We start from the raw sequence: 115,813 nt of genomic DNA on the forward strand, positions 1-115,813 counted from the left end.
CTGTGGGGAACTACATTTAATTGAGGAAACCTTGAATGCCAACATGTACTGTGACCTACTGGAGCAGAGTAGGGCCGTGCAGACACCACTAAAGGAGCAGCTGCTCAAAGTAAAACAAGGGCACAGGTAGCCTGATTCTAGGGCAAAATATTAGCAAGAATCTCTCCCAGCTTTTACAGTTCAATGTACTATAATGTATTGCGAAATAGTAAATATTGAGATATATAATTGGATCAAATCTAAGGAAAACTATAATATAGAATGCAACACCATGTATATACACTACCTGTCAAATGTTTTAGATACACTTTCTCACTTAATGGCTCTTTTCATTTTCATAACTATTTACACTGTAGATTTTCACCAAAGGCGACAAAACTGAATGAACACACATGGAATCATGTAGTAAAAAAAGTGTGAAATAACTCTAAACATGTTTATATTTTAGATTCTTCAAAATATCCACCCTTTGCTTTGATTACTCTCCATACTCTCTTATTATTCTCTCCATGAGCTTCATGAAGTGGTCACCTGAAATGGTTTTCCAAAGAGTCTTGAAAGAACTTCCCAGAGGTTCATTGAGAGACAGCCAGAGGTTGATATTTCAGTCATTACAGCAAAGGGCAGCTACTTTAAGGAATCTAAAAAATAAAACATGCCTGGCAGCGAGTTCATAACTTAACAACAATAGCTTCTCCTCACTTGTCTCCTCCCGCTCAGACAGCCAGAGCCCTCGCCTTTCTGCCACTGTGTGTGTGTTGTGTTTAAGCCCCTCTTAGCTCAGAGTGCTCTTCCGTCGGTGATGAGGCAGAAACGATACAAAGTTATCGTCTTGTCTGATAAGTTTGTTTATCTTATAATTCCACTCACTTACCGGTTTATTGACCAACAACCTGGAATCTGGACGAAAGCGACATATTCTGGGCTCTGCTTATCTAACTCACTGCGCAAGGGGCAGTTATTGCTCGTGTCACAACGGCTAAAGGTGAAAGGTAATTGGGTGACTGGGGGGCGTGGTCATGTAATCTCTCTTACAATATAACATTAAATGGCATTATTAGAACATGTTTTCATTAGGTGTCAGAGAAGGGTTTTTCAATGTATGAATGAATGAATGACTGAATGAATGAATAAATAAATATTTTGACCAAAAGGGCACTTTTGGGCCAGGAGCAAAAGTAGCAAGTGCTCCAGCCTCCTTCGCATGAACCTGGAGCAGAGCATAAATCCCCTCCCTTTGGTAACTGGGCCGCAAAGCAGTATTCCAACATGACAAAACATACATCCAAGATGACCACTGTCTTGCTAAAGAAACTGAGGGTAAAGGGGTTGGACTGGTGAAGCATGTCTCCAGGCCTAAGCCCTATTGAGCATCTGTGGGGCATCCTCCAACGGAAGGTAGAGGAGCACATGGTCTCTAATATCCACCAGCTCTGTGACGTCATCATGGAGAAAAGGAAGAGGATTCCAGTGGCAACCTGTGAAGCTCTAGTGAAGTTCATGCCCAAGAGAGTTAAGGGAGTGCTGGCCACACAAAACATTGACACTTTGAGCAAAATTTGAATTTTTCACTTAGGGGTGTACTCACTTTTGTTGCCAGCGGTTTATACATTAATGGCTGTGTTGAGTTATTTTGGGAAACAGCAAATTTCCAGTTATATACAGTACCTTGCGAAAGTATTCGGCCCCGTTGAACTTTTCAACCTCTTGCCACATTTCAGGCTTCAAACATAAAGATATAAAATTCAAATTTTTGTGAACAATCAACAACAAGTGGGACACAATTGTGAAGTGGAATGAAATTTATTGGATGTGTCAAACTTTTTTACCAAATAAAAAACTGAAAAGTGGGGCGTGCAATATTATTCGGCCCCCTTCCATTAATACTCTGTAGCGCTGCCCTTTGCTGCAATTACAGCTGCAAGTCGCTTGGGGTATGTCTCTATCAGTTTTGCACATCAAGAGACTGAAATTCTTGCCCATTCTTCCTTGCAAAACCGCTCGAGCTCAGTGAGGTTGGATGGAGAGCGTTCATGAACAGCAGTCTTCAGCTCTTTCCACAGATTCTCCATTGGATTCAGGTCTGGACTTTGACTTGGCCATTCCAACACCTGGATACGTTTATTTGTGAACCATTCCATTGTAGATTTGGCTTTATGTTTTGGATCATTGTCTTGTTGGAAGATAAATCTCCGTCCCAGTCTCAGGTCTCTTGCAGACTCCAACAGGTTGTCTTCCAGAATGGTCCTGTATTTGGCCCCATCCATCTTCCCATCAATTTTGACCATCTTCCCTGTCCCTGCTGACGAAAAGCAGGCCCAAACCATGATGCTGCCACCACCATGTTTGACAGTGGGGATGGTGTGTTCAGGGTGATGAGCTGTGTTGCTTTTACGCCAAACATATCATTTTGTATTGTGGCCAAACAGTTCGATTTTGGTTTCATCTGACCAGAGCACCTTCTTCCACATGTTTGGTGTGTCTCCCAGGTGGCTTGTGGCAAACTTTAAACAAGACTTTTTATGGATATCTTTGAGAAATGGCTTTCTTCTTGCCACTCTTCCATAAAGGCCAGATTTGTGCAGTGTACGACTGATTGTTGTCCTATGGACAGACTCTCCCACCTCAGCTGTAGATCTCTGCATTTCATCCAGAGTGATGATGGGCCTCTTGGCTGCATCTCTGATCAGTCTTCTCCTTGTTCGAGATGAAAGTTTAGAGGGACGGCCGGGTCTTGGTAGATTTGCAGTGGTCTGATACTCCTTCCATTTCAATATGATTGCTTGCACAGTGCTCCATGGGATGTTTAAAGCTTGGGAAGTCTTTTTGTATCCAAATCCAGCTTTAAACTTCTCCACAACAGTATCTCGGACCTGCCTGGTGTGTTCCTTGGTCTTCATGATGCTCTCTGCGCTTTGAACAGAACCCTGAGAATATCACAGAGCAGGTGCATTTATACGGAGACTTGATTACACACAAGTGGATTCTATTTATCATCATCAGTCATTTGGGACAACATTGGATCATTCAGAGATCCTCACTGAACTTCTGGAGTGAGATTGTTGCACTGAAAGTAAAGAGGCCGAATAATATTGCACGCCCCACTTTTCAGTTTTTTATTTGTTAAAAAAGTTTGACACATCCAATAAATTTAATTCCCCTTCACGATTGTGTCCCACTTGTTGTTGATTGTTCACAAAAAATTTGAATTTTATATCTTTATGTTTAAAGTCTGAACTGTGGCAAAAGGTCGAAAAGTTCAAGGGGGCTGAATACTTTCGCAAGGCACTGTAAGCACTACACTGACTGCTTTACATTATCAAAGTGTCATATCTTCAATGTAGTTCTATAAAAAAATAAAATATTTACAAAAATGTTTACAAAAGATGTGCTATTTTTTGTGAGATACTGTTTTAGGAACTTAACAAACCTATATATAGTTTACTTAAGAGTAGGAAGAAGACGTGTTGAAAGAAAGCCTTTAGATGCCCTGTTTGCACAAACCATGTAGGGGACACAACAAACATGTTAACGACGGTGCTCTGATTAGGTTTAAACCAAAACAGAACTTTTTACCCTACATGCAAAATAGCATGTGGTGGAAAACAGGATGGTGACAGCATACTGCTGTGGGCGTCTTTTTTTTTCAGCAGGGAAGCTGGTCAGAGTTGACTGGAAGATGGATGGAGCTTAATACAGGGTAATTCTGGAAGAAAAGCTGTTAGATGCTGCAAAAGACCCCAGAGCAGGCAGAGCTTGAGAGGTTCAAAGCATGTCCATGAGTCAGAGTGGCCCAGTCAAAGTCCAGACTATAATCCAACCCAAGATGCTTTCTATCCAATCTGACTGAGACTGAGCTATGTTTTAAAGACTAAAAGGCAAAGATATGCAGAGTTTAGAACTATCCAAAAGACTTGTAGCTGTAATAAAGGAGCAAGGTGTTTCTAAAAAGAAGCTGACTCAGGCAGCTTTATACTAAAGTATCCTACAATTTTTGATTTTTATTTGTAAGACTTTGGAAAACTGCATCGCTTTTTCCTTTTACTTCACAATTATGCACTAGTTTCTGTTGGTCTATTACAAATCCCAACAAAATAACTGAAGCCTACTGATGTAATGTACCAAAATGTGAAAAAGTTCAAGAAATATGAATACTTTTGCAAAAGCGGTTTATTTAGAGAAGAGATATAAAGACATAGAGTTGAATCTTAAATGAAACAATCAGTTGAAAGCAACAGCTCATCTTGCAGGTCACTCTCTCCACTTGTCTGTTGAGTAGTGTTTCTCCCTCTGTTCCATCTTGAGGTCTTGATCACTGTTCTTTCCCTTCTCCATTTGCATTCCCCACAGTTTTGTCATGCTGCCAAGGAAACGAATAAGAGCGCTTCCTTTCAGCCACCACACTTTTCCTTTGTCTCATTCTGCCTCTGAGGGCTCATACTTGGGGGGTGATTCGCACCATCATCTAAGTGCTCCTCTCTTTGAGCGATCACAGGTCAGTCGAGGAGCAAAGACTGTAGAGCTCTGACTCAAAATTTAACAAGCACGTGTCCAACTGCTGTTCATGCCATCAGAAAGGATGTCGTAAAATACTTCCTTCTGCCTTTCAGGAAAGTGTTTCCCTGCTTTGGAAAATGGCCTTGCTGTGTCAACAGCCCAATCCTGCCAGTGCTTCCCTGAATCTCAATTTTTCTTCTGAGCTAATTTGTGGGTCTGTATGTTGCAGTTATACGTCAGAGCTTATTTGTACCAATAATTGAAAGAAGCTGAAGCTGAAGCATTGGCTTTAATTAATTTCTATGTATTGTTTTCTTTTTTTCCAAGATGACATGCAGTGAACCATGGCAGCGGGGAAATATTTTAATCAAACGAGTAAATGGAATAACTCTATCAGTCAATTTGGTCTCGTCTGTATTTTTACATGGGTGATTAAGCATGTTAGCAATTGTTGAACCGGCTGGGTGGATTAGCTGGATTAGATGTCTGTGTGTTGTTTTATGTGTATTTGTGCCAACCAATGATGATTTGGCAGGCTAAATGTCAATCAGTGGTATAAACATATGGCCACATGTGGAGAGGCTCTGAGCACCGAGACAGAAGCTCAGTGATGAAAGTGTTGCCCTGCTCACAGAGACACTCATGCCCGCACATTTGCAGGTTCAGCTAGCAACAGCAGCCGATGGAGCTGATGCGAGCAGCTGTGACGACCAGAGGCCGGGGCCTTATCTGCCGTTAAGGTGATGGAACGGTGACAAACTGTTGTCTGTTGAGTTTTTCTCCCTCTGTTCCATCAGATCATACCATCATGTTAACATTCACCAGAATTTCGCGATACATGAAAAGGGAACATAAACACCTGCTTGGAGATATTAGCAGAGTAAGAGATCAGAGGTGCTACAAATCTACAATATACAGTTCCAAAATATGTATCCACACCTTTTCACATTTTGCCACATTACAACTCCAAACTTGTATTTTCAATGTATTTTCATGGGATTTCATGTAATATATGAACAAGATTACTATTCCAAACAGCCATTCTTTCCTTTGCTTCAACAATATAAGTGTTTGGAGCCACAGAACTTTCTTGAATCTTGAAAAACAGATATGTTTTATGGATGAATAATGTACAAGATTTTTTGTGATATTTAAAGATTAATGGTTAATTGCATATATTGTTTTTTATTTTAGATCAAATAAAAAATATTTTTGTAGGACAAAGCCAGTGGGGTCCTTCTTATATTTATGATGTTTAAGAAAAATAAATGGCCCACTGAAAAGAAACATAGAAAGACTGAAAAAGCACTAAAACACTTTGTACTATTGTATATTATTTTCTGCAGCTATTGCACCAATTAATACAGAAGAACTTCTGTGTTTTCTACATAGTTTGTTGAAAACTGAAAATGAAATGTTTTATGGGTCATCATCATTTCTACCGTTTATTCCATAGTGGGTCACAGGGAAGCTGGTGCCTATCTCCAGCAGTCTATGGACGAGAGGCAGGTACACCCTGGACAGGTTGCCAGTCCATCACAGGGCAACACACAAACAACCATGCACACACTCATTCATACACCTAAGGGCAATTTAGAGTGACCAATTAACCTGACAGGCATGTCTTTGGACTGTGGGAGGAAGCCGGAGTACCCGGTGAGAACCCACGCATGCACAGGGAGAACATGCAAACTCCATGCAAAAAGACCCCAGCCAGGAATCGAACCCAGGACCTTCTTGCTGCAAGGCAACAGTACTACCAACTGCACCACAGTGAAGCCTGTTTTATGTGTGTTTTTTTTTTTTTTGCCTCTCCTCTATATTGGCCAGTTTTATAATAGTTGTCCTTTCAACAGGTACTCCTATCCAAGCTGTGGATCTCTGCAGCTCCTCCACACTTACTGTGGATGCTTCTGTGAATATTGCCGTCCAACCTTTTAGCTTAGGTGGACAGCTATGTCCTGGTAGTTTTGACTGATTTAAACACGTGGATATTATTTACTAATCAGGTAACATCTGAAAGGCAATTGGTTACACTGGATTTTTTTTTAAAGGGTATCAACGTAAAAGGAGAGCTAAAAGCCACACTTTTCATATTTTTAAGTAGAAAACAATTTGTGTAATTTATTTTCCACTTCATGATTATGCACCGCTTTGTGTTCATTTATCGCAGCTTAATATTGCTTTTAGAGATTCAGTGGAGGGTTTTCATGTCGTGCATCTTCTCTGACATGGAGTCAACACAGACAAACAAATGACCACCATCATGCAGAAACCGCAGGGAAGTGAGTTTATGTCAGTGGCCCTTTTTCAACTCATCATGCTCTCTCTCTGCTGTGTCTTTCTTTCCGACAAATATGACAGATGCATATCAAGATATACAGTCTGTTCATGGGAGATAAGGACCAGTTAGGTGCTGGGGTTGCAACATCCCACCGAGCCAATGAGTGAGCACAACGTCTTTTTCATACCGATCCTCTACAGATAGGCCTGCAGTCTATGAGCGAGCACTTGCGTGTGCGATGGCCCTGATAATTTCTGTCTCCACTGGGGTTTGCACACATGTCTGATCCTGAAACTTGCCTCAAGTTACAAAGAAGTTAAAGTCATGCAACTTCGATGAGACATTTGAAGAACGGATTGCGTATCTGGATAGTATTAAGTTTTTTTGAAGAGTCACACAGACCACAGTGGCATTGATACTTTTTTTAGGCTTGATATCTGCCTTAATTAACCATAAAAAAATACAGCCATACCTGCCTAATCTGATTTAACATATTTGCAGTGTTTGAATAGAACATATTACCTCCAGCCATGGTGCATATTTTGTTGTACTGAATGGTGATGTTTTTCACGTATTATTTCCCTCAAATATAGCTTAGACACGTATCTGGATGTGTTTCTTCATGTCTGTCTATGTTTACTTGCAAGTAAGCAAAACACAAGACATAACAAAATGTCCCACTGATGGCTAACACAACACAAAACTGATCTAGGAATGCCGTCATTGTATGTGGTGTTTCTGCATGAGCGGGTGCAGGCCTGGCCGACTGGCTTCTGCGAAGTTTTCTTTTGTTCGTAGTGTTGTGGTTTGCAGTTTACTCATGGCTATACATCCACATGAAGAAAACCTCATGACTAAATACGCAGATGATACTGGGACATTTTAAACCAACAACCTGGTTCTAAATGTGGACAAAATAAATTAGATGATCAACAACATGAGCTCACAACCCTCGGCATCAGCAACCAGATCAGCACCAGATCTCAGTGTGGTACTTCATCTGCAATATGGCAGACAAGAGGACCCTGCAGAGGATAGTGAGGGGAGTTGAGAAGGATGGTAGAGTGTATTCAGAGCCCTGGAGGAACAGGATTCTGAATATTATCAGAGATTTCTCACACCCTCTTTATTACCTTACTGAGCACCTGCAATTTTTATACACTCAGTTGCTTTATTGGGTATGTCTTGCTAGTAACAATTAGATTGCATTTTCCTTCAAAACTGTCATAATTCTTATTCTTGTTTCCAAAAACAGTTTTTTAGTCTGTATTAACACGATATCATCACACCATTGCTTACATCCACGATGTAAATATACTGTTCTCCCAAATCCCCAAGGTAATCTGTTGGATTAAGACCTTGTTACCCCTTGTTACCAGCAATATACAAAGAGTACAGTGTATTGCACACACATAATCAGACCATACCACCTGGCACCAACAACCATGCCACATTCAAATTCACTTCAATCTCATTTTATTCCCATTCTGATACTCAGTTTGAACTTCAAGAAGTCAACTTCACCACGTTGAGATGCATAAATAAATCAAGTTGATGCAATGTGATTGGCTGAAGTGAACTGAGGCACCTAATAAAATGGCCGGTGGGTGTATTGTTGCATTTAGAAACTTCATCTGTTTTGTTTTTTTATCTGTTTGTGGTTTCTATTGTCACACTAATCTGTAAATCTCAGAGAAACAGTTTATTATTTTGCTATATGCTGTTTCATATACATAGAAATGACAAGAAATTGATTTGACTTCATAGCAAAAATAAGGAACTTGCAGTAGAATCAGAAATACCTAAGGACAAAGAAAAATCAACCTTGCTTAATTTCTAACTTGATCCATGAGAACCAAGAAAATAAAGCAAATGAATTCAGGGCAGCTTTGACACTTAATCCACTTCTCAAGCAGCCATGGTTTGTCTACAATAGCGTGCAGAACAGCTTGGGAGTCTGAGCAGAGAACATCAGGTCTCTGTGGGCTCCTACAGTCCTCTGTTGCTGTCCTATTCTCTGTCTGGCCATCCCCCTTTTTGGGAGTGTCCAGAGGATCTATCCAGGAGTAGGCACCTGGGTCTTATCCTCTCACACCTGGCAAAGGTCCAGAATACCCTTGACTCACCCCACTCATGCATGTCTCCTGTTACGTTCCGGTGAAAGCGAGGGGAGCAGGCCAGAAGCTGGGAATGCTGGGCGACATTATATGGGCGGCAAAGAGGTTGCCAGATCCAGACGCCCACTCCCCAGAGCCTTCCCAGGCATTGGTACTGTATGCACCCACCCCCCACCTCAGTTTGTCATTGGGAGCCTTAAACATGAATGGGCCCATTTGTCCTCAGACAGCAGTGGAGAATTTGTCTGCCGGAGCAGGTGAGCAGGAGGTGCAGAGCTGGGCATGAATGAGAGCTGAACACTACCTGTCCCCAGGTGGACATGCTGAATGCTCCCGTCCCTGGTGAGAGAAGAGTGGCCTGGTTTTCAGGGTGAATGTATGGGGAGGGGGGGGGGGGGGGGTTGGTCATGCCCACGCCCTCTTCCTAACAGCTGCTTCTTAGCTGAATACACACTTTAATCTATTAGTAAATAATTTGTTTGAAATAACCCAAAGAGGTTAATTGCAACAGCGCCTTGCAAAAAAATCTAATTATTTGAACCTTTCCACATGTTGACATTTTACGACAACAAACCTCAATGTATTTTATTGGAAATTATCTAATAGACTAACACAACGAAGCACATAATTAGGAAACAGAAGGAAAACCATGCATCTTCTTTAAAATTATTGACAAATATAAATCTGAAGAGTGTGCTGTCCATTTGTAATTAGCACCCCTGAGTCAATACTTTTATTGCAGTTGTACCTATAAGTCTTCTAAGGTATGGTGCTACCAGCTTTCCACATCTAGACACCAAATTTATTGCCCATCCTTCTTTGCAAAGAAGCTCAGACTAAGTCAGATTGGATGAGGAGCACATGTGAACATTAGAATTCTAACCGTAGATTCTTAATTAGATTTAAGTCCAAACTTTGACTCAGTCTTTCTATCTCATAAATGTTCTTTGATCCAAACAATTCTTTTGTAGCTTTATGGCTATGGCTGGCTTTATGTTTAATATATTGCCCTGGTGGAATTTAGCTCCACTCATCTTCATGTTAGCCCTGTTGCTGCTGAAGAAACACATCCCACAACATGATGTTGCCACCATCAAGTTTCAGCATTGGTGTTCAGTCGAATGTGCCATGTTAGCTTTCGCCCAGACAGTGTATTACATGCAGGTCATAAAGTTCAGTGGTTTCATCTGACTAGATGATCTTCTTCCACATGTTTGCTATGTCTTCCATGACTTGTTACAAACTTTAAACTGGACTTCTTCTGGCTTTCTTTCAACTAAGTTATCATTTTTTCACTCTGATATTTTGCAACAATAGGTCTGGTTTAGTTATGAATAGCTATTAATACTGCCAAAGAGAAATTTTAACAAAGGTAGTAATTTTCATCAAAATCAACAAATCGGTGCACCACCTAAGTATTAGGAATTAATAGCCAAACAGGTCTCAGTCTCTGTTAACTATTGTTTAATGAATACCTGCCTGGTGAGGTATTATACAGGTCCGTCTCAAAATATTAGCATATTGTGATAAAGTTCATTATTTTCCATAATGTAATGATGAAAATTTAACATTCATATATTTTAGATTCATTGCACACTAACTGAAATATTTCAGGTCTTTTATTGTCTTAATACGGATAATTTTGGCATACAGCTCATGAAAACCCAAAATTCCTATCTCACAAAATTAGCATATTTCATCCGACCAATAAAAGAAAAGTGTTTTTAATACAAAAAACGTCAACCTTCAAATAATCATGTACAGTTATGCACTCAATACTTGGTCGGGAATCCTTTGGCAGAAATGACTGCTTCAATGCGGCGTGGCATGGAGGCAATCAGCCTGTGGCACTGCTGAGGTCTTATGGAGGCCCAGGATGATTCGATAGCGGCCTTTAGCTCATCCAGAGTGTTGGGTCTTGAGTCTCTCAACGTTCTCTTCACAATATCCCACAGATTCTCTATGGGGTTCAGGTCAGGAGAGTTGGCAGGCCAATTGAGCACAGTGATACCATGGTCAGCAAACCAATTACCAGTGGTTTTGGCACTGTGAGCAGGTGCCAGATCATGCTGAAAAATGAAATCTTCATCTCCATAAAGCTTTTCAGCAGATGGAAGCATGAGGTGCTCCAAAATCTCCTGATAGCTAGCTGCATTGACCCTGCCCTTGATAAAACAAAGTGGACCAACACCAGCAGCTGACACGGCACCCCGGACCATCACTGACTGTGGGTACTTTACACTGAACTTCTGGCATTTTGGCATTTCCTTCTCCCCAGTCTTCCTCCAGACTCTGGCACCTTGATTTCCGAATGACATGCAGAATTTGCTTTCATCCGAAAAAAGTACTTTGGACCACTGAGCAACAGTCCAGTGCTGCTTCTCTGTAGCCCAGGACTGGGGAATGTGGCACCTGTAGCCCATTTCCTGCACACGCCTGTGCACGGTGGCTCTGGATGTTTCTACTCCAGACTCAGTCCACTGCTTCCGCAGGTCCCCCAAGGTCTGGAATCGGCCCTTCTCCACAATCTTCCTCAGGGTCCGGTCACCTCTTCTCGTTGTGCAGCGTTTTCTGCCACACTTTTTCCTTCCCACAGACTTCCCACTGAGGTGCCTTGATACAGCACTCTGGGAACAGCTTATTCGTTCAGAAATTTCTTTCTGTGTCTTACCCTCTTGCTTGAGGGTGTCAATAGTGGCCTTCTGGACAGCAGTCAGGTCGGCAGTCTTACCCATGATTGGGGTTTTGAGTGATGAACCAGGCTGGGAGTTTTAAAGGCCTCAGGAATCTTTTGCAGGTGTTTAGAGTTAACTCGTTGATTCAGATGATTAGGTTCATAGCTCGTTTAGAGACCCTTTTAATGATATGCTAATTTTGTGAGATAGGGATTTTGGGTTTTCATGAGCTGTATGCCAAAATCATCCATATTAAGACAATAAAAGATCTAAAATATTTCAGTTAGTATGCGATGAATCTAAAATATATGAATGTTAAATTTTCATCATTACATTATGGAAAATAATGAACTTTATCACAATATGCTAATATTTTGAGAAGGACCTGTATATGAAAGAGTGAATTCGTGCACTGCCGTTTTCAAGCATCAAAGCAAATAGGGGCTGCAACATATTTAACATGCCCTTTAAGTCCCACATGTACTTTTAAGTGCCACTAATCAGCGCTCTGAAGCTATGTTGTAAACACAGCAGAACTTAAGATAGCTTTAGCATTAGCAGAGTTGCAGCATTAGCTTTAGCAGGGCTTTAGCGTTAGCAACCTGGAGAAAAGAGACACGATTTAGCACGTTTATAAGGACTATGCTGACATATTTTTAGGAGGGTTAGTGTGAGGAGAGGAAGGGAAAACTCGGAACGGAACAAGCTCATGTTACCGGACTATCAATATTCAAACCATTTGATGAGATAAAGATGGAATCATTGATGAACTCAGCTTCAAAGTGTTCTAGACTTGTTTCAGCCCGACACAGTTTAACTATCAAAACAAAGCAAAACACAACAAAACGTGCAATATTTAAATAGTTTTATCCTAAACTAGTTTTGTCAGCCCAGAAACAATCTGTTACTAAAAACAGTTTTTATGAAGAGGAGAGAATGTTTGGACGTGGCAGCCACGTCTACCCACTGGGGCGAGCATCTGCTCGGACTGGCGCACAGCTGCAGTTTCAAATCTCATCATCTTCAGGGCAGTGGAGGGAAAACCGCTTTAGAATTTCCGAATTTTTTTTTTCTGCAGAAGCTCAGATAACCAGTTTAGGGCAGCTAAACTTATTTTCAGCCAAGGCACATTTAACGGACACAAACACAGCAGACTGTACTTTAAATTGTATCCAAGGTTTCTTCGAAGATGCAGTCTTTACTCAGTCAAGACATTTACGCACGTGTCCTCTCCACTACAGCCTGTGGAGAACTGCAGGCAAAGACAAAGAAATGCTGATGCACTCAGAGTTTTGTAGCACTATGAAGTCACAGGGATTCCGCCTGTGACTCCTCCTTCCTGGGAGCTGTCATTAAAATAGGTTAATATTGTGCATTCTGGGATCCAGAGTTTCTACCAGTTTCCTTTTTTCTGTTCCCTCCCATGGCTAGGCCCAACACCGAAATACAGGCAGAAGTTTGCTTGCAAGATCAAATTGATTTGAAAAAGATCTTAGTTTTATTGATATACTTTGAAACAAAATTAACCTTGTTATATAGAAGGACTTACTTAGGAAAATTAGTACTGCATTTTCTTAGATTTAAATTGTTTAAAAGAACTTTCTCCAATACTACAACACATTTGCATTTGCACTGAAGTTGTGACTCTTGCATATTTTTCAACCCTACACCTAGGCCTTTTTTTGTTCACATTTAATCAGCAATGTTCTGTTAGCTTAAATCTATCTTAAAATTTTATAAATTAAAAAGAATGTTCATGTCAATGAAAGCAAAGTCTAATAATTCAGTAAATATATCTCAAAAGTTATAGAATGTAATATTAAAGAAAAAACACTGTATGTTTTTTTTTTGTTTGTTTGTTTGTTTTTTAAAGGCTATGTGAACAGAAACCTGAGGTTGCCTCCAAATGGTTGGCCTGTGTGGGCACACTTTTGACCAATAGTGAGAGGGCAGATTTGTGGAGTGTGTCACTAATGATTGTCCTCTCAACATATCTAATATAATTTTTACGTAAATGTCAGGATAAATGGGGCTGGATGCATGTTTATGTCATTAGTGTAAACTGTGTTTTGTTTCCTTTTAATGGATGTGAATACCTTTGCATTGTAATGTAACTCTGGACTGTGGTCGGATTGGTGTTCTTCTCATCGCCTTGGTCATGTAGATTCAGAGGTAGCTAATGACTTATGTATTCACTGGCTTTTAACTAGATCAGGGCTGTATGATTGTTTTATGTTTTTGTGTATGCTGTTTTATCATTACCTTAAAGACCTTCTGTTTAATCTTTTCTCTCTTTACATTTATATTAAAAAAAAAAATCTATTGTGAGGCACCTTGTGGTTCTTGATCTGTGAAGGGTGCTATTTAAATAGGGTTTACTGACTCAAGTTTACTTACTACAATTTTGTATTTCCTTTATAAAGAAAACAGAATCTTTACCAAAACAGCAGTTTTACAAACATTACAATAGAGCGAATGAATACCAAGTCACAGAGGCAGATAATCACAGGGGAGTACAACATTAATAACCACAAAAACCCTGTGAGTTCATGCACAACTAATAAGCTTCTTTCAGTGTTGCAGTGCTTTAGTGAGAATTTGTTTTGGAGACCACAAACCCCAGCAAGAAAATCTTGCTCTTAATGTTTCCATTTTCCCTTTTTTACTTTTCTAGTTCAATGGTGGAACACTGTTGTACAAATATACAGCAGAAACACAGAATATTTTTATCAACAAAGACAAATCCTAAATTTATTTTCTCAGCCCAGACACAACCTCTTACTGCGAACTGTTCTGATGAACAGGAGAGCAAGTTAAGTTCAACAGGTCTGATAGACAGAGATGTGGCAGCCTCTTTCGGTCTAGCCAGTGGGGTGAGTGTCTGCTCGGACTGGCACACGTGCCAGATGTGCCGAGCTGCGTTGTCAAATGCCATCTTCTTTCTGCAGTAGCTCAGACAATCCAATTCAGATAGCTAGTCTTATTTTCAGCAATTGAATAATTAATGAACACGAAAACAGCAGACTGTACTTTACATTGGATCTAAGGTTTCTTCAAAGAATTACTTCTATACTTAATCAAGACGTTCAAGTATATGTCCTCTCCAATGTAGCCTGTAGAGAACTGCAGGCAAAGACAACGAAATGCTGCTGCGCTCAAGGTTTTGTAGCCCTATGAAGTCACAGGGATTCTGTCTGTGACTTCCTTCCTGGGAGCTGTCATGAAAATCGGTTAATATTGTACATTCTGGGATCCAGAGTTTCCACCAGTTTCCTTTGTTCTGTTCCTTCCCATGGCTAGACCCAACACCAACATGCACACAAAAGTTAAGATGAAGGATCAAATTTATTTAAAAAAGATCTTAGTTTTATTGATATAGTTTGAAATCATATTAACGTTATATAGAAGGCCTTACTTAGTAAACTTAGTACTATAATTATGAGGGGTTTTTTATTCTTAAATTTTGCTTGCTTAAAATAACCTCCTCCAATACAACAACACATTTACATTGTTCAAATTCAATCAGCACTGTTCTGTTAGTTTAAATCTATATTAAAAGATAAATTAAGAAAGTGGCCATGTCAATGAAAGCAAAGTCTAATAATTCAGTAAATATATCCCAAAATTTATAGAACACACACTGTTTGTTTGTTTGTTTGTTTGTTTGTTTGTTTGTTTGTTTGTTTGTTTGTTTGTTTGTTTGTTTGTTTGTTTGTTTGTTTGTTTGTTTGTTTGTTTGTTTGTTTGTTTGTTTGTTTTAAGAAAGGCAATGTGAACTGAAACCTAAAGTTGCCTCCCAATTGTTGGCCTGTGTGGGCCTTGCCTTTGGCCTATAGTTTAAAGGGCAGAGTTGTGGGATGTACCACTAATAATTGTCCCAACAACAAATTCTCCCACCTGACCTGTGGATCTCTACAGCTCCTCCAGAGTTACCATGAGCCCATTTGGCTCCTTCTCTGATTAATGCTCTTCTTGAAAAGGTTATCAGTTCACACAGAGGGTCATGTCTTTCTAGGATTTGCAGTTCTGGCCATACTCCTTCCATTTTCAGATGGTAGAGCTAACAGTTCTCAATGAGACGTTCAAAGACTAGGATATTTTGAAAAACTCAAATCAAAATTCTGTTATCAAAAAAGTATGTTTATGAATGTCCTTTACATTCTCTTTATCGTGTAGATTTAGAAGCAGCTGATGACTCATTTAATCAGACTAGCTTTAAACAGATTAAGGCTGTGTGATAAATTTTTGTATTGCTGTTTTACAGGGGGGGTCCAACATTATTAACCAAAGAAACCCTGTGTTCATGCACAACTCATAAGCTTCTTTCAGTGTTGCGGTGCTTTACTAAGAATTCGTTTGAAAACCACAAACCCTAGCCAACAGTTCTAGCTCTGAATGTTTCCATTTTCTCATTTTCACTTTTTAGTTCCATGATAACACACTGATGTGCAGATTTGCAGCAGAAACACAGAATATTATTCACAAGAAGGACAAAGTCTGTTGAATTAATGGCAGTTTGTGTTGCAATGTAGAAGGAGGAATTGCATAGTCTGTGAAGAAGAACGTTTATTACCCAAATGCATTGATGAATTCTAAATATTAGCATAATCAATGGTGATCTTATTTTAGGGAAAGTGTGCTCTTACTTTGCACAGGAAGGGCCGCTCTGTGATGACAGAATTACACTTAAACACTGTGCCCTCTCCAATCAATCTCCTTTTACTGTCCCTGTCAAACCTTTATGGTTTTAATTGGTCTTAATAGCACCACATAAATACTTCCTGTTTGAATCTCTCGCTTCTTGTTTTTCTTCCCTTTTTTTTATGTTTTTTAGAGGTCATGTCTTCATTCAACCTTGATATGCAGCTGTGTAGGCAGCTCATGATCTTTCAGCACCGATTCTGAGGTGGAAAAAATTCCGAAAGGTGTAAAGGCCAACAGTGATAGAATTTTTTATATGAACTTTCATCATATGGCCAGACGTTTATCAACGAGATTTGGCTTTTTTTTTGGGTGGGTCAGAATGCGGTTGCTTCCTCTCGACAAGAGACCTATAATCGCTGATCATCTGCTCTCAGCTCTGAAATACTCTGACTAACAGCTTTTCCTGTAAGGGCTCTGCATCATTGCTCTACGAGATGCAGTTGATTAACCTTAGAAGTGAGTTATTCAAGCATCAAATTTTGGTGTGTCTGCTGAGGTTTCCATTAATAGCTTGGACCAGGTGTTTTACTGAATTCACACTCCATTTTCCTGTAAAGTTCTGACACAGGGTATTTCTATGAATTTCTCTTCATCCAGCAAAAGAGGAAGTTCATGCTAGCTTCTCTTGATGCCAGAAACGCAACAAATTGATGACCCTTACAATTGAAACTTTTCACAATGTGCTTTATCGTGGCATTGCTAAAGTTGTACTTTAGGTCACAGGGTTAAGGAAGTAAACCTCTTAATGTAGGACCTCTAATGGCACGGATACGTTCCCCTATCATTGTTTTATCTAAATTCTGTTCTGTCCTGTAGCTTTAATATCCTTCTTTGGGTCTGAGGAAGGAGGGATGCTTTAATAGCAAGGCCCTGGCAAAGGTCAACCCCCACCACCTCCACCCACCCCCCAGCCCCCTTTTGCAGCACACACTCTATAAGACCTGCATTTGAACTGTGCTGCACTTCCTTTCATCTTCTACGTCTCCTTCTCCCTAATTCAACTTTGCAAAGGGATGTTCGGAATACCTTTTGATTCCTCTAATTCAATTTGATGGAAAAACAAATACTCCAGGGGAGAGGGAGACGAGGAAAGAGTGGGTGTAGCAGGGGGATGGATGGATGACAAGGAGGATGAGGAGATCGGACACTCATACAGAGCTGTGAGAGGGAGCGGGCGGTGGCTGTGGTTAGAGAATTTGTTGAGTATAAACAGAAAAGGGCGGAGGGGAGAACAAGAAGGAGGTAGGGAGTGGGAGATGAGCTAAAACATCCAGTTCTAGGTTGAGGTCGTAAAACCTCCCGGTGCTCTGATCTAGGTGGCCACCATGTTCACCCCACTGACGCATCAGAGATCTCTCCTCTTCATCTCTTCTCAGGAATGCCACTTTGATAGTCAAGATAAGTAACTTCCTACTTTATGTTTTTCTGTGTCACATAATTCAGGAAGAAAGTCAAGAGGGGACGCCTCCTCTCTCAGAGCAGCCATTGGTTCAGAGAGGCCGGCTGAGTTAAAAGCATACAAAGTCCTCACTTTACCAAAATAAAGAGCCCAGAAATCTGAAAGGGTAGAAAATGAACAAACATCATTCAGTATTCAAAATATAAAACTCATTCCAAATGTGAATTTTAATTCCTTATCCTTAGGTCTACTGGTGTTTTAACACTTTTTATGCCCAGAGTTATCTATAATATAGTACCTTGAGTGTTTTTCACACTCTTTCAAGTTTTTCACATTTTGCTACATTACGGCCTCAAACTTCAGTGTGTGTTACTGAGAATTTTTGTGATAGACCAACACAAAGTGGTGAAAAATTAAGTAGAAGCAAAAAAAAACATGGTTTTTAGAAACATTATCTAACTGTATTCACCCACTTTGACTCTGATACTGATAAATAAAATCCAGTGCAGCTGGTTGCTGTCAGACGTCACTTTAGAAGAAGGTAAAATAATATATAATTTTTTTTTCCATTTTTATGGAGCACTGTTCAATCAATTATCTGAAAATGGAAATTGTGAAGGAGCTTCTTTAAAAGCTGCAGAAATCCACAGCTCAGGTGGGAGAATCGTGCACTTGCACCAGACTGTTGTTGAAGAGTGAGACAAAGAAAGCAATTGTCGAAATAAAGTTTTAAAAGGTCCCATTTGCAGTTTGCGATATAGGGGAGAAAGCACACGTGGAAGAAGGTTGATCTGGTCACAAGAGACCAAGATTGCAATGTTTTTTAGCTGCATGCAAACACTGCGTGATGGATTACCCAACCACTACAGATTACCCTGATTAGACCATCCCTATGATGAAAATCTATGGCAACATCATGCAGTGAAGATGCTTCTCTTCAGCAGCAACAGGTAAAATGCTTAGAGTTGATGGGCAACAACCCCAAACATAGTCAGAGCTACAATGTGTTTATATCAAAGCACAGCCATGTGTTAAAATAGCCCAGTCAAAGTCCATGCCAAAATTCATTTGGGAGTCTGTGGCAAGACTTTAAAATTGATGTTCACAGATTTTCTCCATCCAGTTTTGGCTGAGTTTGAGCTTTTTGGCAAACAAGAATGGACAAACATGTCAGTCGAGATGTGCAAACTGGTAGAGAAAACTCCAAAGCACTTGCAGCTGTAATTGCAGTGGAAGGGGGCTCTACAAAGTACAGGTCCTTCTCAAAATATTAACATATTGTGATAAAGTTCATTATTTTCCATAATGTCATGATGAAAATTTAACATTCATATATTTTAGATTCATTGCACACTAACTGAAATATTTCAGGTCTTTTATTGTCTTAATACGGATGATTTTGGCATACAGCTCATGAAAACCCAAAATTCCTATCTCACAAAATTAGCATATTTCATCCGACCAATAAAATAAAAGTGTTTTTAATACAAAAAACGTCAGCCTTCAAATAATCATGTACAGTTATGCACTCAATACCTGGTCAGGAATCCTTTTTCAGAAATGACTGCTTCAATGCGGCGTGGCATGGAGGCAATCAGCCTGTGGCACTGCTGAGGTCTTATGGAGGCCCAGGATGCTTCGATAGCGGCCTTTAGCTCATCCAGAGTGTTGGGTCTTGAGTCTCTCAACGTTCTCTTCACAATATCCCACAGATTCTCTATGGGGTTCAGGTCAGGAGAGTTGGCAGGCCAATTGAGCACAGTGATACCATGGTCAGTAAACCATTTACCAGTGGTTTTGGCACTGTGAGCAGGTGCCAGGTTGTGCTGAAAAATGAAATCTTCATCTCCATAAAGCTTTTCAGCAGATGGAAGCATGAAGTGCTCCAAAATCTCCTGATAGCTAGCTGCATTGACCCTGCCCTTGATAAAACACAGTGGACCCACACCAGCAGCTGACACGGCACCCCAGACCATCACTGACTGTGGGTACTTGACACTGGACTTCTGGCATTTTGGCATTTCCTTCTCCCCAGTCTTCCTCCAGACTCTGGCACCTTGATTTCCGAATGACATGCAGAATTTGCTTTCATCTGAAAAAAGTACTTTGGACCACTGAGCAACAGTCCAGTGCTGCTTCTCTGTAGCCCAGGTCAGGCGCTTCTGCCGCTGTTTCTGGTTCAAAAGTGGCTTGACCTGGAGAATGCGGCACCTGTAGCCCATTTCCTGCACACGCCTGTGCACGGTGGCTCTGGATGTTTCTACTCCAGACTCAGTCCACTGCTTCCGCCGGTCCCCCAAGGTCTGGAATCGGCCCTTCTCCACAATCTTCCTCAGGGTCCGGTCACCTCTTCTCGTTGTGCAGCGTTTTCTGCCACACTTTTTCCTTCCCACAGACTTCCCACTGATGTGCCTTGATACAGCACTCTGGGAACAGCCTATTTGTTCAGAAATTTCTTTCTGTGTCTTACCCTCTTGCTTGAGGGTGTCAATAGTGGCCTTCTGGACAGCAGTCAGGTCGGCAGTCTTACCCATGATTGGGGTTTTGAGTGATGAACCAGGCTGGGAGTTTTAAAGGCCTCAGGAATCTTTTGCAGGTGTTTAGAGTTAACTCGTTGATTCAGATGATTAGGTTCATAGCTCATTTAGAGACCCTTTTAATGATATGCTAATTTTGTGAGATAGGAATTTTGGATTTTCATGAGCTGTATGCCAAAATCATCCGTATTAAGACAATAAAAGACTTGAAATAATTCAGTTAGTGTGCAATGAATCTAAAATATATGAATGTTAAATTTACATCATGACATTATGGAAAATAATGAACTTTATCACAATATGCTAATATTTTGAGAAGGACCTGTATTGACTTTGGGGCTGAATACAAGTGCACTCCACACTTTTCAAATGTGTAATGTTTCCCTTCCACTTAACAATAATGTGCTACTGTGTGTTAGTCGAACACATAAAACTGTATTAAAATATTTTGAGGTTTGTGGTTAGAACATGGCAAATGTAGAAAAAGTTTAAAGGGTATGAATAATATGACAAGCCACTGTAGCAACCTTGTTTGTCACATGACTGATCACATTTACGATAATCAGTTTCTACTTTCCAGGGTTTCTGGAAGTTTCAATAAGTTACATTTGAGTGTGTAAGACCTTTTTAAATAAGTTTTCTTTAAACCCAAGACCTACATGAATTAGAAAAAATAACAGCCTAATAAATTAATGAATTTTCTTTACTTACTTGATCATTTAACCAACCTAAATATAACTGTCAGCTTAAACTGATGTTTTTCTAGTATATGATTCGAGTGCTTACTTTAACACCTTCTTACAGTATGTGGGTAGTAGCTGTTGGTTTCAGCCAACTATTAAAATCTGTCTTGTTTTCAAGACATACTTTCTAAATAATCTGGATGGATATGGTCTTTGATGCTTCAGTTATTCTGAATTCTTTAGGGCAAGCATGAGACCTCTGGTCCTGAAGAAATAAGTCCCAAAGGAAAGAATATTCCAAGTAGCCATAAAAACACTGTGAATTAGATGGAAAAACTATTTAAAATGCCTTTTTTTATGTGACAACACCAATAAAATGAATACAGAAAAACCTGTTGTTTTGAGCCGGTTTCAGGAGCAGAAACAGGCTTAAGAAGCCAGGAATGAGTGACTGAACAAATTCAAGAGGGAATGAAATATAATTAAGGGCCTGCAGTGCCTTGCAAAAGTATTTCAACCCCTAAACGTTTCTCTCTTTTGAACCACAAGTACATGTTGTAATGGAGCTGTATGTGGTAGACTAGCACATATTTATGTCTGTACTTTAAGGCCTTCTAATGCATAAATACGCTTTGATCTAAACCAGGGATGTTAAACTCCGGTCCTCCAGGGTCAATGTCCTGCAACTGTTTTTCCTCTGGTCTGACACACCTGATTCAAATCTCTGAATTTGAATCAGCTCTCAAGGACCATAGTTTGACACTTAAACTGTGAATCTCTGCAGCTCTTCCAGAGTTACTATGGGCCTCTTGGCTCCTTATCTGATTAATTGCCCAAGCTATCACTTTAGGTGAATGGCCATATCTTACTACATTTGTAGTTATGGGTTTATATAACCAGTAAGGTAACTTCTGAGGAGGACTGTTTGCTCTGAATTTTATTTAGGATTATCAAGCAAAGGAGTCTGAATCCAAATGAACACCATCGTTGTCAAAATCTTTATTTGTAAAAAGTTTTGAAAACCACCAAATATTTTAATTCTACTTCACAGTTATGTGCTACTTTTTTGGTCTCTATTACATAAAGTTTCATTAAAATACATTTTGGTTTGTGGTTGTAATGAGCCAAAGGGTAGACATATGCTCCTTTTCCACTGGCTCGTTTTAGCCGGCGCGGCTTTGCACCACTCGCTTTTGCTCTACTCGGTACGGTAACTGTTGTGTTTCCACTGACCCACCAACAGCGGAAGCTATGGTGGCTGAAGCCCTGCCTCCAGCTATGAGTATAGAGCGCTGTGCTGCTATTAACGTTACTGTGTTACATTAATTCACATTAAAGTAACACAGACTTACACATAAAGTAAGTCTGTGTTAAATGATAAAAAAAATAAATAGAAAACAAAAACAAAAACTAAATACTAATAACGTTTGTGTTACTGTATATGCAAGAATGTTTTATGTTTTTTTATGTCTAAAATCATCCACTAGGATAATTATCTGGACCACAGCCCAGCCAGAATTTATAAAATAAGGATCAGGGGTTCTGATGTGAGGGGGTGTGGCAGGAGAAGCAGAGAGGAGAGAAGCTGCTGTCTGGATGGTGAAGCTCCAAAATTTGCCAAAAGAAGTTAAAATTTTGGGCTTTACGAAGAAGTTTTGTCTTATCCATGGCAATAACGAGGACAAGGACTTAAAAGCGCAAAACCGCAGACTTTGACCTTTGAAGTTAATTTTAAATGGATATTGCATTTTCGTGCTCTGCAGATTCAGCGGGATTGTCCTCCTGTTTGATCCGACGCAGACAGTCTGATTATAGGCAGCTACTCTCTGTCTGCTCCCTCCTCCTGCAGACGCTGGTTCGCTTAAGGACCATCAATAAATGTCAGAACCCAACACATTGTTTCATCATGGTTTTGTTTTGTGTGTTTTAAGGTAAATGTTTGTGCCTCTGAACAGCTGATTTTATGTGTGATCAGCTGGTTTAGGATGTTATTACATACAGTGTTCTGCCTGCTGTAATTCAGAAAACTGATTTGTCCTTTTTCTTTTCTGTCAGCATCAGGCTGGTTTATGATCTGTAAATGGTACAAAAATGACCTGTTCCAGCCTCTGTGGTCCTTAATATTATTGTAATTGCTCTTGAATTTGATTAACTTTTCTCTGCACTATCTCAACAAAAACCTTCTTATTTCTCCTCATCTCACGGCCAATCAGTGAACAGCAGTCTGTTCACGTCACATGTAGTCCCTACTCAGCCCAGGTCGGACCTGCTCAGGACCAGGGACCAAAAAAATAGGTACTGGTACGGAAAAAACTGTAATGGAAATGCTTGCATAGCGAGCCGAGTGGAGTCGAGTAGGGCCAAATCGAGCCAGTGGAAAAGGGGCAATACTTGTCCAAACTACCATAGTTTGGTGCATTTTCTTTAACGTTTTTTAAGGCCTAGAATTTAGATCATTAAATGTAAAGCTTTTTAAGACTGCAGAAATGTTGCTCTTCAGCTAAAATTCATCAATTTAAAGTTTTCAAAAAGAACTCATACTTTTTTAAAGGTTTATTTTCCATCAGTTACCCCAACTCTGATTTCTCTGTCATGGGAAATGTTCCACCACCTTCTTAGCAGCCTCTTTATTAGGTCTGCAGCCGTTAATGGAAACATATGTGCATGGTAACAAATTATACTGTCCAGGCAACAAAGATGTGTAAACAGTCCTAAAATAAAGTCAATTTTCAATGCAGCGGCATAATCTCCCACTAAAATCTTATATTTATTTTTCTAATTAATTTATTCAGAGGGAGAAATATCCAATGTTGAGAAGTAATTGTTTTTCCTGCAATCACCAGTGGTACAGTTATGGTATGTCTGTTGTCAGTTATTGTTTAGTTGATTTTGTGTTTGTTGAACCATTTCTGTGTCGATTTAGACATATGTTTTGAATTGTCTTGCTGAAAGACCCAGTGATGAACCCTTTTCAGTTTTACTGCAGAGGTTACCAAATTTTTATTCAAAAGCTTCCTAGTGTTTCAAAGAGTTCATGATGTCAGACAATCTAACCAGGTTCCTAGGGACTTTGGAAGTGAAAGCATGACAGATCCTCCACCATGCTTCACAGGGAGCATGAGATGTTTTTGCACATATTCATCCTTTTTATTGTGCAAATTATCTCAATTTTAATCTCATCTAATCTGTCTACATATGTCCAGTTAATCTCCCACTAAAGTTTAGCAAACTACACATTTGCAATTTTTATGGTAGGACAGCTTGGCATGTAGACAATGTGCAATGGTTTTTATTGAGATTTAGTCAACCCAGGATGTTACTCTTTGCTGAAGTTAACAGAAGATTGTTTTTACCTCCATTACTATCCTGCTTTCTGTGCATGGTGACAAGGTTAATATGGATCCTCTGGCCAAGCAGCCAGAGCCGAAAAGATACATCTGTAGCATGTCATATTATTACCCTGGGCAACAGGAAACAGAAAATTATAGATTAATAATTAGAAGTTCAGAGAACTTTTGGTCAACTTAAACATTTTAAGTCTTAAATAAAAAAATGCTTCAGTTATATTTTATTTTTGAAAGAGATTGTTATGGGTGTGATTATTTGTGTCCTCAAGGATTTCATTAAAAAAGATGTAGTCAAATATTTTTTGCATGTTTGTCATAAATTGGTCTGCATCTGTGTGTGCACTTGCATGCTCATATATGATTTGGGAGTCTGTGATGTTTCAGACCGCTGTATTATTTTTGGGAGGACTTCTCCTTCCCTCTGGAGGGCCTCCTTGGAGAGTGCTTGCTCTCTGGGAGCCCGGCCAAAGCCCAGCCGAGGGGACCCGCCGGCTGGGGCAGCAGACAGCCCACTAGAGTCGTGGCCCTGCGCTCAGCCCAGCTCCCACAGAGCTGCACTACACACAGATGGCTAGACTGCTTGCTGGCGGTCGTGCATTGCATTTTCACTGGTATTCAGCCTGTGGATCAAGAGGATCCCTCAGACAGTCGGATGCAGTCATCCAGTCCTGCATACTGTCAGGGTTTCTGAAGTGGACAGCTGTGTACTATGCAGTGTTTTCCTACACTGGATAACAAAAACAGCACCTATAAAGTTCCGTGGTCAAATCTTTCTCTTTTTTTATGATTTAAACAGCCCAGACCTCTGGAAAACCCCAGCAGATGTCAACAGGGTGGAGGGTTCAGGAAGGGGTAGCTGTCCGCTTTTAGCTTAGACTGTTTAATCGGACGGTTTGTGCTGTGGGCGTGCGAGGGCATGTTGAACTTAGCAATGATGACCTAAAATTGGCCTTAATCGAGCAGACTCATTAGTCGCTTGGCGGTGTTCAAAGTTTCTTCATCCCCCTTCAGTTTACTGTAATCGTCCAAATGGGACGCAGAGCGACGGAGCGAGCGATGCAGAAAGGAGGAGAGCAAAAGGTAAACAGAAAATATGGGAGCGCAGACAGAGAGGGAGAGAGAGAGAGAGAGCACAAAAAATAAACAAAAGAGAAAGAAAAGAGGGAGAAACAGAGTCGACGCCTGCTTCCTGGCAGCCTCAGCTGCAAGCACATCTGTGTGTGAAGGGTTTAAGCAGACCCCCACGTGTTTGCTCAGGTCGCCTGATTGCCTTTCCTTCCTCTTCTCTCTCCCACTAAAGACCCGCTGTCCTTCCTCTCACTCCAGTCACCACGGCCAAAAGCGAGAGAAGGGCTACTCTGACAGACTCTGGCAGTGAGAAAAATACTGCTCTCATGACTCAGTGGTTTTCACACATGAATTCAAACAGAATGTGCCAGTTTGGGACTTTTGGAAAAGAAAACAGGGACATTGCATACATTATTTCCTTAAATGAAGGGTGTGAATTTGTGGCTGCTTGTGCGTAAGCATGAAGGTATGTTCATATGTATGACTGTGTGTGACTCCGGAGCCCTTCGCTGGAGCCTGCTGTCTGGGCACAATGGTCCAGCCTGGGGCCTTAGCTTCACAAAGGGGCCTTCTCTTAACGTCGAACCATCACAGATAGAGGAGGAGCCTGACCAAAGCATTACCACGCTTTAGGGATCAGAGAGCTTCTCTTGATGCATCTGATACCGCTTATGATTTTAATGACCTAGTACTCTTTGTGAAGGGAGACTTCAGTTTAATAGCTATGTGTACAGTCCCATACAAACATTTTTCAATAACTTGCTTGCTTTCATAAAGGCCAAAAATGGAACCAGAATCATTAGGAGATATCATCAAAAGCAAAAAGTACTAGGACTCATGCAAGAAGACAATGACAGTACAATACAAAGGTGTTTATACTGTGTAAACCTTTTCACACCTTGCCACATTTCTACTGCCAGCTTCAAGATACTGTATTAGGATTTGTGATAGACCAACATCAGGGATCTGTAAGTGTGGGTTGGACATGTATTCAAATCTCTGTACTTTGATGTTGCAAAATAAAAGCCAGTGCAATCAACTGCATTAAGAAAAAGCATGAAATAAATCTGAATGTTCTGTGAAGGATTCAGAGGGTTATAAGAGAGCATGAGTGAGCTAACAGCATCATGAAGACCAAGGAACAGTGCAGGCAAGTCAGGAAAAAAAGTTTAAAGCAGGGTTAGGTTATAAAACAACATCCCAACCTCAGAACATCTTACAGAGCACTGTCCATTCCATTGTCTTGGTAGGGTTCACTCAATGGAGTGGAAATGGCTGTCCACTTAATCTGGCATTTATCAGTAAAGCAGTCAAGATATCATTGTAACTAGGCCAAAACAGAACTTTTTGGTCTTCAGACACTGTGTGACAGAAAGCTAACACTGCGCATCATCCTGAACTAACTGTCACCATGGTGACACATAGTGGTAGCAGCATCATGGTGTGGGGATCCTTTTCTTTTGCAGGGACAGGGAAGGAGGTCAGAGTTCATGGGAAGATGGATGGAGCTAAATATAGGGATATCCTGGAAGAAAACCTGTTAGAGGCTGTGAAAGACTTGACCAAAAGACCCGAGGTTGTATTTGGAGGTTTATTTTCCACCAGGACAACAACCTTTAACACACATCCAGAGCTACAATGGAATAGTTTAGATAAAAAAAAGATTCATGCGTTAGAATGGCCCAGTCAAAGACCCAGGGCTAAATCCAACTGAGAAACTGTGACAAGACATAAGAATTGCTGTTTATAGATGTTCCCCATACAATCTGACTGCACTTGAGCTATTTTGCAAAGAAAAATGGGCATAAAGTTCAATCTCTGATGTGTAAGACTAGTACACTTGGAAATACCCCAAAAAGACTTCATGTAAGGGCAACGGGGCTGGAAACATACAATACACAACATTGTTTTAATGTTTTTTCTTTATAATTAACTTTCAAAATTCATTCATTATTAACCTCCCAGTTGAGAAAATGTGCACTAATTTGTTTTGCTTTTTCAAATATGATCCCACTAAGTTATTTTCAAAGGGTGTGAATACTTTTGCAAAGCAACCCTGGACAATCACACCTGTTTTAAAGACAGTAGATACTCATTTGCGAATTGTTTTTCTTAACTTTTTTAGGACATACATCTGCGAGCAGTAAGAATTTGTCGAGACACACGGTACTTCAGTATTAAACTTTATTTTCTCTTCTTTGTGAGATGAAAAAATGATAAAAACGTACAGCCCAGGGACTTTTATTCACCCAAGACAGGTCAGTGTTTTTCTTTGCGTAATAACCATGTAATTAAAATCATATGTTTCCATGTGTGTCTGGTGAAAGTTTAAAGAGTGAAAATAAATTATTGTAGCAATAATTATAACATCAAATATAACAACAATAATAGCAATTAAGCATTTATAAACATTCTATTTACTGTGTTGTGTTTTTTTTTTTTTTTTTTCATAAAACAGTTATGAAAAACAGGTGAGCATTGTGGTGCACAATCCAGCATGTGGGGAGAGCTCTGGTTCGTTGGTTCCTTGAAGGGGTTCTGCATGTAAGACAGCTGCCAGCACTGAGGAGTCTGTCTGTGTGTTCATGGCAGTTCTGGACAACAGTGCGGGGATGGATGGGGTGCACATATCTCGCAGTATGACGATATGATCACGAGGTGAGAAACAGCGGTTGTTTTTTGGCCCTCTCCGGAGTCTCCTGTTACAGGGTCAGGGAGAGGTGGGTACCAAAGTGACTTAGTAAAAACAAGCAAAAAGAATGACAAGCATCTCCATTCACTCCTCTCCTGCCAGCCCCACTCACCCTGGGACAGACAAACCCCCTCATTGCATTAGCTCTTTATAGAGTCTGCAAAAGTCTGCGACGTGCCCTCAGCGAGGCTGTGGCGTCCCACGACCATCGGTTACTCGGTCTAACTCAAAGCCGCTACACTCCAGCCAACCACTGTACACGACACATGTCTGCTGTTTAGTGTTTATGGAGATGTGGTGGCTCCTGCGTCCTGAAAGAGACTCAGTGAGGCTCTGCCCAGACCGGCGACCGGTTGGAGTGGTGCGGGTGACCGAATGAAGGGTGAATGGGCGTGGGAGTGGGCAGCATGTGTCCCGAGTGGCTGAAGGGGGGAAGGTGACCCATGTGGGTCATGTGGCTTGTTAGGCCAGGCGCAGCGCCGAAGGGTGAGGCCTTGTCCTGCATGCACTTGGAGAGCTCGTCAAAGCAGTCCCCTGCCCGTTTGTTCCTCTTGGACTTGCTGGACATCTTGCGGTTGCGTGTCTGGATGCCTTCCTTCTTCATGGTCAAGGGTCTGTTGACCTGTTGAGAGTGGCACATTAGCTCAAGGCATGCCATACAAAAGCTGCTCTAACAGTGTGAATGCGACATTGTTGTGGTTCAAGGTTGTTTTGCTGTTAACCTCAGCTGAAAATGTCAGCCGGAATCTCTCACTCGCTGCACTCCCAATTATCATGTACATGCATTTCTGTCATGGCAGTTGCCTTTTATGAATTGCACCAGTGTAAAATAAACCCTATAAATAATGAGCAGCTGTTTTGCATATCCACACTACTGCATTCTGAGGCCAGTCAGGGGCGTTTTTTAGCTTTTGTCTAATTGTCTGAACCAAACAGAACCTTCCCGGTCAATATGAATTCATGGGGATGAGGACAGGCTGTGTGTGAAAGGAGCTGCCTCAGACAAATCCTCATCAGTGTAACCGACGCCGTTACACTGAATGACAGTCCCACCCAGCAGCCTCTCCGGGGAGTAACGCCCCCCATTGAAACAACGATGGATTAATAAAAAGAGACGACCGGTGTGGGTTCTGCACGTCAGGGTGAGCAGGCTCTGCTTGCACTCTCCTAAATCGATACACACTGTCCGCCCACTTAACCAGTTAAGCACCACCTTCACCCCAAAACTCCACACTTGGATGAAAGCTTTTGTGTGTGTGTGTGTGTGTGTGTGTGTGTGTGTGCGTGTGTGTGTGTGTGTGTGTGTGTGTGTGTGTGTGTGTGTGTGTGTGTGTTCTGTCTAAGCTCACTCACGTTGTGTAGTTTGAAGTAGAGGCCGCAGGCATTACACACCGGGTCTCCATTCCCGTTGCGCCTCCACAGGGTGGTGGTGGTGGTCTGGCAGTTTGCACAACAGGTGCCTGCACGTCTGGCGGCGGACTAAAACAAGAAATAGAAAACGTAAGCATCCTAAATAATGCTCTGTTATCTTGCTATGAACAGGTCAGTATGGACACAAACACCTGCGCAAATTATTTTTAGGTAGACATAGTAAAACAACAGTTTCTGTTTTCTAAAGCAGTGCCTCCAACCTGCAAAATAACAGTGAACCTGTACAAGTATTATTAGTAAGCCATTTCAACATCACCAATGCATTACCCATATAGTTTATTTATCTATTTGTAAGCACTGTTTTATCTCTTGTAAATATGATTTTAAAATAACAATATCTCCTATTTACTTTGAGTTCTGAGGAAAACCCCAAGACCACACATTTGTTGGTCTGTGACCCTAAATTAGGTCTTGACCCCCATTTTAGAAACCTCTGGTCCAAAAGACTGAAAATCTAGACGTCTATAAAAAGACGTCTAGTTAAAAAAAAAAACACTATTAACGTTTAAATAGGGTTGCATTTGATTAAATGGGCTAACCGACCCTGACTTTCGAGACCTTTGTTTATACTAAAATTGGATGGGAGCGACTGTGTAACAATAATTCTATGTTTTCAAGTTACTTTTTTGGTTTAAATGAAAACATGAACAAGCCATCCTTAAATGGCAATAAAAAGACAATCATGGATGTTCAGTGTTTGGAGGGAACGCTTGAAAGACACCTGTGGAGTCGTCATTTCCCATATAGACACTGCATCATTTAAGCTGCATTATTATTATTGTTTATTATTATCATTATTGTTACTGAGTAAACAGCAAAGTTTAAAGTTTGTCCTCTTTGCTCCTGCTTTTCGTACACACTTTGTCATTTTGTGCCCTTAAAAAATAAATGTCATACTCAAGTACCAATTTTTTGTCACACTTTTACATAGATTATTGAGCAACATATGCATGAAAATAATTTAATTGTTTTTTTTTTTTAACTGTATTACACCCTGGTTCCATTTATTTTGGTTCAGATCCCCTGGTTTGGGTCAACAGCTGCTGATCATTTCACACCTTCAACATTTCATGTAGCTTTGATCCATTTCTTATCGACCTATCTGACTTTGTAACGACAAGGGATTTAAAGGGATTTTCTGCGATCAAATCGTTGTTTACTGCATTGAAATGTGGTTATCGGACCTCAATCAATATTTTTTCAGTACAGAGGAACTCTGACTGGTTTGTTGAGAGGTCAGTATGTCATTTCATAAGAATCAGCTGGCCCAAAGAGGAACAGAATCACTATTAGTGGAAATGAATGTATTTGTGAGATTTTAACTTTTTTATGAGTGGTTATCTTAACAGTTCATAAGATGCTGCAAAGTGAAGTCAACCTATATGCAGTGGTTAAATACATGGTTTTGAAGTGGTTTGTTTACAGCAATGAAATAGAAGCTGGAAGGAAGGAAATAGTACTGCGTTTACGAAACTGATACAAAATTTATATAATAATTTATATATAATTTGCTCCACAAATATCCGTTTTTCCACATATCCAAATATTTCCAAACTTTCACTGCATGTAATTTGCGCATTGTATTAAATATCCGGTTAATATCAGTTTGTAGTGGAGAACCTGGTTCGGACCCAGTGTGGGCCCTCATCCAGGAAAAGCTACGCTACAGGTTGTGTAAGTGGAGCCGGAGTCCTCACCGACAATGTGCTCCAGCATCCACTGCAGATCAATTCTCCATGGATAATGAGAAACATTAAGCAAACACGCACGAACCCCTCCGGTTTTTTACTCCTTTTTTTGCACGCAGCATCCAGGTTTTTCCCTTTTTAATTAATTTCAGGAGGGTTGGCAGTACACTAACATTCCTGCTCGCTTTTTACTTTACAAACTATATTTTTTGAATTAAAAAAAAGCAACCACGCATTAACATTTTACCTCTGTCTGCAGAGAATGACAAACAGGAGGAGGACCATAAATCCATTTATTTTCCAATGGCCGCCCCTCACGGCCCGTCTCTTCACACATAAGCGGCTCCTTCAGTGTTGTGATAATCTCTTTTACAGTATATGTCAGCCACGGCCGCAGAGAATGCTGCGCGCCGGGTGAAGGCGGAAACAGCCGGGAGCCTGACTTCCTTATCTGGGCCGGCCAGATATCCGGATAGGAAACAACTGGATGCCCCTTTGAACACAACTCTGAAAAACACTTCAGCTGAAAATGCAAAACGCTGCACAGCCACATGGGCAGTGGAAAATGTGGGTTAATGGAGCTTTCATAGACAAGGAACGGCATGGAGGAGATGGAGGGGGGGAAAGAGCCAATCAGAAGTATCTTCAGAGATCATATAGTAGCAAGACTGATTACCAGCTAATGTTTATGAGAACAATTTGACCAAGACTGCAGCCTCTGCTATAATTTGAGGTAGCAACCTCATTGCTGTTATTATTAATAGCAGTGGTATTAGTGGTATTTGTAATCTATTTATTTAGAAATGTTGTGCTATAAAATAGAACAAAACCGTAAGATAAATTAAATCATAAAATGATGAAAAGCAAACCTGTTCTTCATTTGTGTCTGTTTGCCATTTATACTAAGGTAGCTTTGGATGTTTCCAGCTATTTTTTTTTACGAAATAGCCCTGCTCACCTGTAGAACGTTTTATGTTGACCGTGCATCAATTCATACCAGGCAATAAGACATTTTTCACAAGATGAATTAAATTAATCTCTTCATTGTCTACTGTAGTGAACGGGACTAAATAGCATAATAAATAATAGTGTCCACCACCAGAAGGTCGGTTAGAGTTGTTTTGGTTTGATCATGGGTTCAAATCTGTCATATTTCATTAGAGTCAGTTGATCCAAATGGGAATCAGAACCAGAACAAATGGAAGTACAGTATAATTAAAACTTTAGAGACAATAACATACAATTACATTAAAATACTCATGAACCTGAGCATTTTTATGACTATTTAGTGCCCCAGTTCATAAACTTACTCAGCAATTGTGTAGGTACATATAAAAGAAAGAAAAAACAATAGATAGATAGATAGATAGATAGATAGATAGATAGATAGATAGATAGATAGATAGATAGATAGATAGATAGATAGATAGATAGATAGATAGATAGATAGATAGATAGATAGATAGATAGATAGATAGATAGATAGATAGATAGATAGATAGATAGATAGATAGATAGATAGATAGATAGATAGATAGATAGATAGATAGATAGATAGATAGATAGATAGATAGATAGATAGATAGATAGATAGATAGATAGATAGATAGATAGATAGATAGATAGATAGATAGATAGATAGATAGATAGATAGATAGATAGATAGATAGATAGATAGATAGATAGATAGATAGATAGATAGATAGATAGATAGATAGATAGATAGATAGATAGATAGATCTCTGTGCATCCTCCCTGCTTTCCATTGACTCCATCATGGTGTTAACTAAAGCAGCCTGGGCATCGGTATCAGTAACAGTGTCAGAAGTACCAGCAATAACGATAGCAGGAACAATGGCAATAGTAGCAGTATTGAAACAGGCCGTGAAGGCGGATTGTCGGGGGTGAGAGGGACAAACAATTCCAGGAAGATCATAGGGAAAATATAACTTTCCTGGAATTGTGCTGCCGGCATCTGCTTTGTGCTCATATTTGGGTTGTCGGCTCTTGGACCAAAGCTTTGGGTGAAGAGCAAGAGTCATTTACTCACCAGTCTCCGCTTGGGCTTGATGAGCGGTCGGTTCTGGCCGTTCATCTTGTGGTACAGTCCGCAGGCGTTGCACAGGTAGTGGCCGGTGCCATCCCGCCGCCACAGAGGGGTGGACGTGGCGCCGCAGTTCACGCACTCTCGACCCTCTGCATATAGTTCAAGAGGAAGAAAAGGGAAGAAATTTTATATAATTAAAAAGTTCACTTTCTGTCAGAGGCAACACAGCCGGCAGGTGTCCGGCGCTATTGGGCAACTGTCCCACGCTGGGTGACCCCAGATGGCACTGTAATATGAAGAGAAAATCTGCCTGCCGTTGGGGACAATGTCCGCATCAGTGTGCAGGTGTAGCAAAGTGTGCGTTGCTGTCACGGACAAAAACACCTCCGTGTAAACCGATCCAAAGGCAGCGAGAGCATGTCCAGAGGTGTCCAACAGGAAGAATGAGACACACCATCAAATTAGGACTACATTATTCATCAGCTCAGTAGGCACCCATGAGAGGAAGCATTAGTGGGTTGGAGGTATTAAATGTGGCAGACAGTGTTGCAGGGCTTGATGAAAGGCTTGCATGCTACTTGGCTGCTAATAATGACTTTTAGCTGGTTTTCATACCAGAAATGCTCATTCTTTGTGGGTAAAAATCAGCTTTTTTAATCTCCCATCCATGCCCTCATCTCTCCTATACAGGTTTGACTTCAAACAGCCTATTGCTTAACCGACAATTCGCTTCAAGAATCCCTACTTTTCCCCAGAGCACCATCTCATTATTCCTGTTATAAAGCCAGCGACACCCAAAGTCCCACCCTTTGCTCTACAATGGAATCTGACCTGAGTACAAAGCCAGGCTCTCCTTTTGAAATGCAACTTTTTAGACCTCCCTTCTCCTTCCTCTTAAATGTTTCGCAAGTCCAGCAACCACAATGAAGATGCCTCATTAAAACTGCAAATATTCATCAACAGTGACTGAGGTGTTCTGGGTTTTTTTGCAACGTTTTGTGTTGAAATAAGAAAAGAAAATGGGAAAGATGAAGAAGCATTGAGCGTAAGAAAGTTAGATGGGGGAAGAATTCTTGGTTTGAGGGCAGTTCGACAGGAAGCCACAGGACTGCAAAGTGTACGTACTGACAGCTGAAATGTCATTGTGGCATATTGTGCAACAGTCAATCACCATTACGGGCACCGGGCAGAGACTTTGACAGATAAGAGGCCTTTTTTAATGCCGTACAGCAGATATGTTTGTGTTACTGACTCGGGCACAGGCTGCCCAGCTTGTTTTAAATGTCACAGTATAACATTTCTCCTGCCACAACAGCTCATATTCACTCCGCTTATCGGGTGGCCAGCATTTTCCCAAGTGTAGTTTAGAGAGATCGCAGTGTTGATAATTGAACAATTGCACCTAGAACAATTTGTTAACAGTAGAGACGCACCGATCAGGCTTTTCCTGGCCGATACCAATGACCAGTTTTATTTGAGATCTGACTTGTCCATTCTGATGTTGAGTAATTCCAATTTTTTTCCTATGAAATATAAAACATGTCCAACTTGTTCTTTGGTAGAGGTAATAGTGTTGAGTTTAACTTAAAATGAAGAAAGATTATTTCAATTTATGTATCAAATTGTACGTCCCTCACTAGTGCTGTTGTTGTTTTTAAGCTGAAACAAATGCGTTGAAATATATAATTTTTTTTTATGCATTTCTTGACCAAAAATGGTGGGAGTTTTTAGGTTTGATGCACTATATGAAAAAGAAAAAACTAATTTACATTATTAGACCTGTTGATCACTAATCAGAGCCAATGAAGGAAAAGCGGACCAATTCGACGGAGTTATTGGTGCAAAGTGCATGCTGTTGGTTTATGCATTTATAGAATAAAAATGGTGCAAGTATGAGTAAATTTAAAAAAATCAACATTTTCTTTACATGTCATTGATTAATCTGTTTAGGGGCCAAAAATAAGTGCTGCCTTAGCTGTTTAAATTGTTGCACAAATTATCTGGCCAAAGATGGAAATCTGTCGGTTTTCCTCAACTGCATGTGCTTTTATGCACTTTTAAGGATTTAATTAACTCACATTACCTCTAGCAAAGAACCTGCAACACATTGCGTTTTTTATGTATTATATGTCTTAGAAAATGAAATTGTAGTCTCTCCAAATGAGAATCAGTGGATCTGACCTGAAGGAAATATGTAAAACTTTTCTTCCAGGGAAAAAGACTGGTCAGTGCATCTCTATTTTGATGCATTTAATAAGTAGGAAAAAATACCCGATTTCTTAGTATCTGACCTACCAGGGAAAAACTGGCCAGTTCTGCTCTATAGCTGACTGACTGGTATAACGCTAGTTAATAGCCTGCTAATGCTTTTTTTGTCTTTTAATTCAAAGGAAAACAAGCGAAACAATGTGGGGAAATTACTGACTCATTACAAGAACTTTTTTCCATTATTATTACTTGGCCGCCCATTAGTACACAGCACAAACTCTTGCTTTTCCCCTAAATGTTCCAAAGAATGTTAGTTTTAAAAAAAGTATCTTTATTATGAGCACCGTGAGGATTTTTTTGAAAGAAAAAAAAACATGGCTGATGATTACTCAACGGTCTGTAAAATGCATTCTCATCTACACAGAGAAGCGGGTCCACTGTGGACTTATTGGGCCAAGGCCATGCTTAAAAACACAAACAGTAGGACTATGTCGCCTGGGCTTTGTTAGGACTGTGGAGAGCGGGGCGGAGGTCGTGATTTGTTCACTTGGAGGTATACAGGATATGGCAGGAGCCAGGGCGTCGTGACTGCTTTATTTTCGAAGTGCAGTAAAGGCCACATTTAAAGGCAGAAAGAAAAAACAGTATGTGGCACGACAGAGAAGAAGAAGCAATTAGGCGGTTTGTGGTAAAGAGCAGTAAAGTAGTGTCAGTCTTCAGTCTCGTTTAATAATTGCGCAATTATATTTTCATTCGAAAACACACAGTAAAATCAAATGTATTCCTGAAAAATCGATTGGTTCATAAATTACAGCTTATCTTCCCATGTTTTTATGAAATCACCGTGATTGGATTGAAGGCTTTCATCCTGAGGTGGATTGCTGCTTGGAGTGACCCCCTCCTCCCCCTGCCCCCTCCCAACGTTAAAGTTACAAAGAGTGAGACGAAACAAAGAAAGATAAGAGATGGGACAGAGGAAATGGAGCTTAGAAATTAGGGGTTTCTGTCACAGCAGCAAACCAAAGTGAAAACTGCAGAAGGAGGGTTTTAACGTCTGAGCTCAGACAAAATATGCAAAAACCCTGAAGGCAATGCAAACACAATTATATCCGCATGTTTGACAACAGCAACCACTCCATTATTATTATTGTGCCAAATAAAACGCGTATGCGCTGAAACCGACTAAACCTGACACTATAAGAGGCTTTTCGGCTGAATATCAATTGTTTCAACAAGATTAATGATTTGATAATATTGCGGAGGAACAAAAATATGAGAGACTCACCTGAGCTCGACCTGGCTTTGCTTTTGCATTTGGGCGTAAAGCTGGAGGAGGATCCACCAAGCAGGCTACCCGGGTGGAAGAGGCTGCCGCTGTATTCGTGGGGTGTGTGGAGGGGGTAGGCCGGGTAGGTCGGGATGGGGTGATGCGTGGCTGCAGCCTGGCCGTTCATGGAGGCCAGGCCGCCGCGGAGCGGGCTGCAGCTCTCCATCTTCATGCCGTCAGTCAGCGGCACCTGGTACTTGATCGAGTCCTTCTCGTCCATCCTGGTGGAGGTGGAGGTCGGGGAGGTAGGGCCCGGGTCCGGAGATACGTCTTTCGGAGGGGTCGGGGGGAAGCTGTAGAGGTGCGGGCTGGAGTGGGACGCCGATGTGAGAGAGGACACGGAGGCCGTTCCGGCGCTGCTACTGCACGGGTAGCCGGAACCGGCGGGGTGGAGGCCGGGTTTGCTAAAGTGGCTGACCGCCCATGCGTTGTGGTGGTGCGCGGCGGACAGGGCGGCTTTCCCGGGATCCAGCCAGGGAATGCCGGGACTGTGGATGAGGTGTGGCCGGCAAACCTGGTTCCCAGTGAGGCGAGCTAAAATACAGGATATTGTAATTATTTCATTGTAATTCATTCACAATATAAAACATTTTATTTTACAACTTTACTAGCAGAACAATCTTCCCATAAGTTAGAAAAGTTAAAAGAAAGATCTTACTAGTTAAATCGTCAAAATGACTCAAATCCGACATTTAGTTCCAGATGAAATAAAACGTTCAGGATGGTTTTAAATTGTAGATCAAATTATTTTCCAATTAGACGGGACTTGTCATTCTAAAATAACAACAGCCCCATTGTTATTAAAATAATAAAGACCCGCTGATTGTAGATAAAAGCAGCTCCAGGTCTGGGCAGTAGGCTAGCTATCTTTTCCCCCGCAGCAGCTCTCGGACTAAAGATTGTTATTAGTAAATTTGCGGTTTTTATTTTATATCCGGGAAGTGCCTCTCTCTCTCTGCAGAACCCCTGCCCCAACACGGAGGGGTTAAGTGACATACTTCCCTTTCCTCTCGCTGTCATTTGCTAGAAATCCCTTTTATGTTAGAGAATTGGTTCAGAATTGTAAGGAGCTTTTTTGTTTTAAAAAAAACATTATTTTTGTTTAGTTTTTTTTTATATATTATTTTTGTATTCATTTTAAACAAATTATTACTTTTTCTTAGTATTACCATTATTTATTGTTGTTTTACATAAAGTGCGCAGACATACAAACACAAACTGTAGTATAATATATTTTTCTTATAATTCTTAATAAAATAGGGAATATTATAATAGTTCTCATTGTATTTCGTATTGTCATAATAAACCCGAGCCCATCCTCACCGTGCGCCTGGCTGTATGAGACCCTCGCCCGGGAGTTGGTGTAGTAAGGGTTCCCTTGAGAGTCCAAGTGGTTCAGAAACATGTCAACCTCGTCCTGGGGCAGCAAAGGCGCCATCGGCTCCATGTAATTGTGGCTCAGACTGTGGTGGTGGGAATCCGGGTGCTGGCCGTTCAGCACTGCGTGATGGTGCGCCATCCACCGAGACTGATCCGCCGCTGCGACCTCCATGGCTCGGCTCTCTTTTCCTCCGAGTACGTCTCCCGTTCGGCCTGTGTAGTTCGGTCCTTATTACAGTATAGTTCCCAGCTGTTGGATTACTTTAGAAATAAAATCCTTAAATAGCCCAGCGTCCTCCCTTTTCCTTAGTGATAACTGCAAAGAAATGAGAGCAAAGAGTTAACTTACCACCTTTGCATCCCTACTTCCACGCAAACAAAATATCCTTCGTGTTTTATCTGCTCATATCGAATTACACGTGAAATAAACTTTACAGCGGGTCCTGGTGGCTGCAGGGAACAAAATAAAGTAAAGAGCACAGCTGTGTGTAAGTCAAAAACACACCCCGTCTCAGGAGAAAGAAAGCAAGAAAAAAGTTCTCCCTCGTTTGGGATATGTGCTACCTGTTGCCGTTTCTGATCAGCTGACGGGACACACACACATGCACACAGCGCAGTCCGGACGTGTTAAACCTCTTGATCCGTGCAGTGCTCGGGATCATTAATGAGATGTGGCGCAGACTGATGCGGCTGGCGCCAGTAAATTCCCATATCAAGCCAAGACTGGGTGGAGCATCGGTCTGCGCCAATCATGGAGCGCGCAATTGGCTCGCTGCATCCTTGCTCCCTTCTCCTTGCTTTTAAATTTCTCTACCCCCACACCCCTCATCCCACAACCCTAACAAAATAAGCTAAACGACTTATCAATCAGTAGCCCACTTTATGCTGTCTTTCTCTCTCCCCTGAACCTCAAACGGAGCGAACATTTTTATAACCAATCAGCGTTTTTAACAGCTTAAAGACAGACGTCAAACGAAGGGAGGAAATTCAGCCTGCTCATTATTATTATGATCTGAAAATCGTTTTAATTCCCTTCACCTGTATGAAGCCATCGAGGCAATGATTTTAGAGATCTTTTATAAATCTTCACCTGTACTTATTATTTGTATCCAGTCGCAAAATGTGATTAAAGCTGCTGAATGGTTGTGTTATAGCCCTCTAATAATAATAATAATAAAAATAATAATAACTTGCTCTTGTTCGTATACACTTGTGTAAATAAACAGCGATTTCAGCACCTCTTAAACCAACAGAGGAGGAGTCGATTTATGGCCCCCTGAAATTGGGCCCCCATGTATTGTATAGGGAGCGACCTAATTGTCTTTAATTAGGAGCGGGACATTCCTCTTGTGAAAACAGGGATCGGCCATTCAAACCCGCTCCGCGTGCGCCTGAACTCAAGGCGCCGCGAGGCCGTGGGCTACATGGGCGCGAGGCCTCACCTGCGTCACGACTCGAAACTCAGAACAATTCAAAAGTAATATGACTAGCAAGTTTTAACCCAGATAAGGGGGGATTTGTGCGAATTTATTATATTTTTATTGGAAAAACCTTATATGCGCAATATTCGGTTGGAAAGTGCGGTTGCGTGCGCGCTTACGTGATTGACACGTAAAAATTAGAGGTTGCCCGGAACCTTCACCATTGCCACACTGACGTCTTGATCTGACGTCAGAGAATTAGTAAGTGAGTGGGCGACGTTAGACGTCAGATACCTGTGGATTTTCTAACAGGTAAGAGGTCCTTCATTTAGAGATGACACCGTGCAGGTCATTATCGCGGCCATCATACCCGGGTGTGTGTGTGTGTGTGTGTGTGTATGTGTGTGGGTGTGTGTCAGTCATTAAATCACTGGCATGTTGCCATGGGCAGTGAGCTGATGAGTTTGGCCCCTTCGAGCTTGTCAACTCTTAAAATCAACAAATTAGTGTGACTGTGTGCAGCTGCAGCAATAAAAAAAGATTACACTATAAAAAAGAATCGTGTAGGGTATTAAAAATTAGATATTAGAGTTGTCAACATTTCAATCAAGCATTCGTATCTACATGTAATGTCAACATTTGCTGTTTTTTTTTTTTTAGTTTGATCAGTTTAAAATTACTTTAACCTAAAGGAAACCACACACTCACACAGGGCCTGATTTAGTAGGACATGGGCCATGTGCTAGAGGTACTTTTGGTGCCCTACCCTAATAAGCTTTTTTTAAACATACAAATTATTACATTGAATTTATAGTTACACAGCCTCAAGGTTTTTGAACCATGTCCACGTCAAAGTAGACTTTTAGTAGTAGACAATAATGTGTCTTGTTCTTGGTCATTTGGTTGTTTCATACCCATCTTTTCTGAGTAAGAACTGGTGCCATCTGGATGTTTTGTACCAGCCCAATAGACATTATCCACATTCTAGAGGACATTTTGTGCTCACGTTTAATATATCATATCGCTTCCGTCTGCCTTCCTTTAGCCTGCTTTTTACCAAAACAATTCCACCTGATTCTAAATTTTAAAATGTTTAATAATTCTTTAGTTATGCTTCTATATCATCTCTAATTTATACTCCTTCACAGGTTTCTTTATATATTTAGCTTAACATTTAACATAAAAAACATTCTATTTTAAATTTAAAAATTCCTGTTTCCTTGTAAAATTATTTTTATTCAATGCCATGATAAATACATATGGAAAATATTGCAAAATGGTTAGCCATAGGGGTCTAAAATGGTTTGTTTAGAGCCATGAAAAGTTGGTAGGACGGGAAGAAATGTGATAATGAAATCGGGGTATTTTCTTGAGGAAGTTTCTGCATTGGAACAGGAATTTCAGTTTGTATCCAGCTAGCAAACCATAGCTGGATTAGTGTTGTCACTAAACTGGCTGTGGAATGCCAACAAACTGAGCTAGGGTAGTTTTTGTCAGGGCTTCATACAGTGTAATGTTTTATAACTTAATCACAAACCATCTCTTATGATGTGTTTCTTTTTAAGATGATAGAACAAACCAGGTGAAAAAATATATTAGAATAATTAATAGAAGTTTATCAAATTTAGTTTAGTGAGTACACAGCAAAGGTTGTTTGGATTTTTATTGATGTATCTGAGTGTCTTTAACAATTTACCGAAGACATTTGCTAATTTTTACATCAACTTTATAAGTTAAACCCAAAAGTCTGTTTCATCAGTGTAAGGTCTAGAGTTACTTGCATTCCAGAGAAGGTAAAACTGGGATGAATTTGGCAGGCGGGGGTAAGAACATTCTTACCCTTGTATTCTGTCCTGTAACAGAATGTATTTCATATATGATCAGTCATCAGTAAAGCATTACTTACAGGAATTTAATGTCACTGAATAATTGCTGAACCTCAAAGGATCTTATGGCTCCTTCTGTTTGAGCCTGAATCCCGAGTGGCTGCTGATGCTGTTGATCTTGTGGTTTTGTAGTGAAAGGACACTTTATATGCACACTGTAAGGTGTCACTAAGCCAAGTGGTCAGCCTGTGTTATCTGGGCAGCATTAAACACTGCAGGCCAAGGCTCGGGAGGTTCTGCTGCAGCATACTCATTGTTGTTTGTATGTTTGCCAAATGGATTACTCAGCAGGATTTAGCTCTCAGTAATTTATACCTTCATTAATCCCATTTGTATCTGCTCTTGAACAAAAGATGGGTGAGTGTAACGGAGGTGAGGCTGTGGAGGGGGGATGCTGTTGCTTTCTGTCTCTCTCAAGGACACAGCGTATTGTCTCAACCATGATCCATGATGCTACCCTATCCTACACTGGAGGACACATCCTTCTCATAACGCCTCCTGCACAAGCAGCAGTGGGAACAGTCCGCAGCAGCTAATGAACAACAAGATTATCATTTCGATCCGTGCCGTTATTAAATGGGATTGGCTTTATCTACCTGTTTGTTCCCATCGGGCACGGTCATCCATCATTATCCAGAGCGGAGGTGTGTGACTGCACTGCCCCGCTCTGCATGTTGTTTAGAAGTGTGTGTGTGTATGTGTGTGTGTGTCAGTCTTTATGTGAAGAGCCACAGTGGGGCTTGTGAAGATAAGCAGAGCCAGAGAGAAGAAAATGACACAAACCAGCTGAAGCATTATTGTCTCCTTTACGCATGGCTAATTAGATTGAGCCCGGGCACTGGGGAGGGCGTTATAGACACAAGCACCCAGACACAAGACCATAAAACTATAGTGAGAGGGGCCTGGATGCTGCTAAGAGGTCACCACTCACTCCTTATTTCAGAAATAACAAAATGATGAATAACATTTGAGAGAAAGGAAAGGGCATCTTGCTGGAGAGTCAAAAAGTTATTTATTATTTTGCAATCACTCTTCAGTCAGGGATTCCTTCAGAAAGTTTTTAAAAGGAGAGGCTACATAAGTTTGTTTTAATGTTGTTATCATTATGCTGCTGCCAATTAAAAGCTCTTTGAAAACTACGGTAACATTATAGCTAGGGATTTGCATCCTAGTAAAAGCCTATTGTGATTTGTTATATTTAAAATTCCTAACTTAGAACGTGCATAGATGAAAACACTTAATATTTTACAAGTTGCAACAATCTGAATTTAATGAATAAAGACAGAAATATGTCACTGCACCTTGTCCTTTCTACTGATAAATGTATACCCATAAATATATTGTGCACGTAAGAATCTCCAATCAATCAGGGCTAGTGTGCAAATTTACAGGGGGCTGGTATTTATTTGGCGCCTCTTGTCCCCACCCGCCCCTGGTGGCGCCATTGCATGTTGCTTGAATAATACACACAAATCCGACATCAGGTGTTTGAAGGGGTCTAAAAAGGTAATAGCCTTCGTATGTGTGTGCGCTCCAGCTCCTTGCTCCAATGCATGTCTGCAGAGACCCCCAGCCCGCCCCTGCCTCGGCTCCACCATTGTACGGGTTTGATTGCTCTGTCTGCTGATGAAAGAGGATCGCCGCATGTCATTATGCGTTTCAAATGCGTGACAATTGAATACTTTTGTCATCGCTAATACAATGCTGATGACACACTAACTGGACCATTTCACGATCGAGGGGGTTTATTCCAGGAGCGGAGCACCTTCTCCCTCCCGCAGGCAACCCGGGGCGAGCCGCATTAAAACCCGTTATTGGCTGTATGTACGGACATAGAGCGAAATACTAGAAAGCGCACGCTCCTGCAAGGCGCGCCATTGTTGTTGTGAGTAGATAAGTATTTAGGTTATATGAATATGTTTTTATATTAGTCATTTTCTTACATATAGCTGACAATAATACAGCATTTTTCTTCCCCTTCATTGTAATAATAAATTCGATCATAATTTAACTGTCAGTAAGTGTCTGAACATTTGTGAGATTAATTATTGAGGGTAAATATATTAAAAACCCTGCAACCAGACAACCTAATTCATAAAATTGCCAACAATTGTTTTTTTATATATATGTATGAGTGGTCCTCAGCAAACATTTAGCAGTAATTAGTTGTATTATTTATCCCTTTAAATATATATATATATATATATATATATATATATATATATATATAATTTTTTTTATTAAGCTTTTCAATGTTAAAAGATGTGTCTTACCCGTTCGACTTTGCTAGATGCGAAACGTGCGGCTACTGTTTGGAGTCACAACGAGTCCAGTGAAATCGGGTCCCTCCGATTCACTGCGCAGCCTCTCCAAAAGTAATAACGCATAGTTTAAAAAGTGTCCACACCTGTCCCGTGTGTTCCGGGGATTTCGTTAGGCAGTGGTCTCCGAATAAACTGTGCAGTAAGATCCGCCGGCAGAGAGCAGTGCTTCGCCCGCTGCGCTCAGACTCTCCCTCCTGTCTGCACTGTGCACAGCTCTCTGTTTATGAGCTAAGAACTTGTGTGGTTGGATGAGAGAGAGGCTGCGGGCACACAACCCAACCCGACGTAATGGCACGTCAGCCAGCGGCTTGTCTTCCGGGTCCCAGTTAAACACGGAAACTGGCAGGGATGGTTACCTGATCCCAGGACGTGATCCAATAGAGTCACATCGTTTTACAATGAAGAGTAAAAAAAGCTTCTGTTGAGTCATTTTGTTTTACATGCGCCTTAGTTATCATCCACTACTTTCTTCTGCCAAACTGTGTAAAATACACCATGATTACACTGTTAAAACAAACTGTTAGAATTGAATCAAAGAAATCGGTGCAACAATATGCATCCATTTTATTTCAGTAATTTTAAGCAGAATTGTCACTAGTTTTCATTCTAATTCTAATTATTAAGGTCATTTTGTCTTGTGAAAAAGAACACAAAATTAAGAACTGATTGTAATTCTGCCATACAGTGTTACTGAAATAGTGATTAATCTTAAAAATCAGTTCTAAGAAGGTGAGATTTGTACATTTTCTCTGACAAACACAAGATGTTCCATCTGCCTGCTAGAAGTGACACTCATCTATCTAAAGCTGGAACCAAACTTACATTCTTGCTCAAACACAAACATATTATTAACCAGAAGTCTTATGAGAGTTCTTAGCTCTTACTAAGTTGGTATACTAATTCATAATAAAATCCATATAAATGTATGAGTCTCACCATTCATTGCTGGACAAACATGATGAATGAAGGTAACAATTCACTGAACCAACATCTTCAGTTGAATTCGAATCAAAATGTTAAGGATGGATTTCTTACCAAAATATAGTTGCCAAATTAGAATTTAACCAATTATGGAATATTAAAAAGAATTCTTTAAAAGCTTGATTAAAATGTAGGTAATTTTCAAGTTACCTCCAAAGTTGCTTTTTATATAGTGTGTGACAATTCTTTCACGTACACAGGCCTGTTAGAGACAATCTAACTTTAAAATTACCTTCATCTAAAGCAAATCGTGAGGCTGCTCAAAAACGACGATGCCTGTACAACTATTATGTTATACATAATTATTCTGAGCACTTTTTAAAAGAATACTTATTGCAGCTATAGAAATTGCTTCTTTTAAAATGAATGGGCAAACATAGATTTACCAATTGGTTTATTAGGTTCTCAAGTAGTTTTTTTTTATGTCCGCTGTAAAAATTTATTTTGGAGGATTTTAAAGATGAGCCAGTGAAATGATTTTGATTTTATTCATTCGTATTAGTTTGCAATGTGCTGAAAAATATTTTAAATAATTATTATTGGCATAGTGACCTAGCTAGTTTGGCTTCTTAACCTTTAGGCTGCACATCTTAATTGTGGAACAGTGTCAACCACATTTTTTGTCTTAACCACTGACCAATTTCTATTTGAGGTTTCTTCTGAACAGGGCAGACCAATGAAGAAAGTAAAGCAAACAAATAATTAGAATTAAGCTAAATTATTTCTCAATTTTTTTTTAGATGTTAAACTTCCACACTTTCTGCCTAGACATACTGCTTAAATTCTACCTAAACAAAATATATGCAGATCTTTAGACTAGATTTATAGGTAACAGTTTGTTTTAATCGTGTATATTTGATTTGATCGCGTTTACTCAATTTGTTTGTCACCGAAAGTGAGAGAATTCTGACAGCTTTCTGGGCCTTAATTAACTAACTCACCCCCCCCCCCCCGCCCACTTTGTTAACACCCCCCCCCCCCTCCTCCTCCTCCTCCTCCTCCTCCTCCTCCCACCCTGGTGCTTTATGCCCCCACGCAGCAGCAGAGCAGCAGCAAACTTTATAAAACATGCAAAGCTCCTAAAATCTCCTGCACGCGACCTGGGCTCGTGCGCTGCGCCGCAGCCGGGCAGGTGCAAGGGGCGCGAGGACCTCTGCTACTCGGGCCTCGTGCTCCCCAGAGTGCACGCGCACACAAAAAGGAGGAAGATAAAAACAAAGAAAAGGACAGAAAAGCGGAGTCTGTCTGAATCACAAAATTAACGCCTAAACCCAGCAGAGCAAAGATGTGACTTCAATTTACAAGACGTTTGTTTAGTACGAGTGTAACAGACATAATTCACAATTACAATCATAAAATTCACTTAACTTGTCTGTTATTTACAATTTATAGTGGCCAGGGGAAAACAGTATGATTGATTTGTTTATTTCCTTTTTTACATAAATGTCATCAAACCGGAAGCATCAGTTCAGGTTTATGCCTCTTATATTACCCCTTTAATTAGAAGCTTATTAGATTAAAAGTATAACTGTGGGCTCTTTGTGGTCTGACTTTTAAGCAGCAAATATCAATGACGTATAACTCAGATTAAATAGAAAAGGATTTATATAACATTTTTTACATCAGCAATTAAAACGTATTTATTATTATTATGCTTTAAGGATTCATTTTAGTGTTTTCTCCTGCTCTTGTTTTGTTCTTGCACAGTCTCCTGTAGTGTGCATGCGCAAACGTTGATTTTCATATTATGTGCACAAGCCATTATAGATGCCGGGGCCCTTCTCCTTCTGATTATTACCAGGGGTAATATTTCATCGGCACCGCGCAATCTTTGTTCTCCGTGAAGATAATAAATGGCCTAATCGTTATCAGCAAACTGCTGGGGGTGTCAGCGCCGACCGAGGCTGGAAGCAGGGTCCAAAGTGCTGCTGAATAAATTGGTGTTCCTTATCTCTCCCTCCCAGATTATCGCCGCCTTTTCAAACTCGCACAACAAATACATTCAATGCATCTAATGCATCATTTGGTGGAGGAGAGGAGATGCCTCAGGTTGATACAGACAGATAGGCGTATAGGGGAAGAGACATATTTACACGTTTTTAAACCATGTAGGCTCTATTTGGCGTTGTACGGGGAGCTTATTGGGCAGACATATTTTTGCACATCAATACAATATTAACCATGCATCACTATAGTATGAAGCCTGTCCGATTGATCTTATTTAGTTTAAAATGAAAACTTTTGATTTTTTTTTTTTTTTTTTTGTAGGTCACCCCGAGATGCTTATTTTAACGTTTGACTGAATATTAGGTTGCTGTTAATTTGGCCTGTAATGATTTGTAAAACAGATAACGCGATAAGGCCTAATTTCCTAGTCGATTCCGTCCTAATAAACACATCTAATTATGATTGCACCACCTTCACCTCCGCAACAAGATGAAGGTGTTTTTTAGCAAAGAACTGTTAGTTTTCAGCTGCCCCGTTATCTGCAGCGCGAACGGGCCGGGATTTTTTTCTTTCAGACCGGTGTTGTCAGTTTAACGAACTGCAGTGGCATTTTGTTGAACGGTGGCCAATTTCAACTCCAATTTAAATCATGTCAGACCTTTTAAAAAAGTATAATTGATGTCCGGGAAGTGAGTTTTAATTTTTAAGAAATAATGACCTTTTCTTTGCTATAGGCCTACTGCTGGATTTAAACCTAAAAAACAATGTGAAGAAAAGAAGTAAGGTTTATAAGCTGTGATGCAGCATATATGAGCGAAAAAGAAGAAAAAAAGAGGAAAAATATTTTCCAATAGACACACTCTTCTCTATTAATACCGCCGCATCTCCGCCGGCCCCGGTGCTCTGATGGTCTCCTAGACAACCGAGATAACGGGCCTGCAGTTTTCCATATCGGTCCCAGGGTCTATTATAGCTCGGGATTAGCTCTCTTTCCGAAAAGGTCATAGGCAAAGTCACCAAACCTGCTCTTTTCCCCCGCCATACGGGTGTCATGGCACATTCATATGCCTACGTGTGCCATTTTCATTTCATGCCATTAGACTAATAGCGCTGCACATTTCCCTGCGCTTACACACAGTACAAGATTAAATGAAAAGGCGGCAGAACTCGGAAAGGCTGAGATCTTTGGGGCTGAAGCTGCGAGCCTCGCGTAGCAGGACAAAGACATGTGCTGTTATCTAGTGACCCCTAGCGAAAATGATATGTACTTCAGCAGTACTGGTGTATTCTTTGGCCTCTATCATCAGGAAGAAATAGTATAATTATATGCGATTAGATCCATAAAGAAAGCAGATCCTATCAACCTGCAGGGCATCTTTCTTGGTGTGCACTAAAGTTTAGGTTTTTAAGTTCTTTTCAATATATTTACTTCCCCGAATCATCAAAGCAAGCTATTCCCTGTATGATTTGGTCTGTTGTACCCTATATTCCCCAGTTTAGGGTCTCAGGTGCTGAGCAGTTTGTGATTCATTAGTCTAGACACGGTACCTTGAGAAAACACCAATGTTTTAAACTAACCTTTGATGGGACTTTATGTGGTAGACCAACATGATGTTGTGCATAATCCTGTAGTGGAAGGAAATGGACTCATGGTTTTCAACTTATTTTAATCTATTCTTTAGATGCAAATCTTTTGGATGTGTCTGCCAACTTTGCACATCTATTCAAAAAGGCTTTGATCTAAACGGGTAAATTGTAGCTATGGTTGTATGTTTAGGTTTATTGTCTTGCTGAAAGGCGAATCTCCGCCACGGTCTCAAGTCTTTTGCCTCCTGAAACAGATTTTCTTCCGGTATTGCCTTCTGTTTAGTTCCATCTATCTTTTCCTCAACTCTGATGAGCTTTGCTTTATCTGCTCAAAAAATTCTGACAGCATTATGCTGCCACCATCAGAATCACCATGGAGATGGTGTGTTCAGAGTGATGTGCAGTCTTAACCTTGCTCCACATTTGCATTTTGCACGTGGACCAAAAACGTTGTTTTCATTTGACAAGAGCACGTTCTGCCAGATGTTTTGCTGCATCTCCTACATGGATTGTGCCCCACTGCAAACAGGACTCATGACTTTCTGTCAACAATACTTTCTTCTTGTCACTCTTTCGTTAAGGCCAGATTTCTGGAGTGCGCGACTAATTGTCTTGTCAGCAGAGTTCTGAATCTCTGCAGTTCCTCCAGAGTTTACCACTGCCCTCTTCAGTACCTCTCTGAGCAATGCTTTGCTTGCCCAGTCTGTCACTATGTGACATGTGAAAAGTTCAAAGGGTATAAATGCTTTTGTGTTGCACTTTACTATTGTGCTTACAAAGCCCTTTAAAGATAGTTTAGTCAGTCCCTTTTTACACTCAGAGATTTAAGAAGTTCTTCTGCTGTGGGCCTGTTCCCCTTCTACTGCTACTGCTAAAGGTTCAGTGTTTGTCCTATATGAAGGCTTCAAATGAAAGTCGGCCACATGTGGTCTCAAATGAAAGCAGTGGTTTTTAGTTTTCGTCAACAACCTTCAATCTGACCTTGTTTTCTGACTAGACCAGATTCAATTAAATTCAATTCAGTTTTATTTATGTAGCACCAATTCACAACACATGTCGTCTCAAGGCACTTCACAAATGGTTTGGAATGGTGCGGAGTTGTTGGGGTGGTTAGATTAAACTCCTGAGTGTTAGAGTTTGGCCAGTTTAGAATGGGCTATGTGTAGGGGTACTAAGTAAAACAATAAACTGATAAAGTGTGTCCATCTAGAGACCACTGGTGACCATTGTTATACTAAAAACCACAAGGACTGGGGATACCTCTCTCTGTCAGACTGATTGTAACCATTGGAAAAGAGAAGGGGTCACAGGTAGCAGAAATGGAGGGTGTGTTTGCACCTCAACCAGAACTGACCCGGTTTAGGCTAAACTTGACTCTCCCTTACTCCATCCAACAAGGAGGGAAGAAGGCAGAGGTAAAAATAATTGGCGAGTGTTGTTTAATGTTGCCTTGTGCGAAAGGTGGATAACTTTAAAATGGGCTAAATCAATTCAGTCGAATTATACAGATTTCAAGTCAAGTACATACATTCCAATTAAACCTAACTATCGAACAGTGAAGTCAGATTCAGTTATTTATTCAAATTGGTTAAAAAGTTTTTCTATCTAAGGAAACCCAGCAGATTGCATCGAGTCAGTGACTTGCAGCATTCCCTCCTCCTGGATGAGCATGTAGCAGATGACTAGGATGGATAACTAGGATGGAAATGATTGACAGATGGATGGATGGATGGATGGATGGATGGATGGATGGACGGACAGATGGATATAAAAAGTCAACACAACCATGTTGAAATGCGAAGTTTTAGTGATGTTTTCCAACCCTTTAATGTGACATGTATCCTGTACAAATCTACTGCAAACAAATCTGTTACAGGGAAAATACAAAAGTATAAAAAGCTGCAATAACTTGGCTGCATGAGTGTGCACACCTTTTAATCAATACTTTAGTAGGAGCCTGTCAGCATCTCCTCATCTTGCCCGCTCGTTCATCATCTTTGACAAAAAGTCCAGTTCAAGCAGAAGAAAAGCAACCCCAGAGCATGATGCTGCCACCACCACTGCGGTTATGGTGTTCATTTGGTGATGTGCAACGTTGTTTCTGTGGCCAATGTAGCCAAACATTCAAGTTTTAAGTTTGGTTTTATCAGATCATACCACACTGGTACAAAACATGTAGGAATATCTTATAGAGACCTGGATGTTTTCTTTGGAAGAACAGTCGTCCAAGTCTTCTGGCATTCAAAGAATTCAGGAGATAGTTTTAAAGTGTGGAACACAACCAGTGCTTGTCATGAAGTCATGCAGCTTCGTCTTCAGTTTCATCAGCTTTGAAAAACATGTCCAGTTTGTAATTATCATATTTTTTCCTTAAACACATTTGTTTGTTTTTCTAGTTGAACTGTACAAGATTTACAGTCGTGAAAAGAATCAGGACACCCTGCAGCATCCTGTGTGTTTTAAATTTGGACATCTGAATATTCAATCTAAATTTCAACAATATAATATATTCTAAAAATATAAACAAACAATAAAAAATAAGAAAAGACCTTTTAGAACTGTATTTAAAATGAAATAAATATAGTTTCTGGTGAGGAACGAATCAGAGGGCTGTAAGGTGGCACAGCTAGTAGCACAGTTGCCTTTCAGTAAGGAGGTCCTGGGTACAAATCTCCATGCATGCATGGGCATCTCTCCAGATACTCCTGCGGTCCAAAAACATGACTGTTAGGTTAATGCGTTTATCTAAATTGCCCTTAGGTGTTTCTGTTCTATGTTGCCATCTGATGGACTGCTGACCTGTCCAGGGTGTACTCCGCCTCCCGCCCAATGACTAGAGATAGGAACCAGCTCCACGTAACCCTGCAAGGATAAGTGGTTATAGAAGATGGATGGATTAAGTTAGGACACACCATGTTTATTACTGTTAATGTCTAAAATCAAACACAGGTGTACTGCTAAGCATTTTAAATTAGGTTTGCCCAGTTAAAACTTTAGACTGGTGTACTCCAAACTGTTGAACCAGAGGTGAACACTATGGTGATCTTCAGACAGCAGGCAGTATCAGCTTATGAGTCTGGTAAGCAACTTAGGGAGGTCTCATAAAAGTCCCGAAGGTAGGCCGAAAGATGCTAAAAGAAGCCTCCAGATCCAGTTATATCCCGTCGGGGGACCTAAAGCAGGCTCTTGTTGCTAGGAGATGAAAGTGGTGGCTCTACATTAAGAAAGAGGCTGCACAACTTTAACCTCTATGGGAGGTGTGGAAGGAAGAAACATTTGCTTTCTAAGAAAAACATGAAAGCCAAACTTAAGTTTGCCAGACAAAATATAGACAAAAACCAGGACCTCTAGAATAATGTTCTTTAGACAGACAACCCTAAAATGTCCTTATTTGGACACTGGACCAGGGGCATAAACCAATTACAATGTTCCAGGAAAATAAACTCACACAAACTCTGATGTATAGAGCTGGAAGTGTCATTGTTTGGGGATGCTTTGCTGCAGCAGGACCTGGCCAGTTCACAATTCTAGAATCCATCATGAATCTTACCCCAGTTAATGCTAAAGCAGACCTGGACCCTACAACATGACAACGACCCAAAACATGCAAGTAAAGCCACCAAGATTTAACTAGGAATTGAGGATTGTAGCAAATTGTCCACAGACTGATGTCAGTGACTGGTAGAGGACAACAAGAAGCGTCTCACTGGAGTAATTTCAGCTAAAGGGAAGAAGACTGGCTGTTTGGGGGTAGGGTGTTTTTCCTTAGCTAGAAAAGGCATTTTTGTAGAAAACACACTCTTGTTTATAGCTGCCTGTATTCTACTAATCAGTAACTTGTGAGCTTTTCAGGATTTTCTTTTCTGATTGTTCTACCTCTGCTTTTAGATCTTCTGGTTCCATTCAGATGGATATGGTCTTTCTACTGTTGACCTGCTTTGCTTCCACTCCTGCTCAGACTTTTGTTTGTTTTATGTTCATGTAGAATGTGATTTCCTTCTTATCTTGTTTAGTTTGCCACAGTTCAGACTGCCAACATGAAAATTCCCAACGAGAGATTTCAGTTTTCCACCTTGATTTCCCACTGCTATAAATTGAGCTAAAAGTGGCCCTTGTATAGGAGTGAATATCCCCAATGAACTGTGTAACAAAGAAACTGGAATAGTCATGAAAAGGGAGGGAGAGGAGTGCACAGTTGGAATGTTCCAGCTGTGATTCCCGGTGACTGGACAGGAAGTTTGAGGAGTTCTGACAGGAAGCGTGTTCTCATGGAGTGCCTGCATCGGGTGGAGGGAGAAAGGGAGAGATGTTTCCTGTGCACCCCATCCCCCACGCGGATCTGTTCAGAAGCCTCACTAATTGTAACCCCCCTCCCCAATTTTTGGTTTACTTAACACCCAACAGGAGTATGGGGCTGTGCAAATGCATCTCATCAGGAATACCATTAGTGGACGGTGGTTAGCCAACAGAGTAAATAATGTACAGGGGGTAGGATTGTGTCACAGGATGCAGATGTCACCACATGAAGTGAAACTTCCTACCCATCAGAGTAGTCAGTGCCTGTTTAATGGACTCACCATCTGCAGCCCACAACAGAAAGTGACTATGGCTTCATGGAAATACAGTCAGAAAGTCTAAAAAGGAGAGATAGTGGAAGGAAAGAGGAAAAGGCAAGTGAAGGGGGAGTAGGCATTGTAGGCAGAGATGTGATGGAGTGATATGTGGATTGCAGGAGGAAAAATCTTTGTCTCTCCTGAGCTGAGTGGACAATCAAAGTTTCCTATCAGCTCTGGAGTAGGGGAAATTGGCTGCCCTGGAAAGGAGAGGGCCACTCTCGCAGCCAATGGGAAGTGCCCCTGTCACTCTAATAAGGCCGATAGAGAAAGTAGGAAGTGAGCGCGAGAGTGGGTCTGTTTCAACAGAGCAGCCTTGTTTCACCCATCTTCGTGTGATCCAAGATGATACAAATTCTGTCGTGGCATTAGACCTTCATCTGCAGCTTATCCTCTGCACTGAGAGACATACATGAGCTACTCAGTGCATGTTTTGGCAAAACTTGCTCTGAGAGGCATGACCATCAATGCTTTGATGGAGCGCCATGTGGCATAGATCAGTGGGTCTTAGTAGGAGCTGTGGACAGTTGTAAACAAGGGCAGCTAGGGGAGAGGATTACTGTCTCATCAATACAAATCCATACAGAGAGAGTGGTTGACATCAGTATGCACACTGATAGAGACAGAGGCCTTGACGGGAAAGTGCATGGCGTATAAACATCCACACAGATAGAAAGGAGGATCGTGGCGTTTCACCCATCTTTCCTTGTGACCTCCCAGCGCAACCCCATATCCCAACCTACTCCATGCCAGACAAGAATGTGTCTCTCTGCACCCACAAACCCAATCCTCTGTTTGAAGTCCCATCTCCAGCTCCGAGCTCACTGGGGCCATCCTTTCCCCTTCCTCTTGCCTGTCGGACTGTCTCATCTGTCAGCCCCCGCTCCTCCCCTCCTCCTGCAGCTGTACCGAGGGCCACAGATGCCTTCATTGTCCCCCTCTTCCTCGCCCTCGCGCTTCAGCACCCGGCCGCATCACACCTGCCACCTGCACAAGACCGCCGAGCTGCGGAGGCTTTCATCCATCCCTCACCCTTGCCCTTCAGAGCCTCTCATCCCCCTTGCCCCGGCACCCTGTCACTGAGGAATGGCCGGTTGCAGCAAAAGGCTGCGGCGGGCTTGGGACACACTGGGCCGCTGTTGTGAAGGCATGCGTTTTGGACATAACTGGAGGGATTCAGTGCAGGTGAGGAGTTTTTTGTGTTCAGATTTAACTCGTATTTCTTATTTTTTATGACAAGCGTTTACAGCGGAGCGGCAGGATTGAGGGAATTGAATGAATTTATGTTGTGAAGAAGGCAGACCTGAGAGTGGATGCATAATAACATGCTGACAGTGAGGGTGGTGGCTCTGTCTTAGTGATTTATGAGAGTGTGCTGTGAAGGGTCTTCTGAGCAGGATATTGTTCCCTGACTGGTGACTTCTGCCTCTCTCTTTGTGTGTCTGTGTGTGATTGTGTGTGTCTGCTATAGAGCAAGAAAGATTAAGAGGAAGAGCACCGCAGGTGAGCCCTGAATGTAATCAATCACCACCGCGTCACTGGGCCCTGAAGTTGTAGAGTACACATTCACCTGATGTCTAGTTTAACTCTGCCATATTTCCTATTCATTTTGCATATTCGTGATTTGTGGCAAATAAAGACACAACACAGTCTCCATCAACACCATGTTTCAGGAAAGGAAGATAATAATCAAGCCCATGGGTGAGGGGGATCATGAGCAGCTCAACCACATGGGCCAACCAGTCCAACACGCCCTGCACAAACCCCAGTATCCACCTCAGACTCGCACACACACTCGGTTTGCCACATCAGGATACAGTGCTGCACACGAATTCCGGTTTAAACTGTATTCTGCTCAGTTTACAGCAACAGATAAACCGCAGCGCCTGTGCGACCAGTAATCATATCCTGGGCTAGAACTGAAAGGACTGCAAGGCCTCCAGTCAGCCACAATATGACAGTGGCCTGTAAGGGTTGCAGGAGTCATCTGAGGTGGCCTTGACGAAATAACACAACTATAAAGGACCCCTCTGACTTTCAGCTGTGCCTCTTTATGGAGCAGTTAAAGTGGCTTGGAAAGTATTTATACCCTTTGCACTTTTATTCACCCCAATATAGTCCAATATCTATAAATGCAATCCAGTGCAACCATTTGTCTCCTAGTTAGTAAATAAAGTCCACTTGGGTGTAATTTAACATCAGTATAATTACATCTGCTCTGTGAAGGCCTCAGAGGTTTGTTAGAGAACATTAGTAAACAAAAAGCATAATGAAGACCAAGGAACACAGCAGATGGATCAGATGTAGAGAGGTTTAAAGTGGGGGTTAGGTTAGAAAACAATACACAAAGATTTAAACATCTCACAGAGGTCAAGACACTGCCATCCAGCTATACCTACATGCTGGGCAAGGAGAGCATTAATCAGAAAAGCAACTGTGGTAACTGTGGAGGACCGAAGATCCACGGCTCAGGTGGGAGAATTATTTTTGAAAAAAAAAAAACTATTAGTTGAGCTCTCCCAAAGTCTAGCCTTTATGTAACTGCAGCACACAAAAAATCCATTACTGAAAAAAACCCAAAAGAGTTTGCCACAAGCCATGTAGGGGAAGAAAGCACCCTGGTCAGATGTGACCAGAATTTAACTGTTCAACCTACATACAGAAACATGTGGCAAACATCTAAGACTTTACATAACCTTGAACAAAACATCATGAAACAAGGGGGTGGCAGCATCATGCTGTGGGATGTTTTTCTTTAGTAGGGACAGGAAAACTTGTGGGAGTTGATGCAAAGATGGACAGAACTAAATACAGGGTAATTCTAGAAGAAGAGCTGTTAGAGGCAGCAACAGACCAAGACCAAAGCATATTCATGTGTTAGAATGGCCCAGTCAAAGTTCCGACCTAATCAATTCCAGTCAATAATCTGTGGCATGATTTGAAAACTGATGTTGCAGATGCTCTTTATCCAATCTGACTGATCTTGATTTATTTTGCAAAGATGGATGGGCAAATATTTCAGCCTCCAGATGTGCAAAGCTGGCTAAAGACACACCCTAACTGTAATTGCAGTGAAATGTGGTCCTCTAAAGTATACTATGCTCTTTCCATTTTGTGATGCATGTTAGTGCAAAACAAGATTGCAAAACGTTTTAAAATATAACTTTAAACATCTCCAAATTGTTATCTGTGACCTGTCTGCTAATGTTCTCTAACAAACCTCTCAGAGCTTATCAGAACAGCTGGTTTCATACAGAGGTTAGTTTACACACAGGTGGACACTGATCCATTACTAATCCCCTTAAGGCAAATTGTTGCAATGGATTTTAATTAGGGGCATCAGAGGAAGGGAGGTGAATACAAATGCATTTTTCTTTGTGTTGGTCTATGACATAAAATCACATCAGAATTCATTAAAGTTTGTAGTTGCAATGTGACAAAAGAACTTTTGTGGCTATGAATGCTTTTGCAAGGCACTGTACAGGTCCTTCTCAAAATATTAGCATATTGTGATAAAGTTCATTATTTTCCATAATGTCATGATGAAAATTTAGCATTCATATATTTTAGATTCATTGCACACTAACTGAAATATTTCAGGTCTTTTATTGTCTTAATACGGATGATTTTGGCATACAGCTCATGAAAACCCAAAATTCCTATCTCACAAAATTAGCATATCATTAAAAGGGTCTCTAAACGAGCTATGAACCTAATCATCTGAATCAACGAGTTAACTCTAAACACCTGCAAAAGATTCCTGAGGCCTTTAAAACTCCCAGCCTGGTTCATCACTCAAAACCCCAATCATGGGTAAGACTGCCGACCTGACTGCTGTCCAGAAGGCCACTATTGACACCCTCAAGCAAGAGGGTAAGACACAGAAAGAAATTTCTGAACGAATAGGCTGTTCCCAGAGTGCTGTGCTGTATCAAGGCACCTCAGTGGGAAGTCTGTGGGAAGGAAAAAGTGTGGCAGAAAACGCTGCACAACGAGAAGAGGTGACCGGACCCTGAGGAAGATTGTGGAGAAGGGCCGATTCCAGACCTTGGGGGACCTGTGGAAGCAGTGGACTGAGTCTGGAGTAGAAACATCCAGAGCCAACGTGCACAGGCGTGTGCAGGAAATGGGCTACAGGTGCTGCATTCCCCAGGTCAAGCCACTTTTGAACCAGAAACAGCAGCAGAAGCGCCTGACCTGGGCTACAGAGAAGCAGCACTGGACTGTTGCTCAGTGGTCCAAAGTACTTTTTTCGGATGAAAGCAAATTCTGCATGTCATTCGGAAATCAAGGTGCCAGAGTCTGGAGGAAGACTGGGTAGAAGGAAATGCCAAAATGCCAGAAGTCCAGTGTCAAGTACCCACAGTCAGTGATGGTCTGGGGTGCCGTGTCAGCTGCTGGTGTTGGTCCACTGTGTTTTATCAAGGGCAGGGTCAATGCAGCTAGCTATCAGGAGATTTTGGAGCACTTCATGCTTCCATCTGCTGAAAAGCTTTATGGAGATGAACATTTCATTTTTCAGCACCACCTGGCACCTGCTCACAGTGCCAAAACCACTGGTAAATGGTTTACTGACCATGGTATCACTGTGCTCAATTGGCCTGCCAACTCTCCTGACCTGAACCCCATAGAGAATCTGTGGGATATTGTGAAGAGAAAGTTGAGAGACTCAAGACCCAACACTCTGGATGAGCTAAAGGCCGCTATCGAAGCATCCTGGGCCTCCATAAGACCTCAGCAGTGCCACAGGCTGATTGCCTCCATGCCACGCTGCATTGAAGCAGTCATTTCTGCAAATGGATTCCCGACCAAGTATTGAGTGCATAACTGTACATGATTATTTGAAGGTTGACGTTTTTTGTATTAAAAACACTTTTCTTTTATTGGTCGGATGAAATATGCTAATTTTGTGAGATAGGAATTTTGGGTTTTCATGAGCTGTATGCCAAAATCATCCGTATTAAGACAATAAAAGACCTGAAATATTTCAGTTAGTGTGCAATGAATCTAAAATATATTAATGTTAAATTTTCATCATGACATTATGGAAAATAATGAACTTTATCACAATATGCTAATATTTTGAGAAGGACCTATATGTAAGTTTTTATAAATAATCTGGTACATAAAATTGAAAACCTAATCCTCTACATCCAGCCTTCTACTCAGATCCATAAAAACAAAAATAGTTTTTTAACGAAAATGTTGAAGCCGAGGATTTTGGCACATTTAAGTGAATGAAATCAATTTTAGTTACTAAAAACCCATTTCATCAAAAATAAAAACACAGAACCCCACAAACGTACAACGCTGTAGTGATTCCATTCATGGTCGGCTTGTTTTCAGCCATGTACCATGTTGCTCCATTACATTTTCTTTGTAGTCATTTCGTTTTAGATGTTTTGGCTTCGATTGGTCTCAGTCTGTTTTTATTTTGCATCCCATTTACCCACTCTATTATGTTTTCTTTTGGTTATTTCATGTCTGTTTGGGATCATTTGTCAGATGGGTCAGTTTATATCACTTTTTTGCAGGGCTTTTTAGTATTTCTATGCATCATTGTGGACTTGTTCCAGTATAAATGGTCCCCTAACTTTGGGGCACCTCTTCCATGTCTCCAAGCTGTAAGGGATTAATGTAAATGTGGAGAATTGTCATATTGAGGAATCCATTTTACAGAGAACTGATTATATCAATGCATAATAAAGAGCAGACGTGATCTTAGTAGCTTGTCAAAGTAGAAATCATCTCCAAAGGAAGTACCAGAGCTTACAGCACTCCGAAAAACCTCCAGTCTGGTCCAAACACACAAACAAAAATGCCATTGTGTGACCTTTGGCCACCATCAAGTGCCAGCGGACATTGTCTGTGGTTTCTCACCGTCATGTTTTCAGAATGATTATTGTACGGCGCACACAATGCGTGAGCGCCATCATTGTGAGAGGAGCTTGGCTGTTATTATGGAGCAGGAAATGACCTGTCAGGACTCCTGGTGACCTCGAAGGGAAAGTGATGACCTCCAGCTGAACCCCTTCGAACTTGTCCTCAGCCCAGACTTTAACCCAACTGTTCTGTTGACTGAAAATACAACAGATTGGGGGAGATGCTCTTAAAAAAAAAAAAAAAGGACAGCAACAGTGTGCAGGAAATTCACCGTAAGAGCCAGAAGCCACCATATAAATCATGATTAAACTTACTTTAAGATGTATTTGTCAGCAAAAAAAAAAATGAACTGACATTTTCAAGATGGTTTTAGCTGTTCTACATTCCCTCAAATATTGTTAAATTGCAATTCTTTGCACCAGAATGCCCTCTTGTGGTGAATGAGTGGTACTGTCCCTAAAAGAAAGAATCAATCAAAAGGCAAAGGTTAACCTGGACAAGTTTCTCCAAACTTTATTTCCAAATTTAACCAAGATCCACATCAATAACCCTTTTCCAAAATAATAGTTTCCATGTCTCGTCTTCCACACATAACCAAAAAAAAAAAAAAAAAAATCTAAATCATACAAAATGTAGAAAAGTCGGGAGCTTCAAAAACAAGTGCTGGGCTTGATGCAGATTCAGAGCTTCAAATTTAGAATGTCAACTTGGGGCAAAATTGCAGCCAAGTTCAGTACAGAACAACGCATCTTGTTAACCACTTATAAATTTCAGTTTCAGAATACAGTATATGTGAGTAAAGACGTGAGACCATTTCAAATACAGTTCCTTAAACCATGCATGCTTCACAAGGAAAGATAAAAACATGACATCTGTGGCGAGTGGAGCAGATATTAAGGGGTAGCTCAAATGAAAACCAGAAACAAACATGGTTATGTAGCAGCTCCAGAGCCGAGTACACAGTGACCACAAGTTTATCACCAGGCACAGAGGTACATGTCCAGATAAACTCGTCACTTCCATAAAATGAGATGTTGATAGTCCATGTCTGGATGCAATTATGGTAAAAAAAAAAAGGTAAGAATGTGTCACATTTCATGTCATTTTCATACAAATACTTTATGATGAAAGCAGATGTTTATTTGGGTGCGAAGCTTAAAGAGCATCCAGCAGACTGTCAATACGTCCGATGAGCTCTTGTCTCTTGCCGGTTAGAGTCTTCTCACTCTCAATGTAAGCCTCCTTCTTGACCTTACCAGCGACCAGCCGCTCCGCCTCCAAGCAGGAACGGCACACCAAGTCCTTCACCTGGCCGTCCAGTTTCTGGATCTCTCCAACCTGAAAGTACAAAAACAATGTAAAAAATAAAGAAAACAAGCAGGATGGTGAGCAAAGCGGTGGTCTAAGTTTACAGCTTCCCCCAATGCAGTTCCCTGGCAACAGCCGACTCGCACACCTTTTCAGCCAAGTCGGAGCCCTCCGTCTTGAGGCGGGCCTGCAGCGAGCTGATCTCATTGGTGAGAGTGCGGTGGTCAGCCTCCAGGGTCTTGCGGCCGCTGTTGAGTGCCCCCGTGTCGCGGGACTGTTTGTAGCGGTTGACCACCTCATCCATGTGCCGGTACAGACCCAGGCGTTTGTTGACCAGAGTGAGAACCTGCTCTGTGATGGAGGCCACCTTCATCCGCACTTCCGCTGCAGGATCCTGAATGAACACAAGCCAAGGGAAATGAGTTAAACAAATATTACACACGGGTTGGTTCTGGTATTAAGGTCCAATGTTATACATCATTCCATTCCCACTTTTTAAAGTCCTTTAAATGAGATGCCAGAGACAGTGCTGGAGTGCACCCGCTAACATGCACTCATTACCAAAAAGAAAGCTGCAGCTGATAAAAGAAAATGGAGCATAGTGGTGGCAGCGTCATGCTCTGGGGATGCTGTAACAATATTTTACCAGCAGTTGGAATATGTATTGCATTTCCATTTTATTTTTGTGTCAATTCAGCAATATTATGGTATTTTTAACAAAATGTTATTATACTATGAGAATCTCACGCAGATCTCTGCCTAGAACTAACAATTAAAGGAACAGAGCAAAAGAAGAAATTAGACTAACATTACTCATGATATATTTTGGTGCTTTGTACCTTTGTGATGGCAAAGTCCAGCCGTACATAGATGATCACAGTGAAGAAGAGTATGTAGAAAGCCCCCACAACCAACAGGGGCTCCTGCAGCATCAGGATCTTGTTGAAGTTATAATGAACCTGCAGATGGGGATGAAGATTTAGTTAGATTGCTGCATAAACATGTTTCTGAATGTGAATAAATGCAACCATTAACATTTTGAACATTTCCATTTGACTAATAATTAACAATTATCCAACTTGGCAAACTGTGACAAAAAGTTGCATTTTTCCACTGTAGCAGAAAAAAAAAAAAGAACATTTGACACATTACTCATTCAACTCTTTACTCAACATCTTACCACAAAGTCTTGAATATGCTGCTCCACCAGGTTGTTCTTGGTAGCTACCAACACCGGTCGACCAAACGTGTCCAGATAGGTGTAGTGCAGCTGGTTCGGCATGCGATCGATTTTGTAAGGTGTATCCACATGGATATTTCTGATTTATAAAAAACGGGAAAATAGAAAAAATTAATTTCGGCCACAGATTTCCTTTTTTCTTACCCAGCTACCAAACAGATTTAATTAGAAACTCTTACTTTGCGCCTTCTGGGAGAATGATTTTCATAGTCATGTAGTCGATGACCTGGTCATCATAGACATGGTCAACTAATCTCATTTTCAGTGCATACTGGTCACCTACAATGGAAACAATGCAAAAAAGTTACAACCTCAGTTTTTGCACCTAAATAAATAACCAAGGATTTCCAGAACTCACCAAGGGTGTAGAGGTATTCATAGCTTGGCAGATTGTAGCCGATGATATAGTGAGTCTTCCAGCCTCCAAACAGGGGAAAACGTGGTCTGACCTCCACCTCCACAGAGTCATCCAGAACCTGCAGATGGGAGGTGGAGATGTTGCCAATCTCATCCCTGTAGTACACATCTTGAGCTGAGGCAGGAAGGATGGTCTGGGGAGGAGAAAAATATGGGGAGTCACCATGGTCCAACAGCAAACCAGAGAAAACCAGCCTGACACCGAGATGCAACGAGGAATTGGGTGGTGACCAGAATCGGATGATTTGCAGGTCTTCAGCTGATTAGGAACTCAAGAATCGGATTATTCTGCAATCAGCAAGTGCAACATATCTCAGCAATACCAATAACAGCAACAATCTTCAGTGCGGAGTTAGCAGTTACCATCAGTTAAACGTTTACAACCAAGTGGCATAAAGATGTAAGAAAGTCTTTAAAACAAAACTATACTGTATAACAAGACCTTTCTGTGATTCAGGCTACGAGAAAGCAAAACTTAGCAGGTAACAGGAAGGCTGAACAGAGTACAGAAAAGTTCCTTTATTTTAACCTTTTAAGCTTTAAACCTCTGTCTACTGCAAGTAAGGACTGGATTCAGAAATGTTAACAGCCTTCTGAAAATCTCAGAATCAAAGCCTGGCACACTTTGTGCCCTTTCAAAAATCGTACAGGACTTGAATATGTAGTACTATGCTACCTCAATATAAGATCTCCATCATCACACTGTATGATGGAGGATGCAGACTGCACGGCTTGTTGGTGCAGCAACGCTGACGCATATCAATTCATTAATAAATGGACAGCAAGCTAGGGGTGTTAATGAGCTTATTTTAGAGGTGGGTACTGAAAACATGGAGAGGAGGATGAGGAAGAAAGAGAGTGGCGGAACCACACATGGAGGGAGCAGAACTGGTGGTCGGTGCGTCTGTCACACTGATTAATCACCGATACCAGGAACTTCAGTGTGAACCTAGTTTAACATAAGGATCTAAATCCTCTGGCAACACACAGTGTTAGTAACATAAAATGCAAAACACATTGGAAATGTGAACTCTCATTCATTAGTCTTCATTCTGAAATAATAGTAAAACCCTTTTATGCACTCTCCACAGTACGTGAAGTTGCCTCTGCTCCTAATAAAAATAACTAACGATCGCTCGTGGTAGGAAGGCTAGAAAAGCAAACTCCTAATGCTGTGTTCGTATTGACATTAGCTAAAATTAGTTTCAGAAATTCAAAGCTTGACAAAAACAAGAGATGAAACAATTGGCCACAGCAGGTGGTACATCTCTACCAACAACATCGAGGTATTTAAACCTTGAAGGACTTGACCGAAGAGATGCCGCTGTCCGACTGACGCTGGTAATCGTAACGCGAGAAAGGGCCCTTCAGAATGGCTCCTGTGTGCCTCAGATCAACCATTTCTTCAACAGCGATGTTTCCCCAGTGAGACACCTCAATGGTGCGAGTGATGCTGGTGATGGTGAGGAAGGGTGTGTTGTTTTCATAATGGATCTTCATTGCATCCTGACAGTTTGAGAGGAAAAAACAAATCACCAGCCATTTTTGCAGCTTTGTTCTTTGTTTTTTTTGGAGCTAACCAAATGTGGGAGGAGCAATACCTCGCTGAATGGAGCTACGTCGCGGAATGGTCCGTACTCGATGATCTCGTCGGTCTTGCTGGGGTTGCCCAATTTGGTGTAGCTCTCCACTGTCTTGGAGGCCAGACGAACACGTGTGGTCTGGCTGCGAGTGGGATACGGGGAGTACAGATAGTGGTTGCCCTGGAAAATAACCAGCTGACGCTCAGCCTGGGTGATCTGTGTTGGGAAAGGCTTCAGGACATGACTAAATGTCATCTCAGTCTTCACTTTCAGCTGAGCACCAGCGGCCAGAGTTGAAGGCAGCAGAACTTTGTAGAACTCCCCTCTGTTATGAGACAGATAAGGAAGAAATTGGATTAGATACCAACTTACACATCAAATAGGTGTATTTTTATCCATCAATAAACAACATTTTGACTGGACATTTCACCTTTTTCTAAAACAGAAAGAGTGGTTTCCTGCATAATCCACAAAATTTCTTCAAGGCTGAGGTTGGGACTAAAAAACAAGCGTAAAGCTTTCTAGTTTAGGCTTTCAAATCTAAAACACTGCACTAACTGTTAAACATGGTCACAAACAACATCGTGCTGAGTGTCTGTTTTGCTGCTAGTAATAAGGGGACAAAGGGGTGGAAAACAATGTAGGAGGATTACCTCCAGATTCTTCAACTCAACAGCTAGATGATTGAAATATGAACAAAACTGGATGTTTTAACTGGACAATGGTCCAAAACACACATTAGCACTGGGTTTGGAAGAGATAACGAAGACTAACATTGAGCTTCTGGACAAGCCCTGATCTATCTAAATCCAATTTGAAATTTATGGTGTCCTTGCCAGGAACCAACCAAATGCTTTGTTGTATCACAAACAAATGTTTCAAATGCATAATGCAAGGCCTGAAATTATTACTGCATTATTTCTGATAATGAGTGTATCTAAACATCTGACCTAGCATTTTAATTACAATGGAAAACAATGGAACTACAATGGAGAACATTTGCTTTTTAGGAGATCAAATCTGCGGGTGGTCCCTGGATACCTTTGCCCCTGGATTGATGTCTGTTGGAGTTCAAGCGTGCCATCCTCCTCTTCATCACCCTTCACCTGTAATAAAACAAAAGATCTAAAATACAGAAGAATACGGCAAGCTTGATGTCCTGGTATCCTGTGATTCACAGTAGAAGGGGGCAGAACTGTGCGCAGTCACACGCGGAAGTGACCTGCCCGGCGCATACGTGTCATTCAGCCACTGACTGAGCGTGGAGTCCTGCGGAAGTTAGTCTACATGCTAACACAGTTAGCCAAGTCAGCTCCCATTGATTCCCTCAGGGTTTAGTTATTACAGTACACTCTGTGAACTGATGTAAAAGTCATGCATTTATACGTGCACAACTTTTATTATTTGCAACCACTCGCTATTTGTGGCGAATTAACTTCTGAGCTTGCAGAACAATAACTGAACCGACCCGCTGAGCTTTCTTAGCTTTGCTTTCGTTCTAGCCATAAAAACAAGCCCGCATGCTTTTAGCCGCTACACCTATGCAACAGAAACCTAAAAAATAAAACGTTAGCGAGCGACACAATGGTTGTTGTAGCCACTAATCTTAGCTTTTGAAAGATCATGAGCTAACGTTAGCTAGCGGGTGATGATGCGGCGTTGGCGCTATTTCTTTAGCTAAATGTAGACTTACTGAAGCTCCAATATAAGCCATGTGAGGTGCCAAGTCTGCATCTACCGCCAGTATAAAACTCTGGACGGAGGACTGTCCATGGTTAGACAGCACGATCTCCGCGGTGATCTTAGCCAGATGAGTGCTCAGGTCCACCGTCCTCTTCACATCCTCATTCACCAAACCGTTCGCAGAAACCTCCAAGCTCAAAGCGGTCACAAACAGCAAGCACACGGCGAGGAGCGGCCACCTTCGTGTCATCGTTAATGGGAACATAAGAACAGAAATGCCGGAATTGAAGCAGCGAGTTTGCAGTGGAAACGAAGAGCAGCTGAAGAAAGGCCGCCGCGCCGCTCTACATCAGAAAGGATGACGCTTCATTCAGTCGGACGTGATTGCGTCACTGCGCACTCAACAGCGTGGTGGGAGTGAGAAGGAGCAAACAAACTCGACAGGTCCATGACATAGATAGTCATACGTATTGGAGAATATAAGAAAAATTTGTATAAATAAACACAAATAGAAACTGGAAAGTCCTGGTCCTTTATATGAAAAGTGTGTAACGGTACTATATGAGGCAGCGTCGCCGAAATAGCTCAGTTGGGAGAGCGTTAGACTGAAGATCTAAAGGTCCCTGGTTCGATCCCGGGTTTCGGCAGACTGTGTGAACACATTTTGCCTTCTCTTGCAGCCTACAACATGGACGATACAGGTTCGATTCCTGGTTGTGTCAATTCTATATTGTCATTTCAAAAAGATATTACTCCTTTTATGTTTTATAATTCAGGAAATATGTTATAACATGTAAAAAAAAAAGGTAAGATTTCAAATTAACTGCACAATTATTTTTTAGTGATCTTTTAATTATACCTTTGGGTTAGGGTTTGTGCCTGTGAATATATGAATACGTTAGACTGAAATTAACAGTCTTATTAAATGAATATGGAACATTTATTACAGTTTTAGTTGGTTATTAATGAACATATTGGTTTGTAAGGTGCATTGAGATGATGTCTGTTAATTTTGTCTGAAAAACCCCTTTAATGTATCATAAATTAACACACAGTCTCTTTTTATTTTAATGTTATCAGAATGGTTGCTGGTTCAAAAAAAGAACATGTTACATAATAATGACCACATGGTTTAGTTAAATGATTTATTAAAATCTGAATGTGAAAAATATTCTTATTTAAACATATATACAAAATGTAGTAAAAGTACGAATGTAAAGCAGATGGCAAAGTTCTTCTTTTTCCATAAAAAAACCCATCAATTTAGATAATTTTTCTTCACATTTATAAACGAAATGCACTGTCAAAATGCCACAAGAGTAAAGTTAAAAATATGTATGAAAGGCTGTAAGAAAAACTATTCACAAGAAGTCTTGAAAATGTTTTTAAACTTTGAATCTTTAAACTGTTAAAAAGGAAAAGAAATTAAATACAACATAAAGTGAAAACAGCATTCCCCTTTGACAGTAATAAATTCCCCCTACCCATCTGAACATTGTTAATCAAATAATATTTACAATATTTACGCTGAACACCAGGACTTGCAGAATTATCTGAAATCATTTACCTTTTTCGGTAGCCCACCTCTCCTTTTCAGTCTCATAAAAAGAGGACTGACAAAACTCCCCCCCTCCCCCAAGTCATTTCCTCTGTCATTCCCTGGGGCTGGTACAGGGAAAAGACTTTGGCAGGACAGTAAATATATTTTCCCATCACACCAGGGAACCCAGTGCGGATATGGGGACTGTTTGGGCCTTGTTTTAGAGGCCTGTTGCAGAACCTGCACAGACGCTCGTCCTTTGCCTTCCTTTTCTCCCGCTCCTCCATTGCCTGCCTTGCTTCAGCTGAGCGCTGCTTTGCAGCCTCCAGCTCTCGAGTGAAAAATGGTGTGTCCGCAAAGTCCAGAGAGTTAAGAGAGTTAATCTTAACTATCTCCGTCATCCGAAGCTGCTTGTTTTTTTTTCAGAATCGGGATATAATACAGATAATATCCATTATTCCTCACTATCTGGCATTGAATTAGACTAACTAATTTGTTTTGGGTCAGTTAGGATTTCCTAAATTATTTAAACACATTATGAATAACAAAATAATGACAGAGATAATCGAGTGATTTATTTTAACTTATTTCAAATTCAGAAGTTGACATGCACACGCCTTTTTTTAATAGAAATTCACTCAGTTATTGACGCAACATGTGTGTGTTCTATTGGTTCTTGTGCAACAAGGCGTAACCAGCGCGTGACGTCAACCCTCACGAGCGCTGCTTGTTTTGGAGGAAGTGAACAGAGCTCCGTTCAGCTAGCAGTTAGCCGCTTAGCCTGACAGGAAAAGTGAGTGCCTAAACTGCCCATCATATTTAGTCATTTTACTCCGACATTAACAGTATTGATTTTGACAGGTAGGGTTAGTGGAGAGCCTAACTTTGGGAAAGCTGTCGTCGCCCTAAACGTGTTGTTTTGTGTAACGTTAGTCGGAGCTTTTAGCGCGTCAAGCTAGCTCTTCCATCACAGGCGGAGGAAAAAGTCCACCTTTGATTTTTGTACATTTCTTTTTTTTTTATCTGAGGGCTCTTCGTCCAGGTTGGTTTGAAGTGACTCAATCTGTTTGTTACTGACAATATATCATTGCTGTCGTTATCTAATCAGAAATAATCAACATTCCCCTGTCTTAGCTCAGAGTTACCTCATTTTAACTACATGGTTATTTGGTGTCGTACAATCGACCACAAAATAGCTTAAATATTATTTTGTATAAAATAGGACCGATTACAAGTTGTCTTCCGTTGTTTTCTGTTCACTTGCCAACCCTACAGTGCAGCTGGGTCAGTTGTTTACTCTGCCTTGCTAACTAGCTGAATTGCGAAGCTGTGTTTGAAGTCTACATAACCGTATTATAACTCGTAGATGCGTGACAAGGCTTATCAGCATGAAAACATGCAGAATCAGAAAGGTCAGTTGTGAATGATACCGGTGACCCATTATTTTCCACTTACAGCACTTGTTGTGGATGTATTAGCCTGCCAAGTCATGGTTCCGTTAGTCGTGTGTTTAAAACCATGTGATCAGTCCCTGACACAGTGTCATGGGGTTCAGATTATGCGAGTTGCAAAGATAGCTCTATGCTAGTTTTGCCTCCGGCCATCCTTGTTCGCGTATAACTTTAGAGCAAAGTTTAGGACGTGAGTTGTTGGAATCTGTGACATCTCTCTTGTTTGGTTTGTTTAGCGCGTCACCTGATTGCAGTAATAGTTTCAAATCTCCCTGGAATAGATTTTGGACTCCGGGAATTACAGCTTTATGAGAAGGTTATTATTACGCAACAGGCTAGGCTGAAGTGAGAAATTTCATATGTGATGGCTTCCTAAGCAGGTGTTGTGCCATTAATTGATGGTCTGCCAAAAACTGATCATTGCAGCTGTTGCAGGTTCAAATTCGGACAATCAAACAGTATTGGCACTAAGAAAAAACACATTTGTCTCTCAGGGACTTCTTAAGGTTTGTTTCCCTTTAACTTAAAGAAAAACACAGACTTGGGGTTAGGACAAATAGGGTAAATAAAAAAAAAAAACAGACAGACTGACTGACTAAAAAAACAAAACAATGGGTAAATAAACAAAGGTAGGGCAGCAAAATTGCCTACTTGCCTCTTGGAGACATTGCAGCTGCTAGACAGTGGGCACCTGTAATCAGGTTTTGGCAGACCATCACTTTAAGGCACAACACCAGGATGTACGGGAGTCTATGCATGCTACAAAAGTAACCCGCTACCATGATCACAAGATTTTACTATAACCTTTGGGTGTATGTCGAGCTGCTAAATGGGATAATGACTTGTAGCCGTTTTATTAACTTATAGCTTTTGTTATTTTATTCCTGCTGTTTCTCTTACATTTTTGGTACAGCACCTTGGTCAGCTCTTATGTTGTTTTTTAAGTGCTTTAGAAATAAAGTGGTATGGTGTAATTGGGGCAGGGTGTAGTCCATTTTAAAATGAAGTGGTAACTTGGGGTTGCATTTGAAGCACCACACTTAAATCAAGTCATCTTGCTCTATGAGCTTTTTATTTCTCCAAAATATGTAGATGTTCTATTTTTTGGGATGAGCCACTGTGTTTGGATAAATGGATAGATGGACCAGCCAGTCGGTCAATGATCAGAATGAGCCAGTTTGCCCTTGATTAGCTTTGATCTGTGGTCGACAGGTCAAGTACAAGAAATGTATTTATTTTTTTCCCACCATTCATTAAATGCATCAAAAAAAGGAACTCGCATCATTTTTGGTTTCTTTAATTATCAACCAACAGCTCTTTGATCCGATGTTCTTGTGTTTCAAAAAATTAGGAGAATAGTGAAGGACAAGCTTTTTTGATGCATTTCTAATAACTTCACTATTGAGGTTCTTTGTGTGGTTATTGTTTTATATGCCATTTATCATCAGATTCATTTATAGCAGCCTACAGGAATGGCCATTTGAGAGTCAAAAAATATTCTATGAAATTGTTTTTTTTTTTGTCACTTGTTGAAAATGACCAACTCAGTCAGATTAACCTTCAACATCATATTCAAATTATTTATACTTTTAATACCAAACAGTAAAGAATTATCAGAACTGGAAAAGACACAATACTGCATTAAATGTTATCTGCAGAGTGAGGACTTCTTCTGCGTTTTAGAGATGCACCAACCAGGCTTTTCCTGGTTGATACCAGTATTTTGGTTTCTTTGAGGTCTTGCGTGTTGATCCCGATTTTCTTTTTTCTAAGGACTAAACGCAAATAAGAGAAAAATCTGCTTCGAGTAGAGCTCAAGAGGCCTGTGGATGATACTTCACTGTGCAAGGATTAGGGTTTTGTAGAGCTATTCATTGTTGTAAATTAGGTTTTTTTACCAGCATCGCAATTTTACAATTCATTTGGCTGAATGAAGACACAAAGGTTTTCTAAGTCTCTTCAAGCCGTTGATTGTGAAACTATTGCTCTTCACCACAAATGTATCTGCATGAATTTAGCAGCATCTTTCTGCAAACATTAAAGTACCTAAACTCAAACATGAACTAACTATGGATACTTAAATCAGAAAAATCAAACATTTGCTTCATTCTTTTTATTTCTCTTTAAATGTTTGTTTTTGTCTTCACAGCTGTGGAACCATGACGTCAAGGAAGAAAGTTCTACTCAAAGTCATCATCCTTGGAGACTCTGGGTAAGAGGTTATTACGGTCTGAATAACAACCTCTTGGCATCATGGTGACTTTTCTTTTCCTTCTGTTTTTGTCAAGACGTGCTGAGTATTGATCTGCTATGTTTTTGTAGAGTCGGGAAGACCTCATTAATGAACCAGTATGTGAATAAGAAGTTCAGCAACCAGTACAAAGCCACAATCGGTGCTGATTTCCTAACGAAAGAAGTTATGGTAGATGACAGACTTGTCACAATGCAGGTATGTATCAAGCTTTAAGAAAATGTCACACTACCCTACATGACACCTGAGTTCAAGTCAAACATTAAGCATAATGTGTTAGAATAAATAAATTCCTACATTTTTGTGTTGAGATTCTTGTAACTGTTCTGTGTTACAGATTTGGGACACAGCAGGTCAAGAGAGGTTCCAGTCTTTAGGTGTAGCCTTCTATCGTGGAGCAGACTGCTGTGTTCTGGTGTTTGATGTGACTGCGCCCAACACCTTCAAGACCTTAGACAGCTGGAGGGACGAGTTCTTGATTCAGGCTAGCCCACGAGACCCTGAGAACTTCCCTTTTGTGGTGCTGGGGAACAAGATTGACCTGGAGAACCGACAGGTTAAGTAATGTTTTTCTTATGAGATGATTTTGATAAAAGTTAAAGATGGATTTTAAAGTATATTGGAGGAAAGGTCTGCCCATGACTAAAGATTCTTTCGTCATGGGCATTTTCTTCTGCAGGCCCGTTTATACCCACTCTTCGAAGCTGACATGATTTTTAGAAAACGTTACCGTTAGCGGTCGCAGAGGGTGAAAGGAAGCGGGAACAGACTCAGCACTGACATAAAAACCACATGGAAAGAGCTCAGATGTCAGTCAAAGGGCAGATACGCTCATAAAAATGAGCGTAGCGATGACAAAAATGCGCTGGTGAGAACCCTGGTATTGCTGAAGTCTGTTCTGGGCCCTTTCACTTCGTCGCCAGTTGGACAAAAAGTCCCCTAGATGTTAATTTGTGAAATATCTCACCGATACTAAAAATAGCTGGCATTCAGTATTCTTCTCCCAGTAACAGCATCCACACTGAGGAGTATTGTGGTCAGTGTGACCTGGTAGCCTTTCAGGTACAGTGCGTTCACTGATCGGATAATAATTACATTTTCAGTGTTCTGACTGCCCAGTCAACCCTAAAATGATTTTTAGTGAATAATATCAGCTCCTTTGTGTTTTAGGTAACAACCAAACGAGCACAGGCTTGGTGTCAGAGCAAGAACAACATCCCGTATTTCGAAACCAGCGCCAAGGAGGCGATCAACGTGGAGCAGGCCTTTCAGACTATTGCACGCAATGCTCTTAAACAGGTAACAGGAGGGTGAACACATAAACAGCTTGGTAATGTAGTTCCCTCCATTCACTCTGGCTATGCTGTCTGATCTCAGGAGACCGAAGTGGAGTTGTACAACGAGTTCCCCGAGCCCATAAAGCTGGACAGGAACGAGCGAGCTAAGCCTTCAGCAGAGACCTGTAGCTGCTGAGGACGCTGAAGACCATCAGGGGCTTTTCATCGCCCGCATCACCCTGTCTTGCCTTGTCTATTTATCCTCTGTCCCATGGCCCCACTGTTATACCCTAATGTCTAACATACAGGCAGCATCCCACTCATGAGTATATTATTGCACACACATGCACACACGCACAAACACACTACACATTTTCTATAAAATAGTCTTTTAGTCCAAAGAACATGTCAAGGAAAGAACTAGGTGTTTTTGTTTGATGCTTGTTTTTCCCCAGTCTTCATACTCGTTTCAGGTGGTTTGGCCTCAATTTCCTTCTGTTTCACACATTTCTGCTTTCACTCCCAGTGTATTTTGATACTTAAAGTGGGAAATCAAAGCATTACTTCTGTATGTATTTTGAACTTTTGACTTCGATTAGACAAGCATTTTTTTGTTGTTTTTTTTAATCAAAAATGTCTAATTGTGGTGGTTATTTTCTCTGTCAGTCTACCACTGCTGCACGAACAGAGGAAACACTGCTGCTTCACGTTTTACTTCAAATACTCGTTACCATGGTATAAAACCTAAACCACATGTAAGAAATGTTTCTACATCAGCAGGGCTTTTGTGTGAAGGTAAGCGAGTAGATCAGATGATAATGAAGGCTGGTTTCTTAAAATTGGCATATAATTGAGAATTAAGTTTAAAAAAAAAGTCTGTCTAGCAAGTATGTACAGTTTTTTTTCTTTAGTTTGCAATCATGCTGTCAGTAGCTTAAATTTATGGAGACGACTCCTTTTGAGCCACAATAAATGTAACTGTAGCTCAGGTTGTGACTTTTGATCTAAGCGCTGTTCCTCTGTCGGGAAAATGAAGGTTCATCTTGTAATCTTTTAAATTCATACACCATGCGACATGGGAAGCAACCGAATCAAGGCAGCACGTCGGTCTACCTGATAGACCTGGGGGAGAGCGTTTTCTGAAATAACTCCTATTAGCAACTAGGTTTCATTTACAAGACTGTGTACAATTGCAACTCTTTCAATCATGGTTTAGGGAAGGCATAAAAGCTGTTGTAAATCTCCATATCTGACTCTGCCAACTTGCTGGTGGCAGTTCAAGTGCTTCTTTATTTTAACTGATTGGATCTTTAATTGTTCATTTGTATAATACTGAGTTAGAAATTCATTATAGAGCCTAAAATAGCACACATACTGTAACTCTGAAAATCTAAAAAGAAACATGGAAGTATTTGGCATTCATCATTGTTGTAATATGGTAATGCACAACATCTACATTGTTTCAAAATGTCTTTGCGTTTCCAGTAATATGGATAATAAAAATCTTGAATTAAGCAGACAGAGTTTTTGGTATTTTTTTATTAAATCTCAGACATTGTTATATTTAAATGTTTATGGTATCAACATTAATCTATAAACATTTTTCTCTCAACAATGAAAACAGTTTAAGCTGAGAATTTAAGACATAAATGACGTCTAACAGCGTAAAACTAAATTTCTTTCTCCGAGTCAGTTCATGTGTTTACTTCGTTCTTGGTTTCTTATTGGCTCCCTGAAGCCACAGCTGAAGTCGTCCTACGGGCTTGCATTGAGTCTTGGCGTTGTGTTCCTGCTCTTCCTTGGTCTCATTTGTGTCAGGCTCTTTCCTTTTTGAAGGGCTGCTGCTCGACAGCCAGCTCATCATCATCTTGCTGCTTGCTGTGGCTTTGAGCTCCTGAAAAACCAAGGGGCAAACTGGTTGTCTTCTTCTAACTACAGTGAAAGTGAAACAGATTTATTGCACAGAGACACATTTTAGGTGTCGTTTTCTGTTAATCGTGATGATTACGGCTAACCAAAATTCGGTTTCTCGGACAATTTATATTATTTATATATTATTTCATAAGACTTAAAAAAAGGGATTTTAATACAGAAATGTAGGCAAGAATTGCATTGTTGTCTATGGTGTCCCAATAATCCATGGATTCTCTGTTGGGTTTAGGTCGGTTAAGTTTGTAATCCGAGTTTGTATGACTGCATAGTTGTGTTTTGACCACAGTCACAGCTGTTATTACCTTTTTGCTGTTGAGATCCATCGGTCGAAGGCACTCTGGGGAGTTGTTGCGTGAGTTGTTGACAAAAGAAGACACAGGGTGAAATGTCAAAATGTCTTTGGACTGAAGCAGTTTGATGGCATCAAGAGACTTCACCTCCCCAAAATCAAGCCATCTTCCCACTTCTTCCTCTCCGTCCAGGATGGCTGGCATCCTGAAGAAAACAATTTTAAAACACAAGGTTGTTTACATTTTATCAGGGTTTTACGATTGAAACGTTACACGCCGACTGTATGGCTAGCCTCACTGCCCCAGGGTAGCTGTAGCCACACTGTCAGTGTGTGTGTTAATGGCGCTTTGAGGTCCAAACCATTTTAATTTGGAAGCCATTAGTTTTGGCCAAAACACTGAGGTGTATTCCAAACAAGTCATCTACTCTTTTAATTTTATTTTATTTTTTTAGAAATTTAAATCTTCATCTTTATGAAATGAAATGGGGAGAAGAGTCTGAAACCCAAAAGTATTGTTCCATACTTTCCACACCTGAATGTACTAAAAACAAATTCCTTACTTTTTTAAAAAGTGTAGGAAACCGTATTACTGAACACAAAGAGGAGAGAAGAAAACGTTTTCCATGAAGTCACTCTTACCTGTCGTGAATGCTTTGCAGATTTGATGAAGCATTCACAGTGATAACGCTGTAGGTGTAAAGAGGTTCTCCACCACCTGGTGGCGTCCAGCAGTCAAACACTCCGGCCATCGTCAGCAACCTCCATCCAGTCCACTCAGCGGGAGCTTCACTTTCCTTCCGAGCACAAAAAAACTGACATTAAGACTAATACATGACCTTGCATGAAATATGAATACAACATTTATAGTGTTTCTATTGCAAAAGACAATAAAAAAGACTGCAAACCTCTGACAGGCCAGAGGAGAATTCCCTCATCTCTGAGCTCTCTTTTATGCAAGTTGGAGACATGAGGTCATGCTGATCCTCTTTTTTCTCCTGGCTCGGACCCTTTTTCTGGGCAAAGTAGATGAAGAAAGGCTGCTTCTCCTTTCCGTTTCTCCGCCACTCATAAAATCCATCAGCCATGATGACGCAGCGCTGTCCCTTCAATAGGGGATCCTTTGAAAAGAGGTCAAGGGGACAAACACCAAACATAAAGCAAGACCACAGAACGCAGAATAGAAAGATTTCAACAAAAGTGCACACCTTGTAGGACTTCTTCTCAAGAATATTCTCACTGCGGCAGTTGCTAGTACTGTACTGCATCTTGCTTGGGTCGTTCTCCTTGAACCATCCAGGTATCAGACCCCAGCGCATAGAGGCCAGAACACATTCATCCACAGGAGCACTCTGAGGAAACAAGGAGGACATAAATCAGCACCTATGACATGCACTACCATACTGTATGAGGTGCATAGCTAAAGTGCTCATACCAACTACCTCTGGAAGCAGCCTCATTAGTAAACAGAGTCCACTTGTGTGTAATTAAATATCTGTTTAGATACATTGGTTTCCTGAAGGCTTCAGAGGTTTGTTAGAGAACATCAGCACACAAATCTTTCATGCTTTGGGCATCAAAAAGTACAGCGCAACTGCTAGGCTACCAAAACCTGGCCATCCACCAAAACTGGGAGGCTGGACAATGAGAGCATTAATCAGAATCACAGCCAAGAGGCCCATGGAGGAGCTGCAGTGATTCACAGCTCATGTGGGAGAATCAGTTGACAGCACAAGTGCTCTCCACCAACCTTTTTGGAAGAAGAAATAATTGCTGAAAGAAAGCCATATGAGTTCATTTTTACATACGTGACACTGTGCTGGAAGACCTACACCTTTCAGCAGGACGACCCGAAGCAGAGCTACAAAGGGCTCAGGTTTAGCATATTCAAAGCATGCTGTTTTCTTATATTAGAATTGGCCTGTCAAAGTTCAGAGCTAAATGCAACAGAGAACTGTCAGCAAGGGATGGAAATGAATGTTTGCATAGACTCTCTATGCAATCTGACAGAGCTTGAGCTATTTTTGCAATGAAGAATAGGCAAAAAGGGATGTAAATGTATGCCACTTTGGTTTAAAAAAAAAAGAAAACCATTTGCAATAGTTTGTGTTGGTCTATCACATAAAATTCGGCAAAATACAAAAAAGGGGACAGGATGTGAAAATGTTCAAAGGACAGTCATATTTCTGCAAGACACCATATCTAAAACTAAAGCTCGGCCAGCTTGTTAGAAAGTTCCTGCGTGACGTTTCGCACAGCTGCACGACTGCAAAATATTAACTTTCACTAAAGCTGAAGTCACCTTATCGAAATGTCTCTGCGACACCAGAACCGGACTCATGGACTGAGGGCTCTTGTTGTAGGAGGGTCTGTATTTGTCCGCGTCTCCATCCCTCCAGCGGGGCTGTCTTCGCCGTCCTCCCCGGTTTCTGTAGGAGCAGGCTCGGCTCACTTCGTCAGGAGCTAGAGTGCACGCAGTTCTTCCGCACATCTCAGCGAGCTAAAACGGATCTTAGTTGTGCTTCTTAGCTAAAAGGCAAACAGACAAAAAAAAAAAAACGAGTGACTTAAGAGAAACAAAAAGTGTTTCTCACGGCCTATAAAGACACCCAGTATCGACGTGTGTCAGGGTATGCCAGGGTGTCTATGTAGTGTGCTTTTAAAAATAGTCCGCGGATTTGCCTGAGGAGGACTGAAGCTGAAGCGACCAACACTCAGAGCACTCTTCCCGCCCCGGAACCAAAATGGCGGCGGTAGGTTATATCAGGGTTACCCCCCCCCCCTCCCCCCTCCCTCTCGCTGGTAACCATGGTAATTTATTAGCCATTAAGTTGTAGATTTTCGACTGTAATACCAGCAATATTAAGAGTTCGCGACAATTAACATCGAATGACGCAACAAACGGGTACAAAAAATAAATAAAAACAACGTCTTAAGGTGAAAATAATTGCTAATTTCTCGCTTCTGATTCCAAAGAAATATTAACGGGACCAGTAAACGACAGCAAATGAGTGTGTTGTGCAAATTAAAAGCCACGACTTAATAGTTTATTCATTTTATTTTCATTAATAAATCATAACCTTCACAGGTCGTGAACCTTTAGAACATTAAAGAAAATATGGAAAAATTAGAATTATATTTGTAATATATTTATATTCTCTTCACAATATACATTTTAATCAAACTATTCACCTGTGGTAAAACAATTTAATAGCAGATCCGTATATGATTATGTTTATAATAATAACACAAGGGATTGTTTATGGGTAAATGGTAAATGGCCTGAACTTGTATAGCGCTTTATCAAGTCAAAAGAGCCCCCAAAGCGCTTTACACTACAATCAGTCATTCACCCATTCATACACACATTCACACACTGACAGTGGTGAGCTACATTGTAGCTACGGCTGCCCAAACATTTATAAACATTTTTAGGCTATATCGGTGTAACTATTTATACAAGCATAATCAGTTTTGAATTGTGTAAAATGTGTATGAATTATTTACGCTCGTGTTTTGGGAAGGAAAGTTGAGTTGACAGTTGTCCCTCAGACAACGCTGACTAAAGAAAACTACTGTATTCAAGAAATGGAAAGCTTACTGGACGGAAAAACTGTGGAAGACAAACGTGGACAAGCAACAGCTCCAACCACAAGAGTGTAGAGGACTGTTAGCAACTCAGACAATTAGAATATCACATAAATAAATAAAAACAAATATTATGTTAAGGCTATGTTATGGCTGATCTAAAGGTTGGCAGTCGTTGGCATCCTTTGAGGATAGGTCACAAAACGTAATTGCTAAAAAGCTGAATGTCTGCAGGGTGCTGTACCCAAGCAAAGGAAAGTTGAGTGTGGGGAAAAACTGTTGTTAAAAATCTGCGCAACCAACCAAGATATCCACAACCTTGAGATGATATCAAAGCAACCTGGGCTTCTGTATTACCTCCGTAGGGCCTCAAGCTGCATTAACACAGTAATTCATGCAAATCTGCATGTTTTGTACATTAGACGCTAACGTATGAATTTTAATTAATGACTGTATAAAATATCTGTTTTGCTCTTTGTAATAAACTGCTGAAAAAATGATCTATTCTGTAATTTTTTTAATTACTGAGATTAAGTTGCATAAGACAAATTTATTTTATAGATATGAATAAACAGGTATAATGAATTTATTAATAATGTGTGCTGTGCATACATGATGTATATATAGGAGGAATTAAATAGCAGTTGGAGTACGCATTCGCTTCCTCCTACTCCTTTTCTAACATGAAGTGGCTACATTTTAATATTTTATACCTTTAGATCTATTTTACCTTATTTTTATTTTTATTATAGAATCTCGGTAATAGCGTGACATTCGTCATTACATTACTACGATGATTCTACTGCTTTTTAGAAAGATTTATTTGTAATATGTAAAAAAACAACAACCTTTGTTTAAAGAGTTTATCTTTCATCAGAAATAATAAACTCCACCTTACAGCCTCTATTTGTAATAACGACATCTCTTTGTCGTCGCTTCTAGGACGCAACTGTAAAGGAGGTTACCATAGTAACAGTACACAATTCAATGCTTGGGCGCAACGGGGTTCCTCCGGTAAAACTCGGTACAAGTTAATAGAGCAGGTGAGATGAACATCTCTAATGGTGTTTGAATAATATCACAGAACACCCTGCTGATAACAGCTGGAGGACTTGTGACACAGCTTTTATAGAAGAAGTTTAGATGTGGCTCAGCATGTGGTGTTTTTTAACAGCCAATCAGGGAAGCTGTGGTAGCTTCATGTGTAGGGAAAAAAATAACAGGAGTCTGATGAGCCCACTGGTACCTGGGTTTGATTTACTTTTTAATTGTAGCTTAAGGAAAGTGTCACACCCTTGTGGGGTGCTGGGTTAAATCTTTTAAGGTGGTGCCAAGCTATCTCCTACAAAGCCGTTTGATCCACTTAATGCTGCACTGCACAAGGGTATATGGACTTACCAACTACACCAGCTGTCAGAGAGGGCTTAGAGCTGACAAATATTTGTTATTGCATGCGCAGAAATGTTCTGTTTGGAAGTTGTGCACAACCTGTTGTCTGTTTCAGTGCCAAAGTTGTGAGATCTAAAGAAACATAGGAGATGGTTTTACTGAAGAATAAGGGTTGATGTCAGCATGGAGGCCACCAACTCTGGCAAGGCTGGAATCCTGAGTGGGCAGAAGCTGCAGGATGCTAACCAAAACCATGCACCATGTCTGTACAGTGAGTGACCATCCTAAAATTCTAGCAAAAACGATCAATATTTTATCTATTGCTAAAGTCATTGAAACCAATGAACTTCAGTGTCAAACTAATCAAAGAAGCTAAGTCTTTCCTGATGCCGACCCTTGCAAAACTATTAATACCCCTTAAAGTTTTTCACATTGTTTACATTACGACAATCTTTTAGTGTATTTTGGAGGGATTTCATGTGATAGACCAATGCAAAGTAATGCATCAGTGTGAAGAGGAATGAAATTGATAGATATTTCAGGAAATTGCCACAAATAAAATGCAGCCCCCTTTACTCTGATCCTCTTGAATTAAGTCGAGTGCAAACAGTTCTGTAAAAACTAGCGCTGCACATCCTCTTAAAGACATTGTTCCCAAGTGAAACATGGTGGTGGCAGCTTAATGCTGTCGGGGATGGATACTTTAAAATTCTTAGAAATACTTGGTTTTACACCTCCAATCAATATGTTCAACAGGATCAACAGTGCTAAATTAATCATGAGTTCATGAGCAGGACATGGAGTCAGCTATGAATTAATAAATTATCATTTAACACCTTTTGGGTCTCCTTTTAGGCCTTTCGAAATATCATTCAACATGCACACGTTTTCTTTCTCCCAAATTATTTTACTGTGTGCATGTTTCTGTCTCAGCAAAATCTCCTGAGGTCAGAGTTGGCTTACCTGATTTTAACCCGGACAGACTGAAGACAGCCAGGGCTTTGGCCGATAAAGCAGTTAAGGTAAGCAACCATTTCTTAATGCATTCCAAACAGGATCATAGCTCTGAATGCTCCAAGAAGGAAGCCATAACTTTTGATTCTGCTGTGTCAGATGCAGAAGATATTCTCCATCCAAGGCCCCTATCCTGTCATTAGGGCAGCTTTGAGGGCCAGAGGCTGGATTGAACAGCATATGCATGGTTCCAAGCTGCAGGTCCAGCAGCAGCAGCAGCATCAGAGCAGTGGGAGCAAATCCAGCTCGAAGGATGCTGATGACCGTGAGCTAAAAGCATCTGTTAGAATCATCATGTTATAGTGAATAATGTTTTGACTGTTGGGCCTTCTTCTTAGACAACTCAGAGGATGTTGAAAAAGAACAGGATCCAAACCGACTGCACAGTTTCCTGGTATCTGCAGCATTGGTTATTATGCTGAACAGTAAAAGTAGCAAAACCTAAAATATTTGAAGACCTATGTTTCATCACATCCCTCATTTTTAATTCATTTTGGATTTTTTTAGTCTCGCCTTGTGCGTAACGAGATGGTTTATTTCTACTGGACAAACCGGAGAGATGCAATCAACACAAACATCTTGCAGAAACAACAGATAATCAATCACTTCACTAAAGCAGGCAGTTTCACCACTAAAGTAAATTTACTACACATGTTCCTATCTTTTCATCCAAAAAAAGACGTTTATTATACGCACCCTTCACACTCAACTTTATCACCAGATTTTATTTTGACAGGTGGGGTTATGTCTGAACTTAAGGAACCTCCACTGGTTTGACGTAGCTAACCCAGACACCTTCTTCCCCCGCTGTTACACACTTGCAGCCCAGGATGAGAAGCATGCTTTCATTGGTCAGATATGGTTTTGCATTCATTAAACCTAGAGTGTACAAACATTTGTTTTAACTCATGCATCGGTTTAGATTTGTTCATGCAGACTTATCTTTCTCTCTGTCCTCTGTAGAGGACTACAGGCGCACAGCGTGCACCAGTCTTCTGAAGTATGTTGTGAAGAGGGATCAGAATATTCAGGGGAAAGGAATAAGTCACAATCTTCAGGATGTTCAAGGTAGGATCATTGTTCACATGACTGTATGTACTGCCTTGCAAATGTGTTGATTCCCCCTTGAACATTTTCTCATTTTGTCACCTCACAACCACAAGCTTCAATCTGTGTTATTGGGATTTAAAGTTATAACGCCAAACAAACTGGTGTATGTTAGGGAAAGAGAAAAAATGGCTACACGGAGAACTGACTTTGGGTGCAATTATAAATGCAAGCCTTCTCTGCCAGCTTTGCACGTCAAGAGACTTAAAGTTTTGCCCATTTTCTTTGCATGATAAGTCTAGCTTGTTCAGACTGGATGGAGAGTGCCTGTGAACATCAGTTTTAAGTATAACTGTAGATTCCTAATTGGATATATGCCTAGACTTTGATTGGACCATTCTAACACATCAACATGTTTTGATATGAACCAGTTTTTAAATCATGCATCTTTTTCCTTCCATCTCATGATTATCTACTACTGTGTGTTGGTCTATCACATAAAATCTCAAGAATATACAGGCTTGAGGTTGTAAAGTAATAATATAAGAAAGGTTTAAGAGGTATGGACCCATTTGCCAATGCACTGACTTAATGTTCTGTCCCAAGATTTAATTCTCCCCTCCATATTCAGTGCAGAGGAAACAGAACAAACACCGCTCTAAACCACTGGTCCCTTCCCAAATGATCACCACCGCACTCAAAGTATGCCAGGAATACCTGGAAAGTCTGGAGCACAAAGATATCGATAAAACCCTGGAAACACCACAGACACTTACACAGGAGCAGTGGGCAGAGTTTATTAGCAGTTATTATCTTGTTGCTCAGTGAGTGTGCATCAGTGTGTGCTTGAGAGAGAATATCTGTCAAAGAAAAGTGTCCTTCAGGATCTCTACAGCACTGTTCTCTCTGCTTCGTCTCTCAGTGGTGGAGCACAGATTGAGAGAAGTGAACATTTGGTTAGTTCCTGCGAGGCCATGCTGCAGAGGCTTGAGAAGGTCAGCCCACAGTTGGGCATAGATGGCACACAAAACATCTGGATCATCAAACCGGGGGCAAAGTCCAGGGGCAGAGGTAAGAGACTACCTACAACCAGGTGTTTTACATAATATTTAAAATGTTCTGTCTGATCTGTTTAATTTTTTCTTTAAGGTATAAAATGTGCAAAGCGTCTTGATCAGATCCTCAGGATGGTGGCCATAGATCCAGCACTTATTAAAGAGAGCAAGTGGGTGGTGCAGAAATACATTGAGCAACCCTTGCTGGTCCATGGCACCAAGTTTGATGTGCGCCAGTGGTTTCTGGTCACTGACTGGAACCCCCTGACTGTATGGTTCTACAAAAAATGCTATTTGCGCTTTTCCACCCAGCCTTACTCATTAGATACACTGGACAGGTAAGAAAACAAATTCATTACTAGGCAAAAATGCACAAGTGATTCATTTTGAAATAGAGAAACAGGAAAGTAAAGACAGCAAAAAGCATGACTCTTTTGCATATCGTTTTTAGAGGGAGATTTGACTTTACATCTGTGCCTAACCTGAAAAAGTTTCACCACAGGGGATGTGGTGTGTTTTTTTATTATCTTTGACATCTGCGACAACAAAATTCAAATTGACCTAAGAACTAAAAGCAGCTTCTGAAACTTTAACCTAACCATGTACAAACTTTAATTGGAGCAGAGAAAGCTGCACAAGTTGAGAGTAATAACTGAAAGAAAAAAGAGTTGTTATAGTTTGTATTTTTCTCTTTGGAATTTTTGTTAAACAGTTTTGTGATAGATCAACACAATGTTTTGCATAAATGTGTTGTGAAAGGTAAATTATACATTTTGTTTATTTTTACCTATTTTTAATAATTAATAATCTGAAAATGTTTAGTTGTACTTATGCCATCCTTACATATTACAATCATTACAAAATTATGTCAACATTTCCTTTAAATTCACAGCAATACACTAAGTTGTGTCAGATCCTCACATAAAATCAAAGTTTGTGGTTGTAACATAACAAAACGAGAAAAGTTCAGAGGGTAGGAATTCTTTTGCAGGCTTCTGTATGGAAGTTCACAGGTAGCAAAGACTTTGCAAAGCTGCTGAATTTTCTTCATTTTAAGTTCATGTTTCAAAGCAAACTGCACCAGTTTTTACATCGGGTTGAAGTTTTCCTCTCTTCAGCCACAAATATAGCAGGGTAGAAAAATAATATTTTCTGGCAGTTAGTGATAGATCCTGAGAACATTGAGATGCTCCTCAAAACATTAAGCACAATATCTGTCTGTATGATGTTTAGAATCATGTTTCTAAATCAGTTAGTGATGCAGATGGTTTTACACAATGCAGCAGATTGGAGTTCTAAAATGTCTCAGATTGTATGGTTATGGAGTCTAAATCAATATGCTTCGCGAGAATTTGTGATTTTTTGTCAGAATAAGGAAAAATGGTTTGTTAATCATTTTTACATCCTGTTATGTTCATTAAATGATGGAAGAGTTTTTGCTTGGTCCTGTTTTTTGAAGAGAAGATATTCCTTTTAATAGAATCTGAGAATTAAACTGTTCCCAAACGCTAGGCTGCACACATTAAGTGCACACTTAGCTTTGTGAATTTGCCCTTGTTTACGTTCAAGTAAGAGAAAGCACTTTAGTTTTGTCCTGACACCTTTCCATCTGATTTGTCTTTTCATTCTTCAGCTCGGTGCACTTGTGCAATAACTCCATCCAGAAGCACCTGAGGCCCTCTCAACAGCGACATTGTGGCATTCCAGCAGACAACATGTGGTTGGATGACCAGTTTAGGGCCTTTCTGGCCAGCCAGGGCAGAGAAGCCCTTTGGGAGACTGTTGTAGTCCAAGGAATGAAAACAACCATTATCCACGCATTACAGACAGCACAGGATCTGATGGAGTCCCGAAAAAACACGTTTGAGCTTTATGGTGCTGATTTTATGTTAGGTATGTTGCACTTAGTTTATATGATACATGAATACAAAGTTACGGCAGCATCTCTGCTGAAACCCACTCTGTTAAGTTGCAAAGTTGTTTTTGTAAAGGAGTAAGCACGGCTCACTTAGATTCCATTAATGTCACTGTTAAGTGTTTTGGCCAAGGCAGAATGTATGACAATATGCATGCATCACTTTGGCACAACATTATGACCGCTGGTGTAGTGACATATTATGTCTAGGTGACTGGGGTTGAGTTTCTCCAAAACTACAGTTCTCGTGGGGTCTTCTCAGTTTGCAGTGGCAGTATGTGTCAAAGGTGGTCCCAGAAAGGAGCAGTGGTAAACTGGGGACAGGATCATAGTGCTTATGGATGCACATGGGGAGGAATGGCTGGTACATGTGGTCCGATCCAACAGATGAGCTACTGTAGCTCAAATTACTGATGAAGTGAATGCCGTTTCTGGTGACCATGCTGACCCCTGACATCTTGGGGCCAGATACAACAGCTCACCTTGAGGAGTCTTGAAGAATACATACCTCTACAGTTCAGAGCTGTTTTGGCAGTAACCCCACCTTAAGACATGTGGTCATGATGTTGTGACATACTAAGTAACTGTATATGCATGTAAAACATAAATATTAAAATTTCCATACCAGTAAACAGTTGCTTTTGCTTTTGTGTTTCGCAGATCTCAGCCTGCACCCATGGTTAATAGAAATAAACGCTAGCCCCACAATGGCCCCCTCAACCTCAGTGACCGCCCAGCTCTGCGCTGCTGTGCAGGAAGACACATTACGAGTGGTCCTGGACCGGAAAGTTGACCGCACCGCAGACACAGGAGACTTTGAGCTCATATATAGGCAGGTAAGGATCATGTCAAGGCATATGCATAATCAGTTCTGTTTGTGTAGGTCAGCGTTCTTTCAGATATAACTCCACATCCCCAGGCAGCAGTAGAAGTCCCTCAGTACTTAGGAATCAACCTAGTTGTTGAGGGCTTCGCTGTGAAAAACCCTTGCCCTCTTCCTCCACTGAGGTCTTCCAACCAGTCAGCTTCAAAACGGTGGGGTCCAGTCAAAGAAAAGGAGTCTGCACTAGAGAAAGTTCAGGCTTTGCCAAAGATGTTGCTGAAGAAAGCAGAGAGCAAGATTAGGAGATGCGAACCACTATCTCCTGCGCTTCCTTCTGAATCATCTTTGTCCAAACCAGTTAAAAGCATCTCAATTCGTCTGCCAATGACAGTTCTTCCTATTGGTGGAGGCTCTCACTCTGGACATTTGTGGAAGAGACGTGCAGAGGTATCAAATGTTCAACCACCGACAACAGAGAAACAGCAAGGTCCTTTGTCCCAGGAGATGACTGCTCCCAAACAGCCTAGGAAAGCAACCAGCAGCTCTACAAGTGCCTAAAATATCTTCAAATAAAAGAATTTTATACAAAAAAAACAAAAAACAAATCCCATTTGTTTGCAGTTTTGCATGTTTTTTGGACTACCTTAAAATAAATTCTGGGATTATTCATGTTTTGTGTGTTTTATTCACATGTTGGAGCCCCAACTTGAATCTGTCTTACATTGTAGCTCAGCGGGATACCTAATTCCTGACTGAAAAAACGATTTAAGACTAATTCATTACATTTTCAGTGATAACTGAAAGGAGGAGATCACACCAAAGTAGTTTAATTAGCAGTGAAAATTTGAAAAAAACAAAACTGATATTATGAGTGAAGGATACAAATAAAGTATGTGGTAAAAATTGAAAGAGAAGGTGTTTAATGAAACCACTTTAATATTTTTGTATAAAGGGAATTTGCTGTAATTATAACGGTTGTTGGACCAGAATGCTCTCAGTGTCAGAGCTAATAGAAAGTTCAGAGAGGGTTAGACATTTTTAGGTTCAGTACCACACACTGAACATGTGGTGGCAGTAACAGCCGCCTGAAAAGATGAAGCTCATTTTCTTTCAGCAAGAAGAAAAAGAAGAAGAATCCTGACGCGGTGACAGCCTTCCTGCCTCTCACCGAGTCCAGAAATGGCGGCGTCTGTGTGCCGAGTCGGGAGTTCCGTTGGGCGAGCCCTCGCCAAAACCCGCAGTGTGAGTATGTCTAAGGGTCGAAAAACTTTTATTTGAGGGGCATCTTAGCTGGACAGCACTGTTGTTGAATTAACACCATTAAGTGTAACGGGCAGACCTGTGTAGTTTTCTGACTCGCTGTGTTGAGTTGCTAACCGGTTAGCATCGTTTAGCTTGCACTGAATGCAAGGTCAATTGCCAAATGGAGCTGCACGACTTTTAACTTGTCATTAACACGCGACGTTCAATCAATACAAAGAGGGTGGCGGTTGTTTTCTTAGTCGTCTATCCTTCACAATGTCATTTCTAGTAATATTTGTAATTTGTCCACCCCTGTCCTTAGCGCGTCCTGGCTAGCGGCGTTAGCACGGTGACTTGTGATTTTAGCTGTCTGCTCTCCATTGTGGTTTCTTTGTTTGGACAGCTACTTCTTTAAGTGGTCATTGAATGTTACTTTCTTATAATGAATCCAGCTAATGTTTACGGCCGGACCAACAAAGCAGCGCCTATTTTTGATGCACGGTTACATTTGTTTTATAAAAACAAGTAATGAAACTCGCAGTGTCACCTTATCAGGCTATCTTTAAATGGTACAGGTTTTCCTTTTACGTCTCTGTACTTGAGCGCAAGATTAAAAACAGCAGACATTGAATATGATTGTTTTCTACTTCCTGCTATTTTATCATAAATATCCAAAGAGTTAGATATTTTGTGTCAAACAGCTTTCAAAGACATTGTATGCCAACACAAACGATTCATTCTAAAAAGCGGACACATGAACGTCCACATGATACCAATATCATATTTGTAAAAATTTAGGCCAGCTTCAGAGTTTTAAAAATGAGGTTCTGGGGTAATTTATGTCCCTCAATTTACATTGAAAACGTAAATGTTTTTAACTCTAAATCACCACATTATTTAAGATAACGCCATGAAATGGAGTTTGTGGTTAGAATAAATGTCCCTTAATTATTGCGTAATAGCTTAGTCAGCCATTAGGTAACTGTCATTACTGTTAAATAAATATTATCATTTTAACTTGTGGTATATTTAGTGAATTTGAAGTTAATCCAACACATTTGTGTCTAGCTAAAATTCAGAATTACTTCTAGAATGGAAAAAACAATGAGCTCATGATGTTCTGGATATATTTGTCATCAATGGGGTTTTTTGAAGCTACAGCCAGTAATACCCAGGAAAAATATGTTTTTGAGGGGGTGGTAAAGCCAGTAGATTAATAACCAATCAAGTGATTGGAGCACAAATGGCAACGGCGGACTTGAGGACAATATTTACCTATGATATATCTGTCTTGCAGTGTAGTGTTGATGTTATATGCTTTATGAATGAAATAAGGAAAAAAAAATGTTTCGCAAACTTTAGCCCATCCTGCTGTCTTTGAGACGTGGACAGGCCTCAGTCAGCTATGCCCAGAGCCTTGTAGGAGCCCCCGAAACCCAGCTGACTGCCCTGGATAATGGTTTCCGAGTTGCATCTGAAGATACTGGACATGCAACTTGCACGGTAAATCACCCTTTTTCTAATCCCCTGTGCCAACTGAGAAAGTGTTGAGGTGCATAATAGACATTGAAACCTAATCTCTAAACATATCTAACCTTTCACAGGTTGGAGTCTGGATCAGCGCCGGCAGCCGTTATGAGAGCGAGAAGAACAACGGAGCAGGCTTTTTCTTGGAGCATATGGCTTTCAAGGTGGAGTAACGACTCAACGGCTTTTTGCCAGATAAAGTATATTTTTGTTGCAAGTAAACGCAAAGCATGTACTTATTCATATGCCCCCTTTTACTCTTTTAACGACACACTCATTTATTCTTCACATGCCTGAACCTGATACTGCCCTGCAACACCAATGGGCTCCAGTGTAGTTGCGTTTTGTTTGGTTTAGTCAGAAGGATTTACATTTCTTTAAAAGATCTAGATGATGTAAACTTGACATTTTAGCTGCAGCACATTGTCGCTCTAAAGAGCCCAGATAAATAGGGAACAAAGTTTGTAAAAGGCAAACTCCAAGATTGTTATGATGATAAAAAACATTTATATTGGAGATGCGCCTGTCAGAATGTAGTGGTGGATTTCTGGTTTTTGAAAAGTTTTGATCTGTTAATTTTAGTCAGTTCTAATTTCTCTTAAAGAACAATAAAACCACAAGAAATAAGAGCACCATTCAGAATATTTTTGTAGTTTTACTGTCATGAGCATGGCATGTGAGTGTTTGACAGCAGTCGCTGTAAAACAGGGGTTTAGTATTTTGGAATTAACATTGTAAACAGTTCTTAGTATGTTTATAATAGTGATTAGGACGGCTAGCATTACTAAAATAGCAGCCATTATGTGTACTCTCCAGGTAATGTAGATCCTAAACTCTTTTAAGATTTCTAAAAGGCTGCCAACTAAATCCAGCCAAAAGCCTTTTTCTGCTGAAAGTCTCGTGCTGTCTTGCAGCCTGAGTGAAAAAAATACAGTTTCTTTTAAAATGATTTCCCACATCTCTGCTTGCTCTGAAATTCTGCCTATTTAGATTTGTTTTCTTTTCTTTTCCCACTAAGTCCCACTTTCTGCACATGTAGAGTTTTGTTGGCATGACCCGTTATCACTGAGGTTTGGTGTGTTCAATGATTTAAAAAAGGATCCGATTTCGGAGTTTGTAATTGGACCATCAAGCTGGGAATGGTGCAGTCTAGGTTGCTAGCAGATGTATCGGTACACATCTAGTATATATGCAGAGGAACAATACTCTGTATAATGGGTAATAGGGAATATTCAACATTACTACATGGTGTACATCTAGGAGTTATTTTTCAAAGATTAAAATGTGAATTCAAAATTCATCTCAGCTTTTTTTATCACCTCAGTTGGCATGTAGTACATGGCTCTGCAAATTACACTGCATGTGTATGGGTTTTACACTGAGGCCACATTTAAATGTTCCAATATTGCATATATGAAAAAAAAACAAGACTTTTTCTTTTGTCTAAGTCTGTATTCATCAAAGAATGCAGTCCTATTCTTGTTAGGTCCTGTAACTGCACCCCATCTAGTTTTTGATATATGTATTTTTTCATGGCTTCTCCTGAGGCTTTTTTCTGCATGTTAGGCTTGGCAGGTTCATAAGGTTCCCAGATTTGTTTTTATGAAAGTGCTGCTAAATCCCTCACCAATAGGGGGAGCCAAAGACCAAATAATGGCCAGTGTCATTCAGGAGACAGCGATTTTAGTTAAATCTATACACATCGATTTCTCAATCCATGTTTTTTCCTCTGCAGGGAACAAAGAAGCACCCCCAAACAGCCCTGGAACAGCAGGTGGAGTCTATGGGTGCTCATTTGAGTGCCTACACCTCCAGAGAGCATACTGCTTACTACATGAAGACTCTTTCCAAAGATCTGCCTAAAGGTGAAAAACAAACTGGGCTTGGTATTCGTTTCCTAAACATCATCAATGTAAAGCAAATTAGAATAAACAAGTTATGAAAATCGGTCACATTAAATCCCAGTCATGATGAGATGATGCCACATGAGACAATAATTCTACTTTTATTTGTGTTTCCCACCTCAAACTGAGTGCCTGTCTCTTGTCTCCAGCTGTGGAGCTGCTGTCAGATGTCGTGCAGAACTGCTCACTGAACGAGGCAGACATTGAGCAGCAGAGGAACGTGGTGGTGCGTGAGCTGGAGGAGGTGGAGGGCAACCTGCAGGAAGTCTGCCTGGACCTGCTGCATGCCACAGCCTACCAAGGCACACCTCTAGGACAAAGCGTGCTGGGGCCCTCTAGTACTGCCAGGTAGGAGGAATGGGAGACTCTCACTTTACTTAGTCAGTGTCCATTATAAATAATGATACGTCTGTTAGAAGAACGCCACTACTGAAACTGCTCTGATTTAATGCTGCAGTTTATGGTTTTAGAAGAAGTTCATTATTGAGCACTGCTGCAACACTATTTACTGTAATGTAACTGAAACACTGATCACAAAGGGTGTGAAAAATAATGCTGGTTCTTTTATTCAACGCTGTCAGGAATCTGACCCGTCAGGACTTGGTGGATTACATCAACAGCCATTATAAAGCCCCCCGGATGGTGCTGGCCGCTGCAGGAGGTAGGTCCACAGCTTCATTCTCCTAACATGTATTAGAAGAAAGGGATGGGGGGTTTAAAGTTTATAAAATATCCCTCATTTACAGGTGTGAATCATGAGGAGTTGGTGGCTTTGGCCAAGTCTCATTTTGGTGGCGTTTCTTTTGAGTATGAAGGAGACGCCGTCCCTGTGTTGTCCCCCTGCCGGTTCACTGGTAGTGAGGTGAGACACACAACTAAACATCCTCAATTATATTCACTTAGACTTACAAAATTGACCAAGTGGTACATTAAAGCTATGTTTTTAATGTTTTCTACAGTTATGCCCAAAATTATTCATACCCCCGGCATATTTAGGTTTAACATAATCTGTCAGTTTGACCTTTGACCTTTGGACATGTTTCTCCTGACTGGGAGTAATAATGTTTTGAGGCGGCGCAGTCAAGCCCGTGGAAATCCGCGCTCACGCTTTACTAAACTGTGCGCTGAGTTTTGCAATCTGTGCTGGCAGATCACTCAGTGACATCTGTCGAGTTCGGACACGTGGCTCACCCCTGCGAGGTAAGTTCAGTGGATCTGTTGTCATATATATAAACATAAATCACTGCCATGTTTTAATCAGCATACTTCACAGCTTGTAATATGACTTTATTTTTGTTACACCAAGGCGTCTGAACACGTCCAAACTCTCGACAGATGTCACTGAGTAACGTGCGCACGTGGATCAGAAAACGGAGCGCACAGTTTAGGAAAGTGTGAGCACGGATTGACACTGGCTTAGTTTTTTGTACCCGCTGACATTTCCCGGGCTTCGTACAGTCCTGACTTGACTGATGTAGAATCTGCAGAGGGAGCTAAAGATTAGGGTGATGGCAGGAGGCCTTCTAACCTTAGACTTGGAGCTCATCACCAAAGATAAATCAATGAAGGTTTCATCGTTCTAATGGCAACAATGATGTTCGCTTCGATTTATTGAGTATTAATCATTTTTGACGCGCCACTTTTAATTAAAAATTAAAAGGATTCTTTTCAAAATAAATCATCCTTTTATAATGTTTTTATAATCTTTGAAGAATTGCATTTCTCACATATTATGTAAAACAGACTTCTTGGTTGATTGAATATAGTTTTAAATCTAAACTTGCCAGGGGTGTGAATAATTTGGGCCTTAATTGTTGCCTCTGGCTGAGAACAAGGTGGAGGGAATGAAGTACAGAGATGTAACAATACATTCAGCTCACAGGAGGGGACAATTAATATATATATTTTGAAGTGTTAAATTTGAGTTAATGATCAAATGAAGAGTAAATTACCCACATTTGGTCTAATTAAGAGACTTAGCAAGGCAGTTCATTGCGATGGATTTTATTTAGGGCTATCTGAGTAAAGGGGGCTGAATACAAATACACACCACAGGTTCAGATTTTTATTTGGAAAAGATTTTGAAAACCATTTACCCGTTTCCTTCTACTTGGTAATGATGCGCTTATATCTTTTTGTTGTAACATGACAATGTGGAAAAGTTCAGTGGGTGTGAATACTTTTGTCTGGTCACATGCTGATTGCAGCTGGGTCAAAATATTGTGCTGCTTTAGGATCGTTGCACCCTTACTGGCTTATCACTTACAGTTATAGTAAAATCTTTGACTTCCTTTTCAGATCCGTATGCGGGACGATGGTCTGCCTCTGGCACACATTGCCATCGCTGTGGAAGGCGCTGGTGTTTCCAGCCCAGACGTCGTGCCCCTGATGGTGGCCAATGCCGTCATTGGTAGCTATGATCTTACCTACGGTGGTGGAAAGGTGGGTAACTGTTCTTATGTTGCTTTATGAACAGCAATGGGAACTGTAACAGTGATGCGTCATCCCCTTTAAGCTTTGCCCATTTGGGACTCTCCATGTCTTGAGTGGCCATTATGGTGGGGTAAAGCATAAACCTGTCTGAAAACCTGAGTCAGGGGTCTTCCCCCTGCCTCCGGACCTGTCGGGAGGAACATTTGGAACATCCAGCTGCTGCTGAACAATGTGTTTACACTTGTAGCATTTATTGTTTTCTTCTTTCATATCTTTGCCCTGACACAAGTGGTTCTTTAATTTCCTTTGTGCAGATTTATGATGATAACATGATGTTTGACACATATAACAATTAACATCATTTTCCAAAGTCTATAAAGACAAGAGGAACAAACAAGGTTCTGATATAAAGTAGTTCTTGTTTCATTAGAGGATAAAAATGCAGCAATGAGAATGTTTTCTTGCTGATTTCCCAATGCCTTGTTTTTCTAATGCTTTGATCATTGTTTATTTTAGGAGCAGGGGGAACATCCCATTGTGTGTTGGAGAGCATGCAGCAAAACAGGATTTTATCATTATTTGAAAACAAGTCCAGAAAGATTAGAGTTTAGGCTCATCTTGGTGTGCAGAAGGTCTGGCGTTGCAAAACACCAGCTGTGTATTCTGTAGAGCAGGGGCGTCCAGACTCCACAATCAACAGGTCACTTGTATGTTTTTTTTTCTTTTTATAGCAAAAATCTAAATGTTTGGTCATTTTTTGGTGTGCGAGCGCTGACCAACGCAAACACCTTTTGTGCATATTGACACACTGCAGGGAAAACGTGGGATATGATGCTTTCACTGATCTGGAGAAAAGATCAGACTTTTAGTTTACGATCAGTCAGTAACTGTTTAGGGCTGGTCAACCTGAAAATTGTCCGATTCTGGTTGTCAGATTTCTTGGTGCATCTCTATGAATAGACCTCTAACCATATATGTTCTCCGTCCTCTCACTCAGCACCTGAGCAGCCGTCTGGCTCGCCTGGCCGTGGAGGAAAACCTGTGCCACAGCTTCCAGGCCTTCCACTCTGCCTACAGCGACACCAGCCTGCTGGGGATCCACTTTGTGAGCGATAAGCACCACATTGATGACATGATGCACTGGACCCAGAACGCTTGGTGAGAACTGACTGCAGGATAGACACTTTAAACTAAAGCTAGGAGGGTAGTTTGACTGTTAATTATATGATCAGTGCATGTGCTTAATGTGATTCCTGCTTGTTCTTGTCTTTGCAGGATGAACCTTTGCACCACAGTCACAGAGAGTGACGTAGCCAGAGCCCAAAACACTCTGAAGGCCAGCTTGATTGGACAGCTCAATGGTACATGGTCCCTCTATCACAGGGTTCTGCAACCTTTACAATCCAGACAGCAGTTTTTGTCTCGGATAAAATAATTTTATAAAGAGAACATTGGTTTCAGCTTAAAAAATAAATGCAGCTCCAAAGCTGCAGGTTTGCAGACCCTTGTCCTATCATGCATTTTTATAAAAGGGCAAGCACACCCTGCATCAGTGTCCGCTAACAGCCGCTCAATCTTGTAGGAACAACACCAAATTGTGATGACATCGGCAGACACATCCTGAACTACGGACGACGTATTCCTCTTGCAGAGTGGAACGCCCGGATCGACGTAAGATAGAACTATGTTGGGCACTTGCTTCCACTGCTGCAGATCCGTTTAAAGCCAAAGCTCTCCTGTTTTAAGAGGTTTTGCTCTACTCCTCTCCTTTCAGGCTGTAACTCCTAGGATGGTGCGTGATATCTGCACCAAATATATCTATGATAAGTGTCCTGCCGTGGCAGCTGTCGGTGAGTTCTGTGCCCTTGTTATTCTGTACGATCATAGCCGGTACTGTGGTACCCTCTCTAACCTGCCCTGTCCTTGTCTCCGCCAGGTCCTATTGAGCAGCTCCCTGACTACAACAGAATGCGCAGTGCGATGTACTGGCTCAGGTTTTAGGAAAAGATCAGTTTGTCCCATTTCGTCCTCCACATGTGAACGCCTGAGTTGTTAACAACACAAGCAGCCATCCTCCCTCTCTTCTGCCTGACTTCCTTTTATATCGCACCCACCCTGTCCCTAGTTAGCCTTGAGGGAAGCAGCAGCAGGTACTGATCATCCTTTGTTGTGGAGAAAACTACAGCGAGGGCAGACTTGAATTCGTGATAAATAACTTCATAATGCAATTCAGCCAATATTCAGTATGACCAGGCTGGGCAGCGAGAGATATTTATACCTTCTGTAAGCATTTGTTTGATGTCCACTATTGTACATACCAGAAACTGTCATTCAGACACAAATTAAAACAATAAACCTTTAGTGAGTCGTTTTATTCCTGGTGTGTCCAAAGTGTGGCCAGGGGGCCATTTGCAGCCATTAGAATGATTTTGTGCGGCCCCTGACTACAATTCAAGAATGGCATAAATTTAGTTTGCCAACTCTGGTGATTGATACAAAAAGTGTTTGGGTGCAATTTTCACTGATGGGATGCCTTTCAAGAAAGATGCATTCAAAAGGTGCAACACAAAGTATTCATCTTTTATCAATCATGTCTTTTGCTTTTAAATTAATGTTGTAAACAAACATTACATAAACAAACACCAAGTGACTTTCACTGAAGTAGACTCGGACTCACCGATTAAACTTGGCCAAATAAAGCAAGAGTGAGCCATATCTTCTAATTGCGGCTGAAGTAACACAAAATTCTGAATTGAACTTAAAATATTGTCTTTATGGAACAAGTAACTGTGGAAAAAAAAGATCAGCAATTTTAATAAAATAATTGTAATATATTTGCTCCAATTGCAAAATCAGTCATTTTCTATCGCTTATTCCATAGTGGGTCACGAGGAAGCTGGTGCCCATCTCCAGCAGTCTATGGGCGAGAGGCGGGGTACACTCTGGACAGGTCGCCAGTCCATCACAGGGCAACACACTCATTCTCACACACACACCTAAGGGCAATTTAGACAAATTAACCTAATAGGCATATCTTTGGACAGTGGGAGGAAGCAGGAGTACCCGGTGAGGGAGAACATGCAAACTCCATGCAGAATGACCCCCAGCCAGGAATCGAACCCAGGACCTTCTTGCTGCAATTGCAAAATTGTTTATTCTATTGGGTGATGCCCTATAGACACTTTGCCATTTCATAAGTTTTCAGTTTATCCTTCCTCTTTTCAATAGAGCAGTGTGACGAGGGAGGTTTTAAATGGACTGAACTTGTACAGCGTCTTCCAATTATACCGACCACTCAAAGTGCTTTACCCTAGAGCCACGTTCACCCAGCCAGCCTGCAGTCTGATGCTTTACAGACATGTTGCTCATAGTTTACCAACTGTAGTTTTAAAATACTATTACCTTAATAATAGTGGTGGATAAGACTCCTTTCCACTCCATGGATATGTTTTACCGATGCACTCCCAACCCCCAAATTAGAATTTATCATTAGGAGAAAAATGTGAGCATTTTTTTCTGCCAGTTGACCAGTAGTGCATAGCAACTGGTGGGAAAGGGCCGGACCTGCGTCACTAGTATGCTCATACAACTGAAGGCAACTTTGGTCATCATAACACTTTGTCTGGGATTTTCATTTAAAACACTGTACAGAAGAACAGTTTTACATCATATTTAAGTGGTTTTCTAATTATGTCTTCTTAAAAACACGGCGTGCCTTCATCTAGGTAACAAGCTCACTCTTCTATAAGGAAATATGGTTATATGACTCCCAATAAGTTGTTTGCACCCGCTAGAGGTCACTAGAGGTTTTTTTTAATATAACGATCGATCATTATCTCCCTTATAAGTGTCAACGTAACCACATCTAATGGATATTGGTTGTGGTCCCAAGTCATAAGAAATTAATATGCAGAAAAAATATACCTGAGATTACGGCTTTTCATCGCTGCTTTATGTGCATAATTCATGAAGATGAAAAGTACGCAGAGTTAAAGTACATAAGCATGAACAGGAAATATGGAGGCATAAAATGATGATGTGGGTTTGAAATAGAGGAGTGAGTTGACCCAAAGTCATTTAGCACTAAAGTGTAAGCCATTTCAAAATATCAAACTGTTTTTCAAGTTTGTTGGTGTGTAGTAGACCTACTGTAGGTCTCTTTCAGTTAGCATGTTACATATTACTTTGAATATGAATACATATTTTTGAATATATATATATATATATTCAAAGTAATAAATCCAGAAAACTTCTATACAGTTTTTTTACTTTTACAGAATAGAAAGCAATGTAATTCTGTATTGCCATTGCCACATGAACAGAGAAACTGAAAAATTATATTTCAGTTATCCCAATTTTTCTTACACATCTTCAAATTTGGTTGCATTCAGTAGCTTTGATTTTTCTTCCATCAAATAGTAGAAAGAGAATAAAAGTATATTTGCTGCACTTGCTTTTGATTCTCAGTGGCTACAAACTTTGTGCTCCATTTATGTGTCACTATTGTGGGGCTAAGTGCTTGAGGCCCTAGTTTTACATTTGGACCTTTGTGGGTCTTTCAGAAACTGATTTCTTGTTGGGGTTTTTGTGTGTGTAAAGGTGAGTTTGTCAGATTATTTTCTTCTTGTTTTAAAACAATCTGTGAGTCAGTTTAATGAAAGCACGGTGATTCCATTTTTATTCCAGGTTTTGTAGTTTTTGTTTTTATGACCATCTGTCATCTAATGGTTTTTTGTTTTCAGTAATATTTTCCCTGATTTATATACTTACAATGCTAGTAGATTTTGACCGGGGTGTTATTTTTGTTTTTCTAATTCAATCAAGATACTCTCATAATGTGACGCTTCACAGAATAAAATAGCCTACTGTGTCATTTCCAAAACAATAAGATTGAAGTGTCTCTTCTCCTGTGTAAAAATGTTAAAAGATGTCAGTTATAAAATACAGATAAATTATTTCCAATGAAGAAGAATCTATTTACAGTAAAGACAAAGAGGCATTAGGACTTTCTGACAGATTTTACTTATTGCAAAACTTCCTCTAAAATCAAATGACAACCATTAATGATGTGCAATCATTTTAATAGTAAATGAATTAACTGCCATAAAAGGTTAAGATGAAACCTGCTCTGCCGTATTTTATCTTTCATATGATGATGGGTTTCTCAGGTCACTGGGTCATGTTGGGTCCATGACAGTCATGCTGCCGGTACAACCCTCTACATTTATTCATCGCATTGACATTTGCATGACTGTTATTGGTTAATCTCGACATTACTGAGATTAGCCCTTGGTCGTCCAGGGCCTAAATATTGGTCCTGTTCTGTATTTGTAACCTTCACATCATTAGTTAGATGAAGAAAAGTCCTTTGATAGGTTGGACCTGAAGTGACTCAAGACTCAGGGTGGCCTTCGTTGTCTCTCTTCTGGGCCTGCAGGCTCTTCCTTTTCCTGCTTGTTCACCTCGGGACTCACCCTGCTGCCGCTTCATTGTCCAGCCTCCATGTATTTATTGTTATTTAGAAAGCCATGAAATCAGTGTCCAGCATCTGGATGTATATAGTTTTGCAAAGGTATTCATCCCTCTTCCTCTTTTTCACATTTTGTCATGTTGCAGTTAGTCACTTTAATATATTAGGATTTTTGTGGCAGAAACAAAACACAGTGTATTTTCTTTACAAATAAAAACCTGAAGAGTGCGGTGTGCAGTTGCAAGTGTATTGGTGTAAGTCTATACCAATTTTGCACATCTACAGTCGAGCTCAGTCAGATTGGTTGGGTCTGTCAACAGCATTTATCATGTCTTGGTAAAGGTTCATGTTTGGATTTAAGTATGGACTTTGACTGGATCATTCTAACATGCAATTTCTTGTCACAGCTTCTGAATAGTATTTTGGTCTAAACTTTGACTAGGCAATTTCTTATCTAAAGTATTTCATTGCATCTCAGGCTGTATATTTAGACTCGTCGTCCTGCTGGAAAGTGAACCACTTCCCCAGTCTCATAACAGGTTTCCTTCCAGGATCGTATTGTATGTGACATCCTTCTTCATATCAACTGACCAGCTTCCCTGCTGAAGAAAAGCCTCCCCACAGCATGATGCTGCCATGCATGTTTCACTGTGGGAGGTTGCAGTGTTAGATTCATGACACTGATTTGCCACATTCCTGAACATGTTTACTGTGTCCCTTACATGTATGTGGCCAACTGTAAACCAGATTTCTTAAGGCTTATTTAAACAACAGCTGTCCTCTTGCCACTCTTCCATAAAGGCCAGATGTGTGGAGTTCACAGCTAATAGTTAACAAATTCTCCCACCTGAGCTGATGATCTCTGCTGCTCCTACCGTGGACCCCTTGGCTGCTTCTTTAATTAATGTTCCCATTGCCCAGCCTCTGATTTGTGGTTGGATGGCCATGACCATGGCTTGGTAGGCTTGGAGGCCGCCATACCTTTTCTATTTTCATGAGATGGACTAAACAGCAGGGTGGCATAGTTGGTAGCACTGTTTCCTTGGAGCAAGAAGGTCCTGGGTTTGATTCCCGGCCTGGGGTCTTTGTGCATGGAGTTTGCATCAGTCCCTCCGTGCATGCATGGATTCTCTCTGGGTACTCAGACTTCCTCCCGGAGTCCAAAAACATGACTGTTAGGTTAATTGGTCTCTCTCAGTTGCCCTTAGGTATGAATGGGCGTAAGCACGGTTGTTTACTCTGTGTTGCCCTGTGAATACTTTTGCAGTTTTTCTGGCTCTTAAAGCACAGAGCTGGTATACACTCACATACTAGTATTCCCACATTCATGTGTAAAAATGTCACTTAACAGCTGATCAAAATGAATAGATATGTAGTTATTTTAAATCATTCTGTTCCCTCCCTTTTCCTGTTTATATAATACAAAATATAAATCACATCTTTGCTGTAAATCAGCTGTGATAAGTTATTATATATATATATATCTGCTGCAGCTCATTGATGCTGAACTCCTGATGTGGCTTTGTGCGTTGACTCCAAACTGAAGCAGATATCCAATTAATTAAAAAGAAGCCGTTGTGATTAGCATCATGTTATTTTTAGAAGGAGAATGACAGCAGTTGGAGTGCAAAGGAAGTGAAATGAAAAGAAATGAGGGGAGGGCACCCGGGTGTAAGGATGGAAGAGATAAACAGAGAGGGGTTAGACGCAGTGTCTCAGAAGAAGACCAGAGAGGCTGAGGACGAGCAAGTTCAGAGGAAGATCCGACCGTGTGAAGCGCAGGCTGGAAGAAGCCGGAAGACGGAGCACACAGCTGATTCAAAGAGAAGCAATCACCACCAGAGGAGCAACAAGTGCCTTTTTGTTAAGTTATCAACACTTCTCTTCTGAGTGAGTACTGATTATCAGCACCTTTCACAAACTTTATGAATGGAAGAAAATGCTACATAATTAAAGTTAGACAAAAGTTATTCATGTTTTTAATGATTTGCATTAAAAATATCATTAAAGCAACATGTGAATGCTCCTCCATATTGTAAGGTATGCTTTTGTCACAAATCCAATTTTTTAAAACTTTTTTTAAACCCTCCTGTTCTCATTCGACACAAATAAAATGGTCCCCTTAAAAGCTTTTCATAGAAATATTATGTATCAACATATTTTTTTTATAAATGAATGGCATTTTTAAGAAGTATTAACAACTTTTCTGCAATTTTAACCTTTCAAATGGCAGTTTTAGCAACTGAAATCTCTTACTCTAAAAAAAGTGCTTCTTCCTCTTATTCAATATATACAAATAAAAAAAACAAAAGCTGTAAAAGGTTGCTTATTATTTCCCCTCTTATCTATGAAATCTGGTAGATTTACAGGTAAATGAAAAAATAATGAAACTTTAAAGGAATTTCAGCAGCAGGCAATGGGGAAAAAAACAAACAATACAAATTGCACAAAAAGTACAGAAGGAACACAGAGTTGCCGTTTCAGATGTGAAAGACTCGAAGGAACAAAAACATCAAAAAATAAATTTCACCCAAAAATACACAGTCTGCTGAAATTTTAAGATAAGAATAAAATCATTTAAAAAACATCCAGAGAATAATGAGGGATCCTTCTTTAGCAACAATCCCAACTTTTCTCTTGCAAATCTTCATCTACTGATACTCTGCAGTGTCCCGGCTGTGTAATTTGGATACAGTTCTCTCTTTGCAGAAATTGCTGACCATGAGGAGTGTGAGTGTGTGTTTCTGCCTGGCTCTGCTGCTGCCTTGGTGTGTTCAGAGCCAGATGAGCCGCCCATCCCTCGCCCAGCTTGACGAGGACACACAAAGAGACATCCTGGCCGTCGACATCCTGAACCGCAACGGTGTGTTGAACTCACTGCTCCGCTCAGAGCATCACCTGGTACTCAGGCAGGCAAGAGCCCCACGCCCAGCTTCCCGGGTGCCCAAGAGAGCTCAGCAGGGCTCCCGCTTCGCCCTTTCCCTGGATGTCCCCACCAGCATCCTCAGCGTCCTCATAGACCTCGCCAAGAACCAGGACATGAGGACCAAAGCAGCGGCCAATGCAGAACTCATGGCAAGAATAGGCAAGAGGAAATGAACATAGCCGGGGGGGGGGGGGGGGGATCCAGAGCCGGCCCAAGACATAGGCAAATAAAGCTGCAGCTAAGGCTTCAAAACCATCAGGGGTGCCCCCAGAAAGCTTTTATTTGCAAAGAGAACACAGGTCTTAAATTTCATTTTTAAATATTAACAATTAGTATACTCTTATGTCTGCTCAGACAGTTTGAGACTTAAAAAATATTCAAATGTAAATTCAAAATCCAAATTCAAAATACATTTTAGATTTAAACATTGTTTTCTTATGACCATTTAATTTTGTTTATTATTTTATTTCAATTGTAAATAAGTAGTGCAGTGCAGTTCAACATTTCTGCCATGAAGGCCCAAATATTTATTTTAGCTGTACGGGTAGACCCAAAAATGTTTTTTGTTTTTTTTAAATGGGAATAATTTTACTCAAATTTTTTTCACCTCCTCAACAATAACCTATTGAATGATATGAACAATGTGAACAATATGAAAGTCAGATTTTTGTAGAAAAAGGATCATTGTAGAATTAGATCATCAAAATGATCACAGTATTCTCAGCTGCAGGAACAGGATATGGCTCACTCTAGTCTGATGAATAGTTGGGCCCAAGTCTGCTTTTAGATTAAACTTAACAAATGCAATAAAAGCAAAAAACAGGGTTAATAAACAATCACTAATCTGTGTCATACCCAAAATTTTCCATTTAAATAAGATTTTAAGATTTCTCTGCAATGTTTTTGAAAATTCTACGCTAAAAATAAAAAAATTAAAAACAAAGGCAATCTGCATCAACCGCCTGTGCTTGGGGGCCAAATTTAAACCGTCCTTGAATTTTGGTCACGAGCCTCATAAATCTTTCTAAAGTAAAATCATTCACATGGCCCCAGGATCACACTTTAGACACCACTGTGCTAGATGTAAATATACATGCCCCTCCTTCCCTACCAAATCTGTATTGAAACTCTGTTACTAATGGCTGGTTGTTGATGGGCTTGACAGGAAGTAGACCCCCCGAATCAAATTCTGCTCAAGGCCCTATACAACCTTGGGCCGGCTCTGGGAAAATCTAAAATGAGACTTTGTGACATAGATCTTTGTTTCAAACTAGGTAAAACCTGTCATTAAGATCAGTGTTTGTTCTATTCAACATTTTCTACTTGTGCTAAATAACTTAAACTTCACTTCCTGAAGTGACTTTGGAATCCAAATATTCTCACAGATTGATGTAAATAAGTCACATGCACATGATGCTCCAAACCGTGTAAACATTGGTGGAAGAGGCTGGCGTTTTGTTAGAAACATTACCCGCCACCGGGCCATGCACTGTGGTGGGAAACTGCGTCTCTTGTGTTTGCATGTGTGATCTTAAGTTGAAGGAAAAAGTTGTTCAATTAAATCCAATGTGATGATCATGGTTCCTCCTCAAGTCTAATTCATTTCAGTGTTGATATCGGTCATGCTTAGTGTAATTACAAGCATCAGCAGCCCGTAAAAGCCCGACTGAATGAGCCTGCGTCACCCACAGCAGTATCTGATGTGTGATAGCAGGACAAAGGCGTGGGCAGGATATTGACCTCTGAGAGAAGAACAGGTGCTTTCTGTGGACCTTTGTTGATTAATACTTCATACATTTGGCCAACATGCCGCAGCTATTTTAAGTTAGATGCATTATCTACTCTTGATTAGGCGAATATCTGCGGGGATGAGTCATCTGTGCTCCTGCACTGAGCAGAAGATTTGAAGCAACAGGGGGAAGCAAGCTGCTCATCTGATTCATGTTTAACTTGTTCTGTTTTAAGCTGGCCGTGGAATTGAATTATTTCATTTTAGAGTACTGCAGCTTTATTTATGGAGAAAGAGGATGTAAATATAATGGATTAATATTCTGCAGTTCATAGAACTGAAAAAGTAAACTAAAACACTCGTGAGCAAAGATACGGTTCCTCGTTGTCACACCCTGTAGACATTAGTTTATTTGAATGGGATTCTAAGTGATAGACCAACACAGAGTTGGGAAGTGAAAGGAAAATGATGCATTGTTTTCAAATGTTCTGAAAGTGCTGTGTGCAGGTATTTATCCCCCTTACATTAATACTTTGGAAAACCATTCTTTGCTGTGATTAGAGATACAAGTCTTTTAGGGGTATGTGTGAAACAGCTTAGCACATCGAAAGAATATTTTCTTTATTCTTATTTACTTTTTGCCCAATATTATTTGTAATATAAGTGAAGGTCAGTCAGATTGGATGGAAAACATCTGTGATCAGCAAGATTCACAATTGTATTTAGGTCTTTACTTTGACTAGGTCATTTCTGACAACAAATCCTTTGATCTAAACCATTCCATTGTAGCTCTGGCTATTTGTTTAGGGTCATTGTCCTGCTGAAAAGTGAACATCCGCATCTAACAGGTTTTCTTTCAAGATAGCCCTGTTTTCAGCTCCATCCATCTTCACATTAAATCTAACAGTATTCCCGTAGCATGATGCGGCTACCACCGTGCTTCACTGGAGGGTGTGTTCAAGGGCATTTGCAGCGTTAGTTCTCCGTGACACATACCATTTTACATGTAGGTCAGGAAGTAAAAATTTTCTCTCATCTGATCAGAGCACCTTCTTCTTGTCACTCTTCCATAAAGGCCAGATTGCCTGAGTAATAGTAAATAGAGCTGAATATAAATGCTTGTCACAGTTTTTAGATTTCTACATATATATTTTTTAAATCTTGTATCATTATCTTTCCGCTGCAGAGTTATGCACTACTTTGTGGTAGTCCATTTTATTGGGATATGACATCTTCCCTTTCTCGCAATCAATAGGCTGAATCATAAAAATCTCACAGCCTCAGTGAATTAAAATGTTCATATAGGAGTCTGCAGAAGGTAGTGCAGACAAAATAAAATTTGACTAGAAAATCCATATGGGTTCATACCCACCTTTTAAATGAAAGTTTAAAGGTCAGGTCAGTATGGAACTCAGTTCATTGCTCATTGTTATAGAACAGACTCACACCAATGTTCATAACACAGTTGCCACAGCAAAGATTTAACTAGAAGCTCTGCCAATTTATTTAACAAGTGTCCTCTGAGACACCACTCTGCTTACATGGCCTCTTTAGTTTCACAATTTCTTGACTGACTGATCTGAACAAGAACTGTTCTGTAACAGCAGCTGGTATAAATGCAGGAAAATCACTCAGACCAATGATGTCCCAAGTGCATGTTTTAGTGCTGTAATGTGCTTGGGCAATGCATATAAAACAGAACAATTCAAAGTTAAAATTAAATAACTATGCATTTTTCAAAAGACTGAGCCTTAAAATGCCTGGAAATGCAATCAGAGCACCTATGTGTCTTAAATGAATGATTTTGAATGATTTAATTTATTTCAGTACTTTATAAAAAAAAATGAAATAGCTCTTATTTAGCTAATATACTAGGCCAATATTAGGTTTCTAAGCACTCCCCCAACCTTTAATGCAACATATCATTTATGAGAATACGAGAGAACAGCACAATATGCACCAACATCCAAAATTTCTGTCAAAATATATTTTGGTACTTCTAATTTTATGGAAGTACAAACCCTATATGTATGTTTAAGAAATAATAATCAAGCATACGGAGAAAACTACAGACTAACAGTCATCTTTAATTGATTCAGTCCAGGTGTTGATTCTTGATCGGGACAGGGAAGGAACCGCTCATTCTCTAAATACCGGCCCAGAGGCCAGCAGTAGGCGATGAGACCGGGAGGGAGACGGCGTTGAAACAGACGTGAACTCTCCGAACAAAGAAGGAATATTGTGTCATCAATTATTAACAAAGAACATGCTACAAAAAAGGAAATAAATAACCTAAATGGTTACAGCTTCATAGACTTTGTTTTTCTACATTTATGTCCATTGTTGCTTGGCACTGAAAACGGGGTGTTGTGTTTGTAACCTGATGCGTCAATTCAAGCGAGCCTGAAGACTCCGCCTACTCGAAGAGCCGCAAACCTGCGCTGGTGTGTAAATGGTGCGGACCTAGAGGCAAGCTCGTTTGGAAGAGCTTCTTCACATGAGCAGCACCCAAGAAAAGTAAGTTTAAATGTTTGGCCGACTTTTTAAAGTAATTTTCTAACATTCTCTTGCGTTTTTAGGACTTTCTTGTGTTCTAATCTTTCTTCATCACCCTGCTCTGCCGAAATGTTTCATCTGGTGTAAGCCCGTCTTTTTGGATGTTCCTGTTTGGTTTGGCAAAATATTAGCAGAATGTGCCGTGAACGTAGACCAAGTTTTCTCTTACTAATAATTTCCACTGTAAAACCTTTTTATATATTTATGTGTCCACCTTCTCCACGTGTACCATGATGATTTAACCGGTGATCTGAACTCACCTTGTCTAAATCTGCTGAGCCAGCTGTACACTTAAACTATGACCTAATGTGGAAAATGTATCCATCCCATAATCCTCACTGTAAATGTCTGCTTGACCTCTGACACAGCAAACAATCAGCACCATTATACGTTACGTTGGAAGTCTATAAAGGAAAACAGGTCAGAATTGTTAAATTTTTTTTGCAGATGTTGAGCCCACACTTTAAATCCGAGTTCCTAAAATAAATTCAGACCTGAAACAAGATCCTCATCAAGTCAGTTTGTCACCACTCACATTTTATTAGTAAAGCACATCTCATGCAGTTGAAAGTAACCCAGAGTCCTATAGAGAATAGAAACATCGTTCAATACAGTGGTGACAATATCTATCACAATAAAGCTACATTTTTCTCTATTGTCTTTTCCTGGGCTTTAGGATCATGGTCATGAAGCTCTATAGCAGATGTTGGCTTTAAGTGAAAGTCCATCAAAGCATCCAAATATATTATTTGTAAGCAGTGCTGTTTTAATGCATGACACCGGCGATATTCTAACCTACTAAGCATTGCAAAGACAAAAACATGTTTTTAATTTAGCCTTTCTAAATGATATATACTCTGACACATTTTATTCAGTTTTTAATTATTTAAATGTGTATTTTCCTGTTTGGGTGGCTGAACCCAGTAAGAGCCTCAGTTTGTTACTGGGTCAAAGTGTGTTCTAAAGTCAGTGGGAGTGTCTGTGGAGAATTTCTCAATAAAGCTGATGACTCGACACCAGCTCAACAGTCATCAGCATAAAGTTCAGTGACCGAGTGTTGCAAGAAACATGGAAAAGAAGGCGCGCGTCTGTGTGCGTTAGTTCTGTGGTTGATGGGTGTTACTGAGCTTGGATCAGCATTGGAAGAAGAAAGCAGCTTCTGGAAGGAAAACCTTAAGAGAAAACCGAGGACAGCTGCTGGTGACGAGTCAAATTTGTCTAAATGTGAGACGTGGCATTTATTGAGGAATGGATTTCGGGGAGTCCGAAAACCTACACATTTCATTTTGCTTGATTTCATTTATAATGTTGAGTTACTAGTTTGAGATGTTGCCATTTGCTTTTAGAAATATTTTAACTCACATTGAAAGAGTAGATGTGAAACAAATGCTGCCTTTTTAAATGCAGGTCTACTTCCTCTCACATGGATTATGCCATGAAGTCTCTCAGCCTTCTGACTCCATCCTCCCTGTCAAAGTAAGAGCTGTGTTCCATTAGTTCACACGATGAAGCCACCTCAGTATTCTAAGGAAGTTCAAGCAACAAGTTTTAACTAGGACCTTTTGTGTTCCTGTAGGGTTGTGACATCAAGGGTTTCAGCCAGCGCCTCCATGACCTCCCAGCTCCTCTCTGGCCGAACTCCTCGACCAAAGCCCTTCAGGGTAACGAATGCAGACCGCAGCGCAAAGAAAGGGATAATGGCAGAGACACTGCTGGACCTGACGAATAAGGTGAGAAGACAGAAAAGTTAAATGCAAGCTGTAGCTTGTATAACGAGGCTTAACAGCACCAAGGCAAGACTGGTGCTGTTAAGCCTGTGGTGCTGTGTAGTGTCTAGATTGGAAATTATGGACCAAAACATAGTAGCACATGATTGTGAAGGAAACCTCACACATGGTGTCCAAATTTATTTTTATGAATGAATATCAGTATATAAGTCTGGACTTTGACTAGACCATTCCAATGCATGCGTATGCTTTAAACTAAACTAGGAATGCCCAATATATCGGCATTCACATCGGTATTGGCCAATATTACAAAATTTTTAACATCAGTTCGATAAGATATAACTTGGCCCATATTAATAACCGGTATACATTTTCATCTTCTTGCCGTATGTGTTTCGGGAAGGGAGGGGGTTGGACATGTGGCAGTGCTTGTAACGCAGCGCCGGATTATGGAGTGTTTAACTGAGCTGAGAAGTAATGTAGACGTCTGGTTGTTTTTTCATTGTTAAAAGGGTAGATAATATCGGATATCAATATCAGCCTAAATTTTGATCTGTTTTTTTTTTTATATATATAATCATTCTACTGTACTTCTGGTTGTAAAATTTGGGTTTCTGTCCCCCTGGTAGATGAACCTTCGTCACAAGTCTTTTAACAGGGTTTTTCCAGGACTGCCCTGTATTTAGCGTTATCCATTTCAATCAACTCTAGCTGGCTTCCCTATCACTGCTGAATAAAGGAATCTCCATAGCATCATGCTGCCACCACCATGTGTTTACTGTGGGGGTGTTGTCTTAGTTTTTTGCCCCACACTGTTTTACACGTAGGCCAGCAATTTTGTTTCTTATCTAGTCAGAGTATCCTTTTTCATGCTTGCTGTGTCCTTTTGTCTTGTGCCACACTTTGTTCATTGTTCTTTCTATTTGTAAATAAAACAAATTTGTAGAGTTCATGGCTCATTCCAAAACCACTCATTTCTCACCTGAGCCCCTGATCTCTGCAGAGACTTCTTTGGCCTATAGGCTCCTTCTCTGATTAACTTTCTTGTTGCCTGTCCTGTCAGTTTAGGTGCATGTCTTGGTAGGTTTGCGGTTGTGCCAGATTCTTTTTCAGATGATAGATTAAACAGGAATCTGTAAGATGTAAAAAGGGTGGGAGTTTTCTTTTTTACTATTTTACCTAACCCTGCCTTACACTTTACACTGGCTTTCCTCATGCTTCTCCCCAACTTTTCTCGGACTTCATAAATTTTGTTTAGTAGTGTTCTTACAAACCTCTGAAGCCTTCAAAGGACAGCTGTATTTTAACTGGGATTAAATTACACACAGGTGGACTCTGTTTACCAAGTAGATTTCTGAAACCAGTTGGTTGAAATACATTTTATTTAGTGCTATCATAGTAAAGAGGGCTGAAGATAAATGCACACCAAACAAAAAAGTTTGAAAACATGTAAATTTCAGGCCCATGAAACAAAAAGACCTTCTGAATTTGAAGGCCATGTGATGCATTTATCAGTATTGCTCCAAATGTTAATGTCTAGTATCATAATTTTGTATTTTTGTTTTGTTTTTGTTTTTCATTAGGTTGACTGAAATCTCAATTTTTTTTTCTTTTTCTTTGCTGCACCAGGTCAGTGACTCTTTCAGTCTACAGTGCATCAGCACCTTGGTTCTGGATGAGGATGGCACCGGCGTGGAAACTGAGGAGTTCTTCCAAACACTGCAGGAGAACACAGTTCTCATGGTCTTGGAGAAGGGACAGAAGTGGACTCCACATCCTGTAAGGCTCTTGTTCGCGGTAACCACTAGATGGCACTCTTCATCAATTTATCCAATGCTCAGCGCTGTTCTCTCAACACGCTGATTGTCTTGTGCTCCAAGTGTCTGAGCATAGGCTGCTTCTGCAAACATGTTCTTCCAACAATATGACTACACTTATGAATCCCCTCCTGTCGCTTTACAGAACAACCCCACCAGACTTCAGTCCATCGAGTGCTGGCAACAACACCGCACAGATGTGGCCAAGCTGACTTTCGACCTCTACAAAAACAACCCAAAAGATTTCATTGGCTGCCTGAACGTGAAAGCAACGCTGTACGGTGCTTACACTGTGTCCTATGACCTACGATGCTACGCAGCCAAAAAGATGCTCAAGTGAGTAAAGCCTCTTAATTGTACATCTGAGGCTTTTGTCTTTTTGAATAATGCAGGTATAGAAGAAGGCTTCCAGTTGGCGTGTGCAGGACTGGTGGACTGATCAATCTATTTATACTCCTTTTTATATAAAAAAATAAAACGGGGAGTTCAGTTCGTTTAATATGGGTGATGCTAGGTGATTAGCTGACCAATTTCATTAGGATCACCTAGTATTTAGCTCCAGTCTGATCATCTATGACCAGCTTCCCTGTTGCTGGGGGCAAAAACAAATCCCCATGACATGATGCTGTCATTACCATCTTTCACTATAACTCTGATGACCTATAACAAAGGTGATCTGTGTTTTTTGCCACAGTTTTCTGCCACACGTTTCAAGTTTACTCCCAAATGTTTGGTTTTGATCTCATCTTGCCTAAGAGCTTCGTCCACATGTTTGCTGTTTGTCCTACATGTCTTGTGGCAAACTGAGACAGGATGTCTTATTTTCTTGCTGTTGTGCCATAATTTTTTCATCTTTAGATGGATTAAATAGAGCTGCATTCACTTGGGATATTGCTGTGTATGTTACCCCTGGTTTTAGCTTCTCCACAACTTTCTCCCTGCCCTTTTTTAAATTGAACTATTATGGAACTAAGTCAATTTAGACTCTGGTTTTGACTGGAAAACCTTTCTATAAAAAACGGTTGAATTCGCATCTACAAATGACAAACTTGTGTTATGAAAATTTTTTTCTCCTTTCAATCTATGTTTCAGTGACCTTTTCTTAATTTCCCTAAGAACTAATTTCCAGGATTGTTAAATGCACCTGAAATGGAAAACAGGAATTTATTATTTGCCCCTTCTCTGTTGGCTGCAACATGGTGAGCTCACAGAAGAGCTAAGGTCAGATTTTAGTGGAATTAATTTTGAGGCGTTATGTCATCGTTGCTGAGATCGGCTGGTTTTCTGTTTTGATACAGAGCCTGGGCCAAAGAGGATTATGATTTGCAGACTCATCAAATATGATACTCATACTGCTGTTCAAAAGACAGCAGTTTATGAACCACGGTTGATGCTAAGAATGGTTTTGATCTTCTTTACAGTACCTTGCAGGAATTCATACCCCCATTGTTTTCCACCTTATGACAAACTTTATTGAACAATATTTTATTGAGATTTTATGTTGTAGACTAATAAAGTAGTGCATACTTGTGATATGGGAGGAAGAATAAACAGCTTATACTATGTTTAGAAATGCAAATCTGAAAACTGGGACCTGTTTTATATTCAACTCCCTTTACTCTGTTATTCCTTAATAAAATTAAATGCAAGGAGTTGCCTTCAAACGTCTATTAAGTAAAATTAGTCTAAATGTATGTATTGTAACCTCAGTATGAATACAGCTGCTCTGTGAAGGCCTCAGAGATTTACTAGAGAACAATAATGAACAAACATGAAGCCCAAGGAACACAGCAGGTAGGTCAGAGATAAAGTTGGAGAAGTTTAAAGAAAGCAATCAGCTGACCTGTTGGCAGTTTGCCACAAGCCTTGATGGGGAGACTGCAAACCTTTGGAAGAAGGTGCTGTGGTCTCGAGATAAATATTTATACTATTTGGCGTAAATGGAAAAACTGTTGCTGACAAATTGCACTGCACATCACTATAAATGCATCAAACCCCTCAATAAAACATGGTGAAGATGCTTTTCATCAGCATTGACAGGGTAGTTTGTTGAAGTTTCTGGGAAATAAACAGAAAAAAAAAAACAGTGTGCAAGGGATGCAAAAGATTTTGGAGATTCACCTTCCAGCAGCTCAATGATTGTAATCACGAAGCTAGAGCAACCATGGAATGGTTTAAGTTTAAGAATGTTTATGTTAGAATGGCCCAGTCAAAGTTTAGACCTAATTCCAAGATTTGTAAACTTCTGTTCATCTATTCTCTACATCCATCTGAGCATGAGCTCTTTTACAAAGATTGAACAAAAAATATCAGGCTTTATATGTGCAAAGCTAATGGAGATGTAACCCAAAGTTTTGTTGCTGTAACTTCAGTGAAAGGTGGTTCTAAAATGTATTGGAGAGTGATGGTGCTAAATACAAAAGCACCAAAGTCACATAAAACGCATAACCTGACAAACATGGAAATGTTTAAGGGCTGTAAATACTTGTGCAAACCTTTGTATTAGTTTGGGCATAAAGGTTAGACTGTTTTCTTGGTTGCTCTTGGTGTATATTAATCTGCACTAAACCACTACATACTGTGTATATATGTCACGTTGCATCAGTGGTATATTTCTGCCTCTGCACAGGGATGGGACTATTTCTGCCTGTTCTCCTCATTCTGCCTTTGCTCTGTGCCCACAGGGAGGCTCTTCGATGGACCATCTTCTCTATGCAGGCCACAGGCCACATCCTGCTGGGCTCCTCCTGCTACATCGAGCAGCTGCTGGAGGAAGAGGAGCAGGCTGAGAAGAGGCTAGCGCTGCCGCAGGAGAGCAGGATCAGGCAGCTTCAGAGCATGCTGCTGGGAAAGATCTCCTACTGATGATGCTGTAAAGATAAAAGTAGACGTGTCTTCTCCTAGATTTAGGTCACAGTGTAGATGTCACACCTTGAGCAGTTTGTATCTGGTTAGTTTACTGTGTCATACCTTCTAATTTTTTTTTTTTTTTTGTCTTACAGTTTGTGTGAATGTTGAAGTTGACAGGTTGTTCCTTAGAATGCACTTTTACTTTGTAACTTGTTCCCACGGAAACATAATAAATAAAAGCACCTTGTTTTATTCCTCTGTGCCTGCCAGTCGAGCTCTGAACAGAGTAAATTCTCCAGTGAGTTTTGCTGTGCTCTGGGAGTCCATTAATCAGGCTTTATATGTGGTTCCAGATCATAGTCACTGTAATTGGCAACAGGTTCAGTTGTCTCTCCCACGCTTCCCTAATTGTCGCCTGGTCTGTACTGTCTTGTCAGCTGCAGCCTGCCTCTGTCTCAGAAAACCAGAAGAAGAAGGGGATGAAGGAATACAGGGAATGGTCGGCAGCTGCAGGAGGCGACGGGAGGGAGGCAGGGAGCCATTAAACGGAGAGATGCTGGTTACAGCTACAGATGGAAGCGCCACTTTGCAGGAAGGTAGCAGATGAAGCAGGACACATTTTCACAAAACTGGTTGTCCAGAAAAAGATAAATGTCAAACTCATTAGTTTTTGCAAATGTGGCTCGCTTTCATGTTATTGACCATTTTTTTTTTGTTTTGTTTTTTTCCAGTCTAAACTGTATTTTAAGTTATCTTTTGTAGCTCTGACCTACCAATATTAGTTTTAGCCTATTTGGATTTCTGTTCAAGAACTAATAAAACAAAAAAATGAGAAGATTTAATTTTGTTTTTCCTTCCTTGGTTGGTCATTTAAATCTAGGCAAATTCCACACCATATGGGTGACAGTTCACATTTAAAATGGTCTTTAAAATATTGTAATAGTAGGAAGCATTAAACAGTCTCCATGTATATGCTTTAGAGAATTAAGAGATTTCCAGGAGCCTGTTCTGTAACAGCAGTTGCTAGCTCAAAATGATAAAACAGTTTGCTGTAAGCAAAGGTGCGTAGAGGTGCACAAAATTTATTCAAGAGTTGCAATACTTTTATTCTGGTAGAAAGTAGTCATTAAAAAATGCTAGAGTGAAACAGTATTTGCTAAAAGACACCTGAAGTATTGAGTAACTGATTATAACTGATTATATAGTTCAGCCGAATGAAAATAACATTGGAACAATGGTCCTTATGTACTCGCACTCGTCGTCTTCTGCTTTATCCGGGACCGGGTCGCGGGGGCAGCAGACTCAGCAGAGACACCCAGTCATCCCTCTCCCCAGACACCTCCTCCAGCTCCTCCCATGGCGTTCCCAGGCCAGCCGAGAGACATAGTCCCTCCAGCGTGTCCTGGGCCGTCCCCTGGGTCTCCTCCCGGTGGGACGTGCCTGGAACACCTCCCGAGGAAGGCGTCCAGGAGGCATCCGGTATAGATGCCCGAGCCACCTCAACTGGCTCCTCTCGATGTGGAGAAGCAGCGGCTCTACTCCGAGCCCCTCCCGGATGGCCGAGCTCCTCACCCTATCTCTAAGGGAGTGCCCGGCCACCCTACGGAGGAAGCTCATTTCAGTCGCTTGTATCCGGTATCTCGTTCTTTCGGTCATGACCCAAAGTTCAAGGCCATAGGGTAGGAATGTAGACCGACTGGTAAATCGAGAGCTTCGCTTTTCGGCTCAGCTCTCTCTTCATCACAACGGACCGGCACAGCGCCCACATTACTGTGGCAGCTGCACCAATCCATCTGTCGATCTCCCGCTCCATTCTTCCCTCACTTGTGAACAAGACCCCGAGATACTTAAACTCCTCCACTTGAGGCAGGAACTCCCCTCCAACCTGAAGAGGACAAGCCACCCTTTTCCGGTTGAGAACCATGGCCTCGGACTTGGAGGAGCTGATCTTCATCCCAGCCGCTTCACACTCGGCTGCGAACCGCCCCAGTGCATGCTGTAGGGCTTGGCTAGAGGGGGCCAGCAGGACCACGTCATCCGCAAAAAGAAGAGACGAAATCCTCTGGTCCCCAAACCAGACCCCCTCCGGCCCTTGGCTGCTTCTAGAAATCCTGTCCATAAAAGTTATGAACAGGACCGGTGACAAAGGGCAGCCCTGTCAGAGTCTTATGTTCAAATAAGAAATCTCACTTGGACTTAAACTGTGTAGGTGTCTCTGTATCTGCTGCATTTTTGGTTAAAATATGTTTGTTCTTCAATCAGTGAGGTAACTAAAGGTGGGTAGAGTAGCCTGAACTCCGGAATCAGTTTTATCGGCCATGACTGAGTGCACAAGCAAGGAATTTCACTTTGGTTTCAAGAACTCACAGCGTACAGATGTGTAGTGTACATAAACTTTAGAGGAAATAAAATAAAGGAACAAGTATGTACATGTATGTATATGTACTGCCTTTTATTTATGCTACTTGTACACACACACACAGTGTGTGTATATAAGGAAAAGGAAAAGAGGCAGGTTTTGATAGAGCAAAAATGCTTATTTTATTTCGTTGTAGAGTGGCAGACTTGTCTGGCTATGAGGTGTTCATCAGCTGTCGTTGCCAGCTGGTTTTTGCCATTAGTTCTGTGTAGTGCACTTGAATGTAAAAGTGTAAATAGTTTTATGTCCAGGATGTGTGGGATCTGCTGAGATGTTAGCTGCCCTTTTCCTGACCCTAAACCTGTATAAGTAGGGGGAAGGTCAGCCCAGATGATCCTCTCTGCAGACATAATTGTTCATAACAGTCTGGACCTGTCCTGTTGTGTGGATCAGCTAACCCACACAGTGGTGGAGAAACACAGGACAGACTGAATAATGACAGTGTAGAAGATGACCAGCAGTTCTTGTGGAAGGTTTACAGGAAGGAGTATAGTCTCTGCTGGGCCTTCTTCTGAACAGTGTCAATGTGTGAGGACCACCTTAGGTCCCAAGAAAGGGTGGTTCACAGAAACCGGAAGTGATCCTCACTAAACACAGTGTTGTTGAGGATGCTGAGGAGAGGCAGTGTGGGGGGTGTTCTCTGGAGGTCCCTAGTCATCTTCCCAGTTTTGAGCGGTTATGCTCTGGGTGGTTCTGAGGGCACCAGTGGACCAGCTGATCCACCTGTCAGTTTGCAGACTTATCACTGTTCTGGATCAGACCAATAATAGTGGTGACTCAAGTAGAAGTAAAAAGTAAAGTGCAGTAAAACTATTCCTATAAGTTTTGTTCCAAAAAGATTCTGGAAGCTTCTTTGTGTAAGAGTGCTGTCAGTGTGCCCTGGAAGCAGTTAGATATGGTATGCTTATTGTAAGGGGATGTAGACTGAATCTTTGAAGTTATGACTGGTTGGTCAAACATTACAGCTGATCAAGCTAAAAATTGTAATATTCTGGCCTCCAGGAGGTCTCTCAGTGCATTTCTGTGTCTGTTTGAGTCCAGGTGTTAATATCATCCATGAAATTATTTTTCTGAAATATGCAAACTTTGTGCTGTACTTTAGCAAGGGCCTATGGAGACCATCTGACCTAACCTTTAACCCCAAGCTCTCAGACACAACAAGCACATGCTCTGCTTGGCTAGGTGTGGTATGAACAGAGCCTGGATTTTACACCTTAGAAATTCTAGGCTATCAATAGGTGGTCCTAAGTAGTTTATCTATCAATATGGGCTATCTACGCTCCCAGTTGTCAATGATTTGATTTACTCTCAGATCATTCTGACCGGTCTTCTTTGTCCTCTAAATGCTTTACTCTCCATTTAAGAGAAAAACTCCTCCTCTGCCTTTTTTCATCTCTTTTTTTTTTTTCCCCATGTGATCCTCCAGTTGATTGTTAATGAAGAGGCCCTTTATTTCATCACCACATTGACCTAGCTACTCTAATATTTTGGGTCTTTTTATGTGTTTGTTGTTTGAAGGAAGAAACCTTCGGAGCCGATGTCATTTTTATAATGGGCTTTTCAAAAACAACTAAAACAAAAACTTTTGTTCTTGTTTTAGCCTTAAAGCTGATGTGCATCTACAATCAATTTGTTGTAATTTGTATACATAAAGACACTTGTGTAGATTGGGCACAAAAACTGCCTCTATTCCAGGGACCCATATATACTCTGAAACCCGGCCATACAGGTCCTTCTCAAAATATTAGCATATTGTGATAAAGTTAATTATTTTCCATAACGTCATGATGAAAATTTAACATTCATATATTTTAGATTCATTGCACACTAACTGAAATATTTCAGGTCTTTTATTGCCTTAATACGGATGATGTTGGCATACAGCTCATGAAAACCCAAAATTCCTATCTCACAAAATTAGCATATCATTAAAAGGGTCTCTAAACGAGCTATGAACCTAATCATCTGAATCAACGAGTTAACTCTAAACACCTGCAAAAGATTCCTGAGGCCTTTAAAACTCCCAGCCTGGTTCATCACTCAAAACCCCAATCATGGGTAAGACTGCCGACCTGACTGCTGTCCAGAAGGCCACTATTGACACCCTCAAGCAAGAGGGTAAGACACAGAAAGAAATTTCTGAACAAATAGGCTGTTCCCAGAGTGCTGTATCAAGGCACCTCAGTGGGAAGTCTGTGGGAAGGAAAAAGTGTGACAGAAAACGCTGCACAACGAGAAGAGGTGATTGGACCCTGAGGAAGATTGTGGAGAAGGGCCGATTCCAGACCTTGGGGGACCTGCGGAAGCAGTGGACTGAGTCTGGAGTAGAAACATCCAGAGCCACCGTGCACAGGCGTGTGCAGGAAATGGGCTACAGGTGCCGCATTCACCAGGTCAAGCCACTTTTGAACCAGAAACAGCGGCAGAAGCGCCTGACCTGGGCTACAGAAAAGCAGCACTGGACTGTTGCTCAGTGGTCCAAAGTACTTTTTTCGGATGAAAGCAAATTCTGCATGTCATTCGGAAATCAAGGTGCCAGAGTCTGGAGGAAGACTGGGGAGAAGGAAATGCCAAAATGCCAGAAGTCCAGTGTCAAGTACCCACAGTCAGTGATGGTCTGGGGTGCCGTGCCAGCTGCTGGTGTTGGTCCACTGTGTTTTATCAAGGGCAGGGTCAATGCAGCTA

General features: G+C 40.7%; 8 protein-coding genes and 1 non-coding gene across 19 annotated transcripts; 6 read left to right on the plus strand and 3 right to left on the minus strand.

Moving 5' to 3' along the window:
- Nucleotides 1-27,481: 27,481 nt before the first annotated feature.
- Nucleotides 27,482-43,924, minus strand: gata2a (GATA binding protein 2a). 4 transcript variants are annotated; one of them, XM_047348754.1, is made up of 6 exons: nucleotides 43,665-43,924; nucleotides 38,028-38,400; nucleotides 36,663-37,238; nucleotides 33,173-33,330; nucleotides 29,357-29,482; nucleotides 27,482-28,625 (listed from the first exon to the last, which is right to left on the minus strand). In XM_047348754.1, the coding sequence occupies exons 2-6, from the start codon at nucleotides 38,254-38,256 to the stop codon at nucleotides 28,326-28,328; spliced, it is 1,389 nt and encodes a 462-aa protein (XP_047204710.1). In that variant the 5' UTR covers nucleotides 38,257-38,400; nucleotides 43,665-43,924; the 3' UTR covers nucleotides 27,482-28,325. The 4 variants fall into 4 exon arrangements, with proteins under 4 accessions (XP_047204710.1, XP_047204709.1, XP_047204711.1 ...); XM_047348753.1 differs by lacking the exon at nucleotides 43,665-43,924 and adding an exon at nucleotides 38,649-38,853; XM_047348755.1 differs by lacking the exon at nucleotides 43,665-43,924 and adding an exon at nucleotides 38,649-38,852 and having other exon boundaries at nucleotides 33,173-33,318.
- Nucleotides 43,925-59,223: 15,299 nt separating this feature from the next.
- Nucleotides 59,224-65,330, minus strand: rpn1 (ribophorin I). The gene is made up of 10 exons (XM_047348768.1): nucleotides 64,968-65,330; nucleotides 64,316-64,380; nucleotides 63,293-63,599; nucleotides 62,988-63,197; nucleotides 61,633-61,825; nucleotides 61,454-61,553; nucleotides 61,215-61,353; nucleotides 60,874-60,993; nucleotides 60,183-60,428; nucleotides 59,224-60,064 (listed from the first exon to the last, which is right to left on the minus strand). Exons 1-10 carry the CDS (start codon nucleotides 65,220-65,222, stop codon nucleotides 59,882-59,884), a joined length of 1,818 nt encoding a protein of 605 aa, XP_047204724.1. The 5' UTR covers nucleotides 65,223-65,330; the 3' UTR covers nucleotides 59,224-59,881.
- Nucleotides 65,331-65,531: 201 nt separating this feature from the next.
- trnaf-gaa lies at nucleotides 65,532-65,604 on the plus strand. The gene has a single exon. It is a non-coding gene; the product is annotated as a tRNA-Phe (tRNA).
- A 1,573-nt stretch (nucleotides 65,605-67,177) lies between these two features.
- Nucleotides 67,178-72,990, plus strand: rab7a (RAB7a, member RAS oncogene family). 2 transcript variants are annotated; one of them, XM_047348156.1, is made up of 6 exons: nucleotides 67,178-67,290; nucleotides 70,098-70,160; nucleotides 70,271-70,397; nucleotides 70,537-70,755; nucleotides 71,370-71,498; nucleotides 71,577-72,990. In XM_047348156.1, the coding sequence occupies exons 2-6, from the start codon at nucleotides 70,108-70,110 to the stop codon at nucleotides 71,670-71,672; spliced, it is 624 nt and encodes a 207-aa protein (XP_047204112.1). In that variant the 5' UTR covers nucleotides 67,178-67,290; nucleotides 70,098-70,107; the 3' UTR covers nucleotides 71,673-72,990. The 2 variants fall into 2 exon arrangements, with proteins under 2 accessions (XP_047204112.1, XP_047204110.1); XM_047348154.1 differs by having other exon boundaries at nucleotides 67,219-67,539.
- A 7-nt stretch (nucleotides 72,991-72,997) lies between these two features.
- On the minus strand, nucleotides 72,998-76,456 carry hmces (5-hydroxymethylcytosine binding, ES cell specific). The gene is made up of 6 exons (XM_047348153.1): nucleotides 76,000-76,456; nucleotides 74,906-75,049; nucleotides 74,606-74,818; nucleotides 74,340-74,494; nucleotides 73,711-73,903; nucleotides 72,998-73,370 (listed from the first exon to the last, which is right to left on the minus strand). Exons 1-6 carry the CDS (start codon nucleotides 76,186-76,188, stop codon nucleotides 73,179-73,181), a joined length of 1,086 nt encoding a protein of 361 aa, XP_047204109.1. The 5' UTR covers nucleotides 76,189-76,456; the 3' UTR covers nucleotides 72,998-73,178.
- A 1,743-nt stretch (nucleotides 76,457-78,199) lies between these two features.
- Nucleotides 78,200-85,197, plus strand: ttll3 (tubulin tyrosine ligase-like family, member 3). 5 transcript variants are annotated; one of them, XM_047348103.1, is made up of 14 exons: nucleotides 78,200-78,328; nucleotides 78,790-78,945; nucleotides 79,608-79,696; nucleotides 79,788-79,953; nucleotides 80,027-80,097; nucleotides 80,196-80,324; nucleotides 80,425-80,539; nucleotides 80,652-80,756; nucleotides 81,367-81,559; nucleotides 81,658-81,806; nucleotides 81,885-82,128; nucleotides 83,424-83,683; nucleotides 84,366-84,541; nucleotides 84,625-85,197. In XM_047348103.1, the coding sequence occupies exons 2-14, from the start codon at nucleotides 78,858-78,860 to the stop codon at nucleotides 85,084-85,086; spliced, it is 2,247 nt and encodes a 748-aa protein (XP_047204059.1). In that variant the 5' UTR covers nucleotides 78,200-78,328; nucleotides 78,790-78,857; the 3' UTR covers nucleotides 85,087-85,197. The 5 variants fall into 5 exon arrangements, with proteins under 5 accessions (XP_047204059.1, XP_047204063.1, XP_047204060.1 ...); XM_047348107.1 differs by having other exon boundaries at nucleotides 84,920-85,197; XM_047348104.1 differs by having other exon boundaries at nucleotides 80,027-80,082.
- Nucleotides 85,198-85,612: 415 nt separating this feature from the next.
- LOC124857541 (cytochrome b-c1 complex subunit 1, mitochondrial) lies at nucleotides 85,613-93,995 on the plus strand. The gene is made up of 13 exons (XM_047348843.1): nucleotides 85,613-85,770; nucleotides 87,133-87,273; nucleotides 87,375-87,461; nucleotides 89,033-89,162; nucleotides 89,351-89,549; nucleotides 89,783-89,862; nucleotides 89,948-90,063; nucleotides 91,500-91,643; nucleotides 92,632-92,792; nucleotides 92,910-92,995; nucleotides 93,217-93,305; nucleotides 93,409-93,484; nucleotides 93,571-93,995. Exons 1-13 carry the CDS (start codon nucleotides 85,708-85,710, stop codon nucleotides 93,633-93,635), a joined length of 1,437 nt encoding a protein of 478 aa, XP_047204799.1. The 5' UTR covers nucleotides 85,613-85,707; the 3' UTR covers nucleotides 93,636-93,995.
- Nucleotides 93,996-99,011: 5,016 nt separating this feature from the next.
- On the plus strand, nucleotides 99,012-101,610 carry LOC124856407 (urocortin-3-like). Its single transcript, XM_047346786.1, has one exon. It carries the CDS (start codon nucleotides 99,826-99,828, stop codon nucleotides 100,201-100,203), a length of 378 nt encoding a protein of 125 aa, XP_047202742.1. The 5' UTR covers nucleotides 99,012-99,825; the 3' UTR covers nucleotides 100,204-101,610.
- A 2,317-nt stretch (nucleotides 101,611-103,927) lies between these two features.
- cidec (cell death inducing DFFA like effector c) lies at nucleotides 103,928-111,551 on the plus strand. 3 transcript variants are annotated; one of them, XM_047346666.1, is made up of 7 exons: nucleotides 103,928-104,276; nucleotides 105,723-105,791; nucleotides 105,892-106,045; nucleotides 107,672-107,821; nucleotides 108,005-108,195; nucleotides 110,544-110,731; nucleotides 111,147-111,551. In XM_047346666.1, the coding sequence occupies exons 1-6, from the start codon at nucleotides 104,257-104,259 to the stop codon at nucleotides 110,722-110,724; spliced, it is 765 nt and encodes a 254-aa protein (XP_047202622.1). In that variant the 5' UTR covers nucleotides 103,928-104,256; the 3' UTR covers nucleotides 110,725-110,731; nucleotides 111,147-111,551. The 3 variants fall into 3 exon arrangements, with proteins under 3 accessions (XP_047202622.1, XP_047202621.1, XP_047202623.1); XM_047346665.1 differs by having other exon boundaries at nucleotides 103,929-104,276; nucleotides 110,544-111,551; XM_047346667.1 differs by lacking the exon at nucleotides 103,928-104,276 and adding an exon at nucleotides 105,374-105,539 and having other exon boundaries at nucleotides 110,544-111,551.
- The last annotated feature ends 4,262 nt before the right edge of the window (nucleotides 111,552-115,813 follow it).

The sequence above is a fragment of the Girardinichthys multiradiatus genome, chromosome 20 (assembly GCF_021462225.1).
Source record: "Girardinichthys multiradiatus isolate DD_20200921_A chromosome 20, DD_fGirMul_XY1, whole genome shotgun sequence".
NCBI classification, from domain to species: domain Eukaryota; kingdom Metazoa; phylum Chordata; class Actinopteri; order Cyprinodontiformes; family Goodeidae; genus Girardinichthys; species Girardinichthys multiradiatus.

Excerpts from the sequence above, each read along its gene's own strand:
- gata2a (XM_047348754.1), bottom strand. The coding sequence starts at position 38,256 with ATGGAGGTCGCAGCGGCGGATCAGTCTCGGTGGATGGCGCACCATCAC. Across the intron at positions 33,331-36,662 it reads CAAAGCCAGGTCGAGCTCAG|AACTATATGCAGAGGGTCGA; the intron begins GTGAGTCTCTCA and ends TTCTTCCTCTTG. Across the intron at positions 29,483-33,172 it reads TCAAGCCCAAGCGGAGACTG|TCCGCCGCCAGACGTGCAGG; the intron begins GTGAGTAAATGA and ends TTCTTGTTTTAG.
- rpn1 (XM_047348768.1), bottom strand. The coding sequence starts at position 65,222 with ATGTTCCCATTAACGATGACACGAAGGTGGCCGCTCCTCGCCGTGTGC. Across the intron at positions 61,826-62,987 it reads CTTCGGTCAAGTCCTTCAAG|ACCATCCTTCCTGCCTCAGC; the intron begins GTTTAAATACCT and ends TCTCCTCCCCAG. Across the intron at positions 61,554-61,632 it reads TGAATACCTCTACACCCTTG|GTGACCAGTATGCACTGAAA; the intron begins GTGAGTTCTGGA and ends TTTCCATTGTAG.
- rab7a (XM_047348156.1), top strand. The coding sequence starts at position 70,108 with ATGACGTCAAGGAAGAAAGTTCTACTCAAAGTCATCATCCTTGGAGAC. Across the intron at positions 70,756-71,369 it reads TTGACCTGGAGAACCGACAG|GTAACAACCAAACGAGCACA; the intron begins GTTAAGTAATGT and ends TTTGTGTTTTAG. Across the intron at positions 71,499-71,576 it reads CACGCAATGCTCTTAAACAG|GAGACCGAAGTGGAGTTGTA; the intron begins GTAACAGGAGGG and ends GTCTGATCTCAG.
- hmces (XM_047348153.1), bottom strand. The coding sequence starts at position 76,188 with ATGTGCGGAAGAACTGCGTGCACTCTAGCTCCTGACGAAGTGAGCCGA. Across the intron at positions 74,495-74,605 it reads TCTCCTCTGGCCTGTCAGAG|GAAAGTGAAGCTCCCGCTGA; the intron begins GTTTGCAGTCTT and ends TGTGCTCGGAAG. Across the intron at positions 73,904-74,339 it reads CTGCAAAGCATTCACGACAG|GATGCCAGCCATCCTGGACG; the intron begins GTAAGAGTGACT and ends TGTTTTCTTCAG.
- ttll3 (XM_047348103.1), top strand. The coding sequence starts at position 78,858 with ATGGAGGCCACCAACTCTGGCAAGGCTGGAATCCTGAGTGGGCAGAAG. Across the intron at positions 78,946-79,607 it reads CCATGCACCATGTCTGTACA|CAAAATCTCCTGAGGTCAGA; the intron begins GTGAGTGACCAT and ends TTTCTGTCTCAG. Across the intron at positions 81,807-81,884 it reads GGCAAAGTCCAGGGGCAGAG|GTATAAAATGTGCAAAGCGT; the intron begins GTAAGAGACTAC and ends TTTTTCTTTAAG.
- LOC124857541 (XM_047348843.1), top strand. The coding sequence starts at position 85,708 with ATGGCGGCGTCTGTGTGCCGAGTCGGGAGTTCCGTTGGGCGAGCCCTC. Across the intron at positions 85,771-87,132 it reads CCCTCGCCAAAACCCGCAGT|CCCATCCTGCTGTCTTTGAG; the intron begins GTGAGTATGTCT and ends CGCAAACTTTAG. Across the intron at positions 87,462-89,032 it reads TGGAGCATATGGCTTTCAAG|GGAACAAAGAAGCACCCCCA; the intron begins GTGGAGTAACGA and ends TTTCCTCTGCAG.
- LOC124856407 (XM_047346786.1), top strand. The coding sequence starts at position 99,826 with ATGAGGAGTGTGAGTGTGTGTTTCTGCCTGGCTCTGCTGCTGCCTTGG.
- cidec (XM_047346666.1), top strand. The coding sequence starts at position 104,257 with ATGAGCAGCACCCAAGAAAA. Across the intron at positions 107,822-108,004 it reads AGAAGTGGACTCCACATCCT|AACAACCCCACCAGACTTCA; the intron begins GTAAGGCTCTTG and ends GTCGCTTTACAG. Across the intron at positions 108,196-110,543 it reads GCAGCCAAAAAGATGCTCAA|GGAGGCTCTTCGATGGACCA; the intron begins GTGAGTAAAGCC and ends CTGTGCCCACAG.